At 36.5% G+C, this 115212-nt stretch overlaps 1 long non-coding RNA gene across 2 annotated transcripts; it reads right to left on the bottom strand.

The window, feature by feature from the left end:
- Positions 1–5812: 5812 nt before the first annotated feature.
- On the bottom strand, positions 5813–97325 carry LOC131829225 (uncharacterized). 2 transcript variants are annotated; one of them, XR_009352774.1, is made up of 4 exons: positions 97092–97325; positions 94408–94566; positions 83220–83285; positions 5813–12097 (listed from the first exon to the last, which is right to left on the bottom strand). It is a non-coding gene; the product is annotated as an uncharacterized LOC131829225 (long non-coding RNA). The 2 variants fall into 2 exon arrangements; XR_009352775.1 differs by lacking the exon at positions 94408–94566.
- Between the last annotated feature and the right edge of the window lie 17887 nt (positions 97326–115212).

Raw genomic sequence — 115212 nt, 5'->3', positions numbered from 1 at the left:
CCACTTATTATTATATTTATTTATTTATTTAATTTATTATACATATATATATATGTACATATATATATTTAATTTATTTATATTGAAAATAATGTATTAAAGTAAGACTAAACATTTTTAAACTTATGTTGATTTAATGCATTGAATAAAAGCATGCTTTAAACATCATAGTGAATTGCTAAGGACATTCCCATTGGTAAGAAAAAAGAGTATGACTACTTTCACTCATATTTGATATTGTTCTGGTTTTATTCTCAAAGTAATATGACAAGAAAAATAAGGCATATAGTAGAATTAAACAAATTCTTTGCTGCTGATGTGATTAAGTGGGTAGGAGAAGAATCAATGAAACAAGATGGGATTAGGAGGGAGACAAACCATAAGTGACTCTTAATCTCACAAAACAAACTGAGGGTTGCTGGGGGGAGGGGGTTTGGGAGAAGGGGGTGGGATTATGGACATTGGGGAGGGTATGTGCTTTGGTGAGTGCTGTGAAGTGTGTAAACCTGGTGATTCACAGACCTGTACCCTTGGGGATAAAAATATATGTTTATAAAAAATAAAAAATTAAAAAAAAAAAGAATGTGAAAAAATGCAACAAGTTAAGGAAACAGATAAAAAGAAAAGACAAAACTTAAGTTTTAAGACTTTGGGGAGGGGCACCTGGGTGGCTCAGTGGGTTAAAGCCTCTGCCTTCGGCTCAGGTCAGGATCCCAGGGTGTTGGGATCCAGCCCCGCATCGGGCTCTCTGCTCAGCAGAGACCCTGCTTCCTTTTCTCTCTCTGCTTACTTGTGATCTCTTTCTGTCAAATAAATAAAATCTTTAATATAAAAAAAAAGACTTTGGGGAAGATGGTAGAGTAGAAGGGTCCTAAGCTCGCCTCATCCCGTGGACATACCAAATAATAGCCATGGCAATGCAATTATCTCAGAAAACAACCTAAAGACTGGCAGGACAGACCTTCTACAGTTAATCAAGTAGAGGCCACATGGAAAAGGGCAGATGGGGTAGAGACTCAGTTGGGAACCATATTCCTGGACAGACTAACAACAGACAGGAGGGACACCAGAAGCATGGAGAAGGGAGGAGAGCAGACCCCACCCAAGGCACCCCTGGTATGGGGGACCTACACTGAGAAGACCCATAATATTTGGCTTTGGAAATCACTGGGACTTAACTTCACAAGATTTTACAATCATCAGAGCTTAACTCCAAGTGCTTTTAAAAAGTGGGCTAGCTCTGGGAGTCCTGAAGGGCAATAAAAACCTGAATTCCATTCTTTAAGAGACAGTAACAAGTAAACCTGCTAGGATATAGTATAAAAGCAGCAGTCTGAAAAGTGTCTGGGGTATACATGGGTTTATTTACTAACTGCAGAACATTCACTGGATTGGCAGGGATCTCTAAGAGTCTTCTCCAATAACAAAAGAGCTGGTGGGTGCCATTTCTCCTCCCCTACCTCCCACACCCAGGCTAGACATTTGGATACTTGTGGGAACCAGCAGTGACACTACCCACTAATCTGCTAACATCATACATTCTGCTCTGGCATTCTCCTGTGGATCTGCCCCATTCAACTTGCCCCACTCAGGAGGCATTCCTCCAAAGTATCTCCTGCCTTGGAGAGAGGGGAACATAACCACACACACCAGTGCAACTTCAGCTTCAGCCAATGGACTGTGGGAAGGCATCTGGTCTGACTGCCAGCCCCAGTTACCAACAGAAATCTCTCAGGGGATAGCACAGGGAAAGAGCTCTGCAGTTTGGGGTCACTCCAGCCCCAGTGGTCAGACAGTGGGCAAGCATCTGTTCTGACTGCTGGCCCTGGATATCAACAAAAGTCTTTTAGGGGACCAGACAGGGAGAGCACCTCATAGATCCATGATACTACAGCCCCAACAGATGGACTGGAGCCAGACACCTGGTTTAACTGCAGGCTTTGCTCATGATTGAAAGCCTCTCAGGGGACAATGTAGGGAGAATGCCCTGAAGTATGGTGTGACTTCAGCCCTGGCAGATGGCTTGAGGGCAGGCATATGGTCTGACTGGTGACACCACAACAACTATAAACCCATGGCAGTCCAAGACTGGCTCATGACCAGCACAGGGACCAAACCTGCCCAGTGTGCCTACTACAGTAAAGTGGGCCATTGTAGCAGATTGGACTGAAGGCAAATGTGGCTTGGCAATGACAATATGGCACATGCAACTCACATAGGAGACACCCCTAAAGAACCTATATGGTGAACAGGGGACATTATGCTACACAGAATGCACCACAGAAGCTTTTCTTCATAAAGCGACTACTCTCAAGATCAGGAGACATAGCTGACTTTTCTAAAACATGGATATAAACACAGAGAATTAGACAAAATAAAGAAACAGAGGGATATGTCTCAAATGAAAGAATTGGACAAAACCATAGCAAAAGAGCTAAATGAAATGGAGATAAGTAATATGCCTGGTAACAAATAAGTAATATGCCTGGTAAAGATCTTCACTGGACTTGAGAAAAGAGTGGAGGATCTCAGTGTGACCTTCAAAAAAGAGATAGAAAATGTGAAAAATAACTAGTCAGAATGAATAACTCAATAACTGAAATTAAAAATACACTAGGGGGAAAAATCAATAGAAGATTAGAGAGGTGGAAGAATGGATTAGTGAGCTGGAAGACAGTAATGAAAAGCAACCCATATTCAAGAGCAAAAGAAAAAAGAATAATAAAAAATGAGAATAGGTTAAGGGAACTCAACAACAACATTAATAATAATAATATTCTCTTTATAGGGAAACCATAATGAGAAGAGAGAGACAAGGGGGCAGAAAATTTCTTTAAAGAAACAATAGCTGAATATTTTCCTAGGCTGGGAACAGAAACAGACATATAGATCCAGGAAAGACAGAAAGCCCCTAACAAAATCAACCCATGGATGTCCACATTAAAACAACTAATAAGTGAAATAGCAAAAATGTAGTAGTAAAAAGAGAATTTTAAAAGCATCAAGAGAAAAGAAAATAGTTACATAAAAGGAAAACCCTATAAGGTTCTCAGTTGATTTTTCAGCAGAAACATTGCAGACCAGAAGTAGGTGGAATGATATATTCAAAGTACTAAAGGAAAAAATCTGTAACCAAAAATACTCTACCTAGCATAATTATTCAGAATAGAATTAGAGATAAAGAGTTTTCAGATAAGCAAAAGTTAATTAAAGGAGTTCACTAACACTAAACTAGCCTTTTAAAAAATGTTAAAGAGAATTCTTTTGAGTGGAAAGAAAAGGCTATAATCAGGAGTAAGAAAATTATGAAAGAAAAAATTTCACAGGCAAGTGCAAACATAATAAAGTGGGAAATGAATCGCTTATAAAACCAGTATGGACATTACAGCACAAAACAATAAAATCCATTCTATCTATAAAAATCAGTCAAGTGATTCACAAAATAAAAGGATGTAAAATATGACATCATATACATAAAACATGGTTGGGGATTAAAAATTAAGTGCTTTTAAAATGCGTTCAAACTTAATTGGCCATCAACCTAACATAGACTGCAATATGCATAAGATGTTATATATGAACCTAGTGTAACCATAAATCAAAAATAATTAATACATACACAGAAAATAAAAAGAAGAGAAGAGAATTCAAGTATATAACTTTTTTTTTTTGCTTTGTTTTGATTCTATAATATAAGAGGTTTGGCATGTTGACAATGAGGAAATATCACTCATAATGTAAGTGGTACTGTAGTTGGTACAACATCTTGGAAGAATGTTTGGCAGTGTCTACACTTTAAATTGTTCTTGATTTTTAACCTAGCAATTCCACCTTTAGTACTTTTTTCCTACATAATAGACACATAAAAATATAAAGATATATTGAAAGATGTTTACTGTCATATGATGTGTAATAACAAAAATTGGAAACTAACTTGCATTTGTAATTATAATTCATTTGTAATTTATAATTCATTTCAGTTATAAGTGGCAGAAAAACAAATGTAGCTCAAATAAGATGGGTATTCATTTCTTTCTCATGTAAAAGCCTGAGTAGACAGACCAGGGTAAGTCTAGCACTTGGTCATATCAGGGACCAGATTCCTTATATTTTGTGGCTCTAAACCTCAAGATACAAGATGGCTACATGAGGTTATATGTAGCAGGATGGAGGAAGGGAGGTAGAAAAGTGGAGGGTATAGTTATTCTGTCTCCTAGAAAAGATCCTAAAATCTGCTCTCTAATGCTCCACCTATACTATATTCTCCAGTACTTAATCACATGGCTATATTCAGCTGGAAGAGAGACTGGACAATACGGTCTTTATTCTGAGAAGTCAATTACCTAGCTAAATATGTGGAGGAAAAGGGAGAATACAAAGAAAGAGGATGGATTCAAGGAAACAACTAGCAGTCTCTGCCACATGACTGAATGACCAACAAGGGGGAAATATGGTATAAAATATCATACAGTTAAATGCTATAACAATGACAAAATAACTATACTATACAAAATACTATACTATACAAATTACTATACAAAATAAAAAAAAACTATACTATACAAAATACTATAACAATGACAAAATAAGGCATTTCTATGTGGCTTGGCACACAGGTTTGGCATAGACGGTTGTTACAGAATTACATTATTTCACAATTCCAGAACACATGTGTGAGAAATTCCAGCATATATTCACCAAAAGACATGTTAAACTGTTCATTTCAGCATTATTTAAGATAATCTGGAATTGAAAAATGCCATAAATAAGTGTGGCATATTTACCTAATGAAATGCTATAGGTGATGGGAATGAACAATGCTACCATATGCAAAAATGTGAATGGTCCTTAAAACATTATGTTAAGCAAAAGAAGCCAGTTCCAAAACACGTAATGTATACTTTATTTTTTTAGATTATTTATTTATTTGAAAGAGAGAGACAGAGATAGTGACAGAGAACATGATAAGAGAGGAAAGAGAGAAACAGGCTCTCCACTGAGTGGGGAACCTGAGGTGAGGCTCAATCCCAGGAAGCTGGGTTCATGACCCAAGCCGAAGGCAGGTGCTTAACCAACTGAGCTACACAGGTGCCCCTATATTCCACTTTAGGTAAGTTCAAAATCAGACAAAGTTAACTTACAGAATTAGAAATAAATATAAAGTTACCTTTGAAAGATTGTAGTGACAAGAAAGAAGCATTAGGGAGACTTCTGAAGTGCTGGTTATATTCTATTTCTTGAACTGAGTGCTGGTTATTTGAGGATAGTCACTTTCTGAAAATTCACCAAGTTGCCCAATCATTTCTAGAAATTTTAGTATGCATGTAACACGTCAGTAAGATTTTTTAAAATCATATGTATATTTGCACATATATAGAAAATCTAGAACTGTATGAGCCATATTAAATTAGGAGTTGACAAAGTTTTTCTTTAAAGAGTCAGACAGTAAATATTTTAGACTATGCCATACAGCATCTTTCACAACTACTTAGTTTCACCATTGTGTGCAAGCAGCACTAGAAAACAGAGAATTGAATAGGTATGACTGTGTTCCAGTAAAGCTTATTTACAAAAACAGGTTACAGGCTGTAGTTTGCCATTTCCTGTACTAAACTCTTCATAGTGGCTATCTCTGGGGCAAAGGTTGAGGAGAAGGATGCTTTTTACTCCTTACATGTTTCTGTAATGTCTAATAATTTATAATTAGCATTTTAATTAAAGCAACCACTTTTCCCCTGATTTTATTTATTTATTATTGTTATGTTAGTAACCATACAGTACATTAGTTGTTTTTTTTTTTAAAGATTTTATTTATTTATTTGACAGAGAGAGACCACAAGTAGGCAGAGAGGCAGGCAGAGAGAGAGAGGAGGAAGCAGGCTCCCTGCTGAGCAGAGAGCCCGACACGGGACTCGATCCCAGGACCCTGAGATCATGACCTGAGCCGAAGACAGCGGCGTAACCCACTGAGCCACCCAGGCACCCCACATTAGTTTTTGATGTAGTATTCTGTGATTCATTGTTTGTGTACCACACACAGTGCTCCATACAATCTGTGTGTGCCCTCCTTAATATCCATCACCAGGCTCACCCATTCCCCTTCCCCCCTTTCTAAAACCCTCTGTTTCTTGGAGTCCATAGTCTCATGGTTTGTCTCCCACTCTGAATTCCTCCCCTCCTTCATTTTTCCCTTCCTTCCCCCAATGTCCTCCATGCTATTCTTTATGTTCCACAAATAAGTGAAACCATTTGATAATTGACTTTTTCTGCTTGACTTATTTCACTTAGCATAATCTCCTCCGGTTCCATTTGTTGATGCAAAAGCTGTGTATTCATACATTTTGATGGCTGAATAATATTCCTTTGTGTATATGGACCACATCTTCTTTATCCATTCTGTGTTGAAGGATATCTTGGCTCTTTCCACATTTTGGCTATTGTGGACATTGCTGCTATGAACATTGGGTGCATATGGCCATTCTTTTCACTACATCTCTATCTTTGGTATTACTGCAATTGCTGGATCATAGGGTAGCTCTATTTTTAATTTTTTGAGGAATCTCTATACTGTTTTCAAAGTGGCTGCACCAACTTGCATTCCCACCAACAGTGTAAGAGGGTTCCCCTTTCTCCACAACCTTTCCAACATTTGTTTTTTCTTGCCTTCTCAATTTTCACCATTCTAACTGGTGTAAGGTGGTATCTCAATGTGATTTTGATTTGAATTTCCCTGACAGCTAATGATGATGAACATTTTTTCAAGTGTCTATTAGCCATTTGTATGTCTTCTTTGGAGAAGTGTCTGTTCATGTCTTCTGCCCATATTTTGACTTGAATATTTGTTTTTTGGGTGTTGAATTTGAGAAGTTCTTTGCAGATCTTGGATATCAGCCCTTTGTCTGTAGTGTCATTTTAAAGCATCCACTTTTATTAAAAGCTCATTCTTACCAATGTTTCCCCGAAACAAAGAAACAAAAAAACTGGATTTAAGTGCAACCAGTAGACATCTTAGGGTAGCAATATAAATCTGATGGAAGTTAGGCAGCAAATTATTCAACATATTATCTTCTACCTAAAGTGTCTACAAGATTATGCAAAATTTTGTTAGCAATTATCAAGAGAGGATTAGCATCTGTTCATAATAAAAAAACTATTCACCAAAATTCTTTATCTATACTTGTAGTTTTCCACTTAATCACACATAGTAGCCATGACATGGCCATAGTGTCAACTTTCCATGTTAAAATAAGAAAATCACTGCTTTTACTCTGCATACAGAGCACATATTTTGATCAAGGTAGAAGCATGCCAGTATCATCAATGTGCATATTCAAAAGAACACTATGATTTACAGGCTAGAGAAATATTCACAAATAAGCTCATATTTGCTTTTGAACTTTGTTAAGATAAATTTCAACTATTTTGACTTGGTAATAGGAAAAAAATTTAAGCCAGAGCTCATGGGTTCTAAGGATTTAAAATCCACTTGCAGACCCAAAATATACACAGAAAATAGGTAATTAACCTTAGACTGTCTGTGTCTCCTATTTTGGCAGGTATATTCCAGTGCTATTAAAAAAAAAGAAAACAAGAAAAAATATTGTGATTCAGTGTAGAGGAGATCAACTTTTCAAAGAAGCAGAATGGATAAGATTTGAGGAAATACAAAGGAAAACCAAATTCTCCATGCTGGGGGAAGAGAGGGGAAACAGAACAAAGTTCCAGACAAGCATGACTTCCTCAAAGAACAGCAAAACCAGTTTGCTTTGGGGGAAAGCCAGTTTAAAGAATATAGGCATTCTTCAGAGTTCAGTGAGAAGCCAGTGGGAGTTGAGCAAGGAATTAATGAGTTTTTAAGAAGATTAATTTTGAGACTATGTGTACAGCTCATGACCTTCTTTCTCCCTCACTCCCTTCCAAACATCCAGCCCTATAATTGTGAAAGTTCAGACCAGGATCTTAATGCTGGACCAGAAGCCTAGAGGCTCCAATCAGGGTAATGTCAGTACAAATGGCTAGAAAGGGAAGGTAGTTTACTTTACTTTCCATGTCTGAATAACCAATGCTTTTCGCAAAACTGTTATTGGAAAAAGCAAGTGTCCATGTTAATGCTGTTCTTTGTTAGTTGGTTAATTTGTTTTGATGTAAGTTTTTTCGTCTCTATGATTTCTACCAACATCTCCGACAAAAGTTTATTGAAGCTCAAATCTTAAGAAATCCTAACAGGTCAGATCTCTAGAAAAAGCATTTCTTAAGTATGATGGGTTTTTTGTTTGTTTGTTTTGTTTTCTGTGTTTTTTTTTTTTTTTGTAGCCATTCATTCTTTTACCCCCATTAAACCTAAACTGTGTCCAGACTTTTTGACCTTGTGAAGAATGTCAGAAATAGGAATTATCTTACTGAGGATTTTCTCCTCCTCCCCAAGAAGCTTGTTTTGTGTTTTTTTCCTGACGTTTTCAGGAATAGTTGCCCTCTGAGAGTAGAAGGTTACTCCAGTTACCACATTGATACTCTGCTCTGAACTACTTAAGATGCCTATAATACCTAGCATCTTGAATGAGGAAAGACCTAGGTTAAGACATTTTGGGGAGGAAGATGGAAAGAATCTAAGAGGGTCCTGTGTTATCTCACTAATACAGAGAGGCCTTTCTCCTTTGATTAGAGGTGTAAATATGAGGTTCAAAAATACGGAAGAGAATGGAGTCAGAGCATGGCAACAATAAACTTCAGGAAATAGGCAGGACAGCCTCTGCAGTGGGAAACCATATTAAAATGAAATGCCTTGGACAAACAAAAAAAGCCTGATAGGCTCAGGATGGCAGGAGTGAAGGGAACTGGGTGTAATGGCATCTTCTCCCCTCCACCCCCCCTGCCCAGGGATATACTGGTTTTCAAATCTTGGGGGGGAAAATGTTTTATTTTCAAGGGGGAACCTTTTGGAAAGATGAGATGGTGGGAATAAATCCAAATTGGTTTACCCTCTGGAGGCCATGGCTAAGCCATCTATTTCAGCCAGCTTCCAGCTTCACATGGCCACATAATTATAGCATTAGGTGATGGATCATAGTTTTATGAGATCTCGGCTTCTACCATGACCCTCACTAACCATTCATCCTCTGGAGCTCCTGCCATTTCTATGTTATTCCCCAGGCTCTTTGAGGGCTATTGTTCACTAGAAACACATCTTCCCTTTGAAGTTAGGACTGTTTGCATGATATATATATATATTTTTTCCCATATTTTTACTATTAACTTACCTATATATTGAAGTTTCTTATAGACAGCATATAGTATTGAGTCACTTATTTTTATCCACTTTGACAATCTCTGTCTTTTAATTTGTGTGCATAGACCATTGACATTTAATATAATGGTGATATTTTTGCCATTTTATTGTTTATTTTCTATTTGTTATCTTTTTATTACGTTTCCTCCTTTCTATTTCTTTAGGGCTATGGGAATTTTTTTTGGTGTTAAATTCTACTTATTATAAATTCTACCATGTCTCTTTGTATAGAATGTTTTTATTGGCTATTTAAGGGTTATAATATACATACTTAACTTTTCACAGTCTACTTCAAATCAGTATTTTATCATATTAAGTAGAAGGTAGAAAAAATACAATAATATGTGTTTTACTCTCCTCTCTTTACATTGTAGTTGTCATTTGTATTATATCTAAATATATTGAAAATTCCATCAGACATATCACTTATAATGGCTCAATATGCAGTTTTTTTACTTTATGACAGTGTGGAAGTAGTATGTATTCAGTAGAAACCGTACTTACCATTTTGAATTTTGATCTTTTTATAGCTAGTGATATGTGATACAATACTCTCTCATAATTCTGAGTAGTGATAGCAAGTCACATCTCTGTCAGCCATGCAATCACAAGGGTAAACAACCAATAAACTTACAACCATTCCATTGCCATAAACCATTCTGTTTTTCACTTCAGTATAATATTCAACAAATTACATACATATCCAATAGTTTATAAATTACATACATTGTGTTAGATGATTTTGCCCAACTATAGACTGTAAGTGTTCTGAATATGTGCAGGGCAAGCTAAGCTAAGCGATGATGTTTAGTAAGTTAGTGGATTAAATGCATTTTTGACTTATGATATTTTCAATTTATGGGTTTATCAGGCTCTAACTCCATCTTAAGTTGAGAGAGATGTATATTATAATTTTTGCTCTCAACCATCAAACATATTTGAATGAACTCAAGAGGAGAGAAATAATTAGAATTACCCAGATACGAACTGTTGCTCTTTTTTGTTTCTGTTGCTCTTCTTTCATTCCTGTAGCTCCAAGTTTCCTTCTGGTATTATTTTATTTCTATCTGAAGAACTTCCTGTACCAATTCTTTAAGTGCAGGTTTGCTAGAAAATAATTCTTTTAGTTTTCTCTCAGCAGAAAACGTCTTACTTCATTTCCATTCCTGGAAGATATTTTTGCTGCATGTAGAATTCTGGATTGACAATTCTTTTCTTTCAGCACTTAAGAATTGTTGGGCCAGCTTTTTTTTTTTTTTTTGTGGTTTCTCCATGGTTTTTGATGAGAAATCCAATTATTAAAATTACTGTTACTCTGTATATGATGCACTGTTTGTCCCTGCCTATTTTCAAGACATTTTTTCTGGCTTTAATTTACAAAAACTTGGTCATGTTGTACCTGGGTGTGGATTTTTTTATATGTTTATCCTGTTTGTAGTTTCTCAGCTTCTTAAATCTCTACATTTATGTCTTTCACCAAATATGGAAAATTTTCTTCAAATACATTATCTTCAGATGCTTTTTTTGTACTGCATCTTCTCCTCTCTTTCTGTTTCTTCAGTGACATGAATGTTAGAACTTTTGGTATCAACATTCATATCCTTGAGGCTCTGCAAAATTTTTCTTCTCAATTTTTTCTCTTTGTTGATCAATCTGGAGAATTTTTTTGTTTTATATTCAAGTTCATGATCCCTTTCCTCTGTCACCTCCATTTGACTACTGAGTTCATCCAGTGAATTTCAAAAATTTTATTATATATTTAGTTCTAAAATTTCCATTTGGTTTTTCTTTTATTTTCTATGTATTTTCTGACATTTTCTATCTTTCCATTCATTTTACGAGTATTTACCCTTACTTTCCAGAACATTTTTATAATATAATGCATTAAAGTCTCTGTTAGATAGTTCCAACACCTGTGTCATCTCAGTACTGGCACCTGTTGTTGTCTTTTCCCATGTGAGTTAAGATCTTGTTTCTTCACATGCTGAATGATTTTGGATTGTAATATCATGAACATTTTGAAAATTATATTATGAAATTCTGAGTCTTGCTTAAGTTCTATTGAGAATGTTTATATTTTATTAGGCAGTTGATCAGTTGGATTCACGTTGCAAGATACAAGTAGGCTCCTGTGGGTGGTGGTATCAATGTCAGTTCCATTTTTGAAGCCTTTGCAAAGCTATTTAGATCTGTCGCAAATGTGTGCCACCCAGTGGCCAGTCTGGGACATGGGCAGGGGCCTAGATCTTTCAGTTCTTAACTGAACAACTGTTGGTAGGCTATTTAGATCAGATTCCTGTGTGTGCAGGGTGGAGTAAACCCAGGAGTTCATAAATTTACAGCGGTCACTTATCCAAGCTCCTCCACCTCCATGACCTATCTGTTACATTTTGGTTTACTGTGCCTTCCTTTTTCAGTCCTCTAGACAGAAATCTAAGGTTTTAATCCTCCCTGTTCTGCTGCACACTTTCCATAGCTATACCTTTATTTTAGCAAAGAGGTAGGAAGACAGGAAAAAAAACAACAACAATGGGAATTCACCCCACTCTCTTGAAGCTATGGGTCTTCTCATTTGAGAGTTAACATCCTCTTCCCTCAGAAATTAAGGCACTTGCAGGTGTGGCTGTCCTTACTGCCGATGCCATGGAGATGGGATGTGAGAGAACCAGAAAATTGGTCCTGCTCCTTCTGAGCTCTCAGGCATCCATTTCTCATGTCTTAGACTAGAACTGGGGGACTTTTCCTGTAGCTCTCTCTGTGTCAACATCTACTTCTGGGTTTCAGGCTGTCTTGAGTCCAGACTGGGGGATCCTGGAAAACAAAAAAATTGTAAACTCACAACTGGTTTTGTAGTGTTTTAAATTCTTGTCTTCCCCTTCTGCCTGCTATTTTCTACCTTCAGAATCTTCAAATAGCTGCTCCAGATATTCTGTACAAGTTTTATGGGTGCATTCAGTTGGAGAGATAGGGTGGAATGTACTTTCTCTTAGTCCAATATTTTTTAATAACATGGTACAACATAAAAACAAGAATGAAGTGAACAGTGTTGTATGCCAAAGTTAGTTGCAAGTAAAAAATTGACATTTTAGTTCTAGAAGCTAAAACTATTTTAATGTTTTGCCTTCTGCATGGTAAGTAGTGACAAGAGCCAGATCTGGATTTCCTAGTTCCTCAAGGTAGTGAAATTCCCTATAAAACCCAGCATTCATTACTTAGGCTAACTAAATTAACTTACCTCCTTAGGCTTCCTGAGTAGTTTTGTCTTGCTTTGGATTTGCTCTGTGCTGGCCCCTTTCACATACAAAAAATCATTTGATAGTCACAAATCCCAGATTAGGTGGTGGGAATCATCTTCAGATTAAGTGACTTGCTTATTAAGTGAAAAATGCTGCCAGATGGATTGAAGAGGGGGATGAGATTGACCTACTCAGTGGAAATATGGGAACTAACAGAAGTAGGAAGATAACTAAGCCTTTTTCTCACCCATTGAATTAAATGGGATTCACTTACTGGCATTTATTTTTTTATAATAATGGGCAGTCCATAGGCTACAAACAGTATAAATGGATAGGAAACTAACTACCTCTACTAGGTCAGAGTGCACTGACCTTGCTCACCACCTCCAACTATCTGCAGAAATCTGCTACAGGTTTCAGAGCTCCTTCATGGCATCCAGAATGGTGAATGGTAGTAGAATACAGAAATTGCTACAAAAACTTATGCTTGGGAAATCCATATCTCCACACATGTTCACAGAGTAGAGCATGAAAGTATATCTCATTGGTGGAATCTTGAACAAATTCAATACCTGTTGGCAAGCGAGTCTCAGAAGTGTAACTCCCTCCCAGGGTTCCTGGCCCTGGCCATACAAGAAGAGAACTAAAGGGTTATGAAGAGTATTGAGTACCAGCAGTTAATAAAACTAGTAGTGTTTAATTCTAGGATGCAGCATTCTGTTGTTGGTGTTAAATGATCTGCTACAATCTATGGTGTAGAAAACCCCTAAAATACAAGGAGTCTGTAATTGAAATTAAATATCTGGAAAACAGTGGGAAACATCTGAATTGACTGTAAATTGAGTTAAGGTGGATATTTGCGACAGTTTTATTTAAAGTCAGTTAAAGAATAAAATGCACCCAGAACTCATAGTAAAATATGTTAGTTATAGAATTACCATAAAGAAAGCATGATGCACATAGATATTTTTTCTGTGACTAAGGCTAGGATTTTTCTTTTCAATTTTAAAAATCTGAGCAAAAATAAAGGAAAAATTTTAACTTGTGGGTATTTTATTTCTATAGATATACGGTGGTTTTTAGTTAATGCTCATTTCACACTTGAATTTAAATATTTAAATCTACTATGATTCAAATCATGACAAATATTTATATGTCATAATCATGACATAATCATAATCATAATCATGACATAATCATAATCATGACATTGAATCATAAATAAAAATTATTCTAGCAGCCTCAAAATGAATATTTATATTTATATTATATATATTATATATTATATATTATATATATTTATATATTATATATTATATAAATATTTATATTTATATTTATATACTTTCTCAGTCTATTAAAGAAGGACAGTACTTCATTTTCTGTTATATGAGAGAATTACTGAAACATTTAATACAGAATAGAATATTACATATATTACATATTGTACATTATATTTTATATCATATTATATAATATTATGTATATTACATACATATGTAATATACAGGTGAAGCATTTTAAAATTAAAATATCTTCTGGAGGAATGTTAATAGTGAAAATGAGATGGAGTGATATCACTTCAATTAGAACAGTATAAAATAACATTTAGAAACAGTGGATATCATATTACTAAATTTATATGTACATTGAATTTTAAAAGGGACTATAGCAACATGAAACATAATTTGTGTCTCTATAGATCAAAGTAAACTAAGCAATGGACAAACATGTGTAAAAATTTTATTTGGTGCAAATAGGTTTCTAGACTTTAACTTCAACAAACTATAAACAGCTTGACATTGTCTACTATATATTGACTTAATCGATCTTGGCAGTTTGTTTATTCAATAGGATCTTTACAGTAAAATTGCCTTCTGGAGTCATTTCATACTGTTTGCCCTAGCCACTTTACAGCAAGTGTTGAATGATCATTTTCCACTCTGCAATACTAAAAGCCTAGGTGAACCATACCATGTGCAAAGAGCATTAACTTTGTACCCAAGTTAAAAACAAAACAAAACAAAACAAAACAAAACAACCTTCAGGATACAATATATCAACCAAGACAATATAAATAAATGTGAACTATAACAAAATTTCTTAAGTTAGTATGTCATATTTCTTTTTTTTAAAAAAGGTCTTATTTATTTGACAGAGAGAGATCAGAAGTAGGCAGAGCAGCAAGCAGAGAGAGGGGGGGAAGCAGGCTCCTTGCTGAGCAGAGAGCCCCATATGGGGCTCGATCCCAGGACCCTGAGATCATGACCTGAGCTGAAGGCAAAGGCTTAACCCACTGAGCCACCCAGGCACCCCCATATTTCATATTTTTGACTTCAGTCTATGCATCCTAAATCTTGCTTCTGTGGTTATAGCTTGGAAAAGAGGTTGGCAGGGTTGTTAAGATGGCATATAAACATTAAAAATGTTAATTCACACAAATAGTTTCATATTCAAAATAGAATCTTTTGGATATACTTAACTAGAAATATTTCATGCTTCATGCTTCTTTAGTTCTCCCTGTGAAGAGGTCTACATATGCCATATCCAAATGACTTTTATTCTGTCTCTGCTCTTCAATTTCAGTGGATGTTCAACATCTACCAGGGTTTCAGAGAATGAAACTCATAATGGAAGGGACTGGATCTGAAGCTAAAAGTTCTCATATGGCAGCCCAATAAATGGGGTGGTAATCACCACTATTCCTTTAAAGACTGTTGGACCTCATGGAAAATATCTACCATAGGCCCAGCCTATGGGTTGTGGTGTCACAACCTATACACAATCATTATGTCCTTTGATTTATGGCTTAACCCAAAGATCTTCTTCCTTAATTTGTAGATCTTAGTCCATTCTGGTAGGCAGAGCCCCCTATGGCCTTACACTATATGCTTCTATAGCCTCAGCAGACCTAGCTTTGACCCAGGCCTTCCCCAAATTTGAAAACTCTGTTAGCATTGGTGGTAACAAATAAGGAAATATTTGAGATGGAAAGTATCCTGTTATTTTTTTTTTTCAGAAATATGAGCATAAAAAGTTTCAGTTAGAGGAGCCTTTTCTTCCTATTGATTCTAGAGATTCTGCAAGGCAAATGTCTGCCTGGCAACTCATCCGAGAAAGGGCTACAACTTAATTATCTGACATTAGATAGCAAATAATGGTTGGTCTTAAACCTAGAGCTCCTAACTCAAAGATCTTATGATCTGTCCACCACTGATAGTGGTTCTCAAATCTTGTTTCCATTTGACTGACAACTCAAATTTAAATACATTAAAAGAGGTATTAACATTTTCCTACTTTCCCCTTAAAAATTATCCTAAGAATTTCTTTTAAGCATACATTAAAACTATCCACAAGTCACAACTCCAATGAGGAATGCTTTTCTGTCACATGGGGATACCTCTAAACATGTTCCCAGTAGGGCTTGAGGAGTATTTGGAAAATACAAGTATAAAGCCAACAATCATGAAATTACTGTGGCTAGCCTCTTGGTCTCGACACATGATGACCTTCCACTCTACTCTGTAAACAGCACTTTGCTAAATTCCTGAATGTCACCCCTTTCTTCTGTACTTTTAGAAAGCCATGGAGAGTTCACAGAATTTGGTTCAATGAAAACAGAGCTCCTCAGTAACAATGTTAAGGGCTGTATCATGTAATGACATGATCAGAAGAAGCTGGCACTTCTAATTACCTTCTAGTTACTTTCTAATAACATAGTGATTAAGAATCCATGAGTTCTTTAGAATTATCAGACCCAAATTAAGTTTTAGTCATGGCCTGCATTCATATCTTATTCCAATCATCAATGAGAATATTTCCAATATCTAATTGTTAAGGATAATATTAAATGTCGATGGATTATTTTATTTTTTTCAATGTTCCAAAATTCATTGTTTATACACCACACCCAGAGCTCCATGCAATATGTGCCCTCCATAATACCCACCACCAGGCTCACCCAACCTCCCACACCCATCCCCTCCAAAACCCTCAGTATGTTTCTCAGAGTCCACAGTCTCTCATGGTTTGTCTCCCTCTTTGAATTCCCCCAACTCACTTCTCCTCTCCATCTCCCAATGACCTCCATGTTATTCCTTATGCTCCACAAGTAAGTGAAGCCATATGGTAACTGACTCTCTCTGCTTGACTTATTTCATTCAACATAATCTCTTCCAGTCCCATCTATGTTGATACAAAAGTTGGGTATTCTGATGGAGGCATAATACTCCACTGTAAATTATGGACCATATCTTTTTTTTCCATTCAGCTGTTGAAGGGCATCTTGGTTCTTTCCACAGTTTGGCAACTGTGACCATTGTTACTATGAATATTGGGGTACAGATGGCTCTTCTTTCACTACATCTGTATCTGTGGAGTAAATACCCAGTAGTGCAATTGCAGGGTCATAAGGAAGCTCTATTTTTAATTTCTTAAGGACTCTCCACCCTGTTCTCCAAAGTGGCTGCACCAATTTGCATTCCCACCAACAGTGTAAGAGGGTTCCCCTTTGTCCACACCCTTTCCCAGTGTTTACTGTCTTGTTAATTTTGGCCATTCAAACTTGTGTAAGCTGTTATCTCAATGTGGTTTTGATTTGAATCTCCCTGATGACTAATGATGATGAACAACAACAACAACAATAGAACCCATAAGTGGTAAATAAAAATATCAGTGAGTCAAAAATAAAAAAGTGTTGACAGTTTCTTTATCATGTTAAGAAAAGAGCTCTCCATTCATCATGAATGACATTTACAAAAGGAATAGATGTCTTATCAAAGGCCTTTTGAGGATCTTGATTGACTCACACATTGTGCTAAATTTATAACCCTAAAATGTAGGGGCCTACGTAGCTAGAGTGACTCCGTCTCGGTTAAACAGCCATTTTTTAAAAAAAATTCTTTTCAGCGTAACACTATTCATTGTTTTTGCACCACACCTAGTGGTTTATGCAATCCATGCCCTCTCCCCCAACCTCCCACCTGGTTCCCCCAACCTCCCACTCCCTGCCCCTTCAAAACCCTCAGGTTGTTTTTCAGAGTCCATAGTCTCTTATGGACTTCCAATTTCCCTCAACTCCCTTCTCCTCTCCATCTCCCCTTGTCCTCCATGCTATTTCTTATGCTCCACAATAAGTGAAACCATATGATAATTGATTCTCTCTGCTTGACTTATTTCACTCAGCACAATCTCTTCCAGTCCTGTCCATGTTGCTACAAAAGATGGGTATTCGTCCTTTCTGATGGAGGCTTAATACTCCATAGTGTATATGGACCATATCTTCCTTATTCATTCATCTGTTGAAGGGCATTTTGGTTTTTTCCAGTTTGGCGACCATGGCCATTCGCTATAAACATTGGGGTACAGATGGCCCTTCTTTTCACTACATCTGTATCTTTGGGGTAAATACTTAGTAGTGCAATTGAAGGATCATAGGGAAGCTCTATTTTTAATTTCTTGAGGAATGTCCACACTGTTCTCCAAAGTGGCTGCACCAACTTGCATTCCCACCAAGAGTGTAGAGGGTTCGCCTTTCTCCACATGCTCTCCAACACACGTTGTTTCCTGTCTTGCTAATTTTGGCCATTCTAACTGATGTAAGGTGGTATCTCAATGTGGTTTTAATTTGAATCTCCTGATGGCTAGTGATGATGAACATTTTTTCAGGTGTCTGATAGCCATTTGTATGTCTTCATTGGAGAAGTGTCTGTTCATGTCTTCTGCCCATTTATTGATATGATTGTCTGTTTTGTGTGTGTTGAGTTTCAGGAGTTCTTTATAGATCCTGGATATCAACCTTTTGTCTGTACTGTCATTTGCAAATATCTTCTCCCATTCCGTGGGTTGCCTCTTTGTTTTGTTGACTGTTTGCTTTGCTGTGCAGACACTTTTGATCTTGATGAAGTCCCAAAAGTTCATTTTTGCTTTTGTTTCATTTGCCTTTGGAGACATATCAGTTTAAAACCTATGGGATACAGCAAAGGTGGTCCTAAGGAGGAAATACATAGCCATCCAAGCTTCACTCAAAAAAAATTCTAAAATCCAAAATACACTAGCTCTCTTCACACCTTAAAGAATTATAGAATCAACAACAAATTACTTCAACCCCATACACAATGAGGGAATTAATAAAGATTAGAACAGAGATCAGGGAGGAGTCAAGATGGCGGAGAAGTAGCAGGCTGAGACTACTTCAGCTAGCCAGAGATCAGCTAGATAGCTTATCTAAAGATTGCAAACACCTGAAAATCCATCGGAGATCGAAGAGAAGAAGAACAGCAATTCTGGAAACAGAAAAACAACCACTTTCTGAAAGGTAGGACCGGTGGAGAAGTGAATCCAAAGCGACGGGAAGATAGACCCCGGGGGGAGGGGCCGGCTCCCGGCAAGCAGCGGAGCAACGGTGCACAAAATCAGGACTTTTAAAAGTCTGTTCCACTGAGGGACATCGCTCCAGAGGCTAAACCGGGGCGAAGCCCACGCGGGGTCACCGTGGCCTCAGGTCCCGCAGGGTCAAAGAAGGATGGGGGTGTCTGAGTGTCGCAGAGCTTGCGGGTATTGGAACGGGAAAGCTGGCTACAGAGACAGAGCTGACTGTAAGCTCACAGCTCGGTGTTACCTTGAACCGGTCGCAGGCTCGGTGAGCTCGGAGTGCAGCCAGAGGTCAGGCAGACGGGAGTAACTGGGCGCTGTTCTCTGAGGGTCACTGAGGAGTGGGGCCCTGGGCTCTCAGCTCCTCCGGGCCGGAGACCAGGAGGCCGTTGTTTGTATTGCTGTCCTCCAGAACTCTACGGAAAGCGCTCAGGGGACAAAAGCTCCTGAAAGCAAACCCGAGCGGATTACTCACCCCGACCCCTGGTAAGGGCCGTGCAATTCCACCTGGGGCAAAGACACTTGAGAATCACTACAACAGGCCCCTCCCACAGAAGATCAACAAGAAAGCCAGCCGATACCAACTTCACCTACCAAGGAGTGCGGTTTCAATACCAAGGAGAGCAGCAGAATTCCAGACGAGGAGAAAGCAAAGCACGGAACTCATGGCTTTTTCCCTGTGATTTTTTTTAGTCTTGCAGTTAATTTAATTTTTTTCTTTTTCATTTTTTGTTTTTTTTTCTCGCCTTCTGGTTAAATTTTTTTTTAACTTTTACCTTTTTCTTTTTTAACTAGTTTATCTAATAATATATATATTTTTTCATTTTTATATTTTTCTTATTTGTTTTCTTTTTTTTTAATTCTTTTCTTTTCTTTTTTCCTTTTTTTTCTTTCTTCTTTTTTGAACCTCTTTTTATCCCCTTTCTCCCCCCTCACGATTTGGGATCTCTTCTAATTTGGTTAAAGCATATTTTCCTGGGGGTTGTTGCCACCCTTTTAGTATTTTACTTGCTCCCTCATATACTCTTATCTGGACAAAATGACAAGACGGAAAAATTGAACACAAAAAAAAAGAACAAGAGGCAGTACCGAAGGCTAGGGACCTAATCAATACAGACATTGGTAATATGTCAGATCTAGAGTTCAGAATGACAATTCTCAAGGTTCTAGCTGGGCTCGAAAAAGGCATGGAAGATATTAGAGAAACCCTCTCGAGAGATATAAAAGCCCTTTCTGGAGAAATAAAAGAACTAAAATCTAACCAAGTTGAAATCAAAAAAGCTATTAATGAGGTGCAATAAAAAATGGAGGCTCTCACTGCTAGGATAAATGAGGCAGAAGAAAGAATTAGTGATATAGAATACCAAATGACAGAGAATAAAGAAGCTGAGTAAAACAGGGACAAACAGCTACTGGACTACGAGGGGAGAATTCGAGAGATAAGTGACACCATAAGATGAAATAACATTAGAATAATTGGGATTCCAGAAGAAGAAGAAAGAGAGAGGGGAGCAGAAGGTATACTGGAAAGAATTATTGGGGAGAATTTCCCCAATATGGCAAAGGGAACGAGCATCAAAATTCAGGAGGTTCAGAGAATGCCCCTCAAAATCAATAAAAATAGGCCCACACCCCGTCAACTAAGAGTAAAATTTACAAGTCTCAGTGACAAAGAGAAAATCCTGAAGGCATCCCGGGAAAAGAAGTCTGTAGCATACAAAGGTAAAAATATTAGATTGGCATCTGACTTATCCACAGAGACCTGGAAGGCCAGAAAGAGCTGGCATGATATTTTCAGAGCACTAAACGAGAAAAACATGCAGCCAAGAATACTATATCCAGCTAGGCAATCATTGAAAATAGAAGGAGAAATTAAAAGCTTCCAGGACAAACAAAAACTGAAAGAATTTGCAAACACCAAGCCAGCTCTACAGGAAATCTTGAAAGGGGTCCTCTAAGCAAAGAGAGAGCCTACAAGTGGTAGATCAGAAAGGAACAGAGACCATATACAGTAACAGTCACCTTACAGGCAATACAATGGCACTAAATTCATATCTCTCAATAGTTACCCTGAATGTTAATGGGCTAAATGCCCCTGTCAAAAGACACAGGGTATCAGAATGGATAAAAAACAAAACCCATCTATATGTTGCCTCCAAGAAACTCATTTTAAGCCCGAAGACACCTCCAGATTTAAAGTGAGGGGGTGGAAAAGAATTTACCATGCTAATGGACATCAGAAGAAAGCAGGAGTGGCAATCCTTATATCAGATCAATTAGATTTTAAGACAAAGACTATAATAAAAGATGAGGAAGGACACTATATCATACTCAAAGAGTCTGTCCAACAAGAAGATCTAACAATTTTAAATATCTATGCCCCCAACGTGGGAGCAGCCAACTATATAAACCAATTAATAACAAAATCAAAGAAACACATAAACAATAATACAATAGCAGTAGAGGAATTTAACACTCCCCTCACTGAAATGGACAGATCATCCAAGCAAAAGATCAGCAAGGAAATAAAGGCCTTAAACGACACACTGGACCAGATGGACATCACAGATATATTCAGAACATTTCATCCCAAAGCAACAGAATACACATTCTTCTCTAGTGCACATGGGACATTCTCCAGAATAGATCACATCCTCGGTCCTAAATCAGGACTCAACCGGTATCAAAAGATTGGGATCATTCCCTGCATATTTTCAGATCACAATGCTCGAAAGCTAGAACTCAACCACAAAAGGAAGTTTGGAAAGAACCCAAATACATGGAGACTAAACAGCATCCTTTTAAAGAATGAATGGGTCAACCGGGAAATTAAAGAAGAATTGAAAAAAATCATGGAAACAAATGATAATGAAAATACAACGGTTCAAAATCTGTGGGACACAACAAAGGCAGTCCTGAGAGGAAAATATATAGCGGTACAAGCCTTTCTCAAGAAACAAGAAAGGTCTCAGGTACACAACCTAACCCTACACCTAAAGGAGCTGGAGAAAGAACAAGAAAGAAACCCAAAGCCCAGCAGGAGAAGAGAAATCATAAAGATCAGAGCAGAAATCAATGAAATAGAAACCAAAAAAACAATAGAGCAAATCAATGAAACTAGGAGCTGGTTCTTTTTGAAAGAATTAATAAAATTGATAAACCCCTGGCCAGACTTATCAAAAAGAAAAGAGAAAGGACCCAAATAAATAACATCATGAATGAAAGAAGAGAGATCACAACTAACACCAAAGAAATACAAACTACCATAAGAACATAATATGAGCAACTCTACGCCAATAAATTTGACAATCTGGAAGAAATGGATGCATTCCTAGAAACATATAAACTACCACAACTGAACCAGGAAGAAATAGAAAGCCTGAACAGACCCATAACCAGTAAGGAGATTGAAACAGTCATTAAAAATCTCCAAACAAACAAAAGCCCAGGGCCAGACGGCTTCCCGGGGGAATTCTACCAAACATTTTAAGAAGAACTAATTCCTATTCTCCTGAAACTGTTCCAAAAAATAGAAATGGAAGGAAAACTTCCAAACTCATTTTATGAGGCCAGCATCACCTTGATCCCCAAACCAGACAAGGATCCCACCAAAAAAGAGAGCTATAGAACAATATCCTTGATGAACACAGATGTGAAAATACTCAACAAAATACTAGCCAATAGGATTCAACAGTAGATTAAAAGGATTATTCACCACGACCAAGTGGGGTTTATTCCAGGGCTGCAAGGTTGGTTCAACATCCGCAAATCAGTCAATGTGATACAACACATCAATAAAAGAAAGAACAAGAACCATAGGATACTCTCAATAGATGCTGAAAAAGCATTTGACAAAGTACAGCATCCCTTCCTGATCAAAACTCTTCAAAGTGTAGGGATAGAGGGCACATACCTCAATATCATCAAAGCCATTTATGAAAAACCCACCGCAAATATCATTCTAACCAAAGAGGCACAGAATCTATACTCAGAAAACTATAAGGTACTCATGAAAGAAATTGAGGAAGACACAAAAAAATGGAAAAATGTTCCATGCTCCTGGATTGGAAGAATAAATATTGTGAAAATGTCTATGCTACCTAAAGCAATCTACACATTTAATGCAATTCCTATCAAAGTACCATCCATCTTTTTCAAAGAAATGGAACAAATAATTCTAAAATTTATATGGAACCAGAAAAGACCTCGAATAGCCAAAGGGATATTGATAAAGAAAGCCAACGTTGGTGGCATCACAATTCCGGACTTCAAGCTCTATTACAAAGCTGTCATCATCAAGACAGCATGGTACTGGCACAAAAACAGACACATAGATCAATGGAACAGAATAGAGAGCCCAGAAATAGACTCTCAACTCTATGGTCAAATAATCTTCAACAAAGCAGGAAAGAATGTCCAATGGAAAAAAGACAGCCTCTTCAATAAATGGTGTTGGGAAAATTGGACAGCCACATGCAGAAAAATGAAATTGGACCATTTCCTTACACCACACACAAAAATAGACTCAAAATGGATGAAAGACCTCAATGTGCGAAATGAATCCATCAAAATCCTTGAGGAGAACACAGGCAACAACCTCTTCGACCTCAGCCGCAGCAACATCTTCCTAGGAACAACGCCAAAGGCAAGGGAAGCAAGGGCAAAAATAAACTATTGGGATTTCATCAAGATCTGCACAGCAAAGGAAACAGTTAACAAAATCAAAAGACAACTGACAGAATGGGAGAAGATATTTGCAAGCGACATATCAGATAAAGGACTAATGTCCAGAATCTATAAAGAACTTAGCAAACTCAACACCCAAAGAACAAATAATCCAATCAAGAAATGGGCACAGGACATGAACAGACATTTCTGCAAAGAAGACATCCAGATGGCCAACAGACACATGAAAAAGTGCTCCATATCACTCGACATCAGGGAAATACAAATCAAAACCACAATGAGATATCACCTCACACCAGTCAGAATGGCTAAAATCAACAAGTCAGGAAATGACAGATGCTGGCGAGGATGTGGAGAAAGGGGAATCCTCCTAAACTGTTGGTGGGAATGCAAGCTGGTGCAGCCACTCTGGAAAACAACATGGATGTTCCTCAAAATGTTGAAAATAGAACTGCCCTATGACCCAGCAATTGCACTACTGGGTATTTACCCTAAAGATACAAACGTAGTGATCCAAAGGGGCACGTGCACCCAAATGTTTATAGCAGCAATGTCCACAATAGCCAAACTATGTAAAGAACCTAGATGTCCATCAACAGATGAATTGATCAAGAAGATGTGGTATATATATACAATGGAATACTATGCAGCCATCAAAAGAAATGAAATCTTGCCATTTGTGAAGACGTGGATGGATCTAGAGCGTATCATGCTTAGCGAAATAAGTCAAGCAGAGAAAGACAACTATCATATGATCTCCCTGATATGAGGAAGTGGTGATGCAACATGGGGGCTTAAGTGGGTATGAGAAGAATCAATGAAACAAGATGGGATTGGGAGGGAGACAAACCATAAGTGACTCTTAATTTCACAAAACAAACAGAGGGTTGCTGGGGGGAGGGGGTTTGGGAGAAGGGGGTGGGGTTATGGACATTGGGGAGGGTATGTGCTTTGGTGAGTGCTGTGAAGTGTGTAAACCTGGTGATTCACAGACCTGTAGCCCTGGGGATAAAAATATAATTTTATAAAAATAAAAAATAAAAAAAAATTTAAAAAAAGAATTTCCAAATACACTGGATATGATAATCAAAAAGAAATATGAAAATATTTTTAAGGTTTTTTAATAATAAAAAAACTCAAGATATTAAAAAAAAATAAGTTTAAGATACCTGGGAACAAAACCATCCAAAGAGGTAAAGGATCTATACTCAAGGAACTACAGAACACTCATGAAAGAAATTGAAGAAGACACAAAAAGTTGGAAAAGCATTCCATGCTCATTGATTGGAAGAACATTGTTAAAAATGTCTATACTGCCCAGAGTTATATATACTTAAAATGCCATCCTCATCAAAATTCCACTGGCATTTTTCAAAGTGCTGGAACAAACAATCCTACAATTTGTATGGAACCAGAAAAGACACTCAATGGCTAATGAAATGTTGAAAAAGCAAAACAAACGGGGGCATCACGTAGCCTGACTTCAAGCTTTACGACAAACCGGTGATCACCAAAACAGCATTGTACTAGTACAAAAACAGACACATAGTCCAGTGGAACAGAGTAGAGAGCCTAGATATGGACCCTCAACTCTATGGTCAAATAATCTTTGACAAAGAGGAAAAAATATCCCGTGGAGAAAAGACAGTCTCTTCAAAAATTGATCCTGAAAAATTTGGACAGATATGTATAGAAGAATGGAACTTGACCATTCTCTTACATTATACACAAAGATAAATGCAAATGGATAAAAGATCTCAGTGTGAGTCAGTCATCTCAAAATCCTCGAGGAGAACATAAGCAGTACCTCTTCGACATTGACCACAGAAACATCTTTCCAGAGTCCAAGGCTAGATGGCTTCCCAGAGGAATTCTATCAAACATTTAAAGAAGAATGAATACCCGTTCTTCTGAAACTGTTCCAAAAAAAAATAGAAATGGAAGGAAAACTTCCAAACTCATTTTAGGAGGCCAGCATTACCTTGGTACTAAAACCAGACAAAGACCCCATCAAAAAGGAGAATTACAGACCAATATCCCTGATAAACATGGATGCAAAAATTCGCACCAAAATTCTAGCCACTAGTATCCAACAGTACATTAAAAGGATTATTCACTACAGCCAAGTGGGATTTATTCCTGGGCTGCCAGGTTGGTTCAACATCTGCAAATCAATCCATGTGGTACAATACATTAATAAAAGAAAGGATAAGAACCATATGGTGCTCTCAAAAGATTCAGAAAAAGCATTTGACAAAGTACACCATCTTTTCTTGATTAAAACTCTTTACAGTGCAGGGATAAAGGGTACATACCTCAATATCACAAAAGCCATTTATAAAAAAAACCAAAACAAAACAACCCACAGCAAATATCATTCTCACTGGGGAAAACTGAGAGCATTTCCCTAAGGTCAGGAACATGGCAGGGATATCTTCCACCTCCACCTGTGCTATTCAATATAGTACTAGAAGTCCTAATCTCAGCAATCAGACAACAAAAATAAAAGGCATCTGAATCAGCAAAGAAGAAGCCAAACAGTCACTTTATGTGGAAAACCCCAAAGATTCCACCCCAAAACTGCTAGAACTCATACAGGAATTCAGTAAAGTGTCAGGATATAAAATCAGTGCACAGAAATAAGTTGCATTTCTATATACTAACAACAAGACAGAAGAAAGAGAAATTAAGGAGTCAAGCCAACTTACAGTTTCACCCAAAACCATAAGATACCTAGGAATAAATCTAATCAAAGAGGCAAAGATTCCATACCCAGAAAACTATAGAATACTCACAAAAGAAATTGAGGAAGGCGCAAGGAAATGGAAAAACGTTCCATGCTCATGGACTGGAAGAACAAATATTGTGAAAATGTAAATGCTACCTAGAGTAATCTACACATTAAAGCATTCCCAATCAAAATACCATCAACTTTTTTCACAGAATTGGAACAAATAATCATAAAATCTGTATGAAACCAGAAAAGACCCCAAGTAGCCAGAGGAATGTTGAAAAAGAAAACCAAAGCTGGTGGCATCACAATTCTGGACTTCAAGCTCTAATACAAGGCTGTAGTAATCATCAACACAGTATGGTCCTGGCACAAAAACAGACACAAAGATCAGTGGAACAGAATAGAGAGCCCAGAAATGGACCCTCAGTTCTATGGTCAACCAATCTTTGACAAAGCAGGAAAGAATGTCCAGTAGAAATAAAGTCTTTTCAATAAATGGTGTTGGGAAAACTGCAGGAGAAGAATGAAACTGGACCATTTCCTTACACCACACACAAAAATAGACTCAAAATGGATGAAAGACTTCAACATGAGACAGGAATCCATCAAAATCCTTGAGGAGAGCACAGGCAGCAACCTCTTCAACCTCAGCCACAGCAACATCTTCCTAGGAACATCGCCAAAGGCAAGGGAAGCAAGGGCAAAAATGAACTGTCAGGATTTCATCAAGAGCAAAAGCTTTTGCACAGCAAAGGAAACAGTTAAAAAAAAAAAAAACAAAAGACAACTGACAGAATGGGAGAAGATATTTGCAAATGACATATCAGATAAAGGGCTAGAATCCAAAATCTATAAAGAGCTTAGCAAACTCAACACCCAAAGAACAAATAATCCAATCAAGAAATGGGCAGAGGACATGAACAGACATTTCTGCAAAGAAGACATCCAAACGGCCAACAGACACATGAAAAAGTGCTCCACATCACTCAGCATCAGGGAAATACAAATCAGAACCTCAACGAAATACCACCTCACACCAGTCAGAATGGCTAAAATTATCAAGTCAGGAAATGACAGATGTTGGCAAGGATGTGGAGAAAGGGGAGCCCTCCTACACTTTTGGTGGGAATGCAAGCTGGTGCATCCACTCTGGAAAACAGTATGGACATTCCTCAAAAATTTGAAAATAGAGCTACCCTATGACCCAGCAATTGTACTACTGGGTATTTACCTTAAGATACAGATATAGTCTTCTGAAGGGGCCCATACACCCCAATGTTTATAAGCAGCAATGTCCACAATAGCCAAACTATGGAAAGTTTGGCTAGATGTCCATCAACAGATGAATGGATGGATAAAGAAGCAGCAGCACACACACACACCACATCCCCCCCCACACACACACGCACGCGTGCACACACACACTGGACTATATAATGGAATATTATGCAACCATCAAAAAATGAAATCTTGCCATTTGTAATGATGTGGATGGAACTAGCTAAATGAAATAAGACAATCAGAGAAAGACAATTATCACATGATCACACTGATATGTGGAATTTGAGAAACAAGGCAGAAGATCATAAGGGAAAAAAATGAAACAAGACAAAACCAGAGAGGGAGACAAACCATAAGAGACTCTTAGTCTCAGGGAACAAACTGGGGTTGCTGGAGTGGAGGGGGTGGAGGGATGGAGTCGCTGGGTTATGAACACTGGGGAGGGTATGTGCTATGGTGAGTGCTGTGAGTTGTGTAAGACTGATGAATCACAAACCTGTAACCCTGAAACAAATAATACATTATATGTTAATTTTAAAAAGATGAGGGAAAAAACTGAGAAAGAGGAAGTACATGATCCAGGAGACTGGGAATCCAAGAAAGGAAGTAGGCAGAAGGCATTTCCGGGGTGTGAATGAAGAGAAGGCCCAGGACAATAGCTGCCCAGTTGGGTTTTTATTAAATATCCCCAGTGGAATTCCAAATACACTCTTAGAAAAGTTTTAGATTTACGGAAAAACTGAGAAGAGAATAAGAATATTTCCATATGTTCTATGCCAAGTGTTCCCTATGATTAACAACTTGCATTAGCATGGTACATTTGTTATAATCAATGGACCACAACTGACACATTGTTATTTTATTTATTTGTTTATTTTTAAAGATTTTATTTATTTATTTGACAGAGAGAGATCACAGTAGACAGAGAGGCAGGCAGAGAGAGAGCGGGAAGCAGGCTCCCTGCTGAGCAGAGAGCCCGATGTGGGACTCGATCCCAGACCCTGAGATCATGACCTGAGCCGAAGGCAGTGGCTTAACCCACTGAGCCACCCAGGTGCCCCCTGACACATTGTTATTAAGAAATGTCTATACTTTATTGATATTTCCTTAGCTTATACTAAGTGTTCTTTTTCTGTTCTAGGATACCATTCAGGATAGCACATTACATTAGTTGTCATGTGTTTTAGGTATGGTAGTTTTTCAGACTTTTCTTGTTCTTGATGATTTTGACAGTTATGAGGCATAATGGGCAGGTATTTCATACGATACCCATTGTTGGAATTTGTCTGATGTTTTTCTCATAATAAGACTGAGAAAATGGGTTACCAAAATGAAGACATCAGAGGTAAATTGCCATTTTTATCACCTCATATCAAAGGCACTTATGTTGATGTTGACCTGATTGATCATCTGGCTGAGGTAGCATTTGTCATGTTTCTCCACTGTAAAGTTACTACTTTCCCTCTTCTCACACTGCCCTCTTGGGATGAAAATCACTATGCACAGCTCAGATCTAAGAAGTGAGAAGATATACGCTCCCTCCTTGAAGGTGAATTATCTTCATATATTATTGGAATTCTTCTGCATGGGGGATTTGTTTTTTTCTCCCACATTTATTAGTTTATTTGATCATGTATATGTGTCAGTTTGGGTTCATGGATATTTATTTTATACTTTGGATTATAATAGAATACTACTCTATTAACTTTGTTGCTCAAGCTCTTCTAGCTTTGGCTATTAGGAGCCCTTTCAGTTGACTCTCATGCACCTTTGGCATACCTCTGTCAATACGTGTGTGTGTGTGTGTGTGTGTGTGTGTAGGTTTCAACATTTCCTTAATTTATGCCTCCAAAAATGGTTCAGGCACATCATGTTTATATTCTCTTCTAGCCAAATATCTAGTTATTTTTCTAAGGAACCCTGGTTCCTTTTTGGGGAGAGTGGTATTAGAAAACAAGTTCTGGGCATTAGGTGTGCTTGTTGCTAATGGGTTATCATTTATTTTGGGGCATTGGGCAGTAGCAAAGAAATATATGTATGTATACTAACCTGTGTATATAAACATATCTGTAAGTGTTTTATATGTAACTATTTGCATTTGTAGTAAGTCAAACATGAGCTCATTCTGAGGTCTCCAGCTCTACTCCATTACCACATGGGTCATTCAGGCCTCTTCTAGTAGCAAAAAATCTGGCTCCCACCATCTACCACCAATTTCCTCAACTATGTAATTCCAGGATATGTGGGTAGCAGTATCAGAATTGTTAACTCATAATCCAGTGGGAAAAACTTCATCAACTGGAATATAACACAAAGTTGTGTGCCTTTAGTCTTATAGACTCCTCTTGCTACCAAAGTTACTTATATTAGCACCTTTCTCCTCCATCCCTGCAGTGAGATTGATTCATATATTTTAACACAGTCAGATGCTCTTGTCACAGTCTGAATTCCTTGCATCCCCAAAACTTCTAAGTGATTTTTAAAAAATATTGTATATATTAATGTTCAGTCTTTGTGTTTTAAAGGTCCATGGATTTTCACAAAACCATAGTCATGTGTCTACTTTACAGTATCACACAGAACAGTTCCTTGCCCTAAAAATCTCATGTGCCTCCCCATCCTAGAACCCTTGGCAAATACTGATTATTTTAATGTCTGTACAGTTTTGCCTTTTCCAGAATGTAGTTGGATCATACAGTCTCCCTTTGTGTGGTTTGGTAGCTCACCTTTGTTGTTGTTGTTTGCTTGTTTGTTTTTTGTTTTGTTTTTGTATTGTTTTATTTTTTGCCAAATACTATTTCATTGTACAGACTTACCAGTTTATTCACCCACTCACCTATTGAAGGGCATCTTTCAGTTTGGGGCAATTATGAAGAGACTACTATAAACATAGGCATACAGGTTTTGTGTGGGCATAAGTCTTCAATTCAACTAGGTAAAACCTAGGTAAATATCTAGGTTATAAATATCTGGATTATAAGACTATACTTGGCATTATATGAAAATGCCATACTGTCTTCCAAACAGTCTTTCCATTTCCAATAGTAAAGAATGAGAATTCCTTGTGCCCTGCATTCTCACCAGTATTGTTAGTGTTTGCTATTGTCAGTTTTTTTTCTTAAATTTTTAGCTCCTAATGGGGTGTAGTATTATTTCATCATTGCCTTAATTTGGAATTCTCTAATCACATATAATGTTGAACACCTTTTTAAAAGCATTTGTCATCTGTATGTCTTCTCTGGTGAGGTGTTAATTCAGATACTTTGCCCATTTCTCAATTGTGTTGTTAGTTTTTTTATTGTTGAATTGTAAGAGTTCTTTATATATTTTGGAAACAAGTCCTTTATCAGATACGTGTTTTACAATATTTTCTCCCAGTTTGTGGCTTGTATTTTTAAATTTTATTTCTTTTCAGAGTAACAGTATTCACTGTTTTTTGCACCACGCCCAGTGCTCCATGCAAAAAGTGCCCTCTCTAATGCCCACCACCTGGTTCTCCCAACCTCCCACCCCCCGCCCCTTCAAAACCCTCAGGTTGTTTTTCAGAGCCCATAGTCTCCCATGGTTCAACTCCCCTTCCAATTTCCCTCAACTCCCTTCTCCTCTCCATCTCCCCTTGTCCTCCATGCTATTTGTTATGCTCCACAATAAGTGAAACCATATGATAATTGACTCTCTCTGTTTGGCTTATTTCACTCAGCACAATCTCTTCCAGTCCTGTCCATGTTGCTACAAAAGTTGGGTATTCGTCCTTTCTGATGGAGGCATAATACTCCATAGTATATATTGACCACAAAGAACTGTAAGATACCTGGGAATAAACCTAACCAAAGAGGTAAAGGATCTGTTCTCGAGGAACTACAGAACACTCATGAAAGAAATTGAAGAAGACACAAAAGGATGGAAGACCATGCCATGCTCTTGGATTAATTAAATTAAATTAATTAATTTATTATTAAGAATAAGCATAGTTAAAATGTCTATACTACCTAGAGCAATCTATACTTTTAATGCCATTCCAATCAAAATTCCACCAGTATTTTTCAAAGAGCTGGAGCAAATAATCCTAAAATTTGCATGGAATCAGAAGAGACCCTGAATCTAAGGAAATGTTGAGAAACAAAAAATAAAAGTGGGGTTATCACGTTACCGGATTTCAAGCTTTACTACAAAGCTGTGATCACCAAGACAGCATGGTACTGGCATAAAAACAGATACATAGGCCAGTGGAACAGAGTAGAGAGCCCAGATATGGAACTTCAACTCTATGGTCAAATAATCTCCGACAAAACAGGAAAAAATATACAGTGGAAAAAAAGACACTCTCTTCAATAAATGGTGCTGGGAAAACAGGACAGCTCTATGTAGAAGAATGAAACTCGACCATTCTCTTACGCCATACACAAAGATAAACTCAAAATGGATAAATGGCCTCAACGTGCGACAGGAATCCATCAGAATCCTAGAGGACAACATAGGCAGTAACCTCTTCTATATCAGCCACTGCAACTTCTTTCAAGATATGTCTCCAAAGGCAAATGAAACACAAGTGAAAATGAACTTTTGGGACTTCATCAAGATCAAAAGCTTCTGCACAGCAAAGGAAACAGTCAACAAAACAAAGAGGCAACCCACGGAATGGGAGAAGATATTTGCAAATGACAGTACAGACAAAAGGTTGATATCCAGGATCTATAAAGAACTCCTCTAACTCAACACCCACAAAACAGATAATCATATCAAATAAATGGGCAGAAGATATGAACAGACACTTCTCCAATTAAGACATACAAATGGCTATCAGACACATGAATAAATGTTCATCATCACTAGCCATCAGGGAGATTCAAATTAAAACCACATTGAGATACCACCTTACACCAGTTAGAATGGCCAAAATTAGCAAGACAGGAAACAACATGTGTTGGACAGCATGTGGAGAAAGGGGAACCCTCTTACACTGTTGGTGGGAATGTATTTTGGTGCAGCCATTTTGGAGAACAGTGTGGACATTTCTCAAGAAATTAAATATAGAACTTCCCTATGACCCTGCAATTGCACTACTGGGTATTTACCCCAAAGATACAGATGTAGTGAAAAGAAAGGCCATATGTACCCCAATGTTTATAGCGAATGGCCATGGTTGCCAAACTGAGGAAAGAACCAAGATGCCCTTCAATGGACAAATGGATAGGAAGATGTGGCTTGTCTTTTGATTCTATCTTCAATGTGTCTTTCACAGAGAAGTTTTAAATTTAAAAAAAAAATACTTTTGTTTATTTATTTGTCAGATAATTTGGGGGAGCTAGAGAGAAAAAGCACCACCAGGGGAGCAGTAGGCAGAGTGAGAAGCAGGCTCCTTTCTGAGCAGAGAGCCTGATGTGGCACTCAATCCCAGGACCCCAGGATAATGACCTGAGCCAAAGAAAGACACTTAACTGAGTGAGCTACCCAGGCATCCCAGAAGTTATAAATTTTAATAAAGACAACATTTTATTTCATGGAGGTGGTTTGTATTCTATCTAAAAACTTATCATGAAACTCAAGGTCTCTGAGGTTTTCTTTTAAAATTTTAAAGTATTGTGATTTATATTTATTATCTACATTTTTAGTTAACATTTTGTGAAACGTCTATGTCTAGATTTATTTACTTTTGTATATAATTATTCATTGTTTCAACACATTTTGTTGAAAACATTATCCTTTCTCTGTTTAATTACCTTTGTCCTTTTATGAAGGATCAGTTGACTTTATCTATGTGACTCTACTCTGAGTTCTTTACATTTTGCCACTCATTTATGTGTCTATTATTTTATCAGTACAATCTGACCCAAGTAAGCTTTGTAATAAGTCCTGATTTTGGGTAGTGTCAGTTTTCTGACTTTGTTCTTTGGCTATTATGGGTCTTTTATATTTTCTATATAATCTTTAGAATAAGTTTGTTAATATACACAAAATAGCTTGGTGAGATTTTTATTGTGATTAAAATAAATATGTAGACTAAACTGGAAAGAATTGACATCTGAATAATATTGAGTCTTCCAGTCCACAACTATTTTTACATTTATTTTGATCTTTGATTTCTTTCAGTAGAGTTTTATAATTTTCAGCATAGAGACCTTGTTCACATTTTCTTATATTTATATCTAAGTGTTTAGTTTTTGGGTGCTATTATTTTTTTATAATTTTTTATTTTATAAACATATAATAATGTATTATTCACCCCAGGGGTACAGGCCTATGAATCACTAGGTTTACACACTTCACTACATTCACTGTAGCACATGCCTTCCCCAATGTCCATAACCCCAAAACCCTCTTCCTTCCTCCTCCCCACTGCAACCCTCAGTTTGTTTTGTGAGATTAAGAGTCTCTTATGGTTTACCTCCCTCCTGATCCCATCTTGTTTCATTTATTCTTTTCCTACCCCTCACCCCCCCACATTGTCTCTCAACTTCCTCATATCAGGGAGATCATATGATAATTGTTTTTCTCTGACTTATTTTGCCAAGCACAATATCCTCTAGTTCCATCCACATTGTCACAAATGGCAAGATTTCATTTCTTTTGATAGCTGCAGAGTATTCCATTGTATATATGTACCACATAATCTTTATCCACTAACCTGTTGATGGACATCTAGGTTCTTTCCATAGTTTGGCTATTGTGGACATTGCTGCTATAAACATTCAGGTGCATGTGCCCCTTCAGGTCACTGCATTTGTATCTTTAGGGTAAATGCCCAGTAGAGTGATTGCTGGGTCATAAGGTAATTCTATTTTCAACTTTTTGAGGAACCTCCATGCTGCTTTCCAGAGTGGATGCACCAGCTTGCATTCCCGCCAAGAGTGTAGGAGGGTTCTTGGTGTGCTATTATAAATGGTATTGTTTTTAATTTCAAATTCTAGTTGTTCATTGCTCAGATATAAGAAAACAATTGACTCTTGCATATTAACTTGTATCCTGCAAACTTGCTATAACCAGCTCTTAGTTCTGGGCTTTTTCTTTCTTTCTTCCTTTCTTTTTAAATTTTCTACAGAGACAATCATGTCATCTGTGAACAAAGATAGTTTTATTTCTTCCTTCTCAATAGGTATACATTTCTTTATTTCTTTGTGATATTGAGCTACCTAAGACTTCCAGTACTACATTGAAGTGGTAAGAGAGAACTTTTTTTTAAATCTTTTTAAATCTCATTCCTGATTAGGAGAACAGCATCTAATTTCTCACTTTTAAGTATAATATTAACTGTACGGTTTTGTTTGTTTGTTTTTGGTAATTAAAAAAAATCACATTAGCAAAAAAAAAAATCACATTGGCAATGTTTCTGTTCATTCCTAGTTTGCTGAGAGGTTTTTGTTTTTGTTCTGTTTTTCATTCATTGCCTTTTTTCCCCGCCTGAATGAATTCATGTTGAATTTGGTCAAATGCTTTTTCTTCATCTATGAATATATTATATGATTCTCCTTATCAAATCTTGATCATGCAAAATTTGGGGAGATCCTGGAATTAAACCTCATGGAATTGTGGGGGAAGCCACTAAGATTGAACTGCCAGCATTTTTTTTTTTTAATCTCAAGCTAGTCCACACTCAGCCTCCAGCAATTTATTAAAATCAACATTTTGATCTTGTTATTAACATACAGCTGCAGCAACTTCTGTTCCTAGACAGTTGGTTTCAGCTGTGATTCTTTATATTCACCTGTCTCTCAAGATTCTTTCTCAGAGTGGCAGTCTGTGATCTTAGTTCTCTGGTGAGTCTAATAAAAGTCACTTTAGTTTGTTCAGATTTTTTTTAATAATGTCATCACTGGTGAATCCTATCAAACATTTAAAGATAATTTCATCACTGGTGAATCCTATCAAACATTTAAAGATTAATTCCAATCCTTCTCAAAATCTTCCAAAAAAATAGAAAACTATGGTTCAATATTTGTAAGTCAATTTGAAACACCACATTAACAAAATGAAGTATAAATATCATATGATCATCTCAATAAGTGCAAAGAAAAGCATTTGACAAAATCAACAGCCATTTATTAAAAAAAAAAAAAAAACTCTCAACAAACTCGGTATTGAGGGAACATACCTCAACATAATAAAAGCTGTTTATGACAGCCCAAAACTAATCTTATACTCAACAGGGAAAAGGTCAAAACTTTTCCTCTAAAATCCAGAACAAGACAAGGATGTTCACTCTCACCAATTTTATAGAACTGGAAGTCCTAACTGGAATGATTAGGTGAGAAAAAATAAATGATATCCAAATTGGAAAGGAAGAGGTAAAACTCTCATTATTTGCATATGACATGGTTTTATATTAAGGAAACCTAAAGACTCCACAAAAGAACTGTTAGAACTAATAAACAATTTCAGTAAAGTTGCAGGATACAAAATCAATGTTCAATAATTAGCCATGTTTCTATACACCAATTACTACTGGAAAGAGAAATTAAAAAAAAATTATAATTACATTAAAAAGAATAAAATCCCTAGGAATGATTTTAACCAAGGAAATGAAAGACTGAGAACAATAAGACATTGATAAAAGAAATTAAAGAAGACACAAATATATGGAAAGAAATTCTGTGTTTATGGATTGGAGGAGTTAGTATTGTTAAAAATGTCCATATTATCCAAAGCAATCTATAGATTCAGTGCATTCTTATCAAAATTCCCATGGCATTTTTCACAGAAATAAAAAAAAAAAATCCTAAAATTTGTATAAAGCCATAAGAGACCCCAAATAGCCAAAGCTATCTTGAGAAAGAGGAACAATGCTAGGGACATCACATTTAAAACTATACTACAAAGTTATAGTAATCAAAACAGCATGGTTTTGGCATAAAAATAAACATATAGGTCCATAGAACAGAATAGAGTCCAGAAATAATTGTATATAGATATGGTCAATTAATTTATGACAAAGGAGCCAAGACTATAAAATGGGGAAAGAGTAATCTCTTCAACAAATGGTGCTGAGAAAACTGAACAGCCACAAGCAAAAGAGTGAAACTGGACCATGATTTTACACCTACACAAAAATCAACTCAAAATGGATTTAATGCTTGAACATGAGACCTAAGCCCATAAAACTCCTGGAAGGAAGTATAGGAAACTCCTTGACATTAGTCTTGGCAATGATTTTTTTAGCTTAACACCAAAAGCAATAATGAACAAGTGAAACTACATTAAACTTAAAAGCTTCTGCACTGCAAAAGAAACCATCAACAAGGAGTCAAGATGGCGGAGAAGTAGCAGGCTGAGGCTACATCAGGTAGCAGGAGATCAGCTAGATAGCTTATCTAAAGATTGCAAATGCCTACAAATCCAATGGGAGATTGAAAAGAGGAGGAAGAACAACAATTTTAGAAACAGAAAATGAACCACTTTCTGAAAGGTAGGTCTGGCGGAGAAGTGAATCGAAAGGGAGGGGAAGATAGACCCCGGGGGGAGGGGCTGGCTCCTGGCAAGCGACAGAGCAACGGAGCACAAAATCGGGACTTTTAAAAGTCTGTTCTGCTGAGGGACATTGCTCCAGAGACTAAACCAGGGTGAAGGCCATGCGAAGTCAGCCTGGCCCTAGGTCCTGCAGGGTCACAGAAGGATTGGGGGTGTTTGAGTGTCACAGAGCTTGCAGGTATTAGAATGGGGAAGCTGGCTACAGAGAGAGCTGAGGAGAGAGCACTCAGCTTGGGGTTACCTTGAATCGGTCGCAGCCTAGGTGAGCTCTGAGTGAGGTCAGAGGCCAGGGAGATGGGAGTTATTGGGCGCTATGCTCTGAGGGCACATTGAGGAGTGGGGCCCTGAGCTCTTGGCTCCTCTGGGCCGGAGACCAGGAGGCCGCCATTTTCATCCTGTCCTCTGGAACTCTACTGAAAGCGTTCAGGGAACAAAAGCTCCCAAAGGCAAACCAGAGATGAGGAAGGACACTATATCATACTCAAAGGGTCTGTCCAACAAGAAGATTTAACAATTTTAAATATCTATGCCCCCAACGTGGGAGCAGCCAACCATATATACCAATTAATAACAAAATCAAAGAAACACTAACAATAATACAATAATAGAAGGGGACTTTAACACTCCCCTCACTGAAATGGACAGATCATCCAAGCAAAAGATCAACAAGGAAATAAAGGCCTTAAATGACACACTGGACCAGATGGACATCACAGATATATTCAGAAAATTTCATCCCAAAGTAACAGAATACACATTCTTCTCTAGTGCACATGGAACATTCTCCACAATAGATCACATCCTGGGTCCTAAATGAGGTCTCAGCTGGTATCAAAAGATTGGGATCATTCCCTGCATATTTTCAGGCCACAATGCTCTGAAGCTAGAACTCAATCACAAGAGGAAATTAGGAAAGAACCCAAATACATGGAGACTAAACAGCATCCTTTTAAGAATGAAGGGGTCAACCAGGAAATTAAAGAAGAATTGAAAAAAATTCATGGAAACAAATGATAATGAAAACACAACAGTTCAAAATCTGTGGGACACAACAAAGGCAGTCCTGAGAGGAAAATATATATAATGGTACAAACCTTTCTCAAGAAACAAGAAAGGTCTCAGGTACACAACCTAACCCTACACCTAAAGAAAGAAACCCTAAGCCCAGCAGGAGAGAGAAATCATAAAGATCAGAGCAGAAATCAATGAAATAGAAACCAAAAAAACTACAATAGAACAAATCAACAAAACTGGGAGCTGGTTCTTTGAAAGAATTAATAAGATTAATAAACCCCTGGACAGACTTATCAAAAAGAAAAGAGAAAGGACCCAAATAAATAAAATCATGAATGAAAGAGGAGAGATCACAACTAACACCAAAGAAATACAAGAAATACAAACAATTATAAGAACATACTATGAGCAACTCTACAGAAACAAATTTGATAATCTGGAAGAAATCGATGAATTTCTAGAGACATATAAACTACCACAACTGAACCAGGAAGAAATAGAAAACCTGAACAGACCCATAACCAGTAAGGAGATTGAAACAGTCATCAAAAATCTCCAAACAAAAGCCCAGGGCCAGACAGCTTCCCAGGGGAATTCTACCAAATGTTTAAAGAAGAACTAAGTCCTATTCTCCTGAAACTGTCCACAAAAATAGAAATGGAAGGAAAACTTTCAAACTCATTTTATGAAGCCAGCATCAAATTCATCCCAAAATCAGACAAGGACCCCATCAAAAAAGAGATTTACAGACCAATATCCTTGATGAACACAGATGCAAAAATTCTCACCAAAATACTAGCCAATAGGATTCAACAGTACATTAAAAGGATTATTCACCACAACCAAGTGGGATTTATTCCAGGGCTGCAAGTTTGGTTAAACATCTGCAAATCAATCAATGTGCTCCAACACATCAATAAAAGAAAGAATAAGAACCATATGATACTCTCAATAGATGCTGAAAAAGCATTTGACAAAGTACAGCACCCCTTCCTGATCAAAACTCTTCAAAGTGTAGGGATAGAGGGCACATACCTCAATATTATCAAAGGCATCTATGAGAAACCAACTGCAAATATCATTCTCAATGGAGAAAAACTGAAAGCTTTTCTGCAATGTCAGGAACATGGCAGGGATGTCCATTATCACCACTGCTATTCAACATAGTACTAGAAGTCCTAGCCTCAGTAATCAGACAACAAAAATAAATTAAAGGCATCCAAACCAGCAAAGAAGAAGTCAAACTATCACTCTTCACATATAATATGATACTATATGTTGAAAACCCAAAAGACTCCACTCCAAAACTTCTAGAACTTGTACAGGAATTCAGTAAAGTGTCAGGATATAAAATCAATGCACAGAAATCAGTTGCATTTCTCTACACCAACAACAAGGCAGAAGAAAGAGAAATTAAGGAGTTGATCCCATTTACAATTGCACCCAAAACTATAAGTTACCTAGGAATAAACCTAACCTAAAGAGGCTAAGAATCTAGACTTAGAAAACTATAAAGTACTCGTGAAAGAAATTGAGGAAGACACAAAGAAATGGAAAAATGTTCCATGCTCCTGGATTGGAAGAACAAATATTGTGAAAATGTCTATGCTACCTAAAGCAATCTACACATTTAATGCAATTCCTATCAAAATATCATCCATTTTTTTTCAAGGAAATGGAACAAATAACCCTAAAATTTATATGGAACCAGAAAAGACCTCTAACAGCCAAAGGAATATTGAAAAAGCAAGCCAAAGTTGGTGGCATCACAATTCCGGACTTCAAGCTCTATTATAAAGCTGTTATAATCAAGACAGCATGGTACTGGCATGGTACTGTCTATTTGACAAATAGATCAATGGAACAGAATAGAGAGCCCAGAAATAGACCCTCAACTCTATGTTCATCTAATCTTCGACAAAGCAGGAAAGAATGTCCAATGGAAAAAAGACAGCCTCTTCAATAAATGGTGTTGGGAAAATTGGACAGCCACATGCAGAAAAATGAAATTGGACCAATTCTTTACACCACACACAAAAATAGACTCAAAATGGATGAAGGACCTCAATGTGCGAAAGGAATCCATCAAAATCCTTGAGGAGAACACAGGCAGGAACATCTTCGACCTCAGCCGCAGCAACATCTTCCTAGGAACATCGCCAAAGGCAAGGGAAGCCTTGAACTATTGGGATTTCATCAAGATCAAAAGCTTTTGCACAGCAAAGGAAACAGTTAAAAAAAAACAAAAGACAACTGACAGACTGGGAGAAGATATTTGCAAATGACATATCAGATAAAGGGTTAGTGTTCAAAATCTATGAAGAACTTAGCAAACTCAACACCCAAAGAACAAATAATCCAATCAAGAAATGGGCACAGGACATGAACAGACATTTCTGCAAAGAAGACATCCAGATGGCCAACAGACACATGAAAAAGTGCTCCATATCACTCAGCATCAGGGAAATACAAATCAAAACCACAATGAGATATCACCTCACACCAGTCAGAATGGCTAAAATTATCAAGTCAGGAAATGACAGATGCTGGCGAGGATGTGGAGAAATGGGAACCCTCCTAAACTGTTGGTGGGAATGCAAGCTGGTGCAACCACTCTGGAAAACAGCTTGGAGGTTCCTCAAAATGTTGAAAATAGAAATACTCTAGGACCCAGCAATTGCACTACTGGGTATTTACCCTAAAGATACAAACGTAGTGATCCAAAGAGGCACGTGCACCCAAATGTTTATAGCAGCAATGTCCACAATAGCCAAACTATGGAAAGAACCTAGATGAATGGATAAAGATGAAGTGGTATATATACACAATGGAATACTATGCAGCCATCAAAAGAAATGAAATCTTGCCATTTGCGATGACGTGGATGAAACTAGAGGGTATTTTGCTGAGCGAAATAAGTCAAGCAGAGAAAGACAACTATCATATGATCTCCCTGATATGTGGAAGTGGAGTGCAACATTGGGGGTTAAGGGGGTAGGAGAAGAATGAATGAAACCAGATGGGATCGGAAGGGAGACAAACCATAAGTGACTCTTAATCTCACAAAACAAACTGAGGGTTGCTGGGGGGAGGGGGTTTGGAAGAGTGTGTTGGGCTTATGCACATGGGGGAGGGTATGTGCTATGGTAAAGTGCTGTGAAGTGTGTAAACCTGGCAATTCACAGATCTGTGCCCCTGGGGATAAAAATACGTTATATGTTTATAAAAAATTTTTAAAAAAGAAACCATCAACAAGATAAAAAAGCATACTACCAAATGGGAGAAAACATCTGTAGACCATATATCTGATAAGAAGTTAAAATCCAATATATGTAAGAACTCATATAACATAAATAGTGAAACAAATAATCCAATTAAGAAATGGAGAGAGGAACTGAATAGACATTTTTTTCCAGAGATGATGTACAAATGGCCAACAGGTACATAAAAATGTGCTCAACATCATTAATCATTAGGAAAATGCAAATCAAAACCATAATGGGACATCAGCTTACTCCTGGTAAAATGGCTATCATTAAAAAGAAAAGATGAGGTAACAAGTGTTGGCAAGGAGAGAGAGAAAAGGGAACTCTTGTACACTGTTGGTGAGAATGCAATTTGGTATAGCCTCTATGGAAAGCAGTGTGGATGTTCCTCACAAAATTAGAAATAAAACTACTGTACAGTTTTGTAACCACTTCTGGGTATACTTTTAAAAGAAGTAAGAACAAGTTATTGAGAATATATACCATATTTATTTCAGCTTTACTTACAGTAGCTAAGATGTGGAAACAACCTTAGTGTCTGTCAACAGATGAGTAGGTAAAAAGACGTGCTATATACAATGGAATATTATTCAGTCATGAAAAGAAGGAAATCTTGTCATTTGCAACAACATGGATGGGCATGAGGGCATTATTCCAAGTGAAATAAGCCAGACATAGAAAGATAAATATTGCATGATATCAGTTATATGTGGAGTCTTTTTTTTTAAGATTTTATGTATGTATGCATGTACATATGTATGTATTTAGAATTCACAAGCTGGGAAATGAGCATAGCGAGAGGGAGAGAGAGAATCTCAAGCAGACTCCCAATTGAATGCAGAGCCTTAGACAGGGTTTGATCTCAGGAGCCTAAGATCATGACCTGATCTGAAATCAAGAGTCTGATACTGAACTGACTGCATGAACCAGGTATCCCATATGTGGAGTCTTTAAAAAAAAGATATGTTTATAGCAGCAATGTCCACAATAGCCAAACTATAGAAAGAACCTAGATGTCCATCAACAGATGAATTGATCAAGAAGATGTGGTATATATACACAATGGAATACTATGCAGCCATCAAAAGAAATGAAATCTTGCCATTTGCGAAAACATGGATGGAACTAGAGCGTATCATGCTTAGCGAAATAAGTCAAGCAGAGAAAGACAACTATCATATGATCTCCCTGATATGAGGAAGTGGTGATGCAACATGGGGGCTTAAGTGGGTACGAGAAGAATCAATGAAACAAGATGGGATTGGGAGGGAGACAAACCATAAGTGACTCTTAATCTCACAAAACAAACTGAGGGTTGCTGGGGGCAGGGGGTTTGGGAGAACGGGGTGGGATTATGGACATTGGGGAGGGTATGTGCTTTGGTGAGTGCTGTGAAGTGTGTAAACCTGGTAATTCACAGACCTGTACCCCTGGGGATAAAAATATATGTTTATAAAAAATAAAAAATTAAAAAAAAATAAAAATAATGTTTCAAATTACAAAAAAAGAGATAAATGTATGAGGTGATGGATGTATTAATTAGCTAAATGAGGGAAATCTTTCCATAATGTATACATATATCACCATGATGCACACTTTAAATATCTTATAATTTTATAATACCTCAATAAAGCTGAAATTTATTTTTTTATTTTTTTATTTTTTTATTTGAGAGAGAGACAGTGAGAGAGAGCATGGGTGAGGAGAAGGTCAGAGAGAGAAGCAGACTCCCCGTGGAGCTGGGAGCCCGATGCGGGACTCGATCCCAGGACTCCGGGATCATGACCTGAGCCGAAGGCAGTCGTCCAACCAACTGAGCCACCCAGGTGCCCAATAAAGCTGAAATTTTAAAAAGAGAAAAGGGGACATTGGGAGTTGGAGAGGAAAAGTGAACTGGGGGAAATTGGATGGGGAGATGAACTATAAGAGACTGTGACTCTGAGAAACAAACTGAGGGTTTTGGAGGGAAGGGGATGGGGTGTTGGGTGAGCCTGGTGGTGGGTATTAAGGAGGGCACATATTGCATGGAGCACTGGGTGTGGTGCATAATGAATCTTGGAACACTTCGAAAAAAAATAAATCAAATTGAAAAAAATAAGGAAAAAGAGAAAATGATCAAATATGCAGTGATAATGCTTCTTAGAAATATTAAGGAAGAGGTCCAAAAACTAGTGTAAAGGATTCATTACTCAGAGTTGTAAAGGAATTCTTTTAAGCAGCCACAATAGCGTGGTGTATCATCAGTCCTTTGTCTTCATTTCTAAGACCCTACTATGAATAGAGAGAGACTTCACAGTCCCTCATGCATGGCCATGAATTTTCCCATTTGGAGCTGACCAGAGCTGATAATCATGATCTAGAGATATATTGTGATGTTTCCTGGGCTGCAGAGCAGTGAAAATTACACCGTTGCTAATGAGCCATCAGGAAAAGACCAGAGAACCAAGAAACATGTGTTTTCTCAGGCTCAAACCACTGGAGAATCCTCCTGAGGCTATAATGTGGTGATCATTCTAAACACCCCAATATGCCAAAAGTGGGTAGAGAAACATAACTCATATTTATTGATAAGGCTCTTGGAAATCTAAAGTCATGATAATCTTATTTAGCCCATTCCAATGTTAAGCTTTCTTCCTGCCATACCTCCTTTATCTAAAATGTTGCTCTATTGTTCACTCATTTTCTTCCCTACCTTTGTGTTACCTAGAGTCTAATATATTTTATCTTAATGTTAATGATGTAAGGAAAGTTTAATAAACTAAAGTAAATCTGCAGACATTGTTGCTTTACTCAAATAAAAATCCCATACAGCCTTAGGCACCTCCATCATCTGGTGTTCCATCTATTTTTCCCAAGATCTTAATGTATATCATACATTGATCCCTGACTATCTGAGTAAAGGCTCTTCAGTCTGAGGTAACACTTGAAATTTGCTTGCTCATTTTACAGATTCTACAGCTTCTTGCAAAAAACTAACTCTGGAAGTTTGATAAGAGAAGATTTAAAGAATCCAAAATATAATCCTGCTATGTTCTTTTTTTTTTTAAAGCATATCTAGGTAAATGCTTTCTTTGGCCTATCTGTAATAGAGAAGGTAGAATATTTTCCAACAAAGATGACATTATTACAAAACTCCATTATTTCAAATCTTCCATGCTCTCTTCCAAAATACCACTAAATCACTTGTTTACACACATCTCTTCTTTTGGAGAGAAAGTTATGGTATGGGGCAGGCTTTTAGGTGACTATTGAATTTTTTTCCTCAGTGTTTGATGTATCACTAGTAGTCGGCCTCAGTATTCACAATGCTATATCAGTGTCTCAAGTTATGTTTGGAAAATAAATTGTCCAAATCATCCACTTCATCTCCCACCTCATGCAGCTGGTGGTGTCATGGAAATTCTCTTCCAGGTAAACATGAAGAAACCCTAAGGCAATAATACTTGCCCATCAGTTGGAGTAATTACCTGGCCTTTACCAATTGTAGGCCTTTGGGTGTTGAGAGGAATCATTCAACAGGTTCATTTTAAAATAGGCAATGATTCTTTAAAGGATGAAACCCCATTTCATAACATGTAATTTTGTAAACCACTCTGTTTAGAAAACTGGGCTCCCTCTGGTTTCCCAGCGCCGGTAGCTCCGCTTGACGCATGAGGTTGGGGCTGCGTCGGTCATGCCACTTTAGATTACTGGATCTCACAGGATGCTACAAGGCAGACACACCCCAGGCTGACTCACTGAGTGGGAAGTTTAAAAAGATGGTTTTCCTCAGCCATCAATTAGATAAACCACATTTTCCAGGAGAAAAAAAAATCAGCATCTTGAAAAGTTCTTTACAAACAAAGCTCTCTTGCTCATAATGCTTTTGGTCATGTTTTCTTGTGAAGGGAAGTATGACTTTAACCTTAATTGCACTTACAAATTAGCAAGTAAGATATAATGCCACCCTTTCCCCCTTTCCTTTCTTCCTTCCTTTTTTTTTTTTTTTCCTCAGAAGGAGACACTTTCTTGATTTTAGCTCTGGTAAAATTAGAGCATTCTTCCTCTTTGCCTTTCCCCTCAAAGCTGTGGTTTTGACCAACCACGTGGTGAATAAGTTATAGGTGCAGGCCTGAGTTCTGCTTCTTCTGTCCTGGTTACTCACTCTTTTTATATGTTTTCTTTCGATCTTTTATTGCAACATTCTTGAAAAGGCATAAGGAGAAAGCATTTATAGATTGTGCCTTTTTGAAAATGGTAATTTGGATTTAAGATATATGTCACGAAGAATTACGAACCAAATAGTGATTTGAACCTCCTTGTCTCCTGTTTTTCCAGTGCTGGATGCATTTGTGGAAAGTCCTGGGTAAGAGTTTTCAGTTGTACTATATGATTCTGAAGGACATAGAACAGACATACTGTGATTTTTACCTCCTGGTGTACAAGGTACCGAATGCACATTGAGTGACATATTCAAAAGCAGACCTTTATCATGTAAAAGAATAAGAGAAAAACCATGCACTCAAATATTTTGCACAATACAGGACATAGGAAGCATTGTCCTATTGGACATAAGTGGGCAATGCCTTGCAGTGGGTGCTTACCTGAAGAGAAGGATGACCCATGGACATCCTTAGGTCAGCTCACAAGGGACTCCATGGTGCTATATAGTACTGATGGAACAGAGGCTGAACAGACTTTGGATACTGATTTTGCTCCTCTCCTGCAAATTTTTAAAGTGTGTCATAGGCATCCATCCCACTGCCTCCATTTTCCTCTCTCTCACAGCTGAGACAATCTACTAAATACTTATGACTAATTGTTATGCTCTCATGCAGCTGTAGGACCCTATTTTGAAGTCAATGTTGAACACTGTTTTTGATGAATGTTTCATCACAACCATATGGGTAATAGATGGATTGGGGGAAATTCATGAACAAGGAAAAGCAAAGGAAAAAAAAGTCATATTAACGTGTTCTAAAATACCACAATGCACCTGAGACTCCAAGGAGTAACATCATGTTAACATCATGTTTTACGAGGGGTGGGGAAATGAACCATGAGATCCTGTGGACTCCAAGAAAACAAACTTAGGGTTTTAGAGGAGAGAGCAGTCAGGGGATGGGTGAACCTGGTGGTGGGTTTTAAGGAGGGCATGTATTGCATGGAGCACTGAGTGTTGTACATAAACAATGAAACTTTGAACACTACATCAAAAGATAATGATGCATTTTATAGTGACTAACGTAACACAATATAAAATACTATAAAAAACATTAAAATATCATGTTTTCAAAAATTGCTGGGTTCCCTCAGACTTTTGGATCAGCATCCATAATTGGTTAAGACACCCACTAAGAGGTAACAGGTAGATTTTTAAAAAGTAACTAAGGCAATTTAACAATAAATGGCAACATTATTGGGTCTGGACCCCAAAATAAAGTAGATAGACCTATTATTTAATGTTATGTCAAAGAAACAGGGAGCCCTGATGAGGGACCTAGCTAAGACCTTAAATAGCTAAGACCTCTGATGGATAACTTCTCTTGCTAGTTAGTTAATGGTTAACTTTTCTTTCTAAAGTGTTTCAATTCTGGGTCCTAACCTATATTGAGCTGTCAAATTGTCATTTTTTTTTCCACAACTGAATTTTGAAGTGTCCTTGAAAAACACTACTGAGTAATAAAAAGGGACGAATGAAACAACTGACTGTGCATTCCTTTCTTGGGAATTCTCTATACAGACCCTCAACTCTGCTCACCCTGCCATCCCAAATCTCAACTCCATCCACTTGTGCTCCTGGAAATCTACATAGTCAAGACAACTTGGCCCATTTAAAGTGTATTGTCCAACTGCAACTTGATCCTGGATACTTTTGGAAATGATGCTCTACTCCCAACTTAACATTCCTCTTTAACCTTCCTACTTGCCTGTCATCACTGTCACTTTGTCTTTCAGAATGTAGTTATAACATGACTTCCTTATTTGTTCTGGGTAAATTGATATAGATAACATATATTAAGGACTTACTATGTTCTAGTAGCTATCATCGTGACAATGCTTGAGATAGGAACCATTATTATCTGCATTTTACAGATGTGGAAGCTAGTTCTGAAGTGTCAGCTGGAAGTGGCAGAGTTGGCTTACTAACCATGGATGTCCCTCTCTAGGATCTGAAGCTCTAAAGTGCCTATAAAATATACATATCTTTCCTTATTCTCTTTTTTCTTTTTTTAAAATTTATTTTTAGCATAACAGTATTCATTGATTTTGCACCACACCCAGTGCTCCACGCTTCAAAGTATAGGGATAGAGGGAACATTCCTGAACTTCATAAAATCTATCTATGAAAGACCCACAGCAAATACCATCCTCAATGGGAAAAAGCTTGCAGCCTTCCCATTGAGATTAGGAACACGACAAGGATGCCCACTCTGACCACTCTTGTTCAACATAGTATTAGAAGTCCTAGCAACAGCAATCAGACAACAAAGAGAAATAAAAGGTATCCAAATTGGCAATGAAGAAGTCAAACTCTCTCTCTTCGCAGATGACATGATTCTTTATATGGAAAACCCAAAAGACTCCACCCCCAAACTACTAGAACTCATATAGCAATTCAGTAATGTGGCAGGATACAAAGTCAATGTACAGAAATCAGTGGCTTTCTTATACACTAACAATGAAAATGCAGAAAGGGAAATTAGAGAATTGATTCCATTTACTATAGCACTAAGAACCATAAGATACCTGGGAATAAACCTAACCAAAGAGGTAAAGGATCTGTACTCAAGGAACTACAGAACACTCATGAAAGAAATTGAAGAAGACACAAAAAGATGGAAGACCATTCCATGCTCTTGGATTGGAAGAATAAACATAGTTAAAATGTCTATACTGCCTAGAGAAATCTATACTTTTAATGCCATTCCGATCAAAATTACACCAGTATTTTTCAAAGAGCTGGAGCAAATAATCCAAAAATTTGTATGGAATCTTTATTATATTTTTATTAAAATATAAATGTACCATCTCTGAGCCCTGTATATACTTATATTTTTATTATATGTTTGTTATCAGAATCCTGTTCTCTGAAAATCATAGTAATTATATTTGTCTTTCTCTGTGAAGTGATTTTTTTTTTTTTTTTAAGGAGGCTCCATGCCCAGGGTGGAGCTCAATGCAAGGCTTGAACTCATGACCCTGAGATCAAAACATGAGCTGAAATTAAGAGTCAGACACTTAACAGACCACCCAGGTGCTCCCTGTCAATTTCTGATAAGATGCTAGGAATTCTGCTATAAACAGAAATATTCAGTAATCTCTAACCACTGTTGGTGGAAATTCAGTAAGTATATTCTCACTCATAGATAATGATGTTGGTGTAATTTGGTAAAGTAGAGGTACTATGATTCACCTGCCATTGAATTAGTGTTTCAGAAAAATACCAATTTTCCTTGAGTAAATATGATTCAAAGTCAATAAAATTTTTTCCACAAAGAAAACATTAGACCCAGACAACTTCACAGAATAGCTCTACCACACATTCAAGATAAAAATAATTCCAGTCTTTCACAAAACACTTCCAAGAGAAAAGAGAAAGAGAAAATACATCCCATCTCATTTTGGGATGAGAATTTTGATGTTCAAGCCTGACCAGAACAGTCAAGTCATAAAATTACATAACAACTACACTTTTGAAGAAAAGTGGATAATATTAGTAATTAAATAAAATATTAGCAATTTGTAAATAGTAAGATATAAGAAGTTAAAACATCATCAGTAAGGAAAGTTTAGGTTGCAATGTTGATTTATTAATAAATCAGTTAATATAATTTGTCAAATTGTTAAAGAGAGAAAGATTATTATCTTAATAGATGCAGAAAAAGCATTTAAGAATTCAATATCCATAAAAACCCAAGTGTGAGAGCTAGAATCATAAAACTTCTAAGAGAAAACATAGACTGACATTACAGATAAAGGGCTGATACCCAATTTCTACAAAGAACTTCTCAAACTCAACACTCAAAAAACAAGTAACCCAGTCAAAAAATGGGCAGAAGACATGGACAGACACTTCTCCAAAGAAGACCTACAAATGGTTAACAGATACATGAAAAAATGCTCAACATCACTAGCTATCAGGGAAATACAAGTCAAAACCACAATGAGATACCATCTTGCATGAGTTAGAATGACAAAAATTAACAAGGCAAGAAACAACAAATATTGGTGAGGATGTGGAGAAAGGGGAATCCTCCTACACTGTTGGTAGGAATGCAATCTGATACAGCCACTCTGGAAGACAGTATGGAAGTTCCTCAGGATATTTAGAATAAAGCTACCCTATGATCCAGCAATTGCAATACTAGGTATTTATCCCAAAGATATAGATGTAGTGAAAAGAAGGGGCACATGCATCCCAATGCTCATAGCAGCAATGTCCACAATAGCCAAACTTGCAAGGAGTTGAGATGCCCTTTGACAGATGATAGGATAAAGAAGAGGTAGTTCATATATACAGAGGAATATTACTCAGCAATCAGAAAGGATGAATATCCACCATTTTTATCGACATGGATGGAATTGGAGGGGATTATGTTAAATGAAGTAAGTCAAGCAGAGAAAGACAATTATCATATGATTTCACTCATATGTGGAACAAAAGCAATATTGCAGAGGACCATATGGGAAGGGAGGGAAATCTGAAGGGGGAGAAATCAGAGAGGGAGATGAACCATGAGAGACTATGGACACTGGGAAACAATCTGAGGGTTTCAGAGGGGAGAAGGATGCGGGAAGAGGCTAACAGGGTGATGGGTATTGAGGGAGGCACATGCTGTGATGAACACTGGGTGTTATACCTAACTACTGAATCGTTCAACACTACATCAAAAACTAATGATGTACTATACAGTGGCTAACTGAACATAATAAAAAAATAGTTGTAAATAATGAATCTCGGAACACTACATCAAAAACTAATGATGTACTGTATGGTTACTAACATAACATAATTTTTAAAAAACCCCACCTTCTAAAAACAGAGTAAAAAAAAAAATAGGAAGTGTCCTCTTGGACCTTACCCTTAGCAACATATTTATGGATAAGTCTCCTTATGCAAAGGAAATAAAACTCCTGGACTACACCAAAGTAATAAACTTTTGCACAACAAAGGAAACTATCAATGAAACAGAAAGGAAACCTAGTGAATGGAAGAAGATATTTACAACTGATATATCTGATAAGAGATTAATACCAAAAATTTTAAGAACTTACACGGGCTGCCTGGGTGGCTCAGTGGTTTAAAACCTCTGCCTTGAGCTCAGGTCATGATCCCACGGTCCTGGGATCTAGCCCTGAGCCCTGCATCAGGCTCTCTGCTCAGCAGGGAGCCTGCTTCCTCCTCTCTCTGCCTGCCTCTCTGCCCACTTGTGATCTCTGTCTGTCAAATAAATAAATAAAATCTTAAAAAAAAAAAAAAAAAGAACTTACACAACTTAACATAAAAAAAAAAAAAACAACCCAGTCTGGTTAAAAGATTGACAGAGGGCCTAAATAGACATTTTTTTCAAATAAGACATACAGAATACCAAAAGATGCTCAACATCACTAGTCATCGGGGAAATGCAAATCAATTGAGATGACCATGTGAGCTTTTTTCGTTTGTTCTACTAAAGTAATGTTACATGGAATTTTTTTTTTAATGTTGAACCGCCATTACTTTCCTGGAATGAATCTCTTTTAGTCATGGTGTAAAACAAAACAAAACAAAACAAAACAAAACAAAAACAAAAACAAAAAACAAACCACAATGAGATATCACCTCACATCAGTCAGAATGGCAAGTACCAAAAAGACAAGAAATAACAAATATTGGTGAGGATCTAGACAAAAGGAAACCCTTGTACACTGTTGGTGGGAATGGAAATTGGTGCAACTACTCTGGAAAACAGTTTTAAAATTTCCTCAAAAAATTAAAAATAGAAATACCATATGGTCCAGTAATTCCACTACTGACTATTTACCCCCTCAAAATGAAACACTAATTTGAAAAGATATATGCACTCTATGTTTATTGCTGTGTTATTTATAATAGCCAAGGTATTGAAGCAATGCAAGTGCACAGTCCACCTATAAATGAATAAAGAATATGTGATATATATATATAATATTTAATAGAATATTAATCAGCTATAAAAATGAGATTTTGCCATTTGTGACAACATGGATAGAACTAGAGGGTGTTATGCTAAGTGAAATAAGTCATACAGGGAAAGATAAATGCCATATGATCTCACTTATATGTGAGATGCAGAAAACAAAACAAATGAACAAAAAAACAAAATCCAAATAGACTCTGAAATGAAGAGGAGAAACTGGCAGTTTCCAGAGAGGAGGTGGGTGGGAAGCTGAGAAAAGGAGAATAAACAGGATTAAGAGATATATACTTCCAGTCAAAAATAGGTAAGTAACAAAGATAAGAAATACAGCATTGGGAAAATAGTCAATAATATTGTAATAACTTTGTATTGTGACAGATGACTACATTTATTGTGGTGAGCACTAAGTAATGTATAGAATCACTGAATTGATATGTTGTACATCTGAAACTAATATAACATTGTATGTTAATTATAGTTTGATAAAAATATTCATTATGCATACATAATTTTAAAATATTTTTATAGCTATAAGATAGCTATAGATGCAGTGTACTTCCAATAAAATTCACGAAAATGGTTGTAGATGGCACGGTGGGGCTGCAGGGCCTAGTCAGCATGTATCAGCAGGAGGTGGTAGAAAACACATGGAAATGGACCCTGAAGGTGCTAGATCAAGAGAGACAGATCATAAAATTGGATAAGAGAGAGGTTTTTTTGATTTGGGAGCATATTTCTACCTTACACAACTTAATCCTTTAACAAGGATTCTAGGAGACAATGTTAATACACAGCTAGGAAAATTCCTGGATGCCTAGAACTAGCAACAGCACCCGCCAAGTGAAGGAGATATGCCAGAATTGCTATAGCAGAAAGTGGAGGAAGAGGTCAAAAACTCACAGAAGTAGACACTCAAAGTGGATGTAATACAAAGACCCAAAATCCTATCAGCTGACTATTCTACAGGAGGGCCTGGAGAACACTCAGTTTATTAGAACAATAAATAATGTGCTAATGAGCCAGACACCAGCATCATGGAGAAACTCTTTCTCTTTAAGCTTGAAAATGCCACGACAGACCTGGGCTCACTGGTAACAGTGGGGATGATCCCAAAATACCAGAGGCTGGGAGGTGTGGCTTAACCATCAGAATGGAGGTGGGCACAGTTATCACAAACAATGGTAGGTTTACAGGGGCAGTCAGGAGCGGACATGGAGATATTTAACAGAATACAATCTCCATAGGTGCCCAAGAGATGGGCACTACTCTGAACCAAATACATTGGGCTTAATTAGAGGCTGGGTGAATAGAAGATAGGATTCTCACCATCTCAGCTCTCAGTAGTCATTTTTCTAGTCTTGATTCAAAGGATGTAAGAGCCATTTTCCAGTGGGGGAAGGGGAAAGTCCAAACATATAGAGGAATATTGGGCACAGGGACTGAGTTGACCTGAAGTGGTAAGTGGTTCTCCCTTTGGGATGAGGGCATATAAAAGTGAAGTAATAGAAGGAGTCCTGACCCAGGTCCAGCTCACAGAGTGTCCAATGAGTCTATGGATTCGGTCAGTGGTCATTTTGCTCAGTCCTAAATTTGAAATGGAAACAGTATACTTGGTAGTTGGCATAACTTTCACATTTATTTTTTGATTTGTAGAAGGCCAAGTTGAAACCTCTGAATGTTCTCTCCTTTCTCCCACCAAAATAGCAAGTTATAAAAAATATTGTGTCTTAGAGTTGAGGGCGGATGCCAGACATGAGTGCTACCCTTAAAGTCCTAAAGTGTGCAGAGTTGTTGGTCTCTGCCATACACTCATTTTTTTTTAAAGATTTGTTTATTTATTTTATGGGGGAGAGACAGAGGGGGAGAGAAAAAAATCCCAAGCAGACTCCCTGCTGAGCATGGTGTCCCACATGGGGCTAATCTTATAACCCTGAGATCATGGCCTGGGAAGAAATCAAGAGTTGGTCACTTAACTGACTGAGCCTGCCAGGCACTCCTGCCATACACTCATTTTATTCACTTTTGTGGTCCTTACAAATACTAGATGGATCCTGGTGGATGATAGTTGTCTATTGCAAACTCAACCAAGGAGTACTTACTCCCACTCACAGGTGCTGTGTCAGATGAGGTATCTTTGCGAGGGCAGATTAACAAAGCCTTAAATATACGGTGTTTTTTTAAAAAAAATTATTTCATTTATTTATCTTTAAAGATTTTATTTATTTATTTGAAAGTGTGAGAGAGAGCACAAGCAGGGGAGTGGCAGAGAGAGAGAGAGAGAGAAGCAGTCTCCCCACTGAGTAGGGAGCCAAACACAGGGCTCCATCCCAAGACCCTGGGATCATGACCTGAACCAAAGGCAGCTGCTTAACCAACTGAGCCACCAGGAGTCCCTGTGCATGGTATTTTATTTTTCTTTTATAAAATTTTTAATTTTTACTAACATATAATGTATTATTTGTGCATGGTATTTTAAATTCACATGATAACACCTATTAGTGAACATTCCCAATATAAAAAATGCTAATGGCCAACAGATGAATGGTGTAAACAATGCACCTTGTCAGCCTCTGCCATTGGTCACCTCAGTGCTAGCACAATGGGCTCAAGAATGAAGTAGTTTGTGGTGGCAGTAATGGAGGCTGTGCATGGATCCAACACCAAATACTCCTACTCATCCAGGCTGGGCAAGTGCTAATGCTGCCACCAGATGTTCAATTCCAGCAACAGAGAGCTCTCCTGAACCCCCTGATTCATGGAGAGCATACCATGGAGAACAAGCAGCCACCTGGGGACAAATTGGTTGAAATGGATCTGTTGTGGCTTGAGTTGTGGTTCCCAAATATATATGTTGAGTTTCTAACATGTGGTATCTGTAGACATGTCCTTCTTTGGAAATATATTCCTTGAGGGTGTAATTAAGATGTAAGCTAAGATGGAGTAGAGGGGTCCTTGACCCAATATGACTGGTATCCTTATAAGAAGAGACAAAGAGACACAGAGGCAGACACAGAGAAGAGAGCACATATGAAGACATAGACACACAGGGGTAAGCTAGCCATCTGATGACAGAGGCAGAGATTAGGAAGTATGTAGCTGTGAACTAAAGAATGTGAAGGACTGCCAACAACCACAAGAAGATAGGAGAGAGAGTCATGGCTCTACATACCTTGATTATAGGGTTGTAGCCTGCAGAATTGTGAAAGAATAATTTTCTGTTGTTTTAAGTGATCCAGTTCATGATAATTTGTTATTGTAGCCCTAGAAAACTAACACAGGACCAATCTCACCCTTGGCAGGGGCAGCACTTTATCTCGTCTAGGGTTGATATATATGATGGGTATAGTCTACCTTTCCTGCCTTTGCAGGACTTTGGCCAGCACAGCTGAAGGCTCAAAGAGACTGACCAACACAGAACAAAGAATACTAAAAATACTGTCTTGGATGAAGGGCTTGATTTTACAGCAGTAGACAGTGTCCATGGGATCTGTGAGTCCTATCACAAAATACACTCTCCTGAATATACTGGCCTAGTAGAGAAACTGAATGGCCTTTTGAAAGTACAGCTGAGGCATGAACTTGAAGTTGATACCTACAAATGATGGAATGCCATCTTCCAGAATATATTTCTGTGAGTTGTAGGTCTAGAGTTTCTGTTTCTCAGATGAGGAGTTACCATTACAAAACAAACAGCTGGAGTTCAATTCAACTTTAAACTATGGCTACTGCTCAGTTCCTGAAGACTTCTTGTGTCATGAGAATAGCAGACCAGAAAAAAAGAAAAATCAACTTTAATCATATTCAGGAGGAGGTAGGGCTGCTGTTATACAGGCAAGAAAGAACAAGTTTGCACTTGGGTAAACCAGTCTATCATCTTTTGCAACTCCCTTACCCAGTTTTGACAGTAGATGGACAAGTACAGGAGCCTTGTCCTAAGAAGGCCTTGATGATCAGAGTCTCAGATATTTATGTATAAGGGGCTAAGTGATGCTTTTTCTGTCTGGATCATGTTTTCTGTCTGACTGATGCTTTCTAAACTAGCAGAGGTGCTAGCAGAAGAGGAGGGGAATCTAGAAAAATGTGGGGAAAGGGAAATACCAGTTTCAGCTTCAGGTAACTTCGTGGTTGAGTAATTAGCACAGTCTATAGTCAATTTCATCAGTCTTCCTTTTGTGAATTCCCTCAGAAAAGAGGACAAGCAGAATCCTGAAAGGGCTCAGCTGTAATGGATGTTGTAGTATACTACCTAGAACCATGAAGGCGCTTATTTTCCATGCTGCTGGAGTATAGGCCACTGACAGTTTATAATTGGCTCTCTCTGTAAGAATTGCTTTTGGCTGAAGGGAACTGCCTTACCCAATGTTATATTCCCTTTGCATAAGTAGTCTACACACATTTTGTAGATGTGGGCATTAAAAGGCTTGGTTTCTTTACTTTAATTTGGGACATGTCTGAAGGATACCCCCAGCTCCAGGGCTCCCCATGATATCCACTGAGGCCTCTAACAAGCTGAACCACTTCCACAGTCTTGTCTTGCTCTTTCTCATGTATAGACTACAAGGCATAAGCTCCTGCACATGAATCCCCATCTCAGAGTCTATTTCCCAAGAAAACCTAGCAAGGCCAAGACAAGCTTTACTATGAAGGAAAGATATTCCATGCTCAGAGACTGGGAGAACAAATATTGTTAAAATGTCCATACTACCCAAAGCAATCGATAGATTTAATGCAATCCCTATCAAAATACCAATAGCATTTTCACAGAACTAGAAAACATAATCCTAAAATTTGTATGGAACCACAGAAGACTCTGAATAGCCAAAATAATCTTAGAACAAAACTGGAGGTATCACAATCTCAGATTTCAAGATATATTACAAAGCTGTAGTAATCAAAACAGTATGGTACTGGCACAAAAACAGATACATAGAACAACAGAACAGAATAGAGAGTCTAGAAATAAACCCACTATTATATGGTCAATCTATGACAATGGAGGCAAGAATAAACACCATGAAAAAGTCAGTCTCTTAAATAAATGGTGCTGGGAAAACTGGACAGCTACATGTAAAATAATGAAACTGGACCACTTTTTTACACCACACACAAAAATTAGTTCAAATTGGATTAAGGACCTCAACATGAGACCTAAAGTCATAAAAATTCTAGAAGAGAGCATAGGCAGTAATATCTCTGACAGTTGCCATAACAACATTCTTCTAGACATATATTTAGAGGCAAGGGAAACAAAAGAAAAAACAAAGAAACAAACAAAACCTATTGGAACTACATCAAAATAAAAAGCTTCTGAATAGCAAAGGAAGCAATCAGGAAAACAAAAAGACAACCTACTGCATGGGAGAAGATACTTGCAAATGATACATCCATTAAGGGGTTATTATCCAAAATATATAATGAACTGATACAACTCAACACCAAAAGAACCCAAACAATCCACTTAAATATGGACAGAAGACATGAACAGACATTTCTCCAAAGAAGACATACAGATCACACAGTAGACACATAAACATAAAACATAAAAAGATGTTCAACATCACTAATCATCAGGAAAATGAAAATCAAAACCACAGTGAGGTATCATCCACACCTGTAAGAATGGCTAAAATAAAAAACACAAGAAACAAGTGTTGGTGAGTATGTGGAGAAAAAAGAACCCTTGTGACTGTTGGTGGGAATGAAAACAGGTACAGTCCCTGTGGAGGACAGTATGGGGGTTCCAAAAAAGTTAAAAATAAAATTACCATATGATCCAGTAATTCCGCTAGTGGATATTAAGAATATGAAAACACTAATTTAAAAAGATATATATACCCTTATGTTTATTGTAGCATTATTTTCAATAGCCAAATTATAAAAGGAACCCAAATATCCATTGATCAATGGATACAGAAGATTATGCCTGTGTATATACATATATATGTATATACACATATATATTGAGTTGTATATAGTTACACACACACACACACACACACACACACACACCAGAATATTACTCTGCCATAAAAAGAATGAAATCTTGCCATTTTTAACAACATAGGTGAAGCTAAAGGGTATATTTCTAAGGGAAATAAGTCATTCAAGGAAAGACAAATACCATGTGATCTCACTTATGTGTGGAATTTAAAAAACAAAACAGACAGACAAAGAAAAAAGAGAAACAAAAAAAAAGGGACTTTTAATATAGAGAACAAATGTGGTTAACAGAGGGGGGATGGTTGGATGAACAGGTGAAATAAGTAATGGGGATTAAAGAGTACTCTTATTTTGGTGAGCACTGAGTCATGTACAGAATTGTTGAATGATATTACTGTACACCTGAAACTAATATGACACTGTACATTAATTATATTGGAATTAAAAAGTAAAAAAAAGAATAAAATATGGGACAATATATATGAATAAAAAGATCTACTGTGGAACTTGAGAAACTGATCCTAAAAATTATATTAATATGCAAAATCCAAGAATAATCAAGAAATTCTTAAACATAAACAAAGTTGGGAAATGGGTGGTGGTGTTGAGGGGGACTGCACTATCAGATGTCAAAGCTTACTATAAAAATGTAGTAAATAAAACAGCTAATTTTGCTACAAATAAAATCCAAGTGGTTTAATGATTTAATGATTAGAAGACAAAGCTATAAAACTTTCAGATGACAACATGGAGAATATCTTTATGAATCAGTGTAGGGAAGAATTTCCTAAATAAGATACAGAGAAGCATAAACAATAAGGAAAAGATTAATAAGTTTGACTATATTAAAAATAAGAACTTCTGGTCCATAAAAGTCACGTAAACAAAATGAAAAAATAATTCACAAATTAGAAAAATATAGTTGAAGTCATACAACCTCAAAAGATTAGTATTCAGGATATGACATACAACCTCAAAAGATTAGTATCCAGGATATGCACATGGACAGATCATCCAAGCAAAAGATCAACAAGGAAATAAAGGCCTTAAATGACACACTGGACCAGATGGACATCACAGATATATTCAGAACATTTCATCCCAATGTAACAGAATACACATTCTACTCTAGTGCACGTGGAACATTCTCCACAATTGATCATATCCTGGGTCCTAAATGAGGTCTCAGCGGGTATCAAAAGATTGGGATCATTCCCTGCATATTTTCAGACCACAATGCTCTGAAGCTAAACTCGAACACAAAAGGAAGTTTGGAAAGAACCCAAATACATGGAGACTAAACAGCATCCTTCTAAAGAATGAATGGGTCAACCGGGAAATTAAAGAAGAATTGAAAAAAATCATGGAAAAAAATGATAATAAAAATACAACAGTTCAAAATCTGTGGGTCACAACAAAGGCAGTCCTGAGAGGAAAATATATAGCGGTACAAGCCTTCCTCAAGAAACAAGAAAGGTCTCAAGTACACAACCTAACCCTACACCTCAAAAAGCTGGAGAAAGAACAAGAAAGAAACCCTAAGCCCAGCAGGAGAAGAGAAATCATAAAGATCAGAGCAGAAATCAATGAAATAGAAACCAAAAAGACAATACAGCAAATCAATGAAACTAGGAGCTGGCTCTTTGAAAGAATTAATAAAATTGATAAACCCCTGGCCAGACTTATCAAAAAGAAAAGAGAAAGGACCCAAATAAATAAAATCATGAATGAAAGAAGAGAGATCACAACTAACACCAAAGAAATACAAACTACCATAAGAACATAATATGAGCAACTCTACGCCAATAAATTTGACAATCTGGAAGAAATGGATGCATTCCTAGAAACATATAAACTACCACAACTGAACCAGGAAGAAATAGAAAGCCTGAACAGACCCATAACCAGTAAAGAGATTGAAACAGTCATTAAAAATCTCCAAACAAACAAAAGCCCAGGGCCAGACGGCTTCTCGGGGGAATTCTACCAAACATTTAAAGAAGAACTAATTCCTATTCTCCTGAAACTGTTCCAAAAAATAGAAATGGAAGGAAAACTTCTAAACTGATTTTATGAGGCCAGCATCACCTTGATCCCCAAACCAGACAAGGATCCCATCAAAAAAGAGAGCTATAGACCAATATCCTTGATGAACACAGATGTGAAAATACTCAACAAAATACTAGCCAATAGGATTCAACAGTACATTGAAAGGATTATTCACCACGACCAAGTGGGATTTATTCCAGGGCTGCAAGGTTGGTTCAACATCCGCAAATCAGTCAATGTGATACAACACATCAATAAAAGAAAGAACAAGAACCATATGATACTCTCAATAGATGCTGAAAAAGCATTTGACAAAGTACAGCATCCCTTCCTGATCAAAACTCTTCAAAGTGTAGGGATAGAGGGCACATACCTCAATATCATCAAAGCCATCTATGAAAAACCCACCGCAAATATCATTCTCAATGGAGAAAAACTGAAAGCTTTTCCGCTAAGGTCAGGAACACGGCAGGGATGTCCATTATCACCACTGCTATTCAACATAGTACTAGAGGTCCTAGCCTCAGCAATCAGACAACAAAAGGAAATTAAAGGCATCCAAATCGGCAAAGAAGAAGTTAAATTATCACTCTTCGCAGATGATATGATACTATATGTGGAAAGCCCAAAGACTCCACTCCAAAACTGCTAGAACTTGTACAGGAATTCAGTAAAGTGTCAGGATATAAAATCAATGCACAGAAATCAGTTGCATTTCTCTACACCAACAGCAGGACAGAAGAAAGAGAAATTAAGGAGTCGATCCCATTTACAATTGCACCCAAAACCATAAGATACCTAGGAATAAACCTAACCAAAGAGGCACAGAATCTATACTCAGAAAACTATAAGGTACTCATGAAAGAAATTGAGGAAGACACAAAAAAATGGAAAAATGTTCCATGCTCCTGGATTGGAAGAATAAATATTGTGAAAATGTCTATGCTACCTAAAGCAATCTACACATTTAATGCAATTCCTATCAAAGTACCATCCATCTTTTTCAAAGAAATGGAACAAATAATTCTAAAATTTATATGGAACCAGAAAAGACCTCGAATAGCCAAAGGGATATTGAAAAAGAAAGCCAACGTTGGTGGCATCACAATTCCGGACTTCAAGCTCTATTACAAGCTGTCATCATCAAGACAGCATGGTGCTGGCACAAAAACAGACACATAGATCAATGGAACAGAATAGAGAGCCCAGAAATAGACCCTCAACTCTATGGTCAACTAATCTTTGACAAAGCAGGAAAGAATGTCCAATGGAAAAAAGACAGCCTCTTCAATAAATGGTGTTGGGAAAATTGGACAGCCACATGCAGAAAAATGAAATTGGACCATTTCCTTTCACCACACACAAAAATAGACTCAAAATGGATGCAGTACCTCAATGTGAGAAAGGAATCCATCAAAATCCTTGAGGAGAACACAGGCAGCAACCTCTTCGACCTCTGCCGCAGCAACATCTTCCTAGGAACATCGCCAAAGGCAAGGGAAGCAAGGGCAAAAATGAACTATTGGGATTTCATCAAGATCAAAAGCTTTTGCACAGCAAAGGAAACAGTTAAAAAAAAAACCAAAAGACAACTGACAGAATGGGAGAAGATATTTGCAAATGACATATCAGATAAAGGGCTAGAATCCAAAATCTATAAAGAGCTTAGCAAACTCAACACCCAAAGAACAAATAATCCAATCAAGAAATGGGCACAGGACATGAACAGACATTTCTGCAAAGAAGACATCCAGATGGCCAACAGACACATGAAAAAGTGCTCCATATCACTCGGCATCAGGGAAATACAAATCAAAACCACAATGAGATACCACCTCACACCAGTCAGAATGGCTAAAATCAACAAGTCAGGAAATGACAGATGCTGGCGAGGATGCGGAGAAAGGGGAACCCTCCTACACTGTTGGTGGGAATGCAAGCTGGTGCAAACACTCTGGGAAACAGCATGGAGGTTCCTCAAAATGTTGAAAATAGAACTGCCCCATGACCTAGCAATTGCACTACTGAGTATTTACCCTAAAGATACAAACATAGTGATCCAAAGAGGCATGTGCACCCGAATGTTTATAGCAGCAATGTCCACAATAGCCAAACTATAGAAAGAACCTAGATGTCCATCAACAGATGAATGGATCAAGAAGATGTGGTATATATATACAATGGAATACTATGCAGCCATCAAAAGAAATGAAATCTTGTCATTTGCGAAAACATGGATGGATCTAGAGCGTATCATGCTTAGCGAAATAAGTCAAGCAGAGAAAGACAACTATCATATAATCTCCCTGATATGAGGAAGTGGTGATGCAACATGGGGGCTTAAGTGGGTACGAGAAGAATCAATGAAACAAGATGGGATTGGGAGGGAGACAAACCATAAGTGACTCTTAATCTTACAAAACAAACTGAGGGTTGCTGGGGGGAGGGGGGTTAGGAGAAGGGGGGGTGGGGTTATGGACATTGGGGGGGGTATGTGCTTTGGTGAGTGCTGTGAAGTATATAAACCTGTACCGCTGGGGATAAAAATACATGTTTATAAAAAATAAATAAATAAATAAATAAATAAATTAAAAAAAGATTAGTATCCAGGATATGCATATATGTATATATACAAATATACATAATGTATAAACATGTAATATTATATATAATATATAGATATATCTCTCTATATAATATATATCATTATACTTGTATAAATATATCTGTCCAAATATCTATAAATATCATATAATATATATTTATAAACTCATATATAAACTCCACATATACATAGATGTGTATGTATATATAAATTCTACATATGCATATGTGTATTTATGTGTACATATATAAAAGTTCTACATATATACATATGTATGTATGTGTAGACTCTCTATATTGCATAACATATATTTATTTATAAATTTAGATATATATACTTTACATATTTATGTATACATTCTCATTAAAATATCATCTTAAAAATATTTGTAATATATTATTAACCATTAAGCAAAATGTGGCTCCATTTCAACAAGACTTTAAGAACCATTCTTAAAAAATTAAAATTAATCAAAATTAATTTAATTAAAAGTTTTAAAGTCCTTAGAATTAATTAAAAATTAAAATTCTTTGTGCTTAAGGATCACACACACACGTGTGTACATGTAATGTGTGTATAATAGCTGTGAAAATCTATTTCATGTGTTTATACACTATGAATATTGGAATATGTTTTTAAAATTCAGCCCCCCCAAAAAAATAAAATAAAATAAAATTCAGCCCACAAAAATTCCTGGTTTAGTGGATTTCATGTATGGTATAAATGACCCAGGAAACAGCAACTAGATATGAAGTATTTGGCCATAAACTTCTCACTTCCCATGTCATGTATGTCCTGCCCCTCCTCTCACACTCAGTACTGGAAAGCTGTCACTAATATTTAGCATCTTTTCTAGCAAGATACCAACTCTCTATCCCAATTCTTTTCTACAGAGTGTTCCAGGCAGCCACTATCAATTCTTCAGAGTTGGCAAGATGAATGAAACTAGATTATCATCTCTACTCTAGAGCAAGCAACATGAAAAAACAGACATTTTTTTCATTTTGTCTTTTAGAAAAAATAATAGAGACAAAGCATTTTTCTCGCATCCTTGTGCACCCCTATTTTCAATCTTAAGTACCAAACCAGGAATTAGAAGGACTCTGGATGAACACTGGTATGCACTGGCATCTTCAAATGCTAGAAGGTTTGTTTTTATAAAAGCTAGTCTTATTTTAGTCCTCGTCACTTTAGTCACTGTAACCAAAATTATGTAAACTTTCTAAATAGACTAAATATTCTAAAAATACAGTGAAACACCAGCCTCCACACCAACCAAGTCACAATATGGGTGTCCGACCTAAACCCACAGAATGAGGATGATGGGAAGGTCATTTATCAAACTGCAGTGACCATCATATGCTTCCACCACTATGTTAAAAACAAAGACAACCAAATGGCTGTTACTCAAAATTATCCCATTATCTTTGGAAAACATTTCATCCCTGCATACCCTCAAGGGTTATCATATTAGACCTACAACTTAAGTTCCATAGTTAAATCAACGTCTCTTTTGAACATCTCCACATACTTTGAAAAAATGGTGGAATTATTTCTAACTTTGCTACTATGTTTTCAGAATCTCCCTTGAAGAAAATGAGTGTATTCCATGGAAAAAGAATTTGTTCAATATATTTGTTACCACTTATAGTGCAGTCTTGTGTATTCTGAACCCTTAATGAACTGATTTGACCATTAGGAGGAGTTGTGAAGATAAATATGTCAAACATTATGATGCAGGCACAGGATGTCCACATTTGCCTCCCATCTGCAAATATAGGTTTCCCAAGGCTTCTTTCTCTAAGCATTAATGCCATACCCATGAGTTTATAAACCTATCCACTCAGCTGCCACATTCTGGCTGCTGTCTTTATTTCTCCTATCCTCCTGTAGTCTTGGGTACTGGAGGCCCCATGACTGATGTCTTGAAATTACTGAAGCATATTCAGTAAAATAAATAAAAATGTTTTGTTTTTTGTTGTCACTTGCTATTGGAAAAAGCAGCAATGCTAAGCTGCTGCCTTATACCTGCTATACTATATTTACCTGACAATATTCCAGTTTAGATAATATAATGTTTAAGTTATCTGCAATCTACAGTATGGAGAAGTTGGTTAACATCTGAGCTTCCCTAATCCTGAATTCACACTTTATGGTGGTTTAGTTAGACTTTGAGAGACCCTATCAGGTGTCCACTCTCTGGAATAGAATATATAAAATACTCTAAATTGTAGTCTAAATCTCCATTATTGCATTTCTTGATTAGAAATGAGTTTCTATTGGTGAAATGAGTGATGGGTATTTAATCAGCATGGAAATTAGTGTGGGCCCCTTTGCCCTTTCACAAATAGAGTATAAGAATCTGGTGAGACTGATAAACCAACACTTCTGTAGCAAACAAAGCTTTAGGACTATAACTACATTTCCCACCACAGCCTCACCCTTCCACCACAATAACTTAAGGAGGATTTCGTCATCTTTACAGACTGAAAAAGAAGCAATCTTGTTGTTTTGGATCGCCAAAGTTTTTTCTGGCTCTCCCTTGAAAAAACCTGTAAAGCAAGGTGCTCTCAGAGTGTGGTAAGTACAAAGAGTAGAGATTTTAGACTGCTTAGAATAACAGCTAAACTGTTTTGGTGACTTAATAAATGCATATGAGGAAAATTGAGTTGAGGATGTTTTCCTTGTAACAGATCACTATGAAGTTTGGAGGAAGGGGTCATAGTTCACTCCCATTTGTAGTGTTAAAGGCTACTCATAGTTATCAAAGAATCAGAAATTGTCTTGTAACAGTTCTCAACAGCTCTTATATGACTATAAAAATAAAAAATGAATCATATATATTGATGAAATGGATGTGGTGGAAATATAAAGAGTTATTATTTTTTTTGGAAATCAACTAAAAATATCTATTAAAATAAAAAAAATTGCATACACTTCAGTCCAATAGTCTAACCTTTGGGACCCTACCTGATGGGTCTTACTATCAGAATATATAATGGAAAAAAAATACTGTGGCATTGTTTTAAGTGGCAAAAAATAAATAAATAAATAAAATGTAAGCCAGATGAATGCCAACTAAATGGAAAACAAATAAAATATGCATGGAATATTATGCAACATTAGCAACTCTTATTAAGAATAATTAAGCTATGTGAACTGACATAGGACTTGGACATATTCCAAAATGTGCTGAGTGGATTTTTCAGTTTTTTAAAGGGAGGCTTGGATGGTTATGTATTTCTCCCTTAGGACTACCTTTATTGTATCCTATAGGTTTTGGACTGAAGTGTCTAGGTTTTCATGAATTGTTTAAGTTCTTCTTTGATTTCCTGGTTTATCCAAACATTCTTAAGCAAGGTGGTCTTTAGTATTTGAATTCCTTCTGAACTTTTTCTTGTGGTTGAGTTCCAGTTTCAAAGCACTATAATCTGAGAATATGCAAGGAATAATCTCAATCTTTTGGATCAGTTGAGTCCTGATTTGTAACCCAGTATGTGGTCTATTCTGGAGAAAGTTCCATGTGCACTTGAGAAGAATGAGTATGTCGTTGTTTTAGGGTGGAATGTTCTGTATATATATATATGCGGTCCATCTGGTCCAAGTGTCATTAAAAGCTCTTGTTTATTGATTTTCTGCTTGGATTATCTGTCTATTACTGAGAGTGGCATGTTAAGATCCCCTACTATTAATGTGTTTATATCAATATGACTCTTTATTTTGATTAACAGTTGGCTAATGCAGTTGGCTGCTCCCATATTGGGGGCATAAATATTTACAGTTGTTAGATCCTTCTCCAATGAAGACATACAAGTGTCTATCAGACACATGAAAAAATGTTCATCATCACTAGGCATCAGGCAGATTCAAATCAAAACCACATTGAGATATCACCTTATACCAGTTAGAATGCCCAAAATTAACTAGAGAGTAAGCAACATGTGTTGGAGAGGATGTGGAGAAAGGGAAACCCTCTTACACTGTTGGTGGTAATGCAGGTCAGTGCAGCCACTTTTGAAAACAGTGTGGAGATTCCTTAAGAAATTAAAAATAGAGCTTCCCTATGAACCTGCAATTGCACTACTGAGTATTTACCCCAAAGATACAGATGTGGTGAAAAGAAGGGCCATTGTACCCCAATGTTCATAGCAGCAATGGCCACAGTTGCCAAACTGTGGAAAGAACCAAGATGCCCTTCAACAGACAAATGGATAAAGAAGATGTGGTCCATATATACTATGGAGTATTATGCCTCAATCATGGATGGGACTGGAAGAGATTATGCGGAGTGAAATAAGTCAAGCAGAGAGAGTGAATTATCATATGGTTTCACTCATTTGTGGAGCATAAGGAATAACACAAAGGACATGGAAAGATGGAGAGAAGGGAGTTGGGGAAATTGGGAGGGGGAGGCGAACCATGAGAGACTGCGGACTCTGAAGAATTAACTGAGGGTTTGGAGGGGAGAGTGGTGAGAGGTTGGGTGAGTCTGGTGGTGGGTATTATGAAGGGCACATATTGCATGGAACACTGGGTGTGGTGCATAAACAATGAATTCTGGAACACTGAAAAGAAATTAAAAATAAATAAATAAAAATTTTAAAAAATGTGCTGAATGAGGAAAATGACCTGTAAGGAAGAATATTTAATATTCCACTTTTGTAAAGTAAACATTGACAAAAAGGTGTATGGAAAGTGCAGGTACATTAAATTACAAAAGGATCCAGAATGTGGGTGTGGAAAGGGCACTAAGAACAAAGGATAGAGTGGGGAAATGAGGTAAGCAGAAAACCAAAGTCAAGAAAAGTCTACTAATGAAGAATTCATAATAGGATATGATGTGTATGAAATATGTGTATTTATTTGTATGCTTATAAAAATTAGAACAAGATGGGTCTCTATCTATTGACTAATGAGGAGGTCCATTATGTATTAAACAGAAAAAAGAAAGAATTAAGTAATGGGTAACTTCTGATTCTGTTTCAGCATAAAGCAAATAAACCATACTTCTATGCAGATATGTCTATGGCTATATGTGTTTGCTTGAGAAAAAATAAGGGTGTGCAAAGATGTGCAATATTATCTTCAGGAGCTGACCTGGGCTCCGGGGCTGGGTTAAAAGGATTTGGCTGCTAGGATGGATGATTGTAGATTTGCCCACTTTTGAACTGCATTATGTTGTTTCACTTACTACTACACAAAAGTATTACTTTTGCAATTTGAAAAGAAAATATGCAAATTATAGATTCTGGATATTTGAACAATTTTCTAACTAATTATTGGAGAAAATAGTTCTTAAATATTTTTGAATAAAGTTTTACTTAAATTATTTATTTTAAACCATTAAACCTTCATCAAATTCACCAGTGTACTGAATCTTTATTGGAAACCCTTCCATTCCTTATCTTGGTCAAAGAGTAAAAGTGAATTTAAATATCGTAATGAAATTCTTAAGCAAGGACTTAAAGCTCTCAAAGTAAATCAGGTTCATTGTCATTTAATCTAGTACTGACATTTTTGCATAGGAGTAACAGTTCTGGCTTTTGAGAGCTATCAAAAATAGCATTTTATGGGGTCGTTACTATATGGCAGGCACTATGATTTTTTTTTCTAGCTGTAATTCTCACACTGTAAAATTTACCTGCTAGTCCCCAAGAAATAGATGCCAAGATGGGAATAAGCATGCATTATATTGATAAATGTTGTTTTTAATTTTAGCTCTTGTAATAGAAGTTTAGTTATTTCCCACTGATATCTTTTACATAGAGTTACATGAACAACCCTATTCAGCAGGTGGGATCTATGGTGGGATCTATAGAGCAGATTTATGATAAACAGCATGCCCATGGAAACTCAGAGCTGCATTTGATCTTTCAAATGCTGCCTATAACCACATGGGACCTACTGTCTCCAGGATACTGAGTCTTCCTTAAGTGATGGTTGGTCGTGCATTTGTTTACTCATAGGCTCTGAGGCATGAAATATATTTCCTGGTTATTTCCTCAGTTTATGGTGATCAATATCACCAAACCTTTTGAAGACTTTTGCAGACCTACCTTTGGGTAGTTGGATGACAGAGAATGTAAAGAAATAGAAAATAGAGATGAAAAGTCATGCACACCCTATTTAGTAAATATGTAAATTTAATCTGAATTTGATGGAGGTTGAGGGAAAACATTTATTGCAAATTGACATAAATAGTAAGCTGAGTGAGACTACTATAAAAGAGTTAAGTATATTGAATTTTCTCTAGTTTGCTTCCTATGTAGTGATGACATATTAGCAAACACCCATTTTTGTGGTTTAGGAGTATAGCATAAAATGCAGAAGAAACAAAGATGTATGAATGATGTTCAATCCACTGTCTTTATGACTCTGATTTCTGTTAAATTAGTAGAACAATTCTACTGAAAACTTGTATCATTAATCATGATGTGACTTCTAAGAAATTCATATGATGGAAAGTGGGATGAAAAGGAAGTTAAAACCTCTATGAGGGTTTTCTTTGATGTCTTTTTTTTTTTTTTTTTTTGGTCTTTTATTTTTGGCAGGGGTTAGAAAGCAGTTAGGGAAAATAAGTGGTAGAGAAATGGAACTGTGTGATTTAGGAATAAATAACTGAGTGTCCCCAGTGAGACCCAGAGGTTGGGGTTGGAGGGTGGGTGTGAAGGGATATGAACAGAAAGTGAGTCCATTTTTACTTTTCTTATTTTTGCTTTTTTCATCTAGGGTTACATTTGAGGCTGTATTTATCTCTCTAGAAAATTATCAGTAGAATACAGAAACAAGAAATACAGAAACTGGGTTTTATTTCAGCCCTCTTGTGCGTGTGTTTGTGTAAACTGGCAAACTGTAAGCTCTAATGAGCTTAGAAATGGCATACCATCTTCTATCTCACAATAACATCAATGTTTATCTATCTCTCACACAATTAAAATCAGATGTCTGACCACAAGCAAGGAGTGAGGCTTTGCTTACCTTAATAATGACTGCTTGTAACCCCACTATTTGGCTACTTGTGTTACTGGCCCTCTGCTCTGAATCGAATTGGCAGGGAGAAAGAAAAGTGTCAGTGTCAGAATCCACTTCAGGAATTAAAGCTGACTCCACAATTTACAAAAACATTTATATAAACAAATTCCAACCTCAAATATTTTTCTTCTACTTCAAGTCCATCAGACTGCAAGTTAATTACTAATTATAGTTGACTGCATAGCTCAATAGATCAAACATGTGTAATCATTTGCTTAAAGGGCAAATGATTTGGGAAATTTCACCTAGATGTTTTTATTCATGTCATGCAAAATTATGTATATTACCATTATTCAACATTTAATCATAGCCATTTTTGAAATAGTTTGAAATGTCAAGTCGAATCTAAATTCCCTGAATTTTTAAGTGTTTAATTCTACTGGGAATAACAAAACAGGAAGAAATTATACAGAGCTAATTTTGTAGATCATTGCAAGGAGAATGTAAATTGCAACCATATTTCCAACAGGATCAAAATCAGAAGTTAATTTTTATTTCTCAAGTAAACAAAACTTTTTATTGAAATGCCAATCTGTTCACAGAATCACAAACTTACTGTATCCTGGGAAAAGGCTTAAAGAATTAACACAATCAATTAAAAGTAAATAGTTGACAAAAAACAAAATGAATGCATTCTAGATAAGTGATTTCATTCAATCACACATTTAATTGAAATACTTTGGATTCCCAAACATAAGCTTAATTTTTCCCTCTGAAGTTTGGTTAACTTTGATTTAATAAGTACTGCATGCCTCATTCTACCTCTTCACTCTATGCAGATAGATATCATTAGGTAAACTTAGTTGTTTTAATTCTGTAACACACCCTATCTTATAATATCTTTTGGCTTTATGCATCAAGCAAGAGAATTATCTGCAGACGTTACTTCTTGGTTAGGTAGATGGAAGCATTTCTCCAGAGATGTCTGATTTATAGTAACAAGCCTATGATCAATTTGATAAATACTCATGAAGAGACCTCAAGACTCACCCATGTGGAAGAAAACACAATGCATTATAGGAAGAAGAGGAAGAGAAGAAGAAAATGAAAGTAGCTTAGGGGTACCTGGGTGGCACAGTAGGTTAAGTATCTGAATTGGGCTCATGATCTTGGGGTCCTGGGATGGGGCCCTGCCTTAGTCTCCCTACTCAGCAGCACTCCCTCTCCCTCTGCCTCTCCCCTCACTTTTGTTCTCTCTCTCCACCTCTCCAATAAATAAATAAAATCTAAAAAAAAAAACAAAAAACCCACAACAATTTAGGGTTGCCTATGTGGCTCAGTTGGTTAAGTGTCTGCCTTCATCTCATGTCATGATCCCAGGGTCCTGGGATTGAGCCCTGTGTCAGGGTTCTGATCTCAGCAGGGAGTCTGCTTCCCCCTCTCTTTCTGACCCTCCCCCTGCTTGTGCTCTTTCTCTATGTCAAATATAGAATCTTAAAAAAACATTTAAAATTAAAAAACATTGAAACTAACTTATATAGAAATAATTACTTTATTGAAGCAGTTTTTGTCTCAACATATTTGAAGAAGGACACAGTTTAAAATGATCATATATGAAGCAGCCTTCTTTCTAAAGTTAGTGAACCCAGCTTAGTTTTCAGCAGGCTCCTAATATTTGTAAAAACAGAGCTTATTTTTTTTCTATCTTTATTACATAATGGGAGAAAAAAATTTATCCCTTTATTATAAGTGTAGATTTGTAAATGACATGACTTCATTTTCAGTGATTGAGGTCTATACTTAAATTCATCAGTTCATTATCAATTATATTTTGTCAAGATAAAGAAAAACTTAGTATAACTCTAAAAGTAAATAGTTTGTTTTAATGTGAATCACTGAGAGTTTAAAATTAAACTTGAACAGAAGCTTCTGTTTTATTAATGAAATGATTAATAGAGAAATAATAGTTTTCTTTTTTCTTTCTTTTTTTTTTTTTTGCTTCAAAGCTCTATTTCGGAATCAAAATCTGATGAAATGTCCGGACTTTCCCAGGAAAAAAATATATATTCAAACTGTATTTTGGATACAATTTCTCTGTAAGTTTGTCCTTTGACAGCAAAGTTTAAAAACCTTTGAAGTAAAAGCTGGGGCCAAGTTTGTACATGTATGTGCTAAGGATCCTCTCATAATTATGTTTATTATTACAAGACTGAGCCACAATCTGCCTCAGATTCCTAGCAGCCATAGGAGTTATGGAGACTTTCATTAGAAAAAAGAAACATAGGTCTTAAGGAAAACAAATCTTTGCTTAGCAATGAATTATAAATAATTTTGCCTAGAATTATTTTGTAAACTTTACTTTAGCAACTGTGCATAATCTCAAATGCAATAATAAATTTCATGTAATTTCTTATTTCAGCCACTTAGGCAAATAAGAGGACATAAGATTACATGTAGTCTGTTGGTTGTCTGAGTCATAGGAGAATATGCATTCAATTCACCTGGTAGTTAATCAATTCTTTCCTTAGACTATGTTCATTAACATTTTACCACTCATTTAAAGTTGGATTTTTAATAGATACAGTTCAGGTAGCAGCCCTCTAGAAATCTCTGATACATTCAGCCTTATGAAAGACAGGAAAAGAAGAAATAACACATGTATAAGAAGAGTCCCCAAAGAAGAAAATCAAAACTATAAACAAAACAATAAAACAAGAGGGTATCTGCAATGGTGAGTGCTGTGAAGTGTGTAAACCTGGCGATTCACAGACCTATACTCCTGGGGATAAAAATGTATTATATGTTTATAAAAAATAAAATAAAATAAAATAAAATAAAACAATAAAACAAGAGAGATATTTTAAAAATATATAATTAAAAAAACGTTCCTAAAATTAAGAATGTATATAGAAAGTGCACACTGTGTACCTGGGAAAAGAGAATGAGAACAGTGAAGAAAGTCTAATGAAATTATTGAAATTATTGGTCATTAAAGAAAGTGACATCTGGGAAAAAAAAAGTTTAAGTCATTTATAACTGAAAGAAAATAAAATTGTGAAGAATTTTCAGTAGGAACACTGTATGCTTTCTAGGGTAAACCAAAAAATAAAATCCAAGCCAAGTGGTCTATGTTCAGATAAGCTGCTTTTCAGGTATAAAGTCAAATTCTTTTTAACATCCCATGAGTTACTCCTGGGGTATCTATTAGACAATAACCTTCAGGCAATTAAAATGACTGGGAATATGTCAATGTAAGGACTATTGGAAAGCATTAGCATATAGTTAATGTAACACTATGGATAAATCATGGTAATATGGGAAGAAATATAATATGTAATAGTTATATGTACCAATCCTAAAGCTGACATCTCCCCTAAGAGTACAGAGTGAATAAGACGAAAGGACAGGGTTAGAAGGTAGACTTCTTTGAATATATCTTGTTCTATAGAATTGACTTTGACACCATATAAACATTTTATATAATAAAAAATTAAACCCCTAAAAACTGAATTCAAATGAGACAAGTGAATCTAAATATGTAACTAATGCTTTCATAATCACCCAGAAACTAATCCAAATAACTTTTAAAAAAGAACTTTTGATTGCACATCCCTAATAATATATGCCTTAAAGGCCAAAAAAAAAAAAAAAAAGACTGGAAAAAAAATCATGAAGTTTTCAGTAATCATAGCATAGGTAGTAGCAATGGTTTTGCACTTCAAGAAATGTTGTATTCATGAAGTATAATTCTGCAATATTATAATATCCAGTGTCCTTCATAAGCAAAATTCTTGGCAAGGGAGAAAGGAAAAACTGATGTTAGAAAGAAGAGATTAGGAGTACCAATATAAACTCACATTTTCTGCTTGAAAGACGCTATTTCTAATTTTTTCAACTGAAAAGTCCTAGAAACACTGATGCACCCGGAAGCAATTAAGTACCTTTAGCACCCAGAATTTGGTGTTGAAATCTAATCTCCCTCTGAAAGGAACAAGAGCTCGTTGGAGAAATGGTTAATTCTAGGTCCAGATCCAGGACAAGAATTATATGAGATTATCTTGGAAACTCTTGTCATATCAAATAATGAGGAGACTATCAAAAATTAATAATTCTGTGTCAAAGACTTGAAAACCAACTAGCAGAGACTGTCAAAGATGAAGCAATATGAAGATCAATGAGGAAAAAAACTTTCAAAAGACTGAAATTCATCAAGTAACTTTAAATCCATGGGTTCACGATGATACTTTAAAAAAAAAATTGGTCAGCCATTGGAAGATGCTAGTGAAACAGCTCATTATTTTGAAAATCTGTAAACAAAGAACCACTGGGTAATCAAACTGTAGATAACAATAAGATTTTCTTTATTGTGGTATGTCAGCAAATAAATGAAAAAGAAATGATAAAATTGGAGTATCATCTGTTTGTAGTCCCAAATGAACTAATGCATCTAGGCATTAAGCATCGATTATTGCTAATATCAAAAAGAGAAAGAAAACCAGATATTAGATGTCTCCTGATAGAGGAAGGAGTTTTCTTAAAAAAATCAAAACTGATCTAAGCTGGTACAGCCACTCAGGAAAACAGTATGGAGGTTGCTCAAAAAGTTGAAAATAGGGGCGCCTGGGTGGCTCAGTGGGTTAAGCCTCTGCCTTCGGCTCAGGTCATGATCTCAGGGTCCTGGGATCCAGCCCCACACCAGGCTCTCTGCTCAGCGGGGAGTCTGCTTCTCCCTCTCTCTCTGCCTGCTGCTCTGCCTACTTCTCCACTCTCTCACTCTGTCAAATAAATAAACAAACATATTTTTTTAAAAAAAGTTGAAAATAGAGATACTGTATGACCCAGCAATCACACTACTGGGTATTTATCCTAGAGATACGAATGTAGTGATCTGAAGGGGCACAGGTACCCGAATGTTTATAGCAGCAATGTCCACAATAGCCAAACTAAGGAAAGAACCCAGATGTCCAACAATAGATGAATGGATAAAGAAGATGTGAGATATATATATATATATATATATATATATATAAAATTTAAATATATTTAATTTTAATATTAAACAATATAACATATAATATATAACACATTATATATAATAAACTTAATATTAATTTAATTTAGTATCAATATGTAATATATTATATTTATATACTTATATAAATATAATATATTTATAATATATTTATATAAATATAATATATTTATATTATATTTATATAATATAATTATATATTTATATATACTATAATTTAATATATATATAATATAATATATTTATATATACTATATTAGAATATATTTATATTTATTATGTAATATGATATATATATAAAAGAATACTATGCAGGCATAAAAAAACCAAAATCTTGCCATTTCCAGTGACGTGGATGGAACTAGAGGGTATTATGCTAAGTGAAATAAGTCAATCAGAGAAAGACAATTATCATATGATCTCTCTAATATGAGGAATTTGAGAGGCACAGCAGGGGGTCACAAGGGGCAGGGAAACAAATGAAATGAAACAAGATGGGAGCGGGAATAGAGACATCTATAAGAGACTCTTAATCTCAGGAAACAAACTGAGGATTCCTTGGAGGGAGGTGGGTAGGGAGAGGGTGGTTGGGGTATGGACATTGGGGATGGTATGTGCTATGGTGAGTGCTGTGAAATGTTTAAGTCTGATGATTCACAGACCTGTACCCCTGGGGCTAATAATACATTATATATTTTTTAAAAGATTTTATTTATTGGACAGAGCCACCCAGGTACCCCAATAAATTATATGTTGATAAAAAAAGAATTAAACCCGAATCTGGTCAGTCCTCCACATCCAATTACTAAATTGCTGACAAGTCAGAGGAAAAATAATATGTTAAACTGTCCTATGGAGAAATAATCAGGACAAACAATCCTACAGGAGAAACAATTGAGTTTCTTCAGCATATAAATTAAAAAGAGGGAAAGAAAGATTGAGGGAAAACCAATAGGTGAAAAGAGACTTAAAAAGAATATATTGGGACGCCTGGGTGGCTCAGTTGGTTGGACGACTGCCTTCGGCTCAGGTCATGATCCCGGAGTCCCGGGATCGAGTCCCGCATCAGGCTCCCAGCTCCATGCGGAGTCTGCTTCTCTCTCTGACCTTCTCCTTGCTCATGTTCTCTCTCACTCTCTCTCTCTCAAATAAATAAATAAAATCTTAGAAAAAAAAATTTAAAAAAAAAAAAAAAAAAAAAAAAAAAAAAAAAGAATATATTAACTAGTCATTACATGTAGGCCTTGTTTGGACCCTAATTCAAACTAGAAAACTTGGTGATATTAAAGATATTGTTGGAAATGTAAACACTGACCAAATATTTGACAATATTTAGAATTATTCATTTTTAAAGATACTATCAGAGTACTGTGGTTATGTAGAAAGAAAAGAGTCTTCTTCTTTTAGAGTTTCATGGTGAAATGTTTGTTTATAAAATGAAATTTGCTACAGAATCATCTGGGAAGGTGAATGTGGGTAATGGTATATAGGAAATCATTTTGTTGAAGCTGTGTAATGGCACATACGGAATTTGTTACAGTATTCAGTTTTATTAAAAAAAAATAAGATATTTAAAATAAAAACGTACATTTGGTAGCTTTGTCTGCATGGCTTTACTAGGCTCTGAGGGCCCTTGAAAGACTTGAAATTTTCTGTATTAGGAGATAAAGATTTTCTGCCTTAGGAACTCTGTGTTTGTGAAAAGCAGTCCAGCGAGAGTTAAAGAGAGCTAGCGGCTGATACATCTGGGGACCATTAGCTATATTAAGGACAAGCCAACATTAAAAAGGTAACCGGAAGGAGCAGCTGAGTCCTCTCTGGTCAAGCCTTGAGGTCATCTGAATTAAGGGATTGCGGTTCCCAGTCTAGCAAGGGACATGTATCATTTCTGCGCTCCGTTTTAAGTCCCAGCACAAGAGTTCCTTTGGTTTGGAATTGGATCAAAACGGAGTTAAAGACTTCTCTATTTTCAATAAGCAAGTTTAAACGTCTTGTATCACAACACCTTTCAGGAAAGAATAGCCAGGATTTACATTTATAATAACAAAAATTCCAGGTCTTTTGGATTTTTCTGTTGCAAAATCTTCCCTTAGCCATAAACATGTTAAACAGTTCTTTTGACTGCCATATCAGCCAAAAGATACCTACAGTATTTATAATGTGGTGGTACTGTAAAAAGCATAAGAATTACAGGGTTCTTACAGCTTCAGGAAAAGCAAGACTTTTAAAATCGAACTAAAATAGTCTAAAATCTGACTCTGCCATTTCTCAGCTTGTTGGATTAGAACATGTCTACACTTTAGTTCTCTCACTTGCCAAATAGGACAGTAATGAGGCTTACAGATAATACAGAATATATATTCAGTATGTTGAAGAACTGCCATTTACACACTTGTTTTCTTACGAGCAGCAGCTTCTGCTACTTGCCTTTGAGTAAAGGCATGTTTGAATATCAGATATCTTTTGTCTTACGTAAACACCACTATGAGGCACTCACCTAGCCTACCAGCTCAACCTCTTTTAAAGAAAAACCTTAAACAGGTCAATAGGTAGTGCAGACTAATTTTTCTTTTATGATAGGACAATTTTTATTAAAAGTTAAAGGTTGTTTGTATAACAGTGTGTCAGAAAGACTCAAGTACTGGTTTTAATGTAAAACTAATTTACCTAAAATTAGAGAGGTGCAAAAGTAAGTGTAGTAGATTATGCTATTAGAGAATACACAGTTCTGCCTCAGTCCTAATAAACACAGAATACTGATTATGCCACACTTTAGCCATCTAGAGTTTGAATTAAAAGATGTTCTCTCTTATGGGTCCCTTGTCTTTTACACTTAAAAATAGCACTGAAGGGGCACCTGGTTGGTTCACTGGGTTAAAGCCTCTGCCTTCAGCTCAGGTCACAATCCCAGAGTTCTGGGATTGAGCAGTCTCTCTGCCCAGCAGGGAGCATGATTCCCTTCCTCTCTTTCTGCCTGCCTCTCTGCCTACTTGTGATGTTAAATGAATAAATAAAATCTTTAAAAAAAAAAAACAGCACTGAATATTTTAAACTTTTAGGCCATTTTGATGTAATATTTATGCACATAACCTCATGTCATGCTTATAACCAGCCACAACTATATTGCAAATTCCATTCCTAATATATGATAAAATGAGCCCATTGCACTTATGGTAAAAGCTAAGGGCAACAAGAGTTTTCCATCAACTCATCTGGCATTTGATGTAGGACAGAAGTTTCCAAAGCAAGAGAGCCGGTAGTTCAGGCAATAGTAAGAAAGACTGTGAAGCCACCATATAACACTGTGGACCTCCTTTTGTTTCTACTAGTCAGATCTTTGACTGGGAGCTGGGACATTGGGAAATAGTATATTTTCTAGTGTATTCAACGTATTTATTATAGAATCAATCTAAGTCCATTGCAGAAAAATTAGAAGTAGTAAAGAAAATCCAACTTGCCTAAACCCCTACCATTCATTATTACATATTGATGTATCTCTATGTAGATTTTGTATGAATATATAAATATATTTTTATAAAAATTTGATCAACCAGGTGTGTTCCATAACTTATTTTTTCACTTGGTATTCTTTTGTAAATATTTTGTATAACATTTAATAAAGATGTATGTTCAGAAGTGTGGTAAAGCAGTATTCTATGATATGGAAGACTTGTACTTAGCCAATTTTCTGTTGCATATATGTTTTTGTTGTTTCTTTCTCTTATTAATATGTCTTGAATATATATCTTTATTCTAAGGAAATACAATGTACAAAAATTCCCACAAGTGAAACCTAGAGTGTTTTAAATTCTACTTCCTAATATCCCAGCTTGTGTTCCTTACGAAGTAGTAGTACTTTCCATGGTGGACTTTCTTATCTCCATAACAGACTTTCCCATGTTAGCAACATAGTATATTAAGTGCACAGGTTGATGAAAATAGGTTTTGTTTTGGTCCATAATTGCTCTTGAATGGGTTTCTTGTTGAGTGAGAAAATATTTCTTCAAATCTACGGTGTAGCCACTGGTGACCTAGCCAGGGAACATATAAGGACACTGAGAGGAGATGCATGTGGCCTGGAGCTGTGGCTTCACAGGTGCATCTGAAACCATCTCTGTGATTAAAAACAAGTCTGTTTGACCAGACATTTTAGCAAGCTTTTCAGAAGCCAAAAGTTCAACTCAGTTAGAGCTTCATTTTTACAAAGCCAGTGAATCCTTTAGCCATCTTAAATTGTATATATTAAATTTGATTTATCAAACATTGTAATGGCTGCTTTGTACATTGTACATCTTTGGTTCTTATTCATAAGCTTCTAACTTTCTATTTCTACTCCACCAAAGTCAGTCATTTCCCATGAAGAAAACCAGAATAAAATGTCTTGTTTCAATTTCAGAATCAGGTTTCATTTCTGGTTTCAGTGATTATGCATAAGAAATACATTTTGGGTGACTGAAGCTCTGTAATTTTTAGTGACTAACTATAAAGAAAATATTTACAAAGAAAGTTTTAGTGAATGTCTAAGTAGCCTATATACACTGGTATCTCCCCGAATTTATTCTATGTGTATTCTCATTTTATAATACATTGTTGGCACTCCCTACCTCAGGCACCAAATTCAGGAACAATCCACACGTCAAAGGAGTCAGCTTGTGGCTAAAATTAGTATGAGGCTAAATTCTCAATAGGCTACTCATGTGAGCATCTCTGCTCATGGTTTGGATTCATCTGCATAATATTCTTCTATTACGATATTGGAAAATCAGGACAGTGCAGAAATGTAGAAACATACACAAATGAGGTTGATACCAATGTAAGTGCAATCTGGATCTGGTATCAGAACAGCGGCCTAGATAAATAGCATCCTTTTGTGAAAAATGCTTCAAGTCTGTCCTATCTTGTTATATCAACGTGAATGCTCAGGGAAAGTTTGACCAACCATTTGTTAGTTGTGTTAAAATTGTTAGTTGTATTAAAATAGATTACATATGTCCCTTTGACAATTGCTGCTGGGGCATAGCAGGAAACAGGGAAGCTTAACTAAAAAAAAAAAAACCAACAACATCACAAAACATCAGTACTCCTGCAAAGGTCAGACTCCTTTTCAATCCTGGTAGCACACTGGGCAGCATACTGGTGAGCAGTTGAGGACATAGTCTGCTTGGCTCTAGGAATCTCCAGGTCTCCAGAGGGGAGCCCTGGTTGGAGTTTCATCAGGAGGAGGAGTCTCAACAAATCAGGTGGGTACCTGAGCAGCACTTTCAGCAGAGAGCCACTGGACACACTGTTGCTGCTGCTGGCCTCACTCTAGCTTGGTAGAAAAGCAGCGACTTGTGTTAAAGAAAAGGTCAGAAGAGATTTGATCGATCACCTGGGTGGGTGTGCTTGAAGGACAGAAGCTCTCTCAATGCAGGCAGGGTCACAGGTGCCTGAGCTGAGGGCCTCAGGAACAAGCACATGCTGAACCCATCAGTGGAAGAGACCCACAGTGGGGGAAATCCCAGTTAGCTATGGGACTGGAAGCTCTAGCCCCTGTAATCATCCTAGAATTTGCTACTAGTGAAGAACGACTGTTTTGTTATTGATACGCAACATCATGTTGGCCCAAGAGAGGTAGTGAAGGGCCCAAAGAGGCAGAAGTAGCAATTGGGTAAAAGAATGGGTGAAGGATTTTGAAAATGACAAATAATCCAGACAGGTCCCCTACAATATGAAATGAACTGGTGTGCCAAACCCCATCAGGACACTGTGACTGTATTCAGCCCTGATGCTGATTATAGATCTGGAAAATTCCCTGGGGCCTCCTAGAAGAGAGTTTTATTGCCAAGGTAACCACCTGCGGGGATGCAGAACTCGTACTGCACTACAGATCAGTCCAGGATGACCCAAGTGAAGAAGAGGGGTGGAAGCATACCACAAGGCTTTATAAAGACCAAAATCCAAGCTGCCTCATAGGTTGGGAATAGATCTTGCACTGGCATCGCTGTGGTGGTGGTGAGAGAGCACTATTACATAGTAGGAATGGACTGAATACAGCCCACAGGAAGCCTCTATTCGGACAAACCCCTGGGGAGCCACAACCTGTCCCAGCAGAAGAGGCGAAGTGAAGCCCAGTAGTTAACCCTGAACTGTAGTGGAGATGGAGGGAGTTAAAGAAAGATCTACCTTTGACCATGAAAAAGTGAGGATAATCTGTCATATGACTTTTTTCCATAACAGTGGTTATACCTCAGTTGGATGGTAGAGCCACCCAAGGACATTTTAGAAATTTTAGGAGGCTTTTTTCCCCTTTGGTCACACTGATTGGGAAACACTGGACATTCAGTGAGAGGGGTCAGGGATACAAGGTGTCCCGAAACAAGATAATTGTACCATCTCCTTCACAACTTCCACTCTGTCTTCCTGGATATTTACATAGATGAAAAAAATCTACCTAGAGCCTACCTTCCTTTACACTAACACAAAATATTTCTGTGCAGTTCGAATATACATTAAATCTTCCAGTCATAACTATAAATGGAGAGAAGATTGCATTTGGTTTCCCTGGAATGCTTCCACAAACTGTTCATTATCTCAAAAAACCACATCACTGACAGCAATGCTGTGCATGATTTTGAGGCCACCTACACAACACAACTGGATGGTCAGAATCTGTAGTCTTCACATCCATGATGATTCTGCACATAGTTACAAATATCTGGATCCTGAATTATGCATTATGGTGCCATCACACCTCAGTCATTATCAATTAAAAGTAATGAAATTAAAATCAAACAAGTAGGCAAAATAAAGCCAAAAGTTAATTCTATGAAGAGATGAATAAAATTGATAAACTCCTAGCAGGACTGGTGAAAATCAGAAAAGGTTCAAATTACCAATATCAGAAATGGAAAAGGAGACATCATTAGAAACCATGCAGGCATTAAGAAAGTAATAAGTGGCTATTATTTAGAAACCTACATCAGTTAACTTGAAATTTCATTTTTTTAAAAGCTCAGATTTCTAGAGTAATTCAAATTACCAAAGTGTAACATAAAGATAAAGAATACACAAATATTTCTGTATCCCTAAAATTTGAAATTAAAACCCTTCCCACAGTATAAAATAACATACATTTTACTCAAGGTCTTCCAGAGAAAAGAAAAGAACCCCTCCCAACTTCTGTAAAGAGCCGAGCATTTCTTGGACCTCCGTAACCAATCAAGGATTTGTCATTTTCTAAAAAGGAAAACTAAGCTCTCTCTTCAAGTTGGAAAAAATTCTAAACAAAATAATTGCAAACATAATCAAGTTCTGTATACCATGGATAATGCATCATAACCAAGAAGAAATTTTTTTGAAAATATAATGTTTGGTTAACATTTGGTAGTCAAGCAATGTAATTTAGCAATTAACAGAAAAGGAGGAGAAAAACCATATGGTCATCTCAGTAGAGAGAGAAAAAACATTTGGTAAAACTCAACACCTTTTTAAGATAATGACTTATAGTACACAAGAAATAGAAAGGTCTTCTTTATATGATAATCTCAAAAAAAAAAAAAAAAACCAGCAACAACCACCACCCACAAATAGTACAAACACAAACCCAAAAAAGAATCTTATCAAATTTTAGAGGCACACTATTGAAAGCTTTCATCATAAGATTGCGAATGAGATATGGGTGCCTGCTATCACCATTTACAATATCAGGCAATCATCACAAACCCTAATGTCTGTACGTTCAGGGCAATAGGGAGGGGTGGGGTATCTTCTGCCAGAAGTCATTCAAATTCAATTGCAAAGCAAAACCAAACAAAACCAAGACAAAACAAAACAAAAATCACTGAGCCAGCCAAAGAAAATATATGCAGGCCAGATTTAGTCTGCAGTCTGCAAATTGGTGAACTTGGTTGGGGTTGTTTTGGACCCAGCTAATGGGATAACAAACTTCATGTCCTAAGTAAAAACAGTCATCAAGTATATTACTACCTGAAGGTGACCTGATGTTTTAATAGATGTCAAAGCCTCAAGCTAAACTTTGTGTAGTTTGGAGGAGAGAGCTGAAAAGGCAAGTCACACAATAGTCAGGGAGACTAAACAATACTAGGGGTATAATACGGAAAGAGAGGCTTACACTGTGAGACTTTAGGAGGAGCAATATAACAGCAAAACCACTTGGTCATGAATTATTGCAAGAAAACTCCAGGACACCTCTACTTGAGTTTGTCACATCATACAAATGTGAAAGAGAGATTAAAAAATGCATTAGTGAAATGACTGTTTTTACTTGCTAAATCCTCTTCTATGCTTTTTTATTAAAAGTACTTCGCATAGAAGAGCCACTGGTGAAGTCTTTTAATTTTAAGTGTTTCTCCAGATATGTGCCATCTTAACTGACCAACAATGAATAGGAAAGGTCTTTCATGCCCTTAGACTGGCCTGGGCCCAGAGTTGCAAATGCAGGAAGGCAGAAGGCAGGCAGGCCATTTTGCTCTGGAAGAGCCACCTCTTGTGTGGTCCATTTTGCACATGTGTTAAGATCTAGCTTGACCTAGAACTGCCTCCTTCATTTCTGCAGGGAGAAGTTTATGGAATCTTTGGTGTAGTGATTTTCTGAATCTAAACTGACCTTGGCTTTTGTGTTTCCTTGGATATCTTTCTCTCAGCTTTGCAAAGCAGACGAGCTCTTTGCCTCCTTCCCAGAATGAAGTGGAGATTGGAGAAGAGAACTAGAAATTTAAACCTGATTCCTCTCTGGTGCCTTTGCTGCTTGTTGGGGGTTTCCCAGGTTAGACAGCTCCAAGTTAGACAGCTCCAAGAGCTCACCTGGAGTCCTTGAAGGAAATATCAGCCCTGATGCAGGACTCATGTCAGTGAGCCTGACAGAATGGACTGGTCACCCACATGCCCAGTGCCAGGCCTGGCACCTGGATATGCCTATTTTCAGAAATGCCAGGGTTTGGGGAGTCCTTGGCTGTGTTTGTATTTATGATCACAACTCTATATTTTAGATGATGTGGCTTGGATTCTTCTTTGTATTCGTCTTCAGGCTTTCTTGCCTTTCACATAATTAGGAACACTGTCTGCTACCAAAAGCTTAAGCAGGTGATACCAGGAACAAAGGGAAAGAATTAAATGCTATTTTATACAAATTCCAACTTACCTTTAGGTGCAATCTTTGTAAACCACCTCCAATCATTTTTAATTCATTAAGGAGAAAAGCTTCTTCCTGAAAAAAAAAAAAAAAAAAAAAAGGGATGACCAAAGGAAAAAAAAAATGTTTCTTTTACTGTAAGTTGTTTCAAGAACAGTGCCTGGCAGTGTCACTTGGGTTAGAGTTTCTGACTCAGGTTGGTTTTAAGGATTTTATCACATTCACTATTTCAATTAAGTGGCAGAAACCATGCCTGGATGTCAAGAGGTCATATGCATGTTCTATTTATTAAAACATAACTCAAAACTTCAGCTTTCTTATTGCTGTTTGTTATGAATGGTGTTACTTATATCAGACCACACTAACTGGTATGTATCTTCAAATAGAGCTTTGGTTTCCATGAAAAATTGAAGTTTCATTGTTGAAATTTAAATTTCCTACACTTGGGAAAATCTAAATCAGTAAGGGAGAGGAGTAATAGATATGAAGTTAGAGAAAGTCCAGAGACTCTAATTTACTTTTTAAATAAAATACATTGTACATAAACAGAGCTTAACTGGTAGACAATTCGTTAATGGCTCTCCACTGACTTTATTGGTGGGGATTTTTACTTTGGAGTTAAAGTATCTCATAAAGAATTCTTTGGTGGATAAAAGTAGCCCAAAACAGGGGTGCCTGGGTGCCTCAGTTGTTGAGTGTCTGACTCTTGATTTGGCTCAGGTCATGATCTCAGTGTCTTGAGATCAAACCCTGCAATCCCCACATCATGCTCCATACTCAGTGGGGATTCTGCTTGAGGATTCTCTCTCTCTATCCCCCTCTGCCTCTGCCCCTGCTCATATGCCTGTGCTCTCTCCCTCTCAAATCAATGAATCTTTTTTTTTTTTTTTTACTTTTAATTTTTTATTTTTATAAACATATATTTTTATCCCCAGGGGTACAGGTCTGTGAATCACCAGGTTTACACACTTCACAGCACTCACCAAAGCACATACCCTCCCCAATGTCCATAATCCCACCCCCTTCTCCCAACACCCCCTCCCCCCAGCAACCCTCAGTTTGTTTTGTGAGATTAAGAGTCACTTATGGTTTGTCTCCCTCCCAATCCCATCTTGTTTCATTGATTCTTCTCTTACCCACTTAAGCCCCCATGTTGCATCACCACTTCCTCATATCAGGGAGATCATATGATAGTTATCTTTCTCTGCTTGGCTTATTTCGCTAAGCATGATACGCTCTAGTTCCATCCATGTTGTCGCAAATGGCAAGATTTCATTTCTTTTGATGGCTGCATAGTATTCCATTGTGTATATATACCACTTCTTCTTGATCCATTCATCTGTTGATGGACATCTAGGTTCTTTCCATAGTTTGGCTATTGTGGACATTGCTGCTATAAACATTCGGGTGCACGTGCCCCTTTGGATCACTACGCCTATGACCCAGCAATTGCACTATTGGGTATTTACCCTAAAGATACAAACGTAGTGATTCAATGAATCTTTTTTAAAATTTCAGCTTATTTTATTTTTATCAGTGTTCCAAAATTCATTGTTTATGCACCACACCCAGTACTCCAAGCATTACATGCCCTCCTTAATACCCACCACCAGGCTCACTCATCCCCCAACCCTCCTCCCTCCAAAACCCTCAGTTTGTTTCTCAGTCCACAGTCTCTCGTGGTACATCTTCCCCTCTGATTTCCCCCAAATCACTTCTCCTGCCCATCTCCCAATGTCCTCCGTGTTATTTCTTATGCTCCACCAATAAGTGAAACCATATAATTGACTCTCTCTGCTTGACTTATTTCACTCAGCATAATCTCTTCCAGTCTCTTCCATGTTGATACAAAAGTTGGGTATTCATCCTTCCTGATGGAAGCATAAAACTCCGTAGTATATATCAACTATATCTTCTTTAGCCATTCATCAGTTAAAGAGCATCTTGGCTCTTTCCACAGTTTGGCAACTGTGGCCATTGTTGTTATGAACATTGGGGTACAGCTGGCCCTTCTGTTCACTATATCTGTATCTCTGGGGTAAATTCCCAGTAGTGCAATTGCAGGGTCATAAGGTAACTCTATTTTTAATTTCTTAAGGAATCTCTACCCTGTTTTCCAAAGTGGCTGCCCTAACTTGCATTCCCACCAACAGTATAAGAGGGTTCCCCTTTCTCCACATCCTCTCCAACACATGTTGTTTACTGTCTCATTGATTTTGGCCCTTCTAACTGGTATAAGGTGGTATCTCAATGTGGTTTTGATTTGAATCTGCCCAATGGCTAATGATGATGAACATTTTTTCATGTATCTGTTAGCTATTTGTATGTCTTCATTGGAGAAGTGTCTGTTCATGTCTTCTGCCCATTTTTTTGATATGATCATCTGTTTTCTGTATGTTGAGTTTGAGGAATTCTTTATAGACCTTGGATATCAGCCCTTTGAGTGTACTGTCATTTGCGAATATCTTCTCCCATTGCATGGGTTGCCTCTTTGTTTTGTTGACTGTTTCCTTCGCTGTGCAGAAACTTTTGAACTCGATGAAGTTCCAAAAGTTCATTTTTGCTTTTGTTTCCTTTGCCTTTGGGGACATGTCTTGAAAGAAGTTGCTGTGGCTGATGTCAAAGAATTTACTGCCTATGTTCTCCTCTAGGATTTTGATAGATTCCTGCCTCACATTGAGGTCTTTTAACCATTTCAAGTTTATCTTTGTGTATGGTGTAAGAGAATGGTAGAGTTTCATTCTTCTATACATAATTGTCCAATTTTACCAACACCATTTATTGAAGATGCTTTTTTCCACTGTATATTTTTTCCTGCTTTGTCAAAGATTATTTGACCATAGCGTCGAGGGTCCATATCTGGGCTCTTTACTCTGTTCCACTGGTCTAAGTGTCTGTTTTTGTGCCAGTAAAAAAAAGACCCATTTGGAACGTAAAAATACATCCAGACTGAAAATGAAGGAATGGAGAAACATCTTTCATGCCAATGAGCCTCAGAAGAAAGCTGGGGTAGTGATTCTCATATCAGATAAATTAGATTTTAAACTAAAGACTATAGTGGGAGATAAAGAAGGACACTATATCATTCTTAAGGGCTCTATCCACCAAGAAGATCTAATAATTGTAAATATTTATGCCCCCAATATGGGAGCAGCCAATTATATAAGACAACTGTTAATCAAGATAAAGAGTCATATCAATATGAATACATTAGCTGTAGGGGATCTGAACATGCCATAGGTCCAAAACCTATGGGATATGGCGAAGGTGGTCCTAACGGGGAAATACATAGCCATCCAAGCCTCAATCAAAAAAACTGAAAAATCCCAAATACACCAGCTCTCTTTATATCTTAAAGAACTAGAGAATCAAAAACAATTTAAGCCAATAAATTGGCTATCTTGAAATAATCAAGATTATTTCATTGATCAAGAGAACAATGAGACAGAAACCAGAGATCTACTAGAACACATCAACGAAACTAGAAGCTGTTTTTTTTTTTTTTTTTTTAAGAATCAGTAAGATTGATAAACCACTGGCCAAACTAATCCAAAAGAAAAGGGAGAGGACCCAAATTAATAAAATTATGAAGGAAAGGAGAGAGATCACGATTAACACCAAGGAAATGGAAACAATCATCAGAAATTATAATCAACAGTTATATGCCAATAAGTTAAGCAACCAGGACAAAATGGATGCATTCCTGGAAACCAATAAACTTCCACAACTGAATCAGGAAGAAACTGACAACCTGAATAGACCAATATCTAGTAACAAGATTGAAGCAGTGATCAAAAACCTCCCCAAAGAGATTCAAATTAAAACCACATTGAGAGAGAGGCATAATACTCCATAGTGTATATGGACCACATCTTCCTTATCCATTCATCCATTGAAGGGCATCTTGGTTCTTTCCACAGTTTGCAACCGTGGCCATTGCTGCTATAAACATTGGGGTACAGATGGCCCTTCTTTTCACTACATCTGTATCTTTGGGGTGAATACCCAGGAGTGCAATGGCAGGGTCATAGGGAAGCTCTATTTTTAATCTCTTGAAGAATCTCCACACTGTTCTCCAAAGTGGCTGCACCAACTTGCATTCCCACCAACAGTATAAGAGGGTTCCCCTTTCTCCACATCATCTCCAACACACGTTGTTTCCTGTCTTGCTAATTTTGGCCATTCTAACTGGTGTAAGGTGGTAGTTGATGGAAATTGGAAGGGGAGGTGAACCATGAGAGACTATGGACTCTGAAAAACAATTTGAGGGTTTTGAAGGGGCAGGGGGTGGGAGCTTGGGAGAACCAGGTGGTGGGTATTAGAGAGGGCATGGATTACATGGAGCACTGGGTGTGGTGCAAAAACAATGAATACTGTTACGCTGTAAAGAAATAAAAATAAAAAAAACCACATTGAGATAACACCTTACACCAGTTAGAATGGCCAAAATTAGCAAGACAGGAAACAACGTGTGTTGGAGATGATGTGGAGAAAGGGGAACCCTCTTATACTGTTGGTGGGAATGCAAGTTGGTGCAGCCACTTTGGAGAACAGTGTGGAGATTCTTCAAGAGATTAAAAATAGAGCTTCCCTATGACCCTGCCATTGCACTCCTGGGTATTCACCCCAAAGATACAGATGTAGTGAAAAGAAGGGCCATCTGTACCCCAATGTTTATAGCAGCAATGGCCACGGTTGCAAACTGTGGAAAGAACCAAGATGCCCTTCAACAGACGAATGGATAAGGAAGATGTGGTCCATATACACTATGGAGTATTATGCCTCCATCAGAAAGGATGAATACTCAACTTTTGTAGCAACATGGATGGGACTGGAAGAGACTATGATGAGTGAAATAAGTCAAGTAATCAAGCAAATAAGTCAATTATCATATGGTTTTACTTTTTTGTGGAGCATAACAAATAGCATGGAGGACAAGGGGAGATGGAGAGCAGAAGGGAGTTGAGGGAAATTGGAAGGGGAGGTGAACCATGAGAGACTATGGACTCTGAAAAATAACCTGAGGGTTTTGAAGGGGGGTGGTGGGAGGTGGGGTACCAGGTGGTGGGTATTGGAGAGGGCACGGATTGCATGGAACACTGGGTGTGGTGCAAAAATAATGAATACTATTATGCTGAAAAAATAAAAAATTTTAAAAAAAGATTGATTGAGTCTTCCAATCCATTCATACTTTATAACACAATTCAGATTTAGATTTTATTCAATTTCTTTTAGTGCTTACAGTTTTTTGTATAGAAGTTTAGCACAACTTTGGTTAGATTTAGTCTAAGTATATGATATTGTGATGTTATTATACAAGCATTTACTAAATTTTATTTCCTATCACTTTTCACTATACAGAAAAGAACTGATTGTAAAATATTGATTTCGTATATAGTAACCTTGCAAAGCACTCTTTAAGTCTTGTGTTGTATCTATGAATTATTTAAAAATTTCTTCATATATAACCATATTATCTTCGTGTAGTAGAAGTTTACTTTTATTTTTTCATTTCCAAACTTTGAGTCTTTCATGTCTTTTTTATTGACTTACTGTTTTACCATGAACTTCAGCAATTGCTGAATAGCAGTAATAACATCCCTGTCTTATTCCCAGTTTCCAAGGGTCTAATTTCATTATTTCATCACTATGTATGTTTGCTGAAGTTTGTTTTTTGTGTGTGTGTGGATATTCATTATTAGATTATTAAATGTCTGTTCTAGTCTGGTTTGCTAGGGATATTTGTATTTTTAAAAATCATAAATGAATGTTAAATTTCACCATGTACACTTTCTGCATCTGTCAAGATTTTTGTGATTTTTGTTCTAGGGGCCAGAAATCACTCAAGTGCTAAGGGTAAAAAATTTAAAAAGTTCTGCAAAGGGGCAGGGCTCAGTTTTGTCAAGGAGATGTCATATTGTTAGTACTTATACCAGTTATAAGTAAGCATAGTAAATCAAAGCATAGGTTACAAAGTACTTTTCAAACACAAAAGATCTGGATATAGTTGTTGAGAGGGAAAATTACAAAAAGCAAAGGCAATGACATTTTAAAACACGTCATGAGAGCCTTAGTATTATTATAACTATTAAGTACTTACTACATGAATTATCTGACATATCCTCAAAACAACCCTATCATTTCCACTTGAGAGGAAACTGAAGCTCATAGTGGTTAAATAATTTCCGAATGTTACACAGCTAATATAAACTACTGATGGAAGTCCAACTGGCTCCAAATCCAACTCTTAATTTTCTTTTGGAGGAAACAACATTATATAGTGGGTAAGGACTTATACAGGGTTTGGTTTTGATAAATAGTGTTTTTAAGTGATAGTCTTATAGATGGAAATAATCAACAAGAAGGAATTGTACTCTGAACTATTTTATAGAAATTAGTCACGTGAAGAACTATAAAGTCTGAAATTCATTTTATTCTGTATACTCTCACATAAGTGTCTCGAAATGAAAGAACTTAATTGTGTGCCTTTGGGACTGTGGGCAGAGCAAAGGGCTGAATGCTTGCACATCTTGTGGTGAAATGAATTCTTCAGTTCTCATTCCTTCCTACGTGAAAACTCGAACTGTGCTCTCAGTATTCCTTAACATATTGTCTCTTTGGACACTGCTAACTACTCCAACACTTTGCTGATGCCCTGTGATAACACCACATTCTTCTATTTTTCTTCTGCACTCTGTTCCTTCTAACTTCTTTGTGAGCTGCTCCATCCATCTCTTAAATGCTGATGTACACATTCACTTCCTGGAAATCTTGTATTTTGGGACCTCATACCTTATCTATCTAGTAGCTCAAACCAGGAAATAAAAGTAATGAAATTTACACATACGTGTGTGTGTGTGTGTGTGTGTGGTACAAATTGTTATTTATTCTAAAGCTGGAAGTTACTATGTCTACATTTTCACCAGAATGTTTTAATGAGAACAGGAAAGGGAAAAGTTACTGATGTATACAATGACACAGTTACTTTAGAAAAAAAAAAAATGTTAAAACCCTTTTTACTAACCACTTCTAAGAATGCTTATAGGTTATGCAAATGCATTTACAATCTCTATGTGGTATTTGTTTTTCTCATCTACTATAAAAGCAACAGATATCTGATAATATAGGTATTATATATTACAATTATAGTTCTAATATTATATTGTAATACATATATAATCAGTCTATATTTTATATATAATATTGATACATACTGATATATTATGTGCTGATATTATGTTATACTAAATATGATCAGTACATAATATTATATATATAATCAGTATTATTATGAGAACTTTTTTCTAATCGAGCTTAATTTTTTTACTTAATTTTTTAATTTTTTAAAAAATTTATTTATTTATAAAATTTCTTTTCAGTGTACCAGAATTCATTGTTTATGCACCACACCCAGTGCTCCATGCAATATGTGCCCTCCATAATACCCACCACCAGGCTCACCCAACCTCCCATCTCCCTCCCCTCCAAAACTCTCAGTTTGTTCCTCAGAGTCCACAGTCTCTCATGGTTTATCTCCCCCTCCAATCTCGCCGAACTCCCTTCTCCTCTCCATCTCTCCATGTCCTCCGTGTTATTCCTTATGCCCCACAGATAAGAGAAACCATATGATAATTGACTCTCTCTAGAGAGAGAGTCAGACTATGTTAACCTAAGAGAGAAATCTAATATTTGAAAGTATCACCCAAAAATTCTGTGGAAAGTGAATTTTAAACATATCAGACATATGTCCACCTACCATCTGTTGATAATTCAGCAGGAAGAACTGTCTGTGACTCAAGACTTTGCACAGTCCTGTCTGAACTATCCCCATTGGGAGGTTCCCTCTTTTCAAAAGTCCAAGATAGCCATAAGGCTTCTTTAAAAAGAGGTTGGATTATTTTATTTTATTTTATTTTATTTTATTTTATTTTATTTATCTGACAGAGATCACAAGTAGGCAGAGAGGCAGGCAGAGAGAGAGAGGGGGAAGTGGGCTCCCTGCTGAGCAGAGAGCCTGATGCAGGGCTCGATCCCAGGACCTTGAGATCATGACCTGAGCCGAAGGCAGAGGCTTAACCCACTGAGCCACCCAGGCACCCCAAAATGTTGGATTCTTGACATAAAGAAAGGCAGTGGAGGGTTGCTGGGTGGCTCCATCAGTTGAGTGTCTGACTCTTAGTTTTGGCTCAGGTCATGATCTCATGGGTCCTGGAATGGAGGCCTGCACTGGGCCCTGTGCTCAGCTGGGAGTCTGCCTAAAAATTCTCTCCTTCTGCCCCTCTCCCCACTCACACATTTGCATGCCAGTGTGCATGTGCTCTCTCAAATAAATAAATTAATCCTTAAAGAAAAAAAAAAGTCAATGGAATTTGGAAGGGGAAAAATGTTTATACGTTTTATGTTTTTAGTACTCTATACCTGTACAAGGGTGATACTATAAAGAACGAGCTCTGAGTATTCATCTGAGATAAGAGAGAGATGAAAGTCAATCCTGATGCCATAGAGGGTCTGTCATCCTGCCTCCAGACATCCTACTGCTCTCACCCTGCTGCTTCACTCAACCTCATGGTTCTATGGGCTTCTCTATGTAAACTATGTCCTGAATGTTTAACTGCATTTAGGTTTAAAAAACAAAAACCAAAAAACCAAGAATTTTTCTCTCCCTTGAAAAAACTAGTACTTTTAAAATTCTTTCTTGGGAGTCTATATCTCTCTTTCTAAAAGTAGATAGTATATAAAAAATTAGTGTCAAACCTGTATTAACTGGTATCTTTAAGAAGTAACTACAGGATAACTGAATGTAGCCTGATTCTGCAGAAATAATTCAATACTTCCTTCGCTGCCACCTTTGTCTCTGCTGGTTCTTTCCTTCCTTTTCTTTCCCTTCCCTTCTTCTTTGCTTTCAGGTATTCGTTCCCACTCAGCTTTTAGAAATTTCAGTAGTGACAGCTGGTCTCCAACTCTGGCTTATCTTCTTGATCTTGCCCTGTCTTCTTTGACTAGTCCTGGTGTGTGTTCTCTATCCCAGCACTGACTCCTGGCAGACTCTTACTTATGAGTTGCTGGTGTTTTGTGGCAGTACATTGGTATAATTATAGCAAGGGCAGGAAAGAGAAGAGTTGTGTGATTGTTTTATTCTTCCTGGTCTTTCCCCCAGGAGAAATAAATCTAGGAAAATGAATAGGGAGGTGCAATGGAAAAGGTCAGCCCAGAATGCTATGCTTCTGAGAAGAGAGAAGACAGCAGGACTGGTCCAGAGAAGCTGGTGCATGGATTAGCTGTGAAGGGCCAATAGCCCTTACCATTCCCAGCCCGCCTCCTTGAGCTGGTACTTTTGGTAACTGAGAGAGTCAAAGGGATCCATTTAGTCACTGGGTGGCTCTGATAACTCCTATTCTGTCACGGAACACTGCATCAGTCCAGACCTGGAAAGCCTGGACAGATTAATAGCTTCTTCACATTTCTTTGGGTGGCAACACATAGCTATTCTTGGATTGTTGATTAATTCTGATGTCAAATAAGTTAGTATAAACTTTCTAGCTCATATACAAATTGGTCCCTGACCCTTTTGTGTCCATACCTCTGTCAAATAACACCAGGATACAGTGTTCTTCTCATATCTGTAATTGTTTAGATCTTTAAACAATTATCATGTCTAAAAACACTAATAATAGTTAAATGTATAGCACTTACTATGGGCCAGGAGTTACTCTAAGGATTTTAGATAGATTAACTCCTTTAATACTCACAGGACCCTAAGAGGAAGGTAATTTTATTCTCATTTTACAGATGAGAAATTTGAGTAGAGAGGTTAAATAAACTTCCTAGTCTCTTGCCAATAACCAGTGGTGAAGCTGGGATTGAAATTGAGAATCTATCTCTGGAGTCTAGATTTTCAATCACTAAGTCATTAAATTGTATTTATATAGTCATCAATGCCCAGCATAAAGTGTTAGACAAATGAGTGGTTAATAACAAAATCTGAGTTTATTATTCTAATTTGGGGGTATTAATACTGGGATCCATAGCAAGTGCTGATAAGTATTTTATTTCATACATTTTCCACCATATTATAAAACTAGGACTTAGAGAGTTTAAGAGTCTTGACCCCATTGGGTAGGGCCAAGATTCAAAGTCATCTTCTTATTTCACATCCCGAACTCTGCCTGCTCTGCCAAGCGGTCTTACTAGGCCCATGAAAGTGCAGAATTCCTTGTCCTCCTGTGTGTAAGGGCTGTTCTCTGAGGCACTTACCCAGTGGATCAGAGAAACAGCCCAGCGAACTCTTTGCATAATGAGGGATAAACACAGAGAAAGACTGGTGATACCAATGGAATTGAGGAGGCCACTGCCCCTCAAGTGGCCCTGACTGAGCCTCACCCACTAGCTTGACTTTCAAAGTGGGAAAGATTGGGTTCTGTTCCTGCCTCACCAATAACTTTGTGCTCTTGAATACTCCCTTCTGAGTAAGAGAAGGCAGAGAGAAAAATCAGGGCTAGCTCTTCAGCCTCCAATCCTGTTTTCTAAGAACAGGTAACTAGACTACCTGATCCCCTCAGGAAGGCTTGAGAACAGAAAGTGAGACACTTCTTTCCCCTCTCAGGATCCTCTTGAAGACCACCCAGGTAAATGGTCATGTCCAATGACTAGTTTTGCTTTTTTACTTAATGACAAGCAAATCTCACCAGTGCTAGAGTTGACACATTAAAACGAACAAACAAACACACACACAAAAAAACCCCACAAAAAACAAACCACTTTATTCTTCTCCTACTCACAATAAAACAAGATGGGATTGGGAGGGAGACAAACCATAAGTGACTCTTAATCTCACAAAACAAACTGAGGGTTGCTGGGGGGAGGGGGTGTTGGGAGAAGGGGGTGGGATTATGGACATTGGGGAGGGTATGTGCTTTGGTGAGTGCTGTGAAGTGTGTAAACCTGGTGATTCACAGACCTGTACCCCTGGGGATAAAAATATATGTTTATAAAAAATAAAAAATTAAAACAAAAACAAAAACAAAAAAAACACAAAACACTTTAAATATAATGACACAGTTGAGGGTCCTCAACAGATAGAGCAGGGAGAATTTGTTTCAGAACAAAGGCACATGGGTTCCAAGTTACCTCTTTCTATGATTTTTACAAAGTGATGTCTCTTAATTACTCCCTCTTGGTCAGTGAAAGTAAAACTTACCCTGTGTACCTCATGTGGCTTTGAAGATGATAGGAGGTGAGGCATTTAGTCAGCATTATTGTTTTATCCTTCCAGGCAAACTCAGCTTTCCCTTTTCCTTGGCACTCTATTCTCAATCAGCTTTAGTAAAAGACTCCTTTGTTTTCTTCACTGTGTTCTCTTTAGGAAACAAAATGTTAATTTGGAATTTGTGTAAAATAGAGGAAAAAATAACTTCGAAGATTTTATGAGGTCGCTTTCAAATCCAGGCACAGGACTGCAGTATAAGTCTCTGCTTAGAGAGGAGTTTTTCATAAGCTGTTTCTCCACAGATGGCATTTTGGTCATTTTACAGTAACTGAACTTCTTTCTCTCTCTGCGGAGATGAATACATCCCAGCTCTTTCAGCCAAACAGTTACGTGTCTATTTTTCCTGCTGATTTCAGCTTACCTGTATTACAGCTGTTTTTTTTTTTTTTTTTTGTTTTGTTTTGTTTTCAGTCTCACCTCCCTACAGTCCCATTCCATGAAGTCTAATAACAAAGAGGGGCTAATTGTTAGTTGTGGAATGTTAATTGTAGAAGAGCTAGAAAGCATACAAGCAAAAGGTTAAACACCCAAATTAAACCAATGGAATAATACTCTGTTATACTGTTATAGTGTTGGTGAGTATCAGATAGCTTTCTATATAAGTTTTATATAGAATTTTTGTTTTATATATAAATTCTATATATATAGAATTAAGTTTTATATATAAAATTTGAATTTCTGGGATCCAAAGTGTGATATGTCTCTGTGAGATAGATACACAGACATACACATAAACACATTTGGGTGTCTTGTGTGCTTTACAAATAAGAAAGCCACATGACCTATCTTATCTTAGTCTTTTTCTTTTCATTTAAGAACTCATTACAGGGGCATCTGGGTGGCTCAGTGGGTTAAGCCTCTGCCTTCTGTTCAGGTCATTATCTCAGGGTCCTGGAATCCAGCCCAGGTCATGATCTCAGGGTCCTGGAATCCAGCCCCACATCTGGCTCTCTGCCCAGCAGGGAGCCTGCTTCCCCCCTCTCTCTCTGCCTGCCTCTCTGTCTACTTGTGATCTCTCTCTCTGTCAAATAAATAAATACAACCTTTTAAAAAAAATTGAACACATTACATGTTTCCTAGCCCAGGTGTCTGTAAAACAGGAGAACGGATGAAGAAACTGCGGTGCATTTATACAATGGAGTAGTATAATGGAGTAGTACTCATCAAGGAAAAGGAACAAACCACCCATACACAAAATAACATGGTTGGATTTCACAGAGTGAAAGAAGTTTCCTCCAAGAGTATATATTGTATGAATGAACATTCATATGACCAGGGAAAGCTCATCTGTGATGGAAAAAAATAAGAAAAGTGGTTGCCTTGGCAAAATGGGGCAGGGAGAGAGGAAGGGGCAAGAGTGAAATTTTGGGATGGATATAATGCTCTATGTCTTGATAGAAGTTTGGGTTACACAGTTGTTTACATGTGTCAAACTCATCTAATGGTCCACTTAAGATTTCTACATTTCATTGTATGCAAATTTTTACCTAAGGAAAAAGCCAATAAATATTGAACTTTAGTTAATAATATGCATGCTAAATTACTTAAAGGAAGGGAACTGATGTCTGCATTTTACTTTGAATTTTTTTAAAAAGATCAATGCATACAGAGGTGGATAAATATGTGAAAATGCATAAATGTTACTTAATAAAATGTTAATAAAATGTTAATTACCGTATTTAGGTGGTACTTGTGTGGGTGCTCTCTGTACAATTTGCTCAGTTTTCTGTAGGTTTGTAATTTTTTAATATTAAAATGTTAGCAAGAGAAAGAACATATGACATATTCCCATGTCAAATGTCAAATATACTTCCACAATATTTTAAAGGACTGATTAAATTGACATATATAGACTGGAATATAATTCAATCACTGTTAAACATTTAGATTGTTTATATTTTTATAGTATAAGCTGTATTACAAAAATTATACTTGGATATTTGGACACCTGTCTTATTAGATACTTAGGATTAATGAGCATAATTGCTAAGTCAATTAGGAATTAAAGACTAAGGTTGCTTTTTCATCCAGAAGATTTGGGACAATTTTCTTTCCTACTAGAGATGGATTCTATTTCCTTGTAAGATTTCCATTTCCAGAATGATTTGGTTCTTTGTTCATCTTTGCTAATCAGTTCAATATCTGGAATGGACTATTCTTATAATTTATTTTCTGGTTCTCTCCATCAGCACTTTAAGATCAAGGGAAAGACAGAAGGGAGTATTTTCAATACCCAATTTCGAACTAACAATCTGAATTGCAGATGTGTCTTCAATCTGTTATCATGATTTGATTTGTGTTTGTTTAATCATAGACTGAAAGTAAAATCAGTTTGCAGGGATTCTATTTAGTCTTTTTCTCTGTGTACATCCAATGAATATACACAGCCTACAAGACTATGGGAGGTATTTACCCTTCCATGACAGTACTACACTTTGAAAAATTATAATTTGGAGTTGTATGTTCTAGCATCTTTGGATTATTAGCAAGCTGTATAAAAAAAACAACAAATGTCAAGGTTGAATCACTCATATTTAAATGATGATTAGAAGCCCATAAAATCTGTGCAGCAATTCTGTATGCCAGAAGGGGCAGCACATAAACAAAACACTCACTTGGCTGATCTTCTCATCTTGCTCATTGTGGTGTGGATTACAATCCTATTTTATTCCTTTCTCTTGGCTCTTTCAGCAATAGATGAAACCACTAAAGCCACTCAGCAGACAAACACGCCAGATCACGGGCCAGAGGACAATTTCCCTTTCCCAGCAGCAGCTCAGGGCCCTTCCCTGGACTTTCCAGATGACCTTTATAGCAGCAGCTGACTTCTTGAATAGTTTTTATTTTGGTGGCCTAGAGCAAAATAACAATGCAATGTTGCTTAGTGAAAAACTTGAGATTCAAATTTTAGGTCTCTCTCTCTTATAGTTTTGATTTGAATACAAGAAACTTTAAAAAGGTGGTAACAGTGAATATATATGTGTATTTACTCCTTATGGCGGCTTAACCAATTGGTGAGCAACAGGTGCATTCTACAATTTCCAAAACTGATTAAGTGTCAGTCAAGTTCTTGACAGTATTCCAATCAGTATCAGCTTTTAAATGGGTCACCCCATCTCATCCATTTAAAACTCAAGTTAATTGATTCTTTACAGAAATTGATAGTGTCGACATACTATTGGAATTTTGTTTTCTGATTTCCTTTATATTGCACTTTCACGTTTCCCACTTCCTTCCTGCAATGTTTCTCTGGACTGACTTATTTCATTTATTGCAGAATAAATAGCTGCCACCCAAACTTCAGTCTGGTTTTACATTCTATGTCTACTTTTTCCTATAACTTTGGGGGAAAAAAATCAGTTCCACATTTTTTGGATGGGTTCCTAAAGGTGGAATTAAAGTTTAAAATTATGATAATACGTATTTCAGTTGGTATAATTTGTGGATTTTCCACCACGTGCAAGTAGTAGCAACTTCCTCACAAAGATGTTAAACAAGTCCCTCCCATGCCCAATGTTGGTTAAACTGATGGGTGAAAAAGGCTATCTCATCTAATCAGTCATATGAATGTTCAAGTTCTTTGTCCATTTTAAAATAGAAATGTTTGGGACACCTGGGTGGCTCAGTGGGTTAAAGCCTCTGCCTTTGGCTCAGGTCATGGTCCCAGGGTCCTGGGATCGAGCCCCTGGTAGGGCTCTCTGCTCAGCAGGGATTCTGCTTTCCCTTCTTCTCTCTCTGCCTACTTGTGATCTCTGTCTGTCAAATAAATAAATAAATAAAATTTTAAATAAATAAATAAATAAAATAGAAATATTTAACTTTTTCCTTATTTATTTATGTCTATTCTATTTATAGTATAAATAAACCTTTGTCTATCATGAATATTACAAATATTTTTCCAGCTTCATTTACATTTTCATTTTCACTGTATTGTTTTGCATGTGAAGAACATTTAATTTGATCAATTAAACTGAGTCAATTTCCTATAAGTAAATGATGAGGATAGGGCCATGATGAGTAAGAAATTTGGTGACAGGGATGAAGGCATAATATATTGTGAGTATGAGAAGAAAGAGTTAATTGGAGAAATGTGAAAGAAATGTCAAGACAGTATTGAGAACCCAGATGAGTATGGAGACACTGAATTGGGCACTAATCTGTATGGATTATTTTTAATCAGGTAGAGCCAGTGGTCCGGGTGTATAATTACTAATTGCAGACATTTGGGTTGATCTAGGCTTGAGTTTTTGGAGGAAAAGGGAAGGATCAGTAGGTGAAGTTAAGCAAAAATGTTTGCAAGATAATTTAAGTAATAGGTTACAAAGCTAATACAAGTTACAAGGTGTATATACAGAAAACCATATTATCTTAGTGAAAGACATATCAAGAGTTAAGCATATGGATGTATTCTGGGATTGGAAGAATTGTCATCACAAAAATGTTAATCTTACTGAACAGTATAAAATGTACCAAGATTTCATTAGAATTCTGGTAGAGTTCCTTATTAGAATTGGATTAAGTTATCTTAAATTTTATATGGAAAAAAAGTTCAAGAATATCCATGACAATTATAAAAAAAAAAAGTAACAGAAAGGGGGAGATATGTTTCTAAGACTATTAGAATTTAGCACAAAGATATTAGGAAAACAAATATGATATCGACACACTATTACTCAGGGGGCCAGAATACAGCATCCAGAGTTAGAACCCAGCATACATAGTATAGTATATATGATATCTTAAATATTTGACTGAAGTCATTTTAGAAAATGACAAAAGGTGGGAAATTTAATACATAGTAGTATCACTGCTAGCTATCAAAAATGGAGAATATTGGATCCCACTCTTAACCATTAAAAGAAACTTTCTGGGCATATTATACACATAAATGTAGTAGCAGTTGTAATAATAATAATAATAATGATAATAATAATAATTTTACGATACAATCTATATGATATATGACACTCTGTATATAATCTAAGGCAAGGGAGATTTTTTTTTTCTTTTCAGCATAACAGTATTCATTGTTTTTGCACCACACCCAGTGCTCCATGCAGTCTGTGCCCTCTCTAATACCCAACACCTGGATCCCCCAACCTCCCACCCCCCACCCCTTCAAAAACCTCAGATTGTTTTTCAGAGTCCGGAGTCTCTCATGGTTCACCTCCCCTTCCAGTTTCCCTCAACTCCCTTCTCCTCTCCATCTCCCCTTGTCCTCCATGCTATTTGTTATGCTCCACAAATAAGTGAAACCATATGATAATTGACTCTCTCTGCTTGATTTATTTCACTCAGCATAATCTCTTTCAGTCCCATTCAAGTTGCTACAAAAGTTGGGTATTCATCCTTTCTAATGGAGGCACAATACTCCATAGTATATATGGACCACATCTTATCCATTTGTCCGTTGAGGGGCATCTTGGTTCTTTCCACAGTTTGGTGACCGTGGCCATTGCTGCTATAAACATTGGGGTACAGATGGCCCTACTTTTCACTACATCTGTATCTTTGGGGTGAATACCCAGGAGTGCAATTGCAGGGTCATAGGGAAGCTCTATTTTTAATCTCTTGAGGAATCTCCACACTGTTCTCCAAAGTGGATGCATCAATTTGCATTCCCACCAGCAGTGTAAGAGGGTTCCCCTTTCTCCACATCATCTCCAACACATGTTGTTTCCTGTCGGCAAGGGAGATCTTAACCAATATTGGAAACTCTGAAGGTATTAAAAATATGTAAATATTTGAGCTTCCAATATTAAAATTTTATATCTTTATTGTTCAATAAAAATTGTTTAAGAAAAATGTAATGACATTTCAGTGATTAACATCTATAATTTAAAAAATGATCTCTAACAAGTGGAAAAGAAAAGATAAACAACTCAAAAGAAGAGAATAAAATATGTAAATAAGCAATTTAAAGGAGTTCAGATGGCTGAGAAACGTGAAAATATTAAATTACAGAATAATATGAAAATGAGTATTAAAATAATAACAAATCACTTTTCTCCAAACAGACTGCAAAAAAATAAAAAATCCTTTATCCTTTATCCTTGAAGATTAGCATAGATGTGGGGAAATGTATGCTCTCAAATACTGATGATGGTGGAAAGAATTGTTATGAATTTTTTAGAAACAAATCACTGAATAACTACTAAAATTAGTACAGGTGACCTTTGAACAATATGAGCCCGCTTATATTGCATGGTTTTTTAAAAATAAAAATATTATAGTATTATAAGTGTATTTTCTCTTCTTCATGATGTTATTGAAACATTTTCTTTTCTCTACCTTAATTATAAAGAATACTGCATATAATACACATAACACAATACATGTGTAATCAACTTTTTGCATTATTGGTAATGTTCTGGTTAATAGGCTATTCATAGCTGAATTTTGGGAGAAGTCAAAAGTTATATGCAGATTCTTCACTATGCAGGGAATTGAAACACTTAACCTCCGAGTTGTTAAAAGCTTATATATACATATATACAGCTATAAATATAGAAACTCCATCTATATATATATATATATATATATATATATATAGATGGAGTTTATTTGTAAAGTTAAAATCATAATTTCCTGTATAAATTATACATTTATATTTGTTCATATTTATATATTTTTGAATATAAGATACATGAAAAAAACCATATGCAAACAAAACTATATACATGTACATTGCATGGTGGGCACACTGATTTGCTACTCAAAAGCCTTGCTACTACCTTTCTAGTGTGTATTCTGGTTTCCAGAGTCTGGAAAATTAAAAAGTATATTTTCACATTCCCTTACCAAATCTAGATCTTGAATATGATTGACGTTTGGCAGTTCAACTGTACTCGTATAAAAGAAGGCAGAAGTGAATCTTACACAATGACATTGATTAGGTTTCGACAGTTTGCATATTATATATCTAGGTGTTTTAGTTTGTGTATTTTTGGTATTTACTCTGCTTGTTGTTTTCTGAAGTTCTTGAATCTGTATTTTGGTAGCTGTCATTATTTTGGAAAATTCTTGGTTGTTGTCTCTTCTAATATTTCTTTTACACATGTTAGATCATTTAATATTTTTGTACACCTCTTGCATACTCTGTTGTTATCTTTTTATACTTGTCTCTTTGTGTTTTCTTTCCTTGGCTATTGAAGACATTCTTTACCCTTTTACCAAGTTATGTTTTCAGATACACAATGCACAAATATGTAATTCTATGACATCAGTAACTGAAAAGGATGAAGACCATGGTATACATAAGTCTAGTTTTTAAATTATTAAAATTGAGATGTTATAAATTCAAATTAGAATGTTATAACTCTATAGGATTTTAATTGCAAAGGTCATAGTAACCAGAAGGAAAATAGAAAATACTTATAGAATACATACCAAAAAGTTGAGAGGAGAATTAAAACATTTTACTATAAAACTTATAGAATGCAATGAAAGCATTGCTGAGAGGGAAATTTAAGGAAGGCATGTGATGTAATGAGCCCTGAATATTATATAAGATTGATGAATCACTGACCTCTACCTCTGAAACCAGTAATACATTATACATTAATTGAATAAATTTAAAACTATATAAAAAATAAGAATAAAAAACCTCAAATCAACAGCCTAAATTTACAACTTAAGAAATTAGAAAAAAATAACGAAGCCCAAGTATACCAAAAGGAAGAAGATGATAAAGATTTGAACAGAGATAAATAAAATAGAAAATTGGAAAATAATAGAAAAAAATAATGAAACTAAAAGTTGTTTCTTCAAAAAGATAAAAAAAATTGACAAACTAGCTAGATAGTCTAAGAAAAAAAACTCAAGATCATACTAAAATCATAAATGAAAGTGGTAATATTACTACAGAAATAAAAAGCATTACAAGAAGTTACCATGAACAATCATACTCCAACAATGTGTCAAAGTGGATAACCTAGATGAAATGGACTTTTTTCAAGAAACCTACCAAGATTCAATCACACAAAAATAGAATATCTAAATTGGCCTATAATTCTCTAGGACATTGAGTCAATAATTTAAAAATCTTCCAATGAAGAGAAATTCTGTCCTTGATGACTTCATTGGTGAAAATTCTAGCATTTAAAACAGAACTAACATCAATCCTTCTTAAACTTCTCCCACAAACTGTAGAGAAGGGAACTCTTCCTAACTTATTCTATAAGGCCAGCATTACCTTGATTCCAAAGCCAAGCAAAGATGTTACAAGAAAAGGAAACTATACAGCAATATACCTTATGAATACTGATGCCACATCATCAACAAAACACGAGCAATCTGAATTCAATAGCATATTAAAAGGATTATAAACGATGAGCAAATATATTGTAGGCAAATGAAAAGATGTCAAACATCACTAATAATTAAGGAAATGCATATAAGCACAATCAAACACCATCTCATACCTATTAGGATGGCTACTATAAAAAAAATGAAAAAAACAAATCAGACTTGGTGCAAATGTGGAGAAACGAACACTTGTGCATTGTTGGTGGAAATGTAAAATGGAAAAAGATATGGTGTTTCTTCCAAAAAATTGAACTTAAAATTACTGCATAGTCTGGAATTCCAATTCTGAATATACACGCAAAAGAACTGAAAGCAGGAACTCAGGTATTGATTTGTACACCTATGTTCACAGCAGCATCATTTGCAATAGCTTAAATGGGAAGGAACACAAGTGTACATCAACAAATGAATGGATAAACAAAATGCCACATATGCATACAATAGAATGTTATTCAGCTTTAAAAAGGAAAGAAATTTTGACATGCTACAACATGGCCAACCTTGAGGACATTAAGTGAAATAAAAAAGAAACAAAAAGACAAATGCTGTATTGGTCCACTAATGTGAGATCCTAAAGTAAGCAAAAATCACAGAATCAGGAAGCAGAAAGGTGGTTTCCAGGGGAAGGGGTGGGGAGGAGAGAATGGAAAGTTAAAGTTTAATGTGCATAGAATTTCTGTCTTGCAAGATGAAGAGTTCTAGAGATGGATGGTGGTGATGGTTGCACAACAGTATAAATTGTACTTATTAGTAATGAGCTACACATCTTAAAATCAGATGGTAAATTTTATATTATGAATATTTTATCACAGAAAATTGAAAAAAGTCTCACTTAGAAATGCATATTTCAGTTGCAAAGAAGAGTTTGGTTGTATTTTTTCTGAGAATAATATGGGGAGTGGAGGGATTGAAGAGACCTTAATCCCATAAAGCCAAGCCCCTATTCTGAATGGAATCATTAACTAGCCCCTAGGTCTTGATTTCTGTTACTTTAAACTCTGCATAACGGAGTTATTTAGAAGATTAAATTAGAAAGTGAATGAACATTCTAAATACAGTGTCTGCCTAAAGAGGGTAAAGTAGCATTTAATACTAGTAAAATTTTTTATTTCATGTCTTTTTTTTTTATAATAAATGAACTTTAATAGCAAGATTTAAGATTTTAAAAAACCCACAGTACATTTGAATGGCTCGCCTCCTGGTTTTTCCACTAAAGATTACATAGATATTTATTTATTTATTTTAATTTTTTATAAACATATAATATATTTTTATCCCCAGGGGTACAGGTCTCTGAATTTATTTCATATGTTTAAATAAAATGCTTACTTCTTCTTCTTCTTATTATTATTATTATTTTGTTTTGCTTGAGGAATATCCAAACACAGATAATAATTTTCCATAAATAGTGATTGGCTTAAAACGTTAGGCACAATTTTAACTGTCATCTCTTAACTGTCATCTTCTGCAGTCCTCATCAAGGAACAGATTATATAACTTCTGAAAGAAAAATATTGTCTAAACTTATTTTGAGCTACCTCAAACTTTAAATTCCTTCAACACAAAAATATACCAGTTCATCTTCAAAGCAGCCCTGTTGTGAGATTAAAGGGTTAAGTGCTTCATAGGATATGGTTGACCTGAGTTTGTTATTAATGGCTGGTCACATGGCTTTTGGCAGGCCAAGTGGTAACACTGGCTTCCAGGAGAGAGGATGTTTTGGAAAATGATAATGTATGTGACTATCTGTTCCAGTCCACCCTGTGTTGGCAGAGCCTCCCATCTTACTGTCTGCTTCCTTTGGTTTGGTTTAACCTATTTTTTAGTATCACCAGTTCAAGTTCTTTCCTGGACTCTGGGAAGGGAGTTTCACTCTTTGCTTAGGATCATATGAGATTTTATTGCAAAACCTCAAACCATATTAAATTTGATTGTTCTGAAATATGCCATTGACTTTGAGTTCTGACTTTGAGATCTGCTTAAATATTGCCTCTTGGTTGAAAATTTTCCTTAAAGGAAATAGACAATTTTTCAACCCCAAAATGACAGACCCAAGTGGATAGGTCTTCATGAAGAGGCTGCTGTTTATAGAGTAACTTTTGTAATTCTGTGATTTCTGTTAGTCAGAGATGTGGTCTTTGGGCACAATGTTTCCTATGGGCACAATGTTTCCTATAGTCACCACAATATAATCTGGCACTATAGGATAGAAACTGTAGTATCTATAAGGTCTCATAATAGTTTCCATTTCCTAGGGGCACCTGGCTGGCTTAGTTGGTGGAGCATCTGACCCCTTGATCTCAGAGTTGTAAGTTCAAGCCTCATGTTGGGTGTAGAGATTAATTTCCATTTCCTTGTTGCCAAGGCTCATAGAAGATATGAAGAGGAATCTGTGAGAGCAATATTGGACTAATCATCTGTCCAGTTTTCCCTCCCCAACTTAATGACAAGGAGTACTGCTACCATCAGTACGAAGGAACAAGAAGGGCATGATTATACCTCAGCACAAGTCCTATCACCTAGAGTTAACAATCAGGGACCAGAAAATATTTCTTTCCCTCAAGTGTCATCTAGCATCATTATTAGGCGTTTATGTGTTTAGCAATGACAAGGCATCTCCTATCCTTAGTCACCTTGAAATGATATAAGCATATATGCTGCCTCGTCTAGCATGACAAAGCTTGTGGGGGATTGAGCATGACAGGCCTAAGCAGGGACTATCATATTTGAGCAATTTTTTTTAATGTCCAAGGAACCCCAGATTCTTCAACTATGATGGTCCCTATTATTCAAGCTTGATAAAAGGATTTGGAATAATAAATATGTGATATGTGTGAGGGTGTGGGGTATCTCAGCTTCAGTCAGAGACTGAAATATACATGTGGTTGTTCCTGATGAATTTGTGGGACAGGACCACAGGAAACCCATTGAAACAGGACCATCATACCTTAAAAGAAGATTCTTAAAGAAAGATTCAAGAATATTAAGCATAGCCAGTATGGCAGCCTCAGATACTACATTTTCAAAATCACTTAGAATCACCTGAGATATGGTTTTACCTAGTTCACACATTAGATCATGTCTAAGAACCTCACTGAGCTCAGGAGGGAAAACAAAAACAAAAACAAAAACAAAAAACTGTATCCACTGTGTGCACTGTATCCACCAGCCAAGTACCATGGTGTAGTTAAGTGTAGATAAGATTCAGAGTGTTTGTGAGTGTACCAGAGGCACTCAGGATTCTCCAAATTACCTGCCAGAGAATTTGCATAATACTAGGTTTGTGTTAAAGGGACAATAATATTAGTTAGTGAAATGTGGGTTTTCACTGTTTAATCTTACCCAATTTTCGCCCATTGGCTAAAACCTTGAAGTAAATTTTACTATATGTAAAATACACGTAACATAATAACTTGAACATAGCTCATGGTATGTCATTTCCCATTAATAAATATGTGTTTAATAGATTAAGAGTATTTAACTCTGCTATGCAATACAAGAAAAATAAATGGGATGTATAAAACTTAAAAGCTATGATAAATATATAGATAATAAGTAAGTACTTTTCAGACATAGGAGAAATTCATAAAATGTGTTGAATATATATAATAAGTAATCAAATTGCTTTTATATCCCAAGAAATACACATAAAATGCATAGTAGCATGTTAGACTAATTGGTGAACTATAGCTGTGACCAATATTTGTCCCTGAATCTTTTTGCTAGAGCAACTGTATGTATGGTTAGCTTTGGGTACTTTTCATCTGCTTAGCCCCTTTGCTCAACCTTAATTCTGGTCCTCATTATTTCAAGATCAACAAAGAATGCTAACTCAGCTAAGGGAGGAGCAAGGCATAAAATACTGAATAAACTAAGATTGAAGTAATATTGTCTTTCTTCCCTGTTTGGAAATTATATTTAATTGGTTAGCCTACCACTGCTTTTTCCTCTTTTTATGTGTCAATTAATGAACTGAATGATCCAAGCAATTGAATTTAGTCTATGAGTCTCTTTGTGGTAGCTTGATGATAAATTGTATTTGGAGACTACTGTTGGCATTAAGGCAATTTTCTACATGACAACTGAGGTTCTTAATATGCTTATGTATTTATAAAAAGAGATTTAACTAGTAGTTTAGAGAAAAAATTACAAGTAACAAAAATCACAATCATTCTGAGGTGAGACATTTGGAGCTGAAAAGAACCAATGTGTGTGGATTTATAAGATAGGGCCAGATGTGCTTGCTTTAGTATTCATTGTGGGTTTGTGCTGTTAGAACAGGGAGTTAACTCTTTGGGGTTCTTTCTGGTTTTAGAAAAGGTAAGTAATTCAAATACTCTGAGTCCATCTCATATTCACACATTCCCCTTCAGTCCTAGGCACACATTATTTAGAGGTATCTAATAGCATATTAGGGCAATTGAATAGCTTATTAGAACAGGCAGCAAAGATTAAAATCAATACATTTTTTAAATGAGGTCATTCCATCTGCTTGAGTTTGTTATATTTATAAGACCCTCTTTGATATTCTTACTTGTAATCAATAAAGTAATTCATTTTTTATATTTTTAAAATAAGGTAAAATCCAATATTAAAAATTAACCATTTTATGGCCAATGACACATGAAAAAATATTCAACGTCACTAGCCATCAGGGAAATAAAAATCAAAACCACAATGAGATACCACCTTACCCCAGTTAGAATAGCAAAAATTAATAATACAGCAAACAACAAATGTTGGTGAAGATGTGGAGAAAGGGGAACCCTCTTAAACTGTTGGTGGAAACGCAGGCTGGTGTAGCCACCCTGGAAAACAGTATGGAGTTTCCTCAAGACATTAAAAATAGAGCTACCCTATAACCCAGCAATTGCACTACTAGGTATTTATCCCAAAGATACAGTTATGAAAGAAGGGGCACATGTACCCCCCTGTTCATAGCAGCAATGTCCACACGAAAGGAAGGAGCCGAGATGTCCTTACATAGATAAATGGATAAAGAAGATGTGGTTCATATATACAATGGAATATTACTCAGCCAACCAAAAGGATGAACACCCACCATTTGCATTGATATGGATGGAACTGGAGGGATTATGCTAAGTGAAGTAAGTCGAACAGAGAAAGAAAATTATCATTTGTTTTCACTCATATGTGGTGAACTAATTGGTAAATAGCAATAGTGCAGAGGACCACAGGGGAAGGAAGTGGGAAAACTGAATGGGAAGAAATCAGAGAGGGAGAAAAAAAATCACAAGACTCTGGTAAAACAAAACAAAACAAAACAAAGAAAACAAACTGAGGGTTACAGAAGGGAGAGGTTGGAGGATGGGGTAACTGGGTGATGGGCATTAAGGAAGGCACATGTTGGGATGCAGCACTGGGTGCTATACACAACTAATGCATCATTGAACACTACATCAAAACCAAGGATGTACTATGTATTGGCTAATTGAACATAATAAAAATAGTTATACAATCAAAAAATTAACCATTTTAAAGTGGACAGTTCAATGACATTTAGTATAGCCATGAAGTTGTACAGACGGCACACCTCTGTCTAGTTCCAGTACATTTCCACCACTCCAAAAGAAAATTCCATACCCATAAGGCAGTCACTTCCCCAGCTTTCCCTCCCCTTGTCCTTGGCAACTGCCCATATATTTTCTCCCTCTGTGAATTTACCTATTCTGGATATTTCATATAAGTGGAATCATATAATATGTAACCTTTGTGTCTGATATGTTCATTTAGCATGTTTTTGAGGGTCATGTACATTGTAGCACATATCTATACTTCATTCCTTTTTATGGCTGAATAATATACCACAATTTATACACCACAATGTATTTACCCATTCATCCATTGCTGGATATTTGGCTTTTTTCCACATTTTGGATATCATGAATAGTGTTGCTATGAATATTCATGTGAAAGTATATGTTTGAGTACTTATATTCAATTTGAGAGGATAAATAGTTAGGAGAGGAATCGTGAAATCATGTATTTATTCTATGTTGAACTTTTTCAAGAAACATTAAACTGCTTTCCAGAGATTGCACCATTTTCATTCCTACCAACAATGTACAACTATTTCATTTTCTCTAGCTCCTTGTCAACACATTATTCTCTTTTCTTAGTTATGATTATCCTAGTGGGTGTGAAGAGGTATTTCACTGTGGTTTTGACTTGCATTTCCCTAATAACTAATGATGTATAATACTTCATGTGCTTGTTGCCCATTTGTGTATCTTTTCTGAAGATATGTCATTTTAAGTCATTTGCATATTTTAAAATTGGATTGCTAATCTTTTTGTTGTTGAGATGTTGTTGATATATACTCTGGATACTAGAGCCTTATCAGATACATGATTTGTAAATATTTTCTCTTATTTTGTAAGTTGACATTTTACTTTCTTAATGATGTTCTTTGGTGCACAAAAGTTTTTAATTTTCATAAGATCCAATTTATCTACTTTTTCTTCTGTTGTTTATGTTATTGGTGTTATCTTCAAGGATCCACTGCCAAATCCAAGGTGCTTTTTGTTGTTCTGTACTTTTTAAAAATAAAGTTATTAATTTTAATTCCAGTGTAGTTAACATACAGCATTATATTAGTTTCTGGTGTACAATATAGTGATTCAACAATTCCATACATTATTCAGTGCTCTCATAAGTGTTACACTTAATGCCCTTCATCTATTTCACCCATCTGCCTTACCCCTCCTTCCCTGTAAGAGGATATTTTTAATTAAGAGGCTGTTTTATGGTTTATCTCTTTTTTTTCTCTACTCATTTGTTTTGTTTCTAAAATTCCACATATGAGTGAGATTGTATGGTATTTATCTTTCTCTGACTGACTTACTTTGCTTGGCATGATACTCTCTCTAGTTCCATCCATGTTGTTGTAAATGGCAAGAATTCATTCTTTTTTATGGTTGAATAGTATTTCACTTATACACACGTGTGAATGTATATATAATGTAGTGTGTATAATATATATAACAAATATATAATATATATGTTTTTATTTTTATCCATTCATCTATTGATGGTCACTTGGGCTGTTTCCATGGTTTTGGTATTTAAACAAAGCTGCAATAAACATAGGGGTGAATGTGTCCCTTTGAATTAGTGTCTTTGTATTTTCTAGGTAAATATCTAGTAGTGTGATTACTGGATCATGGGTAGTTCTATTTTTAACTTTTAGAGGAACCTCCATACTGTTTTCCACAGTGGCTGCACCAATTTGCATTCCCACCAACACTGCATGAAGGTTCCTTTTTTTCCACATCCTCTCCAACATTTGTTGTTTTGTGTGCTTTTTATTTTAGCCATTTTGAAAAGATGTGAGATGATATCTCATTGTAGTTTTGATTTGAACTTCCTTAATGATGAGTGATGTTGAGCATCATTTCATGTGTCTGTTGGCCATCTGGATGTCTTTGGAGAAATTTCTGTTCACGTCACAATTAGATTATTTGTTTTTGGGGTCTTGAGTCATAGTTCTTTATATATCTTGGACACTAACCCCTTTTCAAAGATGTCATTTGCAAATATCTACTCCCATTCAGTAGGTTGTCTCTTAGCTTTGCTGATGATTCCTTTGCTGTGCAAAAGCTGTTTATTTTGATGTAGTCCCAATAGTTTTATCTTTGTTTTATTTCTCTTGCCTCAAAAGATTATATATATATATATATATATATATATATATATACTCACATATATACATACACACACACACACATACATACATATGGAAAAAAGTTGCTGCAACTGATGTTGGAGAAATTATTTTCTGTGCTCTCCTCTAGAATTTTTATAGTTTCAGGTCTCACATTTCTTGCCCAGTTTTTCTGGTTAGATCTTCTAGTACAACATCAGATAACAGTGGTAAAAGCAGGCATCCTTATCATGTTCATGATCTTGGGAGAAATTATTCAGTCTTTCACCACTGGGTACAATGCCAACTGTGTGTTTTTCATAAATGCCCTTGTCCTAGTGAGAATTTACCCTTCTATCCCTAGTTCTCTAAGTATTTTTCTTTCCTTTTATCATGAAAAGGTGTTGAATTGTGTTAAATACTTTTCCTGCATTGATTAAGATGAGCATATAATTTTCCCCTTTGTTATATTAATGTAATATGTATTACACTGGTTGGTTTTCCTGTATTGAAATACTTTTGCATTCCTGGGAATCCTACTTTGTCTTTTTCAATGTGCTTTTGTATTCAGTTCATTAGTCAGTATATTTGGGGAACTATATTTAATTTTGGTGTCTATATTCATAAGAATGCTTGGTCTGCAGTTTCTGTTTTGTTAATATCTTTGGCTTTGCTATTAGAATGATGTTGGCCTCACAGAACAAGTTAGGAAGTATTCCTTTCTCTTCTAGTTTTTGGAACAATTTGAGAAGGATGGTGTTAATTCTTTAAGTGTTTGTAAAATTCATCAGTGAAGCGATCTGATATTATGCTTTTCTTTGTTGGAAAGTCTGATTACTCATTCAATCTCTCTATGTGCTTTGGTATGTTCATATTTTCTATTTCTTCCCTCTTATGTCAGTTTTTCTAATTGTAGCATTCTATCCATTATTCCTGTCCATTATTGAAAGTGGGATACAAAGTCTTCAAAAAATACTGTAGAACTATTTATGCCTTAAATTCTGCTATTTGGTTTTACATGTTTTCAGGTTCTATTGCTTGATGAATATATGTTCATAGTTATTATGTCTTCTTGATGATTTCACCTTTTTCTTACTAGATAATATCCTTATCTGTGCTTGCAACAATTTTTGACTTAAAATTCAACATAATATTAGAAGTCCTAGCAACAGCAATCAGACAACAAAGAGAAATAAAATGTATCCAAGCTGGCAATGAAGAAGTCAAACACTCTTTGCAGATGACATGATACTTTATATGGAAAACCCAAAACTCCACCCCCAAACTACTAGAACTCATACAGCAATTCAGTAATGTGGCAGGTCAAAGTCAATCCACAGAAATCAGTTGCTTTCTTATACACCAACAATGAAAACAAAGAAAGGGAAATTAGAGAATTGATTCCATTTACTATAGCACCAAGAACCATAAGATATCTGGGAATAAACCTGATCAGGTAAAGGATCTGTACTCAAGAAACTACAGAACACTCATGAAAGAAATAGAAGAAGACACAAAAAGATGGAAGACCATTCCATGCTCATGGATCAGAAGAAGAAACATTTGTTAAAATGTCTATACTGCCTAGAGAAATCTATACTTTTAATGCCATTCCAATCAAAATTCTACAGGTATTTTTCAAAGAGCTGGAGCAAATAATCCTAAAATTTGTATGGAATCAGAAGACACCCTAAATTGCTAAGGAAATGTTGAAAAACAAAAATAAAACTGGGGGCATCATGTTACCGGATTTCAAGCTTTACTACAAAGCTGTGATCACCAAGACAGCATGGTACTGGCACAAAAATAGACACATAGACCAGTGGAACAGAGTAGAGACCCCTGATATGGACCCTCAACTCTATGGTCAAATAATCTTTGACAAAGCAGGAAAAAATATACAGTGGAAAAAAGACAGTCTCTTCAATAAATGATGCTGGGAAAATTGGACAACTATAGTAGAAGAACAAAATGCGACCAATCTCTTACACCATACACAAAGATAAACTCAAACTGGATAAAAGACCTCAACAAGAGGCAGGAATCCATCAGAATCATAGAGGAGAACATAGGCAGTAACCACTTCGATATCAGCCATGACAACTTCTTTCAAGATATGTCTCCAAAGGCAAAGAAGACAAAAGCGAAAATAAATTTTTGGGACTTAATCAAGATCAAAATCTTCTGCACAGGAAATGAAGCAGTCAACAAAACAAAGAGGCAACCCATGGAATGGGAGAAGATATTCAGAAAGGACAGTACAGACAAAACGCTGATATCCAGGATCTATAAAGAACTCAAACTCAACACACACAAAACAGATAATCATATCAAAAAATGGTCAGAAGACATGAACAGACACTTCTCCAATGAAGACATACAAATGGCTATCAGACACATGAAAAAATGTTCATCATCACTAGCCCTAAGGAAGATTCAAATTAAAACCACATTGAGATATCACCTTACACCAGTTAGAATGGCCAAAATTAGCAAGACAGGAAACAACGTGTGTTGGAGGGGATGTGGAGAAAGGGGAACCCTCTTACACTGTTGGTGGGAATGCAAGTTGGTGCAGCCACTTTGGAAAACAGTGTGGAGATTTCTTAAGAAATTAAAAATAGAACTTCCCTATGACCCTGCAATTGCACTCCTGGGTATTTCCCCAAAGATAGAGATGGAGTGAAAAGAAGGGCCATCTGTACCCCAATGTTTATAGCAGCAATGGCCACGGTTGCCAAACTATGGAAATTACCAAAATGCCCTTCAACGGACGAATGGATAAGGAAGATGTGGTCCGTATACACTATGGAGTATTATGCCTCCATCAGAAAGGATGAATACCCAACTTTTGTATCAACATGGATGGGACTGAAAGAGATTATGCTGAGTGAAATAAGTCAAGCAGAGAGAGTCAATTATCATATGGTTCCACTTATTTGTGGAGCATAACAAATATCATGGAGGACAAGGGGTGTTAGAGAGGAGAAGGGGGTTGGGGTAAATTGGAAGGGGAGGTGAATCATGAGAGACTATGGACTCTGAAAAACAATCTGAGGGGTTTGAAGTGGCGGGGGGGTGGGAAGTTGGGGTACCAGGTGGTGGGTATTATAGAGGGCATGGATTGCATGGAGCACTGGGTGTGGTGAAAAAATAATGAATACTGTTTTTCTGAAAATAAATAAATCAAAAAAAAAAAAAAACCACATTGAGATATACCTTACACCAGTTAGAACAGCCAAAATTAACAAGACAGGAAACAATGTGTGTTGGAGAGGATGTGGAGAAAGGGGAACCCTATTACACTGTTGGTGGGAATGGAAGTTGGTGCAGCCACTTTGGAAAACAGTGTGGAGATTTCTTAAGAAATTAAAAATAGAGCTTCCTTATGACCCTGCAATTGCACTACTGGGTATTCACCCCAAAGATACAGATGTAGTGAAAAGAAGGGCCATCTGTACCCCAGTGTTCATAGCAGCAATGGCCATGGTTGCCAAACTGTGGAAAGAACCAAGATGCTTTTCAATGGATGAATGGATAAGGACGATGTGGTCCATATACACTATGGAGTATTATGCCTCCATCAGAGAGGATGAATACCCAACTTTTGTAGCAACATGAATGGGACTGAAAGAGATTATTCTGAGTGAAATAAGTCAAGCAGAGAGAGTCAATTATCATATGGTTTCACTTATTTGTGGAGCATAGCAAATAACACGGAGGACATGGGGAGATGGAGAGGACAAGGGACTTGAGGGAAATTGGAGGGGGAGATGAACCATGAGAGACTATGGACTCTGAAAAACAATCTGAGGGTTTTGAAGGGGTGGGGGTGGGAAGTTAGGGCAGCCTGGTGGTGGATATTGTGGAGGCCACATATTGCATGGAGCACTAGGTGTGGTGCATAAACAATGAATTCTGATACACTGAAAATAAATTAAAAAAATTTAAAAAATCTATTTTGTCTGATAGCATAGCCATCTAGCTTTCTTTTGGGTACTATCTGTATGGAACACAGTTATCTCCAAGCACAAGAGATGATTTTTTAAAAAGATTTTATTTATTTATTTGACAGAGAGAGAGATCACAAGTAGGCAGGGATGCAGGCATAGAGAGAGGGGGAAGCAGGCTCCCTGCTGAACAGAGAGCCCAATGCGATGTGGGGCTCGATCCCAGGACCCTGAGATCATGACCGGAGCCAAAGACAGAAGCTTAACCCACTGAGCCACCCAGGCGCCCCAAGAGATGATTTTTTAATCCATTCTGCCAACCTCTGTCTTTCAATTGATTGATTAAATGTATTTAGACTTAAAATGACTCCAGATAAAGTCTTACTTCCGCCATTTTGCTATTTTTGTTCTACATGTCTGTTTTTCAAGCTAATGGTTGTTTTATTGTAAAACCATAAATACAACATTGACATGAAATCATTGAAGTAACTGATCCTCTCTCTTTTTTTGTGACTCAAATCCTCAAACATTGGCTTATTTCATGCTAATTTTTTAGTGTAAATTTTGATTCTCTCCTCATTTTCCTTTTTGCATATTTTTAAGTTATTTTCTTCATGGTTACCTTGGAGATTACAACTAACATCTAGAAGCAACATATATTTAAGATAAATCCCTCTGTTTGAAAATATTGTTCTTTTTTGGCCCTTAGGACCCATTACCTTTGGATCCATTTACTTTCATTCTTCTAAGGCAATTATTTCTTAATTGGACATTTCACTCACTATAATACATTATTAGGAATTAAGTTAGACGTTA

The sequence above is a fragment of the Mustela lutreola genome, chromosome 4 (genome assembly GCF_030435805.1).
Source record: "Mustela lutreola isolate mMusLut2 chromosome 4, mMusLut2.pri, whole genome shotgun sequence".
Lineage (NCBI taxonomy): Eukaryota > Metazoa > Chordata > Mammalia > Carnivora > Mustelidae > Mustela > Mustela lutreola.
This window is presented reverse-complemented; position numbering and strand designations above follow the sequence as displayed.